Source organism: Erpetoichthys calabaricus, chromosome 14 (genome assembly GCF_900747795.2).
Source record: "Erpetoichthys calabaricus chromosome 14, fErpCal1.3, whole genome shotgun sequence".
Taxonomy (NCBI): Eukaryota; Metazoa; Chordata; class Cladistia; order Polypteriformes; family Polypteridae; genus Erpetoichthys; species Erpetoichthys calabaricus.
Genome location: NC_041407.2, coordinates 16473116 through 16605000, shown reverse-complemented (window position 1 = coordinate 16605000; position 131885 = coordinate 16473116). Strand labels below are relative to the sequence as shown.

At 43.9% G+C, this 131885-nt stretch overlaps 2 protein-coding genes and 1 long non-coding RNA gene across 4 annotated transcripts; 2 read left to right on the top strand and 1 right to left on the bottom strand.

Annotated features, from left to right (window-relative positions):
* Positions 1-15922: 15922 nt before the first annotated feature.
* On the top strand, positions 15923-75592 carry kcnj16a (potassium inwardly rectifying channel subfamily J member 16a). 2 transcript variants are annotated; one of them, XM_051918965.1, is made up of 3 exons: positions 15923-16313; positions 53532-53632; positions 73594-75592. In XM_051918965.1, the coding sequence occupies exon 3, from the start codon at positions 73660-73662 to the stop codon at positions 75388-75390; it is 1731 nt and encodes a 576-aa protein (XP_051774925.1). In that variant the 5' UTR covers positions 15923-16313; positions 53532-53632; positions 73594-73659; the 3' UTR covers positions 75391-75592. The 2 variants fall into 2 exon arrangements, with proteins under 2 accessions (XP_051774925.1, XP_028647584.1); XM_028791751.2 differs by lacking the exon at positions 53532-53632.
* A 20051-nt stretch (positions 75593-95643) lies between these two features.
* kcnj2a (potassium inwardly rectifying channel subfamily J member 2a) lies at positions 95644-109817 on the top strand. The gene is made up of 2 exons (XM_028791749.2): positions 95644-95882; positions 108079-109817. The coding sequence occupies exon 2, from the start codon at positions 108324-108326 to the stop codon at positions 109599-109601; it is 1278 nt and encodes a 425-aa protein (XP_028647582.1). The 5' UTR covers positions 95644-95882; positions 108079-108323; the 3' UTR covers positions 109602-109817.
* A 1122-nt stretch (positions 109818-110939) lies between these two features.
* LOC127525877 (uncharacterized) lies at positions 110940-111989 on the bottom strand. The gene is made up of 3 exons (XR_007933463.1): positions 111886-111989; positions 111122-111301; positions 110940-111037 (listed from the first exon to the last, which is right to left on the bottom strand). It is a non-coding gene; the product is annotated as an uncharacterized LOC127525877 (long non-coding RNA).
* Between the last annotated feature and the right edge of the window lie 19896 nt (positions 111990-131885).

Here is a 131885-nt window from a genome sequence, read left to right as displayed (position 1 = left end):
CTAAGAGAAGGTTTACGGATGTGGTGAGAGAGGACATGCAGGTGATGGATGTAACAGAGCAAGATGCAGAGGACAGAAAGATATGGAAGAAGATGATCCTCTGTGGCAACCCCTAATGGGAGCAGCCAAAAGAAGAAGAAGAAGCGGTAGACCCCCACTAGAATATTCCACTGAGCAAAAGTTACCAAAATCCAGCTGTTCATTTCTGATAGGTCTGGCTGGGCCACTAAAGAGCATTCACAGAGTTGTCCCAAACCCACCCATGTCTTGTCTTTCCTTTGAGCTTAGGGTCCATGTCCAGCTAGAAGGTGAACCTTCAGTCCACAACACACACGTTTATTTGTGCAACAACTGTTTACATATCCTTGTCAATGGTTCTTCTGGCCGCCTCCACTCCTGTCTCGCAAGCTCCGTCCTTCTTCCACCCCTGATTGGAGTGAGGTGGCCCCTTTTATCCCATCCCGGATGTGTCCCAGGTGCCTGGCGATGAACTTCCGGCAGCACTCCCCAGTGTGGCGGAAGTGCTGTCCTTGCACCCGGAAGCACTCCGGGCATAAACCCACCTCTGGTCTGTCAGCACTTCCTGGTGTACCGGAAGTACTGTCCCATAGGGATCAAGGAGCAGCCGGGTACCCAGGGAAAAGAAGTGCCGCTCTCCCGGTTCCTCCTTCCTCCAGGCATCCCGATGGGTGAGGGTTCCTGGCCGTCTATCACAGCTGCTAATTAACTTCTTTTGAATTAATTATAATTGATTGCTCTTGAAGATTCAGACCCCTTCATTGTTTCTTTTACCTTAATTAGCAGCCAAACAATAGTGAGATACAAAATGAGCCAAAACAACTGGTGTCCATCATACAATATCTGAAAATAAAGAAAGGAGAAGGTCTCAGGAATGCTGATCTGCTCAGGTCCACAAAATATGTTCACACTGCTCTTAGAAAAGAGAAAACCAACAATTTCAGAAATGTATGCCATGGCACAATGAGAGCAGCAACAAGCCATAGAATTAAAGATCGGGAGGTTTAGTTAACAACAAGAATGGGCGCCTAATGAAGCCGCTGGTTGGAATGAATTTGGTTGGAGTTTGAGGCCCTGACTTAGTTGGTCTTCTGTTGGCTCCCTCACTCACGTCACATTTGTGAATTTCCCCTTGGGATTAATAAAGTATCTATCTATCTATCTATCTATCTATCTATCTATCTATCTATCTATCTATCTATCTATCTATCTATCTATCTATCTATCTATCTATCTATCTATCTATTATATAGTGCCTTTTACATCTATCTATCTATCTATCTATCTATCTATCTATCTATCTATCTATCTATCTATCTATCTATCTATCTATCTATCTATCTACTACGCTAAAATTAAAATCTATCTATCTATCTATCTATCTATCTATCTATCTATCTATCTATCTATCTATCTATCTATCTATCTATCTATCTATCTATCTATCTATCTATCTATCTATCTTATCCTGCCTACTACGCTAAAATTAAAATCTATCTATCTATCTATCTATCTATCTATCTATCTATCTATCTATCTATCTATCTATCTATCTATCTATCTATCTATCTATCTATCTATCTATCTATCTATCTATCTTATCCTGCCTACTACGCTAAAATTAAAATCTATCTATCTATCTATCTATCTATCTATCTATCTATCTATCTATCTATCTATCTATCTATCTATCTATCTATCTTATCCTGCCTACTACGCTAAAATTAAAATCTATCTATCTATCTATCTATCTATCTATCTATCTATCTATCTATCTATCTATCTATCTATCTATCATTTCATTTCTGTTTAAGGAAAGAAATGAAGCAATTTAGAGGAACGATGAAGAAATTCAGGGGAACAGATCTTTAAAAACAAGTCCATTAAAATTAATTCAAAACAAGTGAATTAGCAGCAAAATCAGTCCACTAATTAAGAAAAGGGTTAGAATGAAAACTTGCAGCCACTGGGGCCCTCCAGGACCGGAGTTGGGGACCCCTGGATTAGACAATGTTGCCCATTGATGGGACGGTAGCCTCCAGTTTAGAGTTTGTGCCTTCTCTTGACATTCTACTGGTCTGACCACCCATATCTCCTAGAGGATAAAATTCAGTGTAGACAGACTCACTGGGTGGATGCCATCGAATATCGTGCTGTCGGTGAACCCTGCTCTAAGCTCTGTGAGCAATTCCTTCATTCTCATTTAAAATACAAGTACGGGCTTGACCGATGACATAATGAGGACATGATGACACAGTAGTTTGACATTCATTAACATAAATGGAGCCCAGCACTAGCCGTCCATTCATGAATCGTAGATCTCTGGCCATATGACATTGCAGGAGAGGACAACCGCAGAATCCCATGAGAAGATAAACCTCTGGTGGTGGTGGGTGCTCCACAATCACTTAGACACAGTCACACTCCACAGACCACCCCCATCCTGGACCATGGTACAATTGGGTCAATGCTGGGCCGTCTGCTCTGTTGCCATAATCTTTCCATCTGCTGATTCCAGGGGTCCCAGTGCAATAATAAAGACCACGTCCTCTTTGAGGGCTCCAGGGCAAGGAGCTGAACGGTGCAAAGAGACGGAGACAAAAACGATCAGACTAGCAGGTCACAGAAAGTGTACTGAGTGCAGGACACCCGATCCTCTCTTAGTAGAACATAAGGAAGTGTTTACAAGAACAATAATTGAGAGACATAAATACCATAGGACCCGAGTGCCAGAAAGGTACTTATTAGTGAGTTCTTTCAGAAGGAATTAGGCTCCAGTCCATTCTAATAGCAGGTTACTATCAAAGAACAAAAAAAGCTTATTTCATTCCTTTAACATGCAGGAGAATATGATGCCTTTGCTTGAACCAGGTGATGTCAGGTAGTCAATCCGTTTCCTGAAACTGTCACCAGATTTTAAACATTCAGCACAATGAGCGCCTCTCAGGTGTCACACAGAATGCGTAAACATTTCATACAATCTGAGGAATGAGACGAGAGCTTTCAGTCTCGTAATCACACCCTACTTTGTCCTACCATTAGACTCTCGTACCGTACATATGGCAACACGTTTGGACGTTGACATGGCTAGATGTCCTTGTTAAATTACGTGACTCGGGTGCCGGCTGATTATCAGCTTGATGGATTTTCTTTTCTTTCGTGCACCCCTTGACTCATCTTGACAATAGATGGGTGTCCTTTATACCAAAGATCACAGGAGTGGAACTCCGGTCCGGGACGGCCGCATTGGCTGCAGGTTTTCATTCTAACCATCTTCTTCTTTAGTGACCAGTTTTGTTCTGCTAATTAACTTCTTTTGCCTTCATTTTAATTAACTTGTCTCGGGCCCCTTTGTTGTTTCTTTTTCTTTAGTTAGCAGCCAAATAAGAATGAGACACCAAACATGAGCAGCTCGCCTGTGGCCTTCACACAAATATCTGAAAACCAGTAACGGCGCACAGAACGATAACATGCAGTGAACACACTTTCCTAGTTTTCCTCTTGTTTCTCTGTACGTTTAACATTCGTTTGCTGGGAGCAGTGGTCCTCAGCAATGTTCCCTCTAAGGAGTAGCATATAGTGAGCAAAAAACATTGTTTATGAGCGACATTTTGTTTAAGCCAAAAATTTATGAGCGCCAACTCCGACGGTCGGAGTGAGCGATCGTGCGATAAGTACGAGCGACGCCGTCGGAATGAGTGATCGTGCGGGAAGTATGAGTGACGCTTTGAATTCGTGTCCTCATTCATGGTCCTGGAGGGCCGCAGTGGCTACAGGTTTTCATTCCAGCCAGTGTCCTAATTAGAACTCAGTCCTTGCTCATAATGATGGTTGGTGTTTAACTTTATGCCTTGTTAGTGCTTTCATTCATCAAAGACAAATTTTAGTTACTTTGTAGATCAGAGGTCCTCAATTACAGTCCTGGAGGTCTGCTATGGCTGCAGGTTTTTCACTTTAACCAATTTCTTAATTAGAACCCATTTATCCTTATATATAATTTGATAGTATCTGTATGTATGGCATTCGCGTCAATACCTCGACTCAATACAAGTTAGAAGCATGAGTAATGACGGCTGGGTATTAACAACGGTCATTGTTTAAATTTTAGCCGATCTCAGATCAGAGCCGGCCTTAGGGCGAAGCGAACGAAGCGACCACTTCGGGCCCACAGCTGGAGGGGGCCTACTGCGCCCAAGGTTTTTTATTTTTCCTGTGATGCGACGCTGCTGCGGAGGGCCCAATGGAGCAACAGAGTCCTTCACTCCAACCTCTATTACTAATTTTTTTATGTATATAAGTCACGGGCAACATATTCCATCACCTGATTACTCCACGTGGACATCTCCAATCTTCATTACGCTTCACTCAGGCCCGCGCGCCTGTTGCCGCCTCCACGGCTCACCTGTGCCTCTGTCTTCAGTAGGCGGCCACTTACGCTTCAGTCAGGGCCGCTCCGCCGCACTGCATTCTCGACAGAGCATAAAAGGGGCCCTTCTCTTCGTAAAGCCATCACTTTCCTTCATATCAATATATTTCCATTTTGTTAGAAAGAACATCTTGTAGATAGTAATTTCCACAGTTTGAAATTATTGTAATTACAAATGTCTTCAGTTCCACCGCCAAAGAAATATAAATCAGGTGCTCAAAAACGTAAAGAAAAAGCAGCGAAAGATGAATTCTTCGCTACCCAAAAAGGCGCTTTGCAACTCTTCCTAACGAAAACAGTTAGCTCTAGCAGGAGCAGCAGCAGCACTAGCACCAGGACTGAACTTCCATTAGTCGAAGATAACAGAAGAGCATTGACTGTGCCTATAACGGTATCTTCGGCGGAGAGGAGTTTTTCAAAACTCAAGCTTATCAAAACTTACTTGCGAAGCTCCATGAGCCACGAACGTCTGAATAGTCTGGCATTGATTTCAATTGAGCAAGAGATAGTCGAATCTCTTATTCATGAGTTTGCCAGTGCCAAGGTTCGAAAAGTGTCTTTTGTGTGAAATAGATTTCAATATCTGCTGGTAAGTTATTTTATACGGAAATCTGAATATCTCGAAAGTATGAAAACAAGCTTTAAAACCGAATCCATCCATCAACCCGCTGAATCTGAACACAGGGTCACGGGAGCCAATCCCAGCCAACAAGGCAGGAACCAAACCACTGCAGGACACACACAAACGGGCCAACATTGAGGAAGTTGTTGACTGCACTACTGACTACATCAACTTCTGTATGGACATTGTAGTTCCAGTAAGAACTGTACGCTGCTATGCTAACAACAAGCCATGGATTACAAGTGACATCAAGGGCCTTTTGAACCAGAAGAAAAGGGCCTTTAAAGACAGTGATCAGCATGAGCTCAAGCGCGTGCAGAAGGAACTCCGAGTCCAGCTCAGGGCGGCGAAGGAGCAGTTCAGGAGAAAGCTGGAGCAGAAGTTGCAGAATAACAGCATAAAGGAAGTGTGGGATTAGATGAAGATCATCACTGGCTGCAGCTCGAAGCGGGGTACCACCATCGAGAGAGATGTGGAGAGAGCAAACCAAATGAACAACTTCTTTAACAGGTTTGACCACCCTAACCCACTCTCACTCTCACCTCGAAGTACTGCACCCTCCACCCATCCTTCTGCTGATACCAGCATAGATAGAGACATCCCCACCCATAATTACAACAGCGCAGGTGAGCAGAGAGGTGAGGAGACTTCGTGCCAGCAAAGCAGCGGGTCCAGATGGAGTATCGCCATGACTGCTGAAGGTCTGTGCATCGGAGCTGGGGGGTCCTCTACAGCGCATCTTCAACCTGAGCCTGGAACAGGGGAGAGTCCCGAGGCTTTGGAAAACATCTTGTATCACCCCAGTCCCAAAGGTATCACGTCCTGGTGAGCTGAATGACTTTCAGCCTGTTGCTCTGACATCACATGTGATGAAGACCATGGAGAGGCTGCTGCTTCACCACCTTAGGCCACAGGTTCAACACGCCCTCGACCCTCTGCAGTTTGCATATCAGGAGAAGGTGGGAGTGGAGGATGCCATCATCTATATGCTACACCGATCCCTCTCTCACTTGGACAGAGGCAGTGGTGCAGTAAGAATTATGTTTCTGGACTTCTCTAGCGCCTTCAACACAATCCAACCTCTGCTCCTTAGGGACAAGCTGACAGAGATGGGATTAGATTCATACCTGGTGGCATGGATTGTGGATTATCTTAAAGACAGACCTCAGTATGTGCGTCTCAGGAACTGCACGTCTGACATTGTGGTCAGCAGCACAGGACCGCCACAAGGGACTGTACTTTCTCTGGTCCTGTTCAGCCTATATACATCAGACTTCCAATACAACTCAGAATCCTGCCACGTGCAAAAGTTTGCTGACGACACTGCTATCATGGTCTGCATCAGGAGTGGGCTGGAGGAGGAGTATAGGGACCTAATCAAGGACTTTGTTAAATAGTGTGACTCAAACCACCTACACCTGAACACCAGCAAAACCAAGGAGCTGGTGGTGGATTTTAGAAAGACCAGACCCCTCATGGACCCTGTGATCATCAAAGGTGACTGTGTGCAGATGGTGCAGACCTATAAATACCTGGGAGTGCAGCTGGATGATAAAATAGACTGGACTGCCAATACTGATGCGCTGTGCAAGAAAGACTATACTTCCTTAGAAGGCTGGCGTCCTTCAACATCTGCAATAAGATGCTGCAGATGTTCTATCAGACAGTTGTGGCGAGCGCCCTCTTCTACGCAGTGGTGTGCTGGGGAGGCAGCATTAAGAGGAAAGACGCCTCACGCCTGGACAAACTGGTGAGGAAGGCAGGCTCTATTGTTGGCACGGAGCTGGACAGTTTAACATCTGTGGCAGAGTGACGGGCACTGAGCAGGCTCCTATCAATTATGGAGAATCCAGTGCATCCACTAAACAGCGTCATCTCCAGACAGAGGAGCAGCTTCAGCGACAGACTGCTGTCACTGTCCTGCTCCACTGACAGATTGAGGAGATCGTTCCTCCACCACACTATGTGACTCTTTAATTCCACCTGGGGGGGGTAAACGTTAACTTTTAACATTATACAAAGTTATTGTCTGTTATTCACCTGCATTATTATCATTCTTTAATTTAATATTATTTATTGTATCAGTATGCTGCTGCTGGAGTATGTGAATTTCCCATTGGGATTAAAAAAGTATCTATCTATCTAATTCAGAATCACCAATCCACCTAACCTGCATGTCTTTGGGAGGAAACCCACGCAGACACGAGGAGAACATGCAAACGCCACGCAGAGAGGACCTGGGAATCGAACCCAGGTCTCCGAACTGCAAGGCAGCAGCACTACCCACTGTGCCACCATGCCACCCTTAAAACTGAATAAAAATGTAAAAACAAAATAATGTGGATCTCATCTTCATAAAATAAAAAAAATATATAAAAAATATAAAAAGCAAAAAAAAAAAGTGCTTGGCCTAGCTATTTACCTCCACGTGCTGCCTGGTGGAAACAGCAAAAGCTGGCTAAAATGTAGCTTTATCTGTTAATGTATCGTCACTAAAGACATTCATGCGGGCCCGCTCCGACCTCCATCACTCATACCCTTCACTCAGGCCCTTGTACGACAGTCTGCGCTGACAGCCTGCAAATTTGGCTCCTGTCAGTATGTTACGGTTACGGTTGTCAGTGTCAAACGGAAACCGTCAAAAAGTGATGGTTGTAGATGCCGGGAAAACGCATTTCTGCCGCTCAGAATGCAGGAAATCGCTTGGCGGCCGGAGCTCTGCCCCGGACCCCCTAGCTGCAGGGGTCGGGCCCCTCGGTATCAGTTTGCTTCGGGCCCGAAATTGTCTAAGGCTGGCTCTGCTCAGATCTAAAATGAGTGACGATCGCAACGCAGCCACAACAGCAGCGGCCACCGCAGATAAGGATGCGTAGGAAACGAAGTCACGTGACTGACGAGAAACGTAGACTTGCTCATGTGACCAGACGTACACAACGTGCACAACAAACAGATGAGCGGCGTGCGGCTACAAATGCTACTAACGCTGAAAGAAATCGTGCAAATCGGACACAAAGGACAGATGAAGAACGTGCGTTACAGAATGCTACTATTAACGCTGAAAGAAATCATGCCAGCCGTGCACAAGCGACTGAAGCGGTCCTCTGACCTCGTATAACTGTTTTTCATGGTTTCTCTTTCAAATTCTGGGTTCACTTAAGAGCTTTGAAGGTTGCGGGATCTTATTTCGATGACGTTTCATTGAAGGACATTTAAATATTTCCGTGATGATATTTCAAGTTGAGTGTGTGTGTGTCTACTGTTGCTAGCCATGTTGTTTTGCAGGAAGTGATGTCATGAAGGTTACGGGGTGAAATATAAAGGGTTGGGGTATCTGAAATGTAATGAGAGAAAAAAAAAAAAAACGTTTGTCAGGTAATCAAGAGGTCATCAAGACAATTGTGAGAAGGTCGCTCCTGGTGCCCTGCACTGGCACTCAGATGTGGGTTCCACTGCTGAATGGTGGTGAGTACTGACGAGCAAACCCATGAGTCTGCTGCGCCATGGCTTCGGTGAAAACTTAGAAATGTTCACGAACTTCGTCGAACTCCGTGAAATGCACTGAAGTCACCAGGAATGGAGCAAATGAATTAGTATTGAGTGGATTATAAGGGTGCAATGCTCTTTTATTTGTGGCTCACTCTTTCAGGAAATATCGTCTGGTTGTGATATAGCGGGTCCGCGGCTCCGAACGAACGGCCAGCTTTTAATAAATAATTTGTTTGGCCGTGTCAGTACGGGGAGTTGATGAGGTCATTGGAGCGAGCGTCTTTTTCAATTGCTTTATCGGCTTCCCGCGGTGCTCGATTGAGCCGTATAAGAACAGGCTGGCACAGAACGAGAAAGAACTAAAGAAAGGCTTGCAGAACAAGAGAGTGTGGCATTGGGGCAGTGCCAGAGGATGAGCCAGCCGGCTGAAGAGAGAGAGAGGGAGTGAGAGAGATAGAGGTCAGCGTGGTCAGGGGTCCCGTGATCGGCACTCGAGGGGTGGACACAATCGAGGTGGTGTCCTCTCCTGGAATCCGACGTGTGTGAGAATTAGGGCGACAGGACAACCGATGCCAGAGTCTCCGCCAGATGAGTGAGCCATGGGTGAGCTGGGGAGACATGAAAGGAGTTGTCCCAATGACTGCTGCTGGTTTTTATTCTCGTTTTCAGCCTGGTTTTAACATTTGGGTTTTCAGCATTTTATGGATTATTTATTTATTAACTTTGAAGCACTACACTGCGTACACTGTGTTTTGTTTTGTTGGAGTATTTTTAATAAAAGCACTGAACACCTTTTCACCATTCCCTTGCTCAGTGTGATTCATCCTCGTTGCACAGCTTGTTGGTTTACATTATCGACGGTGTCAGGTTCGACAGGCTCCCAAATCTGGAAGAGGGAGCAGGGCCCGCACCGTCACACTGGTTCACAAATAATTGGATTTGCCTGCTTTTATTTTTGTTCCTTTGTTGCGGCCGCTTCTGTTTTTTGTGCAGTCCCTTTTATATCTTCTCGGTAATATCTAAATATTAAAGGGGTTTGCTTTGTTTGTCCTTTGCACCGGATTGTTTTTACCGTTTTCCCCTCTCCTCCATTCTGGATAGTTATAGACTGTGAACATTATTTTCGGTTCTGTAGCCTGCCTGCTAGGTTGGAGCTTGGCTGCCTGGGGTGAGGCCAGACTGGAATCAACAAAAGGGAGGCCTGGTCTTTTGTGTAGGCTCTTTCGGTGGCCTGTGACTATCTTTGTATTTTGTTGTGAATACCCACTGGCGGTGGCCTTCCGACTCCTGAAGAGGGATATTCCAACAAATGTAAACTTCTAACTGAAATACTCATTGAAGAGCATCATAAACGGTGGACCCCTGTCCGCAAATATTAGGAAAATCATGCAGTTCTTCGGGCAAAAAGTAACTCAGCGCAGTTCTGCCTTCCATCTCTTTGAGTTTAGATAGATAGATAGATAGATAGATAGATAGATAGATAGATAGATAGATAGATAGATAGATAGATAGATAGATAGATAGATAGATAGATAGATAGATAGATAGATAGATAGATGAAAGGCACTATATAGATAGATATATATTAATTTTAGTACAGTAGGCAGGATAGCATAGATAGATTTATTTTAATTTTAGTGTGGTAGGCAGGATAAGATAGATAGATAGATAGATAGATAGATAGATAGATAGATAGATAGATAGATAGATAGATAGATAGATTTTAATTTTAGCGTAGTAGGCGGGATTAGATAGATAGATAGATAGATAGATAGATAGATAGATAGATAGATAGATAGATAGATAGATAGATAGATAGATAGATAGATGAAAGGCACTATATAGATATATATATATATATTAATTTTAGTACAGTAGGCAGGATAGCATAGATAGATTTATTTTAATTTTAGTGTGGTAGGCAGGATAAGATAGATAGATAGATAGATAGATAGATAGATAGATAGATAGATAGATAGATAGATAGATAGATAGATAGATAGATAGATAGATAGATAGATAGATAGATAGATAGATAGATAGATAGATAGATAGATAGATAGATTATTAATCCCAAGGGGTAAAAGCTCAGCAAGTCACATAATAATTGTAGTGTGCCTCCATCTTGCACCTCAATTTGGATGAAGGTGTTCTTAGGAGATACAATGATAGTCATAATGCAGTGCTGATGAAATATGTTTTCTGGGAGGATGCCTACCATTTCACTTGCCTTAGGCAACCTGCACAAAAGCAAACATTGTGCAAACCTAAAAGGCCACTCAGTTCGAACAGCTGCTGTTTGTCTACTTGAGAATGGTAACCGTCTAGGATGAAATAGGCCGAGAGGTGAGATCACAGCAGCAGACATAAGACTCTCTTAGTAGAGAGAGCTCTTAGTTTGGCAGTAGGTGTTACTGGACATATACTGGACCTAAACATAGCACTTCCTAACTGGAGGTAAGAGTGAGCGCAACATCACTTACACCTCACTGTGGCATTCTAAATCAACAGACGAGGCCATGTATGAAGCAAGATCCAGCCAAGTTATGAAACGGAAATGTCACACATGGAATGTAAAGGGAGAAATACATGAAGGAAACCAACAAGCACCATTTTAAGTACTGTGGCATCCGGCTGGGGTTCATGCCCGGCTGGGATGCCCAGGAGGACCGGAGGAGGGCTTGTACCTCCTCCAGAACATGAGGGGGTGACAGCCCTGGTTGCTTTGGGGGCCACGGGTACAGAGCTGGGAAGCTCAACCCTGTAGGGGCCCGTGGCCACTGCCAGGGGGCGCCCCAATGCCTTGGGAGCCCTGGACCTCAGCACTTCCGCCACACCCGAAAGTGCTGGGGGTAAGAGGAGCAGGGACACACGAGTCCTTCCAGTTGCACAGCCGGCATTTCCGCCACACAAGGGAGTGTCAACGGAAGAGTGTCGGGAAGCACCTGGAGCCCATCCGGGGGGGTATAAAAGGGGCTGCCTCCCTCCAGTCAATGGCAAGAGTCGGGTGGAAGTGGACGAAGCTCGGTGGAGAGGAGTGGAGGCGGACCAGAGACTCTGAAGGCATTGTGTTGTGTGGCCAGGACTGAAGGGGTGATTGGTGCTGCGGCACTGGGTATTGTGCACCATATTAATGTAAATATTGTAAATAAACGTGTGTGTGGTGAAATCATCATGTCTACCTGTCTGTGTCCGGGCTGTTCCCCACAATACGGTGCTACCTGATTTCTGGCACTAATGCAATTTTTTATGGCCCTAACACAATTACATAAGAAGAATATACACATGCTAGAAGACTGAGGAATGAGAGGAGACCATTCGGTCCATCGGGGCTTGTTTGATTGGTTAAAAGCTCATCTCTAGGCCAACGACTCATCCAGACATTTCTTAAAGGTTGTCAGGGTTAGCTTGTTCCAGGTTTTTTTCTGTAAAAAAGTGTGTCCTGTCTTCAGTCCTAAACGCATTTCTTCTTGATTTCCACTGGCGCCATCCCATGCAAGATTCGACGATTAATTGAAAGAATTCGAATGAGTCCGTTTTACTGGTGTGTTTAAGAATTCTGAACATCTGGATTATTCTCCACGTAACCTTCTCTGCTCAAGACAAAATAAACTCAGTTTCCTTAGCGTTCCAGAGTAGGACATGTCCCATACTCCTGGGACACATTTGACTGCTGGCGCATCACAAAATGTTAATAACTATTAATTCATGACAATGTGTGTCAGTCCATCCATTTGCTATGTCTCTGTCATTCCAACAGATGATGCGTTACAAACATTTATCATAATGAAATGCATTGCTTTTGTCATTCCAACATATGGCACATCACAAATGTTTACATTTATTATTCCATTCAACATTAAATCTAGAACACAATGTGTGTGTCCATCTGGTTGCCATGTCCTTGTTATTCCAACATATGATGCATCACAAGCATTTATCGTAATAAAATGCATTGCTTTTGTCATTCCAACATATGGCACGTCAAAAATGTTTACATCTATTATTACATTCAACATTAAATCTACAACACAATCTGTGTGTCAATCTGGTTGCTATGTTTTTGTCTTTCCAACAGATGGTGCATCATAAACGTTAACATTTATTAATTCATTTAAAGCTAAATCTAAAAAACAATCTGTGTGTCCATCCAATTTCAATGCCCCTATTATTCCAACATGTGATGCATCACAAACATTTATCATAATAAAATGCATTGCTTTTGTCATTCCAACATATGGCACATCAAAAATGTTTATATCTATTTTTCCATTTAACATTAAATCTACAACACAATCTGTGTGTTGCCATGTTTTTTTCATTCCAACAGACAGTGCATCACAAGGGTGAGCATTTATTATTTCATTTAAAATTAAATCTACAATGCAATGTGTGTCCACCTGGTTGTTATATCTTTATCATTCCAACAGATGGTGCATCACAAACATTAACATTTATTATTTCATTTAAAATTAAACCTACAAAACAATCTTTGTGTCCATCCAATTTCTATGTCCCTGCTATTCCAACTTATGATGCACCACAAGCATTTATTATAATAAAATGCATTGTTTTTGTCATTCCAACATATGGCACATCAAAAATATTTACATTTATTATTTCATTTAACATTAAATCTACAGCACAATGTGTGTGTCCATCCAGTTTCCATATTTTGTCATTCCAATAGATGGTGAATCACAAACGTTGGCAGTAATAAAACGCATTGCACTTGTCATTACAACAGATGGCGCATCACAACCGTTAACATTTATTATTTCGTTTAATATTAAATTTGTAAAACAATGTGTGTGTTCATCCAATTACTATGTCTCTGCCATTCTGGCAATTGATGCATCACAAACATTTGTAGTAATGAAATGCACTTGTCATTCCAACAGATGGTGCATCACAAGCGTTAACTATTACGCTTGTATGTATTTTTTCCTTTAACATTAAATCTACAACCCAATATGTGTGTGTATCTGATTGCCACATCTCTGCCATTCCAACAGATGGTGCATTACAGACATTGGTAGTAACGAAAAGCATTGCACTTGTCATTCCAACAGAGGGTGTATCACAAACATTAGCCTGTATTATTCCATTAACAACTAATCCTACAACACAAAGAAGTGTGTAGAAAGTGAAGAGGTCTGAATACTTTCCAAATCCACTGTACAAGCCATTTCTTTAGTTTTTTTTTTTGTTTTACAAATACCCATGGGGCCTGCACTGGGATGTCACTGAATTGACACCATAAAGAAAATTAGCCTAATCTCCAACAACTTCTAAACTGAAAGCTGCATTCCTGCTCAGATCTCTCATCTGCAAGATGACACACATCACCATATAAAGAACTCCCAGCTCATACTGATAAGAATCACCTTAGTAAATGCTATTAAACAGAGCAACGTCTTTGTTGCAGATAAAAAGACACAGACTTCCCACTGGTAAGAAAATCTCATATTACAGACTAGGACGATGTCTTTGTGCCAACAGCAACAGAACAATCCCATAATGGAACAGACTTTCATATTTTCACAAACAGCAAAAAGAAAACAGCCAGGCTGCCGCGTGACATCTTTACAGGGGTGGGTCGAAGACAAGACTACCAAGTTGTGGTGGTGACGTCCTTTTTGAACTGCTCCAGCAAGAAGAGGCAAGTTCAGGGGTCCTGGAATCAGAAGTGATGTCAGCAGTCCTCATGCCATCCATCTTCTACTCTGGGGGTGAAAGGAAAGGAGAGGCAGGGAGTGGGAGCGCCAACCCCAGACTTGGCGTGGGATTACAAGATAATAAGTTCTGAGGCTGAAGTTTGAGAATATTTAACTTATGAGCCATGTTTTACTTTTGTTTTTATAGTAATGGGTGTGTGTATCTGTGTGTAGGCGTGTGTGTGTCTTCTCTTTACTATTTGGTAAAACAAACAGGATTGAAAATGCACTTGTTTTGTGGTTAGGGTCCTTGTCCTGTTACAAGGTGAACCTTCGGCCCACTCTGACGTCCTGAGCGCTCTACCAGCAGGCTTTCATTAAGGATATCTCTGGACTTTCCAGTCTCTCAGTCCCCATCTCCACATCACGATGCCTCACTGTAGGAATGGCAATGGCCTTCTGGAATCTTCTCCCATCTCCACAGAGGTTCTCTGGAGTTCATCCAGAGTGAACGTCATGCTGTTGGCCAATTCTCTTACTGTGGCTATTCTCCCTCTGTTGTAACACTGTATAGTGCCTTTCACATCTATCTATCTATCTATCTATCTATCTATCTATCTATCTATCTATCTATCTATCAATCTATCTATCTATCTATCTATCTATCTATCTATCTATCTATCTATCTATCTATCTATCTATCTATCTATCTATCTATCTATTATATAGTGCCTTTCATATCTATCTATCTATCTATCTATCTATCTATCTATCTATCTATCTATCTATCTATCTATCTATCTATCTATCTATCTATCTATCTATCTATCTATTATATAGTGCCTTTCACATCTATCTATCTATCTATCTATCTATCTATCTATCTATCTATCTATCTATCTATCTATCTATCTATCTATCTATCTATCTATCTATTATATAGTGCCTTTTACATCTATCTATCTATCTATCTATTATATAGTGCCTTTCACATCTATCTATCTATCTATCTATCTATCTATCTATCTATCTATCTATCTATCTATCTATCTATCTATCTATCTATTATATAGTGCCTTTTACATCTATCTATCTATCTATCTATCTATCTATCTATCTATCTATCTATCTATCTATCTATCTATCTATTATATAGTGCCTTTTACATCTATCTATCTATCTATCTATCTATCTATCTATCTATCTATCTATCTATCTATCTATCTATCTATCTATCTATCTATCACATATTGCCTTTTACAACTATCTATCTATCTATCTATCTATCTATCTATCTATCTATCTATCTATCTATCTATCTATCTATCTATCTATCTATCTATCTCTTTTATAGTGCCTTTCAGCACACAATCATCAAGGTCTGCTCCTCTCCAAACTTTCAAAAGACCCCAAAACAGGCAGGACGGCTATGATTTGCACCGCTGTGAAGACCTAATATTTCACACACCCCCCACACAAGCAGTGTTCCAGAGTATTGCCTAGGGTTGTGTGATGGGTCTGCCATAAAGACAATGGAGTTGTTGAGGAGCCGGAGCCGGGAGCTCAGCCCAGTCCCAGTATGGAAGTGTCCTCGGAGTGCTGAGCAGAGGCCTCTCACGGGTTAATCAGTTGAATGAGCAGCAGAAACGCAGGAATGCACGCTGAGGTATTTCTTGTTTACAAGCTGTGTTGCAAGTGAAAGCTTTTCAGAGCTCACTGAAGCAGAACTGCTAAGGCTGCAAACATCATGCGTGTGTAGCTGCGTTTCCCACCCACCAGAGGAGGTGTCAATGTTTAACCAGAGAGCTCCAACTTAGGGCAGCTCCTCCAGTCCGCTGTGTCTGTGCTCACCTGCACTCACCTCTCTACTGGCCAAATTAAAAATAAAGAACAGAAAACAGCTGGCCTGTCTGTTAGCATTCTGGTCTTGAGCGTCAGTTGCTCCTTCATTCAAGAGGACACATCACTTAGCCAGTCCACAGCTGGTCTGTGTGTCTCGTGTGCTGCATGAAGATGCCTGGAGAGTCCAGCTAAGAAGAGTGAAGTTTGTGGATGAGCTTCCATAGGCGGACACTGGAAGGTGATCTGCAGCAGCTGCACCCAGGTAGGTGATCGTTCATGAACCTGCAGGTTCAAGCGGGCAGGTCACTGGTATATCTGTGCCAGTTTGCATTGGTGACCAGGAGGGAATACACTAAAGACAGCTGGACAGTTGAAGTGTGGGCTATCATGGTATTGTCTGTTAATCAAAAGGGCTGGGAAGATATCTGCAGCTTTTGAGATCAGAGGTGTAACATCTCAAATACCTGATGTTCTGTTTCTCTATCCCATGCTGAACTTATCTGTGAGGTGGGCACAGCTTGTAGGGTACATGATAAACTATTTACTATCCATCCATCCCTCCATCCATCACCAAACCCACTTACATACCCACTTCTATGGCAGAAGGCAGGAGCGTATCCACACCAGCACCACCTAACCTGCATGCCTTTGAACTGTGGGAGGAAACCGAAGCACCAGACGGAAGCCCACATGCACATGGAGAGAACATGCAAACTCCACACAGCACTAACATTGTGCCTCAGTGCCACCCTAACCATTACCTAATAGCTCTAAATTTGTGATGAAAGTTCTTAGCGTTTCTGGAATGGCATAGCAATGGACAAACCTGCCTTACCAGTCCAGGGTTCCGGGTTCAAACCCCAGCTTCTCTTCATACCACCAACACTTCAGTTTCATCTCACCTCTAAAAAAACGGTTAACTGTAGAGTTGTGTTAGACTTGATGCCCTCACCATCCGCTGTTGGCACAAGAAGGTTTGTGAAATTAATAAATGTATAACTCAGAAGGCAGTACCAGGGGGGGACACGGGAGAAAGTGACGGGCAAACAGAGTTGAAAGCCACAAATCCCAGCTGCACCTACACTCTTTCACACGAGACTGAGACCCCCAGAGAGAACATGCAGACACGTCACAGTCAGGAAGTGCTGCCCGCTCAGTCGCCCTGTGTCATTTCATTCTTCTTCTGGTAATCGATTAGAGCAGGGGTCCCCCAATTCCCGTCCTGGAGGGCCCCAGTGGCTGCAGGTTTTCATTCCAACCCTTTTCTTAATTAGTGCATTGTTTTTGCTACTAATTAACTTTTTTTGAATTAATTTCAGTTGAACTTTTGTAGGATTTGTTCATCATTTCTCTGAATTGCGTCATGTTTTTCCTTAAATGGCACCCAAACAGAAATGAAATGTGGAGTGAGGGAGCCAACAGAAGACCAACTAAGTCAGGGCCTCAAACTCCAACCAGTTGTCGATTCTTGTTGCTAACTAAACCCCCTGTTCTTTAATTCCATGGCTTGTTGCTGCTCTCATTGTGCATTAGCAGACATTTCCGAAATTGTTGATTTTCTCTTTTCTATGAGCTCTGGTCAAATGTTTTGTGGACCCGAACAGATCAGCATTCCTGAGACCTTCACCTTTCTTTATTTTCGGACGTTATGTGATGGACACAGTTTGCTGGTCCTGTTTTGGTTCACTTTGTATCTCATTATTGTTTGGCTGCTAATATGGAGGGCGCAGTGGGTGGCGCTGCTGCCTGGCAGTAAGGAGACCTGTGGCTTGCTACCCTGGGTCCTCTCTGAGTGGAGTTTGCATGTTCTCCCCGTGTCTGCGTGGGTTTCACTCCCACAGTCCAAAGACATGCAGGTTCGGTGCATTGGTGATCCTAAATTGTCCCATGTGTGTGTGTTTGGTGTGTGTGTGTGTCCTGTGGTGGGCTGGCGCCCTGCCTGGGGTTTGTTCCTGCCTTGCACCCTGTGTTGACTGGGATTGGCTCCAGCAGACCCCCGTGACCCTGTAGTTGGGATATAGCGGGTTGGATAATGGATGGATGCTAATATGAAAAATTAAAAGATCCTGTATTAACACCCTGCGTGGAGTTTGCATGTTCTCCCCGTGTCTGTGTGGGTTTCCTCCGGGCACTCCGGTTTCCTCCCACAGTCCAAAGACATGCAGGTTAGGTGGATTGGCGATTCTAAATTTGCCCTAGTGTGTGTTTGTGTGTGTCCTGCGGTGGGTTGGCACCCTGCCCGGGATTGGTTCCTGCCTTGTGCCCTGTGTTGGCTGGGATTGGCTCCAGCAGACCCCCGTGACCCTGTGTTCGGATTCAGCGGGTTAGAAAATGGATGGATGGATGGATGTATTAACACAAGTAGATACAACTGATCAGGTATGCTAAGCAATTCAGGCATATGCCATATTTCTTTGTTAATGAGATCAGACAGGAGCTACCAATATTTCATAACCCAAAGGATGGAGAAGGGGGGGGGGGGGGGAAAGTTAAATGGGGACAGCCTGAAGTCAGAAAATGGGGAACACATACTGGTCGGGAGCCGGCCAGGAAAAAAGGGTGGCAAGGAATGGTACTGAATGACAAGATACAGGGAATATTGGTGGCTAAATGGAGGGCCCTGCAGGTGGCTGGCACCCTGCCCGGGGATTGTTTCCTGCCTTGTGTCCCTGTGCTGGCTGGGATTGGCTCCAGCAGACCCTTGTGACCCTGTAGTTTGGATATAGCAGGTTGGACAATGACTGACTGACTGACTGACTGACTAAAAGGAGGGCCTGAGAGGGGCGAGCTGGAGTTTGGGAGTCAGGGTAAGCAGTGAGGCCAGAGTGATAAGAAACGGTTATATATATAGACTGTAACTCTTCTTATTGTTTATTGCAGTAAAAACTGATTACTCTGTTTGCCTGTATCCTTCGACTCCTAGAGCCTTCTTTCAAGGTAAGAATCTTCGGTGCATTTTACGCTCCAACACTTAATTAAGGAAAAAGAAACAATGCAGGGGTTTCTGAGTCTTCAAGAGCAATGTTATATCTGTGCACTGTGTTATTATTGAATTTGGTTATGGTGGCAGGGTGGCGCAATGGGTAGCGCTGCTGCCTCGCAGTAAGGAGACCTGGGTTTGCTTCCCAGGTCCTCCTTGCGTGGAGTTTGCATGTTCTCCCCGTGTCTGCATGGGTTTCCTCCCACAGTCCAAAGACATGCAGGTTAGGTGCATTGGCAATCCTAAATTGTCCCTAGTGTGTGCTTGGTGTGTGGGTGTGTGTGCCCTGCGGTGGGCTGGTGCTCTACCTGGGGTTTGTTTCCTGCCTTGCACTCTGTGTTGGCTGGGATAGGCTCCAGCAGACCCCCGTGACCCTGTAGTTAGGATATAGCGGGTTGGATAATGGATGGATGGATGGATGGATGAGTTCGATTATGCAGCCTTGTGCTGTAGGTCTGCCTTTTGTGAGATGAGCTTGATTGCTTTGGCCTGAGAAGTGTAAAAGAAAAGAAGGAGACCATAAAAAAGGGTTTTAGGGTGTTGCACTTACCCTCTGTCGACGTCTCGCTCTTAGACATAAAAAGCAAGTCAAAAGAAGTTAACCCTTAAACTGCCACATACTTGGGGGAGCTTAATGCACCCCTGGATGCCAAATGCTTTTTTGCTACACTTAAGGAAACGTCACAATTCGCCAAGGAAAAGTGAAATTTTAATGGAACATATAGTTTTTTATGCAAAACTATAAAAAAAAAAACTACTGCAACATTCTATTATTAAATGTACAAGGTACAACTGACACCAGTGATGAAATTCGGTAAATCACCAACTGCGCCAACTGAGCTTGAACTGGCGGCACGCAAGCACGCTGATACTGGCAGGCTAGTCTAGTGCAGCGGCTCAATCCCAGGGACAGTGATACTGCATTGCTGTAGGGGGCACCAGTGGTCATGAGCTGGCTGCTCAACGAATATACGTCACTGATTGTTCAGCTCTGGCATGCTGAAAAATTGCACTGGGAATCGACTATAGTCGGTTCTGGTGGTTTAAGGGTTAATTGACAGCCAGAACAGGTCACTCATTAAGGAAAGGGTTGGAATGAAAACCTGCAGCCTCTGCGGCCCTCCAGGACTGGAGCTGGGGACCCCTGGATTAGACAATGTTACCCACCAATGGGACGGTAGCCATCTGGGTTTGAACCCGAAGTCAGTTTTAGAGTCTCTTCACATCCTCCTGCTCTGACTACCCATATTTCCTAGAGGACACAATTCAGTGTAGACAGACTCACTGGGTGGATGCCATTGAAAATCGTGCTGTCGGTGACCATGTCACGTTGCATTTCATGCCATTGAATGCTACCGTTGGTGATCGCCTTGCTCAGGCGTGAAGAGTCGGTGCCTTCTGGTGTTTCACTGTCATCTCACAGTTCTGTAGAAGGACGCACGATAAGAGGGTGATTACTGAATACTGCGTTACTGGAATGTAGACTGTGCATTTAATGGGAGAGTACAGCATTATGAATTGGGACATTGGCGCACGCAAATGGATTTGGGGTCCCGCACTGGTGTACATAGGAGACAATCCTGTCAGCACGTTCCTGTACCTCTTTTCATTTCTAAACATCCATATGATATGGGCAACTGTGGAGCAATTGAGGTTTGGTTGCACTTTCTGCTGAGCCTGTCTCAAAGTCAAGCCATTGTTCTTAGCTAAACAGGTCAGCTTGATGGACTGAATGTTCTCCTCTCATTTGTCACATTTCTTACATCCTCACGTTCATCTGAGGTCACTCTCCTTTGTCTTTGCGCTTGACCTCTTTGTCGCCTTCATCCTTGGCCTCAACCTCTGCCTCCTCTCATGTCCCTCTGTCTCAATGGAGCATTACCATCAAGTTCTTATGGGTTTGGCCGTAAGCTGGGATTGCTTCAACTGTGGGAGACAAGGTGTGGAGAATTAAGAATTTAGCCTGTCCCATTTTGAATAGCAGTCTGTACCGATTTGCTAAGAAGTGAGATTAGTGGTTTCAGTTGTTGTTGCTCTTTTCTTTTTCTTCAGTTATTTGCCTTAAGGCAGGACTTTGAATCACCAGTTCCTCGGTTGTACTCTGTCTTCTTTCAGATAATATAACATGTCCTGCCTGGGCCTTCTTCTTGAGCTCTTTGCCTCCAGTTTACCCTCCAGCACTGTTCTCAACCATCCGTCTCCTCTTAGTTCCCATCCCATCTGGTTATGGTGCCTTCTTCTCACTGTTTCAAGCCTGCACCTTCGTTCATTAAACCTTTATCTGTAGTTAATATATCCATCCAGCTAATCTTCTTCCATTCTTCTCCTGAGCCACAGTCCAATCTATTCATATCTCCTCTCCTCATTGTCCATACAATGCAACACTCCATTCCACGATGACTATTTGCATTTCTTCAATCCATCCTGTTTGTTAGCAGTTTTGAAGGCTGCTTTTCCCATTGCTATGGTTCTCCTTTGTCTCCTTCCATGTCCTTGTTCTCCTCTTATCTTCACACCTCGAAGCAGTATTAGCCTCCATTGTTGTCCAAACCAAGAGAACTCACCTGTAGACCAGTGTTTCTCAACCTGTGGGGCGCAAAGAAACAATGGAAATCGAAAGTAGAGGCGATTTATTGAAACAAACTCGGCAATTGCAATTGTTTATGGTAGAAAAATCACACTGAGTATGACGACTGTCGGCTCAGGGGGACGTAATGACGTAGAATACCGGAAGTGTGGAGAAACTGTGAGGAAATAAAACGCTGGTTCCTTCCTGCTGACTCCATTTTGGGTTTTCTTTAGTGTCTCACAGCTCCAGGGTTCAGTTCAGACATTTTACGTGTTTGGTGGAGTGACGTCCTAGCAGCCTCTCCAGGATGCATTCCTGTCTTCTGTCCGGCACTGCATGTTCTGCCTTCCTGTCTGGTGTAACGTGTCACTGTGAATCGGATAAAGCAGGTCTGAGATGCTAATCCATTATCTAAGCAGTCATTTGTAACATCACCCTCTGACTCCATATTTGACACTGGTTAATGACACGGCCTCTCATCTTCGTGCACTTGAGTTCAGTTCCAATCCTGACTCCATTTAGTCTCACAGCTCAGGGGGTTTAGGATTCAGTTTAATCTTCTTCATGGTCGGTGTGTGATGTACTGTCACTCTCTCTGGGGTTCATTCTTGCTGTGTGCTGCTTGTTGAGGATTCACGTCTGGCCTAGCATGTGAGTGTGAATTGGACAGAGCAGGGCCGAGATGCTAATCCATTATCTACAGAGTCATTTGTAACATCACCCTCTGACTTCATATCTGGCACTGGATAGCTACGCTGCTTCACATCTACAGGGACTTGAATTCAGTTCCAATCCCGGATCCTTTCTGTTGAGTCCATTTTAGCACCTCCAGGGTTCAGTTCAGACTTCTTCATGGTCGGTGGGTGATGCACTGGTGCTCTCTATGGGGTTCATTCCTGTCTTCTGCTCAGTGCTGCTTGTTTTGGATTCACGTCTGGACCAGCATGTGACTCTGAGTTGGATTTAGCAGGTCGGAGATGCTAATCCATTATCTATGTAGTCATTTGTAACACCACCAACTGGCACCATACTTGCCACTGGAAAACGGCACTGCCTCTCATCTTCATGGACTTGGGTTCAGTTCTAAGCCTGGTTACTTCTTGTTGACTCCAGTTGGGTCTTCTTTAGTGTCTCACAGCTCCAGGGTTTGGTTCAGACTTCTTCATGTCCATTACATGATGTCCTGGTGTTCTCACTAGGCTTCTGTCCAATGCTGCTTGTTTTGGCTTGGTAACATCAAAAATTTGACACTGGATAGCAACACTGACTCTCATCTTCATGCACTTGGATTCAGTTCCAGCCCTGGATCCATCCTTTTGACTCCATTTTGGGTTTTCTTTAGTGTCTCGCAGCTCAAGAGTTCAGTTTCAGACACCTTCGTGGTCGGTGGGTGATGTCCTAGCAGTCTGTCCAGGGTTCATTCCGGCCTTCTGCTTCAATGCTGCTTGTTGAGGATTCACGTCTGGCCCAGCATGTAAGCGAGACATGGACAGAGCAGGGCAGAGATGCTAATTCATTATCTACTGAGTCATTGGTAACATCACCCTCTGACTTCATATCTGACACTGGATAGCTACGCTGCTTCACATCTACAGGGACTTGAATTCAGTTCCAATTCTGGATCCTTTCTGTTGAATCCATTTTAACACCTCCAGGGTTCAGTTCAAACTTCTTCATGGTTGGTGGGCGATGTCCTGGTGGTCTTTCTGGGGTTCATTCCTTCCTTGTGCGCAGTGCTGCTTGTTTTGGCTTCACGTCTGGCCCAGCGTGTGACTGTGAATTGGATGGAGCGGGTCTGAGATGCTAATTTATTAACTACGTAGTCATCTGGAACATCACCCATTGACTTCTTATTTGACATTGGGTAGTGATGCTGCAATTGAGTTCCAATCCTGGATCCTTCCTGTTGACTCCATTTTGGGTTTTCTTTAGTGTCTCGCAGTTCAAGGGTTCAGTTCAGACTTCTTCATGGTTGGTGGGCGATGTCCTGTTGTTCTCTCCAGGGTTCATTCCTGCCTTCCGCTTCAAAGCTGCTTGTTTTGGCTTCATGTCTGGTACAGCGTGTGACTGTGATTGGATGGAGCAGGTCTGAGATGCTAATATATTACCTATGCAATTATTATTATTATTATTATTATTATTATTATTATTATTATTATTAGGCTGACAACTTTATCCAAGGTGACTTTAAGATACAATTGGTGCCATTTCTTTTGTTTTTCCAGTTGGCAGATGAAGTGACTATGACCCATTGACTTCATATTTTACAAAAAAGAAATAAAAATATTTTTATTCTGGAGATGTAATGATACCATCCCGGAAAAATGAAAAGTCCTTGTTCCAAATAAAAGAAGCCCCTTGCTGTCTTTGCGTTGTGTATGCTCATCCTCAGTAACTCCCCACTTTCCAGAATGACGGCAGTGAGCCTTTCTGTCATTGTTAGTGAACGTGAAAAGTGACAAAAACGCAAAGGGGGCGACACAAAGTAGGTCACCAGCTGTGGGCTTCTGAAACTTCAAAAAATGCAGCAGGGTGACGGTTTGTGGCTCCTTCTAAAGTTGACCTCAGCATGAAGTGGAATTTCTAGTGCAGGCCGTCAGGGCGACTTGTGGCCTACTAAAATAAAGAGAGAAAAACTGGAAAGGGGGCCTTGTTCAGAGAGTCTTCATTGATTTTTTATTCCAGTTTTATTATCTGCAGGCCAGACGTATTAGAAATGGGTGGCACAGTGGATAACATTGTTGAATCCTGGCTACAGAGACTTGGATTCAAATCAGTTTCATTATCTGCATTTTATTTTGTGGCTGGATCATCGGTTTGGGTTACTGCCTCATTGCTGCAAAGTTCTCTCCTCCAAAACATCAAACAAACGTCAGATTGGCGTAACATTCACGTGTGTTTAGAGGACTGGTTTGAAAGTTCAAATACCGTAGTCATTTAATCAAAGAGCTACTTATCACAGTTTTGTAACAGTGAGTCATATTCAAAAATAAAACGAAAAGAGAATGGAATGCCAAGTGTTAGTAAATGACATTACCTGCAGCCTTTATAATAGCACTTTACAGCGTCATGTAGTTGAAAACACAGTCCAGATCAGCTTGTGGTGGCTCCATGGCTTTCACAGACAACCGAGTACAATTCAGAGGATGTCAAAATGGCATCAAGTGATGTCCTGTTGTCAGTTGTGGAGGTTCTGTGAGTATCTGGGCATCGAATTTCCAAATGCAACATTTTTAAGGAATTGCCCAATAGAGAGGTAAATTATCTTTGGAAGTCTCAAGCAGTGCTTAAAGAGGGACAGTAATTCTGCGCTTTGCCGTTTGGAGTTTTTTCGACATACCAGCAGTTGTTTGATGTCAGTCGGGACTCATCAGTATGCCGAACTCACACTTCTGCTTTCTTATCCACGTTTTCTTTTGTTACCCCATGCTGGTGCTATCTATCTATCTATCTATCTATCTATCTATCTATCTATCTATCTATCTATCTATCTATCTATCTATCTATCTATCTATCTATCTATCTATCTATCTATCTATCTATCTATCTATCTATCTATCTATCTATCTATCTATCTATCTATTGTCAAGCACAAACATATAGAGAATATCTTTGTGGCTCTGATATTGTAATACCTGCCTCAGCAGAGAGGAGGCGCTGTCAATAACCATTTCTCTATCTTCATTCGCACTTTGGACACTCGTCAGACAGAAGACATGTGACCCAGCATTATGCCTCCTCCACTAAGCTCTTTTTGTTCCAGGTTGAACACAAAAAAAAACAATTCATCGGAAATGAGCAGTCAGATGAGAACTTACATTAGAGCTATAGGGACTGATCAACTTGCACTGGCTTATTGTGTTTGGCTAAGTGCTAAACCTTTCAGTGGCGTAGTCGGCAGGATCAACAATGGAGCCACAGTAAGTTCATTTGGACAGAATTCATAAAGTGGTGAAAGTCTGAATTGTGGATGAAGATTGAAAAATAATAGTGATATTATCTATCTATCTATCTATCTATCTATCTATCTATCTATCTATCTATCTATCTATCTATCTATCTATCTATCTATCTATCTATCTATCTATCTATCTATCTTATCCTGCTTACTACACTAAAAATTAATTTTTCTATCTATCTATCTATCTATCTATCTATCTATCTATCTATCTATCTATCTATCTATCTATCTATCTATCTATCTATCTTATCCTGCCTACTACGCTAAAAATTAATCAATCTATCTATCTATCTATCTATCTATCTATCTATCTATCTATCTATCTATCTATCTATCTATCTATCTATCTATCTATCTGTCTATCTAATCCTGCCAACTACACTAAAAATAAAATCTATCTATCTATCTATCTATCTATCTATCTATCTATCTATCTATCTATCTATCTATCTATCTATCTATCTATCTATCTAATCCTGCCAACTACACTAAAAATAAAATCTATCTATCTATCTATCTATCTATCTATCTATCTATCTATCTATCTATCTATCTATCTATCTATCTATCTATCTAATCCTGCCAACTACACTAAAAATAAAATCTATCTATCTATCTATCTATCTATCTATCTATCTATCTATCTATCTATCTATCTATCTATCTATCTATCTATCTTATCCTGCTTACTACACTAAAAATTAATTTTTCTATCTATCTATCTATCTATCTATCTATCTATCTATCTATCTATCTATCTATCTATCTATCTATCTATCTATCTATCTATCTATCTATCTATCTAATCCTGCCAACTACACTAAAAATAAAATCTATCTATCTATCTATCTATCTATCTATCTATCTATCTATCTATCTATCTATCTATCTATCTATCTATCTATCTATCTTATCTTGCCTACTACACTAAAACTAAAATCTATCTATCTATCTATCTATCTATCTATCTATCTATCTATCTATCTATCTATCTATCTATCTATCTATCTCCTATAAAAAGCGGATCTCAAACCCTGGTCTCCTACCTACATTCTCCTCATCTCCTGTCTTATTGTGGATTCAAAACATATGCAGATCCCTTCCTTTTTTCACAGTTGTGCTGCACTGCAGCCTTTAAATAAGTTAAATGTATTTAAATGATGTGTCTGCGCCTCTTACCTCAGATTGGGTTTAATAGACCAAAGGGGAAGTGCAAGGTCAAAAGGGAAAGTGTAAAATCAATAAGGCCCTCAAACATGTTAATGAAAGCTGACACCATCTACCATTGGCTTTTGCAGCATGAGAACAAAAACACTAAAATATCCAGTTGACGCGAGTATTCAGACCCTTTTCTATTGCACTTGAAATTTGTCTCAGGTGCCTCCCATTCTATTGGTCAACGTTGAGAAGTTTGGAGTCCAGTTGTCATCAGTTTAATCGATTGGATTGATTAGGAAAACCTGACATCCATCTATAGAAGGCCCAAAAAATTGGGCAAAACCAAGCCATGAGGTTGAAGGAATTGCCTGCAGTGCTAAGAGACAGGATTGCAGACACAGATCAGGAAAAGATACAAAATCAAACATTTGCAGCACCGAAGGTTCCTAAGAACACAGTGGGCTCTGTAATCCTTAATAAGAAGAAGCCCGGAACAACCCCAACAGTTTACTTATGTTCAGGCCCGGCCAGTACTTGGATGGGAGGCTTGGGTGGCTGCTGGCAAAGGTGTTGGTGAGGCCAGTAGGGGGTCCTTACACTGTGGTCTGAATGTGGATGCCAGTATCCTAGTGCAGTGGCGGGGACACAGTGCAATAAAAATGGCACCATCCTTCAGATGAGACTTAAAACCGAGGTCCTGACTCTCTGTGGTCATAAAAGATCCCTGGGCATCCTTCATAAAGAGTAGGGTGTATTCCAATGTCCTGGCTAAATTGCCCACCACGGCCTGGCCATTCCAGCCCCCTAATCATCCCCTGTCCCTAAACTGACTCTTGTGACGGGATCCCACAGCCATTACCCAGTCTGTTCGCCAGCTGGATGGAAGGACCGGGGGTGAGAGCATCCACAAGGCATCACCTTCCCTGGGACGCTAGAGGGTAGCCCTCCTGGGTGGCTGTGGAAACCACGGATTCCTGCAGGGCACGCTGGGAGTTGGAGTTTGGTACAGACCATCTTATTACATCTTACCTGAAGAAGAGGCCTGGGTTGCTTTGAAAGCTTGCATGTTGTAATCTTTCTAGTTAGCCAATAAAAAGGGTCATTTTGCTTGACTTCTCCCTACATCCATAGTGGCTAACATGGTCCAACACCCTAGGCCTAAAGTCGCGATCTAAAAGATTTCAGCACATGTCATTTCTCTAAAGTGTAAAACACTCCAAATGTACCATGCAGTGACTACAAAAATGAATTCACCCCACATGAGCTCAAGAAGGTAATGAGAACTGCACACCAGCAGTAAGGCCTAAACTACTAAACGAATGGCAGCCTGCAGTAAATTCACTTCACTGGATATTACAGTTTTTCTGAATTTCCTAAATCTCTTTGTCTCAAAACACTAAACACAAACTCTAAAATTCAAGCTACACTCACAAAACCTTTGACTTGTCTTGCAAAAGCAAACATTTGACTCAAAACTATTTTAAGTTTACTCAAAATCAAGCACTACTGTCAAAAACCACACAAAATTCAGCCAATGTGCAAACACAACTTAGCAGCGATTACACACTACATAAATAAATACAAAACACTGCGGGATAGCGAGAAAATAATATTTATTTATTTATTTATTCATTTATTCTTGTACTCACATTTTAACAAAAAGAGAACTGCAGCAAGAAAGTTATATATATATAAAAAAAATTATATATTTTTACAGCATATTCAGCCTCAGCATCACGCCTCTGTGCTGGGTCAGGCCACAGGACTTCATCCACATCACATGCTATGGTCTCCCTTGCAAGGCAACAAGGAAAGAATCCTTTAGCATGCCGAATCCAGCCCTGGCAAGATTCCACTCCTATCTCACCACCTGCTCCATTCATTGCTTGAAGTAGATTTTCCTGTGTGTAAAGGTTTCGGTCGTATACGTTCCATCTCCATGCCGAGAAAAACTCCTCAATAGGGTTCAAAAAGGGAGAGTATGGTGGAAGGAACACATTCATAAAGTGCTGCTCATTGTGAAACCAATCGCGTATTCTTGGACCGCGGTGAAAGCTCACATGGTAACATACATGGGATGCTCTGCCTGCTCGCGATCTCTCTGCTCAAGCAAAGCATCCCGTAGACCATCCAGGAATGTTACTAGAAGTTCGGTGTTCTATGGCCCAACAGTAACATGACTGTGGAGAACCCCATAGCTGCTGATGGCAGCACAGATAGTTATATTTCCACCACGCTAGCCAGACAGTTCAATAATGGCACGTTGACCTATGACGTTGTGACCTCTTCTTCTCCTTTTTGCTAGACTGAATCGAGCTTCATCCATGAAGATGTATTCATGAGGCCTAACCATTGAGTCAAGCTCAAAGACTCTCTGTATACAGTGACAACAAACTACATTTAGTTCTGTGACCCTGTGTTCGGATTCAGTGGGTTGGAAAATGGATGGATGGATGGATAGTTCTGTAAATGACTATGATGTATACATGTGCTGCATCCCAGACAATACAGTATACATTCCAGTACTGAGTTTACTGTAAAAGTTTACTTACTTGCACATATTGACATCGTTGCTCTTTCACTCTCTCACAGTTTCGCTCAAATGGTACCCGATAAACTTGTTTCATCCTTATCTTGTTGCGTTGCAGGACACGGTCAATTGTTGACAGACTCACACTATTTATTCCCTCAAAATGTGTGTTGTCTTTTATAACCCGCTGCTGTATTTCACGCAGTCGAATTGCATTATTTATCCATAATAAGTGTCTCCTGGTGTTGTGAGCACATGCGTGTTCTTCCACCCTCATGTGGCCATCTTTCAATTCTAAAAAAAATACCATTTAGTTATAAGTATACTTTATATATATGCACCGTGGCAGATGTTAGCAGATTGCTGGCCAACCACAAGCGTTACCTGGTAGGTAACCACCCATACAATCAGATTGTGACACAGACTTCGAATGCCGTGAATGTAATTACCCCGATCTACATGCTGTCAAATAAACGAACCACACGCCGTGGCGCAACGTTAGAGGCATCGCCTCTGGCGCTGACGTCCGAGGTTCGATTCCCGAGAGGGAGTGCAGTGGAGTGTGTACGCCTGATGAGCCCAGAACGAGTGTGAAACACGTGTCGCGTACTCTTTGCATTTATCTGACAGTAAACTATTTCAACCATATATATATATATTGTGAGAGATTAAGGTCTCCGTGACCCCTTGAACCCTCTGAGCAGACGTCAGACACCATATAAAAGTCCAAATAATCCTTTTATTTAGACAAATATGTGCACCAAGCACCCTATACTCTATAACACTCATATACAACTAATCAATAATCAATACAATAACCACCACTCCCAGACACGTCGCCACCCTTCCTCCCAGCTCAGCTCGGCGTACTGGGCTTTCCCATAGTCCTTTATACTCCCTGACCCGGAAGGGGTTCCTGGCACAACCCACAAGTCCGTATTCCTTCCGGGTCAGGATAAACAGTCCTTTTCTTTAACCCGGAAGTACACAGTTTCCTCCTGTCCTGGGATTTTGACGTACTTCCGGATCATAGGGCATATAAGAGTCCCCGGGTTTCCCTACAGCGACTCCTGGTGGTCCCCAAGGCATCCAGCAGGGCTTCGCATAAAAACTACATAGTCCATGAGTCCCTGCTGGAACTCGGGGCATGTCCATGCTGCAGGGAAAGCTCCACCTGGCGGCCTGGGGGTATTGGCCGGAATGCCAAGCCGGCCACATATCACAATATATATATATATATATATATATATATATATACGAGGGGGGACCCAAAAATAACCGGAATTTTGTTGTTGTTAGGTTGGTACTTGTAGTACGTGGTTGGGCCGCTAGGGCGATCTAGTTATACTCCTCACAAGTCAGTCTGCCAAGTGCCATCAGTCTGGAAGGTTGTGCTTGTGTTCAGTGAATTTTTTTGTAAAAGTAGTTTTGTGCAAGCGTCGTTTTTTTTACGATGGCCGATTTGAAGCTTCGCAAGATTTGAAAATGAGAAGAGTTTCTGCAAAATTCGTCCCGCGATTGCTGACAGCAGATCAAAAAGAGCGTCGCCTGGAAAACTTGTCGTGAAATGAAGGATCAGTTTGATAATGACCCAGATTTGTTTTTCCAAAATTATTACAGGAGATGAATCGTGGTGCTACAGTTACGATCCTGAGTCGAAACAGCAGTCCAGTCATTGGAAAACCGCGAATTCTCCTCGAGCAGAAAAAAAAGCTCGGCAGGTGAAATCAAAAGCGAAAACAATGTTGATTTCTTTTTTTGATGTGAAAGGTCTCGTGCATTATGAATTTGTTCCAGCAGGTCAGACTGTAAACCAAGCATTCTACCTAGCGTCTCGGGAATTGCAGATCTGACATTGTGGTCAGCAACACAGGAGCGCCGCAGGGGACTGTACTTTCTCTGGTCCTGTTCAGCCTATATACATCGGACTTCCAATATAACTCGGAGTCCTGCCACGTGCAAAAGTTCGCTGATGACACTGCTATCGTGGGCTGCATCAGGAGTGGGCAGGAGGAGGAGTATAGAAACCTCATCAAGGACTTTGTTAAATGGTGCGACTTAAACCACCTACAACTGAACACCAGCAAAACCAAGGAACTGGTGGTGGATTTTAGGAGACCCAGGCCCCTCATGGACCCCGTGATCATCAGAGGTGACTGTGTGCAGAGGGTGCAGACCTATAAATACCTGGGAGTGCAGCTGGACGATAAATTGGACTGGACTGCCAATACTGATTCTCTGTGCAAGAAAGGACAGAGCCGCCTGTACTTCCTTAGAAGACTGACATCCTTCAACATCTGCAGTAAGATGCTGCAGATGTTCTATCAGATGGTTGTGGCGAGTGCCCTCTTCTACGCAGTGGTGTGCTGGGGAGGCAGCATTAAGAAGAAGGATGCCTCACACCTGGACAAACTGGTGAGGAAGGCAGGCTCTATTGTTGGCATAGAGCTGGACGGTCTGACATCCGTGGCAGAGCGAAGGGCGCTCAGCAGGCTCCTATCAATTATGGAGAATCCACTACATCCACTTAATAGGATCATCTCTAGACAGAGGAGCTGTTTCAGCGACAGACTGCTGTCACTGTCCTGCTCCACTGACAGACTGAGAAGATCATTCCTCCCCCAAACTATGCGACTCTTCAATTCCACCAGAGGGGGTAAACGTTGAACATTATTCAAGTTATTGTCTGTTTTTTTGTCGTATACCTTCCACCGCCATGCCGAAAAGAACTCTTCTATGGGGTTCAGAAATGGTGAGAATGGTGGGAGATACTGCACGAGAAACAGTGGGTGGTCAGCAAACCAATTTTGGACTGGGGCTGCATGATGAAAGCTCACGTAGTCCCATACTACAACATACCGGGTTCTTGCATGGTCTGCATCATTCATACGCTCTGGTGGAATGAGAATGTTATGGAGTCTGTCCAGAAATGTTAGAATATGGCCTGTGTTGTATGGTCCAAGGTTGGCATGACAGTGGAGGGCACCATGCATATTGGAGATGGCAGCGCACATTGTGATGTTCCCACCACGTTGGCCAGGAACATCTATAATGGCTCTGTGGCCAGTGACGTTTCTTCCCCTTCTTCTGGTCTTTGCTAGGTTGAAACCAGCCTCATCTATGAAGATGAACTCATGTGGGATTGCATGAGCACCCATTTCCAGTACAGTAATCCCTCGCTACTTCGCGGTTCACTTTTCGCGGATTCACGACTTCGCGGATTTTATATGTAAGCATATCTAAATACATAACGCGGATTTTTCACTGCTTCGCGGGTTTCTGCGGACAATGGGTCTTTTTACTTCTGCTACTTGCTTCCTCAGTTGGTTTGCCCAGTTGATTTCATACAAGAAATGCTATTGGCGGATGGCTGAGAAGCTACCCAATCAGAGCACGCAGTTAAGTTCCTGTGTGCTGCTGATTGGCTCAGCGACGGAGTGTTGCATTAACCAGGAAGTCTCATCTCACTCATTCACCAAGCACCAACAGAAGATGCAAATGATTGCAGAAAAGGTAAAAGTTTTGGATATGTTGAAGGAAGGGAACAGCTACACCGCTGCAGGACATCGATTCTCTTTATTTAAAAAGGAGGAAAAGCATATAAGATCTACGGCCGCAGTGTCCTTTAACCAGGGTGCAAAACGAGTTGCAAGTGGACGTGATAAGGCAGTAGTATGGATGGAATCTGCTTTAGGAATCTTTGCAACAAGGTCGACGACGTCATGACCGCCTACAAGCTGCTACGTGTACTTCGCTATACAGTAAGTGTAAACTTATCTACCGATTTCATATTGCTTAGCAGTTGTCCCTGTTTTTAATAGAGTAAATGGTGGGTTGTAAACAATACAGGGAGGGTTTAAAAACGTCCAAATACACGTTAAATAATTAAATAAATGTGGTGTCCCTACTTCGCGGAAATTCAGTTATCGCGGTCGGCCTTGGAACCTATCTCCCGTGATAAGTGAGGGATTACTGTACTCCCTGAAAACAATGAACTAAAATCAGTCAATATGGTGTTATCCAGTACACTGGGAAATAATGTTGCGTGTAATGTGCTGCAGTCAATATTGTACTTACATCCACATATACTCGTCTGAGCTCTTTGTTTCTTTGAGAGTTTCTCTCAAAAGGCACCTTATACAATTGTTTCAGGCTGATTTGGTTTCGCTTGAGAATGCGAGCCAATGTGGACAGACTGACTCGTTGAATGTTGGTGAATATGGTGTTGTCTTGGATGATGTTGCTTTGAATTTCACTTAATCTGATTTCATTATTCTCCAAGACCAAGTTTACAATGGCAGCTTCCTGTACCCCTGTGAACATTTCGCCCCTTCCTCCACCATGGTTGCGTCTCTCAGTCCTTTACAAAAACAAAAAACAAAAATATAGGGCTTGGACAATGCAGCCTAAAGATTCCCCCACAGTAGAGTAAATTGGACAGGAAACTTGTACAGTTAGTGTATGACATTAGCCATTCAGGTGTCACCCAACTGATACACTATGACATGGGGTGTACTACACAGTGTGAAAGACATTTTGGTTGCATACCTGTGCTCCAGTCTAAATGTCCGGATGACAGAGGCGACAGTAAAACGGCTCAAGTTGGGCTGCACTCTACGTCCAGCCTCTTGCATTGTCAGCCCATGGTTGATGACATGATCAACTAAGGTTGCTCTGATTTCATTTGACAGTTGCTGTCTTCTTCGCCCATGACCTCCTATACCAGCTCTACCCCTACCTCTCACTCTTCCTCCCCCTCTCTTCCTCACCCTCCCTCTTCCTCTTCCTCTCTCTGCAATGTCTTCCATTGTTCTTGAAAACAAGGTGCTCACCTGTGGTCTTTTTATAGTGCTTACTTCCTGATTGAAGTGGTAACAATTAACCATTGAGGTGTTTGGCCAGGTGGCACATATATTTTACATTTACATTTACATCAGTCTATCTATCATTTAGCAGACGCTCTTATCCAGAGCGACTTACAACAGTGCTTAGTAGTCTACGACTGTTCTTCAGTCTTTAAGGCTAGGATTAAATCTACTGTCATTAAACAAGTTACCGCTGACCAAGTTGTACACAAAACCATGCTAGAAGAAAAGAGTAAGTTGAGTACAAAATTTTTTTTTTTTTTAAGAGAAAAAGGGTAGAAAAAAGTATGGGGACTTTAGTCCCCCAAGTGCTGTTTAAAGAAGTGTGTCTTCAGACGACGTTTGAAGACAGTGAGGGTCTCCGCTGTTCGTACAGCAAGAGGAAGTTCGTTCCACCATTGAGGAGCCAACACTGCAAAGAGTCTTGATGCATGTCGTCCTCTTCTTTTAAGTAAGGGTGGTTCGAGACAAGCAGTGCTTGATGTTCTGAGACAGCGAGAAGTGACACGCTGCTTGACCAGTGCTGATATGTAAGGTGGTGCAGTTCCAGTTTTGGCCTTAAAGGCAAGGGTTAGGGTTTTGAACCTGATGCGGGCAGCCACAGGGAGCCAGTGCAGGTTCCGTAGAAGAGGTGTAGTGTGTGAGAATTTGGGAATATTAAAAATGAGTCTTGCAGCTGCATTCTGGATCAATTGAAGTGGTCGTGTTGCCTTTAGTGAAAGTCCAGACATCAGAGAGTTGCAGTAGTCCAGCTTAGAGATGACCAAGGTCTGGACGAGAAGCTGAGTAGCCTCTGTAGTAAGAAAGGGGCGGATTCTCCTGATGTAGTAAAGAAGATATCTGCAGGACCTGGAGAGGTTGCTGATGTGTGGAGAAAAAGACAAGTCTTCCTCTAGAGTGACACCAAGACTTCTTGCCGTTTTTGAGGGGACGATAAGTGAGTTGTCAAAAGAGATTGCAAGGTCAAGATTCGAAGATGAGTTGCCTTTGATGTACAAGAGTTCAGTCTTGCTGGGATTCAACTTGAGGTGGTGGGCAGTCATCCAAGAGGAGATATCAGCAAGGCAGTTTGAGATGCGGGTTGAGACCTGCTGGTCATCTGGTGGAAAGGAGAGAATGAGTTGAGTGTCATCCGCATAGCAGTGGTAAGAGAATCCATGTCAGGCTGTTACCTTCCCAAGAGAACCTGTGTATAAGGAGAAGAGAAGGGGTCCTAGGACAGAGCCCTGAGGAACACCAGTGGTCAGTCTTCGTGGAGCTGACTGGGAGCCTTGCCAGGCAACTTGGAATGTCCGGTCAGCAAGGTAAGAAGCAAACCATTGCCAGACAGTGCCTGAGATCCCAAGACTAGAGAGAGTTTCCAGAAATATCTGATAGTTGACCGTGTCAAAGGCTGCAGATAGGTCCAAAAGTATGAGGACTGAGGACAGGTTGGTAGATCTGGCTGTGTGAAGTGTTTCAGAGACAGCAAGAAGTGCAGTCTCAGTAGAATGAGCTGCTTTGAATCCAGACTGGTGAGGGTCAAGAAGGGCGTTATTAGATAAAAACACATTAAGTTGGTTATAAACTGCTCGTTCCAGTACTTTAGAAAGAAAAGAGAGCAGGGATACTGGTCTGTAGTGGTTAACATCTGAGCAGTCCAGAGTAGGTTTCTTAAGAATTGGTGTGACAACAGCAGACTTAAAGGCAGTGGGAACATGACGAGTCATTAGGGAGCCATTAACTATGTGTGTGATGTGTGGAAGAAGATCTTGAGAGATGAGCTGAAACGTGCCTGAGGGGATCGGGTCGAGTGAGCATGTTGTGGGGTTGCTGGCCATCAGGATCTGAGACACTTCCTCGTGAGAAAGTGGAGTGAAGTGATGAAGCTGGGTAGCACAGGTCGGTTGAGAGTGGGTGGGCAACATGTCAGTCTGAGGGAAGGAACTATGGATAGTAGCAACCTTATCCTCAAAGAATGTAGCAAAGTCCTCTGGCGAGAGAGCTGGGGAGACAGAAGGAGATGGTGATTTAAGCAGTGAAGAAAAAGTGGCAAAAAGTTTGCGAGGGTTGGATATGGATTCATCAAACATATATTGGCCAATTAGCTCATGTTCTGTCCTTTTGAATGGCAGTGTGTTGCAAAGGCAAACATGTGACTTTATGTCAGATTGTTGTGTCTTATGCAGAGAACCGTGTTCAGTGCATTTAGAAAGTGCCATTTTGAATTGCAAAATGTGTGTAAAGCAGGAAATGTGTTTAAAGTTTTAGAGACTTGAGAAGAGGTTTTGCTCTCTGTGTGTCAGTTTGAATAATTGTGCTATGAATGTCATTTTTGTGTGTTAGCAATTGTGAAAAACTGTAAGAAGGTTGTGCAACAGTGTGAGAAGGAAACACCCTGATTTGTGGGAGTCGGGCGACTGGTTCTTTCATCATGACAACGCTCCATCTCACACTGCTCTCAGCATTAGCCAATTTTTGGCAAGAAATGGTACGACAACCCTAAACCACCCACCCTACTCACCGGATTTAGCTCCGTGTGATTTCTTTTTGACTTGAAAGGAAGGCGTTTTTCTGACATCGAAGAGGTAAAACAAGAAACGACCAGAGCATTAATGGGCATTACTTCAGACGAATTTAAAAAATGTTTCGAACAATGGAACAAACGGTTAGATAAGTGTATTTCTGCCAATGGAGAGTACTTTGAAGGAGACTAATTGTAGTTTGTATAGAAAATTCAATTAAACACATTTTAAAAATATTTCCGGTTATTTTTGGGTCTCCCCTCGTATATACACATTTATGTTTTCAGTAAATGTTTTCAAACACAGTACCATGGAGAAATCATTTTTCATTGTCCCCTTACTGAGACAAGTATACTTTTTACCTGTTATCTTCTCTGAAGGTCCGGATTATAGTAGCCACTGAGAACCTGCTTAGGTTTGGTTGCACACGTTGCCCTGCCTCCCTCATAGTCATGCCATGCACCAGAACATGATCTATGACAGTTGCTCGAATGTCATTTGAAATTACAGATCTTCTTCTTGGTCTTAGTCCTTGCCCACCACCTCTGACACGGACTCCTCTTCCTCTTCTATTGTGTTGCTCCATTGTTGGATCCACTCATGCCATTTGCATTTCGCTAGGCTTCTATACTGTTTACTAATTGGGTTCACTGATTGGACACACGTGTTTTCAATTTGGAGTGGTAGTGTGTAAATGATGAAAACAGGGTGTTAGTTGTGTTTAACTTCTATTGCCTGTGTGCACCATTCTGGGTTCAAGTGCACCACACTGATAAATGTGTTTTGTGTTTGAGAATGTATTTAGAGTTTTGTTAAATGGGAGATTCAGATTTGCAAATTGTGTCCTAACCAGATGAATAGTGTTTAAGATTTTGACAACTGCGGGATTGATTTGATGAAAGAGTTTTGGTAGTTGACAGTTTAGTTTTTACAATGGGATTTAGTGTTTTAGCAATTCAGAAAAACTGTAATAGCAATCACTCTGTTCTTCTACGACATTGAACCACAGTGGATTTGATTCAACGTTTTAGGCACTGATCAACGGAAAAAGATTCTTTAATGTCAAAGTGAAAACAGACTGCGTCAACAAAACCCCACATGAAATCCACTGGGATTCAACGTTGTAGTACAGCAAGATGTGAAAACTTCTCAAGCAGGTGAATCCTTTTTGTAGGGGATGCCTAAAGCAGACATGGTCAGCTAGCAGGAGGCATGCAAGGACTTTTGTGACCAGTAGGGGGTGCTGACAGTTGATTTTTGGAGACACCTGATTATTGTAGTCCTCCATATTGGGTTGGATGAGCAAAAGTTGGGGAAGCAAAATGTGATTTTTAAGACCAGGTGAACAAAGGACGTGATTTTGTTATTATTGACTTCTTTATTTCTTATCCCACACCACATATCAAGCGACCGTTCATACTGTCCTTTCAAAACATAATCAGATCTGCAACACAATAATAATAATAATACCGTACTTACTCGTGTACGACGCGCACCCTCATTTTTACAAAGGAAATCGCGAAAAAAATTTGCCCCATGTACAACGCGCGTTGTGATTGTATAGGAAGTGTTTAGGGCACGTTTTCCACAAAATGCACTTCTGTTTTTGTTGCATGACGAAAGAGCGAGCGAGTGAGAGAGAGAGAGAGAGAGCGAGCGAGCGAATGAACGAGCGAGAGAGAGAGAGAGATGTGCGAGAGAGAGAGAGAGAGCAAGCGAATGAGCGAGAGAGAGACACAGAGAGAGAGAGAGAGAGAGAGTCCGTGCGCGAGAGAGAGCGAGCAAACGAGCAAGAAAGAGAGAGAGAGAGCGAGCGAATGAATGAGTAGAGAGAGAGAGAGAGAGAGAGAGAGCGTGCGCGCGAGAGAGCCCAAGCAGAAAAAGTAAACGTGCACCTGACTTTCTAATGCTAATTTTCGGGAAAAAATGCGCGCATTGTACATGCGTACATACGGTAATTATTATTATTATTATTATTATTACATGGATATTGTTATTTGTCTTGTGGCACCCGGCTGGGGTTCATGCCCGGCCGGGATGCCCAGGAGGACTGGAGGAGGGCTTGGGCTTCCTCCACAACATGAGGGGGCGACCGCCCTGGTTGCTTTGGGGGCCACGGGTACAGAGCATGGAAGCTCAGCCTTGTAGGAGCCCATGGCCACTGCCAGGGGACGCCCCAATGCCTTGGGAGCCCTGGACCTCAGCATTTCTGCCACACCCGGAAGTGCTGGGGGGAAGAGGAGCAGGGACACCCAGAATCCTTCCGGTTGCACAGCCGGCACTTCCGCCACACAGGGGAGTGTCGACGGAAGAGTGTCGGAAAGCACCTGGAGCACATCCGGGGGGATATAAAAGGGGCCGCCTCCCTCCAGTCAAAGGCAAGAGTCGGGTGGAAGTAGGAGCTCAGAGGAGAGGAGTGGAGGCGGACCAGAGACTGAAGGCATTGTGTTGTGTGGCCAAGGACTTAAGGGGTGATTGGTGCTGCGGCACTGGGTTTGTGCACTTGAACTACTGTAAATAATGTATAATAAACGTTTGTGTGGTGAAACCATCTAGTCTACCTGTCTGTGTCCGGGCTGTTCCCCACAGTCTCTTTATAGACTTTCTTACTGATAGGAAACAGTATGTGCAGATAGCCACAAACATATCTGAGCCATTAACCCATAGCACTGGTTCACCTCAGGGCTGTGTCCTTTCTCCAGTACCCCTCACACTTTATACAAATGACTGTACCTCTGCCAATGCGTCTGCCAAACTTCTTAAATTTGCAGAAGACATCACACTAATAGGCCTCGTTTCAAACAATGATGAGTCCATATGCAGACAAGAGGAGGAGCATGTGGTATTGTGGTGCGCCCGTAATAATTTGGACTTTAACATTCAAAAAAACTTCAGGAAATGATCATAGATTTCAGGAAACAGTTACCTCCTCGCCTATCACCTGCTATAAAGGGCGCTATTGTCCTTGTCCTCGTGTTTCCAATTACAAAAGTAAGGCTCGGCTTTGAGCCGTGGATTACTGTCAGATTACTAGGGAGCTCCGTCCAGCGGGTCACTCTTGCCAAAGTTGACACCTCCTTCCTGTTCTTATGGTCAGGGAAGTGGAAGGCCTGGAGTTAGGTGCCCTCACTGAGTGGCTTCTTGGTGTTGTAGGGGAGAGTTAAGGAGAAGACGGTGTTAATGATAGCAACCCCCTCTCATCCCGATGGGTTATTATATACCGCGATGGAGCCTGTCGAACTCTTGAACTCGAGCCCCTCAAAGTCACATGCATGACACCTGCAAATATTTTACTGGAATAGTGGCCTGGAATAAATAATTCCTTTCTTTCTTTCTTTCTTTCTTTCTTTCTTTCTTTCTTTCTTTCTTTCTTTCTTTCTTTCTTTCTTTCTTTCTTTCTTTCTTTCTTTCTTTCTTTCTTTCTTTCTTTCTTTCTTTCTTTCTTCACACACTGCCCCTCCTTCACCCACAAGAGTTAAAGATTAAAAACACCGAAAGTTTTTGAAATCTTGTGTTTCCAAAGAAGTCCCAATCAGAGAATTCTAGGAAGTGAGCACATGCTGCTGACTTTGATAACCTTCCTCGTCGCTCCTCCGATGGGGTATCGCCCGGCTGTTATCAAAACATTTCATACGTGAGAGGCGATATGCCTTGAGGAGGGCAAAGACGATAGAAATCCATTAAGAAATGAGGGAGTGGGAGCGAATTTGTGTGCGCAAGGGACTGTAGCCCAACGACGCTCATTCTAAGCATTTTTGACCCACAGGTCTTTAGATAAGAACATTTGTCTTAGGCTGAGTGCAGATATGGAGTGAAGGTTGGTATCTGGTTTTAGTGGTACGCCTTAGTATTTGTGTACAGTTTCTTAAGAGCATCACACGTGGTCCGCACTCCTCCATCTCTTACAATTGTTCGCTAATAATAGCACTGCTCACGTTTAAGGTTCCTTATCTCTTCTTCCTCTACACTCACAGAGTGGGTTGTCGGCAGGAATCTCTTTGTCTCTTTTATTCATTGTTCTGAAGGAGCCAAAAGAAGAGCTGGATGTCTGTGTAATGGACACCACTCCTCACACAATCCCTCTCTCTCCCTCCTCTTCCGGAGCATGACAAAACGGTGGGCCTTTTCAAGAGAACAGTGAGCGTTTCATTTACTCAACATACCCACCCCCCTAAAACCCAGAGCTCGACGTGCTCATCATCACTTCTTTGCTCCAACTTCTTCAACCCGTCAAAGAGGAACTCTGGTGGCTGTGCTGCAAGCCAGTCGTCAGCAGCTCATATGGCCTCCTCGATGCTTGAACGTTTTTTTTCTCCTTCAGGAGTGGTGAACTGTTAGGATCCTCTGATGGAGGATTGCAGGAATCGTCAGGTAGAGGGGTCCTTTCATCGGATTGGCTGGTCCAGAGCTGACACAACTTGGAATGGCCAATTTGGGGGAGGCAGCTTGATGGCCGAGGTCTCCGGGACTCTCAACAAATCCAAATCCTATTACAGTGAACCCTCGTTTATCACGGTTAACAAGGGGGCTCCGCCCCCTGCTCGCTTCGCTCGCCTACCCCCGGCATTGGGTATCCCCAAATACATTAGTCGAGCTCGTTCATCTTGGAGCCGTGCCCGCTTTGCCCGCGGCATTTCAGACGCACGTTGTAGGCGCCTGTGTTCATTGATTTTATCCTAGGCAGGCTCGTGTTTGTATATCCGTCAGTCGAGCTCGTTCGTGTTGAACCTGTGCCTGCTTTGCTTCCGCAGTCTCAGATGCGCGTTGTAGGCACCTGCGTACATTGATCTTGTCCAGGTGGGCTCGTGTTTGTATCGTTGAGCTGTATTGTGTTTGAATTTGGTGTAAAGCGTTCAGCGGTCTGTACAATCCCAAGCAGCACATTATTCCTAACTTCACTCCGCAGTAGTGCCACTCACACTATGGCGGTGACGCCTGCGCCTTTACTCCGCAGTAGTGCCACTCACAAAATGGCGGTGACGCTTGCGCCTTCCGTACTATGTCGGGTTTCACTATGCTGTGTAGGCGCCTTTGCCTTTCGTACTTTCCCGCGCCTTCCGTACTATCTTTGTGGACCTGTGGGGCCTCCGTAGCCTCTTCCGTTTGAATCTGGGCTGCAGCGCAGAATCCTCTTTTTTGTGTGGCCGTGTCGGTAGTCGTTAGCTATGGGTGCATTGTTGCTTCATTTCTCATTCACGTCGGTTGAGCTCTTTCGTTTTTGAGCAGTGACTCCTTCGTGAGCGGTGGATACGACTTCGCTTGTGGTGTATGAGACGTGCGCTGTATGCGCCTGCGCAGTACGTCTCATGGTCCCATCGCTGTGTACCTGCGTCCATGGCATCTGGTTTACCATTCTCGGTTAGTAATATGGATCCGTTCCAGACTCTACCGCGATAAATGAATTTTCGCGAAGTAGGATTCTTTATTTATAAATCGAATATTTTCGCAGTTAGAGTATAGAAAACCTGTTTACGACCTTCTAAATACGTTTTTTTAACATTATTAGAGCCCTCTAGACATGAAATAACACCCTTTAGTCACCATTACACTCGTATTACCCAATATATTAGACAAAATAAGAGAAAATAAGACATATTAGACGTTACAAATATCATATTATTATTATTATTGTACTGTACATTTAATTACACACACACACACAACCACTAACCTATGGAAGCACGAGCTCAGTAGGAGAGTCTTCAGGTTGTAAGCTGGAGCGCTGATCGCACCCTCAGAGGACACAGACGCCCCTTTGAAAACCCCTGAAAAAGCTGACAGTCTACCTTCACATTGCTCCTTACCCTTCTTACTTGCGCTATGACGCGTGATAAACCTCTCACGCGGTGCTCCGCTTACTTAAAAGTATTGTGCAGCACCTCTCAGCTTTGGAATTGTTTGTTTTGTTTCTCTCTCGCGATAGAGTGAAGCCGCGAAAGTCGAAGCGTGATATAGCGAGGGATCACTGTATGTGATATCATCGACTGTTGAATTCTGCTCTGTACTTGTAATATTTCTATTACACTATTATATTGTATTGAGGATTACTTGTCTTCTGTTCTGTGTATTTTATTGTATTGACCCCCTTTTCTTGACACCCACTGCACGCCCAGCCTACCCGGAAAGGGGTCTCTCTCTTTGAACTGCCTTTCCAAAGGTTTCTTCCATTTTTCCTTTTCTTCTTAGAGAGTCAAGGCTGGGGGACCTGTTTGTTAAAGCCCATTGCAGCCCTCCTTGCGTGATATTTTGGGCTATACAACAAAAAATTGTTTTGTATCTCTTATATATATTTCTCTTCTGGTTCGTCCTGCTTGCACTTTAAAACCGGTCCCGCCCACACGCAGCTGACACAGCATTTCTCGATTCCTATTCGTCCTCTTCCATGTCATGCACTATAATGGCCTGCTAAGCGTAATATATCCAACAAGTACTCAAGGTGCTGCCACAACGGTAAAGTAGCTTTACCACCTTTGCGGGAGCCTCCTGTGTCTTTACAACAGCTTCTTACACAGCAAACATCAGAAGCTAAAAATTATCGTGAACACATTCGAGAATACAACTCTTCTTTAGCGTTTGCTTCCATGGGTGCACAGATAACTCAACCTCCTGCCCACGGACCATACTGTTTTAAAATACACGGGCAAATTTATCACCAAATCTCTCCACTATACGCTAACACTTCTACCTCTCCAGGATATGGACAGTTGCATGTTTTTGACACAGCGCAAGCTACTGAAGTAAGCTTACAAAATAAAGCAAACTCTGCATGCCGCGAAAATGTACTTCTCCAGCTAGGTTCCATGCTCCCTTCGCTAAATCATACAAACACATGTATGAAATCGCTCGGTCCAATCCAACAGCACCTGTACGAATGGTTTTCAAGGAAAGCCCTAGGCAGGATTTACGACAATACAATGCCCCGACATTGCAACGATTTTCTTCGGAGAAGATGGCGAAACGCCTGCTGAAAGGGACATTTGTGTCTATCCCATAGGCAACTCCTGTAAACAGATTTCCACACTCAATATGGTTTACCCACTTTTATTCCCTTATACCCTTACATTGGCTGGCACAAAGATTTACAACATGTCCCTAATAAAAGAACCGGCAAGCGAATAAGGCTTACTCAGTGCCAATTTTACGCGTACAGATTAGCAATGAGGAATACATTTAGTATTTTGCACTCCAGCGGCAAACTATTCCAACAGTACATCGTAAATGCGTATGTTAAAACAGAGGGCGCGCGTCTCAACTATCTCAGATTACATCAACAAGATCTGCGCATGGAACTATCAGACGCACTGCAAGCAAACGTTGAAAATAACAACGTACGTGTAGGCAAAATGATCATATTACCGTCCACATTTCCAAGAAGTCCAAGATACATGCAACAAAACTATCAGGATACCATGGCCATAGTACGTAAATCCGGAAAGCCTGATTTATTTATCACTTTCATATGTAATCCTGCTTGGTCGGAAATTCTACATGCACACTGCGTCTTTCAAGAAGTATTTATTTCTTCTTGATTTCTGAATTCCTTTCTCACCGTTTTCCGTTCCTATTCTTACACCACCGTATGTTACGGCGGGCGCCAGCTAGTTGTATTGTATTGTATTAGGCTGAGCGATGGCTATGAGGCTAAGGATCTGTACTGGGATCCGGAAGGTTGCCAGTTCAAATCTTGTTACCGCCAGATGGGATCCAACTCCATTGGCCCCTTGAACGAGACCCTGAAAGTTGTTCCAGGGTGCTGTATGATGGCTAACTCTTTGCTCTGACCCCCCACAAGCCTCATGTAAAAAGACAGTTTCCCTTTGGAGAATAATAAAGTGTATCAAACTCTTTTGAGGTTATGGAGCAGCTAATAGTCAGAAGGTGACCAGGTCGGATAAATGTCTCAGCAATCCAAAGTGTAAATGGGTGAATTTCTGCTCTTCTGCTGAGGAGAGAACCCCTTCGAAAGCTCGCCTCGACATTTGTAGACCAATTCCCGAATTCCACTTGTCCAAAAGTAATACATAGTACTATGCAGTGATAGTTGCACCCTTCTCCATGTAACCAACAAGAAGAATTCCACCTTTGTCCTTGAAAGACAAAAGTCCCCACTTCTGGGGACCCACTGTGTACTCCATTCTTTGGATTGTTCTTGGGTCTTCTACATTTGGATCCAAGTTTCAGCCACGGTACCAAGCTGATTCCAAAATCCCACAGGGTGTTGAGTCCAAAACAGGCTACGAAACAAACCACTTGATCACACTTCTGGTCAGCACTGAGGTATTTTGGGACCCATTTAGCTGAAAGCTTTCGCATGTCTAAGATCTCATGAATGATGGAGGTTTTCCGTTATCTTTTAAGTTGATACCTCGAACCTCCAAGATCATGAAATGGTTAGCATCTAGATTGTCGCTTCCATTGGTCTCCCAGGATGTTTGTCATCTTCTGAGAACAGAGCCTTGGCTGATCCGTACCATCTGTTCCATTAGGCTTGACGTGAATGACGAGGTCTGTGGTTTGTGTGACTCAAAGATTTCATGGCCTGAAGAGATGCTCTCATGTTGTGAACTTGCAACTGATTTGACTAAAGCCTCCTCTGAACTGGAAGAGAAATTGCTGGACTTGCCATTCATCTCTCATGCCCAAGACTAGCCTATGTGGCTATCTACTGAATGGCAAATCTTATGTGATTATTTCATTATTTGAGACCAAATGATGAGAACCTCAGCACATTGCTGCAGGTCAAAGGTTTCTCCACAAATAAAAAGATGTGAGAAGTACATGAATGGGTATATCAGTTAAAAAAGACCATGCCCACCGAGCACCACTGGATAGCGTCTACCGTGACACTTATTTTTATCGATTTGAAGTCTTCTTCACAACTGGTTCCTTATCACAGGTGGGTTCCACCAGCAGGATGACTTTTCAGGAGTCTGACTGGCTTTCTAGAAACTTGATACGCAGCTTCCTGGCTTATCAGCATTTTTATGGTCAAGTCTGTAGAATTTTCGAATAAAGACACCCAAAGCCCCCAGCTATGCACGCAAAGAATGACAATAAGAAGATTAGCCAAGAAAAAGATAAACCAAACTATGCATCAGAGGTGACATGTTGATGAAAGGACAAAAATGAGCAAAATCTGTAGAAAGTAAAAAACAAAAATGGTTTCAAGGCTTGTGCCTAAGTACAGAGAATTTAGACCCCTTCACCTTTTCCATATTTTGTTGCAGCCTCACGCTCAAATCATTTAAATTCTTTTTTTGCTCATCAAACAACCCTCAATACCCCCAAATGACAACAAGAAAACAGGATTTTCCGAATTTTTGCAAATTTATTAAAGGTATAAAACAGAAATATTACATTGACAAAAGTTTTCAAAAATACCTGCGTTATTGTTATCGTCCCACAGCCGAGCAGAGACGAGTGTGCTGTGTGCAAGGTGGTAACAGAAATATATTAATTAAAATGTCGCTTTCGTTTTAATCCAGCTGTTTGCTGTTGATATGTTGAAACAGTGTGACGGGGCAGCGCAGCGAGCAGAGTTCATACCGCAAATCATCGGTGACTCGGGTCGAGGATGTTAGGGGAAGGATGCGATTTACTTCACGGCACATGAAGAACTACACACGTTTATAAAACACAAAGAAATGATCCCATCCGGCTGTGGCTGCACTTCTGGTCAGTTCCATGAAGGTCCATATAAGGGCTTTGGATTTGGTAACAAATGCCGACGAGTGAAATGTGCAGTTTTTATTATTAAGTGATTTTATTTAATTTGAGTCCTCCGTCTGTTTGTTTGTCTGGGTCAAACCTTGCAAATGATTTTAAACCCACTTTTGGCAAAGCGAATATCTTCAAATTTTGCATACATTTGCTCAGTATCGATGATAATACAGTAATCGGTCAAAACCGAAGCAATTATGTAACAAATTTCGACGTAATCGATGGTTATGAAATTCCAATTAATGAACACACACAACAATGACGGAGAGAGAATAGAGTGAGATATAGGAGCTTACAAGTGAAAGACGCATCAAACTGCCTCTTCCCGTGAGCGGAGTTGAGAAATATGCGTGCAGACTTTACTTGTTTTGTCTTGCGAAGGATCAGCCTTGGTGATCACGGTGAGGAAGCTTGCCGTTCCGTCGTCGATTTTTTATTTCGCTGCAACCGAGCACTAATCCCATAAGAGCCTGAACAAAAAAATATAATTCTTTTCAGTATTCAAATAATTCTGCAAAAAAAGATTGTCTGTATATAAAGTCCAACTTCTGCTTTTCATGAGAGAACTACTTAACGGGATTAGATCGGGTTTTTTTCTAGAATTTTCTTGAACATTCCAGTTGATTTTGCGACTTCTCTCATCGCACTAAGTATTATAGTTCACTTGCGGTACTGATTTATTTGCACAAATCCGAGAGAGAGGCAGTGGGCCGAGGGGACCTCCCTACTCACACACTAATATTGGGGCATAAGCTTAACTCCGCTTAGCTAGTGAATGAGAGAACTACTGAATGGATTTAGATTGGGTTTTTTTCTGGAATTTTCTTGAACATTCCAGTTGATTTTGCGACTTCTCTCATCGCACTAAGTATTATAGTTCACTTGCGATACTGATTTATTCACACAAATCCGAGAGAGAGGCAGTGGGCCGCGGGGACCTCCCTACTCACACACTAATATTGGGGCATAAGCTTAACTCCGCTTAGCTAGTGAATGAGAGAACTACTGAATGGATTTAGATCAGGTTTTTTTCTGGAATTTGCTTGAACATTCCGGTAGATTTTGTGACTTCTCTCATCGCACTAATCCAAGACAGAGGCTGCGGGCCGAGGAGCAGGGGAAGTGTGACATCATGAGTGGGGAGTTGGTCTACCTCTGCGTTTTGGAGTACACCTCGCCTCCCCTTAGCTAGCAATACCTGTTTGTTTATCGATTTTTAAAGTTGGTCCTGTTTCACTGCTACGGGCAACGGCTAGTTATGTAATACTTTTAAAGAAGCTTCCCATTCATGAAAAATGATTAAAGAAAAATAATTTGCAAAATACTCAAAAACTAAAGAGTAAAAAATAAAATGCATAAAAAAATTTGTTTAAGTAAAATGATTTTATTTACTTTAGTTATAAATGCACTACATAGCAAAACAATACATTGTTTTTAACCACAATTTCCGTTGTTATATGTGACTAAGTAAAATCGTGGGTCACACATAAATTAATGTATTCAATCAATTAATAGAATAGGTTAAATTATTAAAAAGCCAACAATATTGCAATTCCCCCGCCATGTTAAACAAGTTAAAAAAATTGTTTGAATCGATTCATTTATTTTAGTTGGTCACATATAACCATGAAAATTGTTGTTAAAGAAAAATGTATTTTTTACTTTTTAGTGCATTTATAACTAAAGTAAATAAAATCATTTAAATTAAATTTTTTATATATTTTATTCATGCAAAAGAAGAATACCGAAGTAGCATACTTTTTGTAACGCATTCCCTTTTAAAATGAACTATATACAGTACCATATTTAGTTGCTTTTTTTCTAAGTAATGGATAATGAAACTACAGTAAGTTACTTTTAAAGGGGACGTTCCCCTCACTGCTTGGGACACACAGACTCCACGCTTGTTTTCAGATACATGGCAGTCATTGTCGATGATTAATCTTATTTTATCACATTTCTGTGAGTGTTTTGCCAGAGGAGTCCTCGAGAAGTGGACTGTCGCATGCGAATGGATGTGTTTAAGAAACTTGATTTCTCCCATAACTGGGTTACTCATCTTATCCCGGTTTTCATAACTGGGCTACTCAATTTATCCCAGTTTGAGTAACTTGGCTTATCCCGGTTTTTGTAATCTGGGTTACTCGGTTTATCCTGGTTTGAGTAACTTGGCTTATCCCGGTTTTTGTAATCTGGGTTACTCGTGTTATCGCAGTTTTCATAACTGGGCTACTCAATTTATCCCAGTTTGAGTAACTTGGCTTATCCCGGTTTTTGTAATCTGGGTTACTCGGTTTATCCTGGTTTGAGTAACTTGGCTTATCCCGGTTTTTGTAATCTGGGTTACTCGTGTTATCGCAGTTTTCATAACTGGGTTACTCAATTTATCCTGGTTTTCATAACTGAGTAACTTGGCTTATCCTGGTTTTTGTAACTCGGTTACTCAGTTTATCCCGGTTTGAGTAACTTGTCTTATCCCAATTTTCGTAATCTAGGTTACTCGATTTATCCTGGTTTGAGTAATTTGGCTTATCTCGGTTTTCATAATCTGGGTTACAAGGTTTATCCTGGTTTTCATAACTGAGTAATGTGGTTTATCCTGGTTTTCGTAATCTGGGTTACTCGTGTTATCACAGTTTTCATAACTGGGTTACTCAATTTATCCTGGTTTTCATAACTGAGTAACTTGGCTTATTCCAGTTTTTGTAACTCGGTTACTCGGTTTATCCCGGTTTGAGTAACTTGCCTTATCCCAATTTTTGTAATCTGGGTTACTCGATTCATCCTGGTTTGAGTAAATTGGCTTATCTCGGTTTTCATAATCTGGGTTACACGGTTTATCCTGGTTTTCATAACTGGGTTGCTCGACTTATCCTGGTTTGAGTAATTTGGCTTATCCTAATTTTCGTAACTGGGTTACTCAATTATCCTGGTTTTCGTAATCTGGGTTACTCGGTTTATCCCGGTTTGAGTAACTTGTTTTATCTCAATTTTCGTAATCTGGGTTACTCGATTCAATCTGGTTTGATTAACTTGGTTTATCTCGGTTTTCATAATCTGGGTTACACGGTTTATCCTGGTTTTCATAACTGAGTAACTTGGCTTATCCCGGTTTTCACAACTGGGTTATTCGGTTTATCCTGGTTTTCATAACTGTGTTGCTCGATTTATCCTGGTTCGAGTAATTTGCCTTATCCTGATTTTCATAACTGGGTTACTGAATTATCCCGGTTTGAGTAACTTGTCTTATCTAGGTTTTCATAACTGTGTTACTCGGCTTATCCCGGTTTTGTGTGTGTGCATGTAAACCCACTTGAGGATTGCCGTGTAGAGCTGAATCAGCAGCTGCTGTGGTAGACTGGACTCCATCCGCTGTCGCTGGAAGTACGTTCACCTCGTTGCCTTTTCTATGATGGAATCTATGTTGGCCTTCCCTGTCAAGATCCCTAAAACGTGGAGGATTCCACCACTGACACACCATTGTTAAATATGAGAGAGAGGAGGTCATCGTGAAGGTCTCCTTCAGAAGTCCATTTCCATCTGCACACTTTTGATGGTTCTGACCGCACCAAAGGGCCAGCTGCTCAGCCTTCCTTGCGTATGTAGACTCGCCATCACTTCTAATGAGTCCAGTGATGGTTGTGTTTTCCGCATATTTCAGGAGTTTGACAGAGTGGTCCTTAGAGGTGCAGTTGTTTGTATAGAACCGAGCCGGCATCCCTAGGGGGGCCCCAGTGCTGATTATAGGGGGGCTGGAGGAGAGTTTCTCCAGTTTCCTTGTTAATCCGCTGACAGGTTTAGGCACAGAGGGACACAAAGCTGGCTGAGTTTAGAGTGGAGGAGTTCAGAGATGATTGTGTGTCCACAAACTGAATCCTTGCACAGGTCCCTGACTTGTCAAGGTGTTGAAAGATGAAGTGCAGACCCCATATTGACTGCACCATCCACTGACCTGTTTGCTCGGGTACATAAACTAAAGGGGGTCCCAACAGGAGATCTGTGATGTCCTTCAGGTGAGCTAACACCAGCGTCTCAAAGCTCTTCATGACTACGGATGTCCTAGTAACAGGTCTGTAGTCATTCACTCCTATTATGGGAGATTCGTTTGGTGCTGGTATGACTGCATCTGGGTTGAAGCATATGGGAACTTCACACAGCACTTAAGATTTGTTGAAAATCCACGTAAAGTTCACCAGGCCTGGTCCCGTTTCCAGGACAGGATCCATCCTGCAACGGCCTTAGGACTTGGACTGAGCAGGTTAACAAATGGACAGATGACTAAGCTATTGAGTGTTATTCCTGCCCGACTCTCTTTTTCCATTTACTGAGCAGGTTCAGCGCCGGAGGCGAGTCAGTGGACTGAGAAGCCTAATGCCCTGCTTGTGACCACCATGTCACTGCTGTAGTACACAGCTGACCAGCAGGTCTCCATGTAGCCAGGGGGCTTTCGTGTAAATCATTGACAGAACAAGCAGCTTACAACTCCCAGCTAGGAGTGAATGCTTCATGAGCCACAGAGGCTGAAAGTCAGAGGAGGCCTGGCCTGGGGCTCCGCTAAATGAGTGGTGGGACATGGTCAGCTTCAGCACTTACTGTACGTTTAATGGGCTCGCGATGAGCGCTCAAACTCTTCATTTTGGGCTTGTAACATATTCGGCGTGCAGCGTTGTTTTGGGCCCCCCATTCACAATGTGTAATTGTGACAAGAGTTTAAGAAGTGGAACGAGAAACAGCTTGTTACCCCCATGAAGCACATGGCTCACCACTCAGCACCGATCAATGTCACCATCCACATGGGAATAACAAGCCATGCCAAGGAGAAATGACATTGTGCCCAAGGTGACCGGCTACGGGCAGCCTAAAAGAGCCAACGAGTCGATACGCTACAGAATACTACGCACGGCGAGGGCCCTGAGATGGCCATCACTAGCCACGGGAATCTGAAGAAAACACCTCGGCGTGAGATGGTCAGAAGGCCCGCTGCTCCAGCACTCATTTTGATCTTCTTACTTTTCTTTTCCTTTGACTTCATTATCATGTTTGCTCTATCACTCTCTTTTTTCATCCTCCAACCCTTTTCTTTTTAATCTTTCCATGAACTTTCCCATTTTACATTTTCTAATACCAGCCTTTCATTTCATGCTTTACTTTTTCTGTGGACCTTTAGTTCTTTTAATTTTATTTTTCTAGAGCATCATCTTACCTGCGATCTTTCATTTCTCTCTCTTTATTTTCTTTTCATTTTCCTTTTATCAGCCTTTCCTACACATTTGAATCTTTGTCATTTCTGTTTTCTCTCTTTCTCTACCCTTCCTCATACCAGGGTGACATTCTGTTACTTTGTGTCCATCTGAAAATGTCAGCAGAAGAACAACGGAGGCAACGTGATGGAATGTAAATGTATGGAGGAGTAAATACACGTTAAATAATCACAACATCCCAGTAAGAGAACAGGAAACACTGGGATAAGAAAAGACTGAGGGAACAGCAGGAGGGGTAGAGGGACAGACAGACAGACAGACAAACGGATAGATAGATAGATAGATAGATAGATAGATAGATAGATAGATAGATAGATAGATAGATAGATAGATAGATAGATAGATAGATAGATAATTTAGCGTAGTTGGCAGGATTACTAATGCTTTATTAACTAGACTAGCTGAGCTACCCATCTTAGATAAGGTTGAAATCTAAGTAATTGACATTGACCTCAGCGCTAACATTTGTGGGTATACCATCTATTGGAAAATATTTTGTAATCCATATAGCAATAAAATGCATTGCATTTGTCATTCCAACAGATGGCGCATCACAAACATTTGTAATAAAAAAGGCATCACTACAAATGTTTGTGATGTTCCATCTGTTGGAATAGCACATGCAATGTATGTATCTCTTTTATATGCCATTTGGTATGGGATTCATAAAAGCATTGTTAATGTTTGTGATGTGCCATCTGTTGGCATTCAAAATGGAATGCATTATATTACATTAGTTAGATAGATAGATAGATAGATAGATAGATAGATAGATAGATAGATAGATAGATAGATAGATAGATAGATAGATAGATAGATAGATAGATAGATAGATAGATAGATAGATAGATAGATAGGTTTGTAAGGGCCACCTGGGGGAGCTGAACAAGGACCAGGGTGGTCCTGCCTTGTCTGGGTCGAGTCGAGGGTCGAGTGTTTAAGGAGATCCCTCCACTTGGCCCAGGGAGTTGGATGCAGGAGAGGAGATGGACTATACTGAATGGGAGAAGTGCAGGGACACAGAAGGAGTATAGGGAGCGACTGACGGTGTTTTTGGGCTGTGTTGTCTCGTTTGGGGTCTGCTACGTGTCTGAGGAAGGGAAGCCTGCTTAAGGTACACTTTATTTCAAATGAAAGCACTGGATTTGAACCCAGGACTCTGTGTGTATGTGTGTATGTGTGTGTGTATGTGTGGTTGTAACTGGTGTTTGCACCCCCTACTGGCCACAACAGATAATTCATGAATAAGTACTTCTTATGCTGCAAAAAATGAAATCTAACAAAGTGAAAAGATTTTTATGTCAAGCCATTCAGTCTTGTTCACCTTATTGTAAGAGTTGTTGGTTTATTAAGATATTTGCATTTAAGATTATTTTAAGAAAATTTGTCAGGTAAATAATTTATTGAACAAAAAAATCTGCCAATCATGTAAGCTAAATTTACTTGCCACATTTCTTAAAATAAGTTTAAATAATCTTAAATTCAATCTTACGATAAGGAAACCAAGATTGAAGGCCTTGATATGAAAGGCGATTGATTTACTAAGATTGTGCTTTTGTTGTGATGTGCTTTGGTGTTTTTCTGTCTGTTCTACAATTCTTGCCCCCAAACCCACCCCACTACATATCTTGGATTTTTTTTCCCACCCGTATAGATGGCATCACATTTCTCTTACCTGCAGTGTCTGCACCTGTAAAGCACAGGTTTGGAAGTTTTTTTGTTACACCTGAGATGGTTTTACCTGTCCAGCCGGTCTGGGAAATAACAGCACATCTGGATCAGACTGGCTTCGTCTGGCTCGTTCAGCAACTTCAGCAGATTCAATCCCAGCTGGTCATTCAGACTAAACGAAAACAATGAGGTTTTAAACGATAAGCATAACACGGTGATAAGGATAGCCTGAAGCTACTGACAAAACTATTCATTAGACAGGCCTGCAGAAGCAAATCTGAGCCCTCACATCAAGAAAAGAAGAATTCAGTGCAAACCTGAAGTTGGCGACAGAACATTTCATCCAAAGGTTGCTGCAGGAGGTAAATTCACAAAATACGATTTCAACATTATATTACAATCCCCCAAACTCTGAGCATCTTCCAGGCTGCAACTCTGATTAATCATCTGCCAAAAGCTCCGTCGGCCTGCTGTTTTTTGGGGGCCACATGCACAGCCCTCACAAGACATCTGAGCTGCTGTGGCAAAGCCAAAGCCTTCTAGTTGAATGAAAATGTTTAGGATGTTTGCTTTTGCTCCATCTCTAGTGTCCTCAACTCAGAGCCTCAAGTGAAGTTTTTGTCTCAAGCAGTTTCCCCTGCAGTGTGGGCACTTAAAGGAGACAGAGAAGCACATTTTCTCCAGAAAAATAAGACGTGGTATCTTTTGGATGTTAAAGGGCATACAATGCACACAATGTGTTCTGGCATTGCTTATTCAATTTAAAAATACAACTTTTTCACTAAATCTGACTGATATTTTATTAACTAGACTACCTGAGCTACCCATGTAAGATGAGGTTGAAATCTAAATAATCAACATTGACCTCAGCGCTAACATTTGTGGGTATACCATCTATTGGAAAATATTTTGTAATCCATATAGCAATAAAATGCATTGCATTTGTCATTCCAACAGATGGTGCATCACAAACATTTGTAATAAAAAAGGCATCACTACAAATGTTGGTGATGTGCCATCTGTTGGAATTCAAAATGGAATGCATTATATTACATTATATTCACAGTCCAATATTCTGGCCACACTGATTAGATAGAGAGATAGATAGAGAGTGATCAATGATAGATAGATAGATTTTACTTTTAGCGTAGTAGGCAGGACAAGATAGATAGATAGATAGATAGATAGATAGATAGATAGATAGATAGATAGATAGATAGATAGATAGATAGATAGAGAGTGATCAGTGATAGATAGATAGATAGATAGATAGATAGATAGATAGATAGATAGATAGATAGATAGATAGATAGATAGATAGATGTGAAAGGCACTATATAACAGATAGACAGATAGATAGATAATATCACTAATTATTTTTCAATCTTCATCCACAATTCAGACTTTCACCACTTTATGAATTCTGTCCAAATGAACTTACTGTGGCCCCATTGTTGATCCTGCCGACTACGCCACTGCAGGAACAGACAAAGATTTTTAAAGGACTAGGGTACCAGCTGGTAACCCCGTTTAATTGGCGTTGAGAAAAAGGTTCTCGTGTTCTCGCCTTTCTTCTCTGGTTATTCATCCAGGTGGTTGCACACTTCTCCCACTTCCCATTTCTTGAGGCCACTGTGCTCCTGGGGATGCTCAGTGCTTTCAGAAATGGTTTGATCCCCTTGTCCTTATGTGTGCCTCACCACAGTTGAAGTCTTCAGAGAGTCCCTTTGGACTTCATGGCTTGGTTGTTGTCAGATCTTACATACACCGACCGGTTCACGTGTGTGTCTTCCTAAATGATGTCTAGTCAGTTCAGTTTACCACAGGTGGACTCCAGTCGAGTTCTAGAAACTTCTTAAGGTGGATGAAAGCAAACAGGAGGCACCTGACTTCACTTTGAAGTGCCACAGCAAAAGGTCTGAATACATCAGGAAAGGAGAGGTTTCATATTTCGATTTTGGATACATTTGTTCACCTTTCTGAAACATTTCTTCACTTTACTGAGCGTAGACTGTTGGGCATTTCAAATGAACAATTAAACACAATCAAGGATGCGAAAAGTGAAGGGCTCTGAGGTCTTTCCAAATCCATTCCATTTGTCTACTCCATTATACTAAATGATTTAGTGGTCCACAGGTCTCTGTAGTGAAAGAAGACGACTGGTAAGATGGCTCTAGTGGTATCACATGACAACTCTCGTGCCAATTAGAACGGTTCGGACACTTGATACACTGACCTGCTTGGTTGGCGCCAATTCAAAGGTCACGTTTGATTTATGACTTGAAGGCCATAAAGATGAAGGCAGTGGCCGCAAGCCAGAGGAGCCCAGACTGTAGGCCAAGGAGGGCAAGAATGGCACTAACTGGGTGGGCTGTGGTCTATGGGGGTAACACACGTTCACTCCTGTAAGAGAGATACTTCCTATGGCTGGAAGGTGTCTGAGTGCGTCATAGACTCCTTAGAGACAGAGAGAAGTTTCCTCCATCAGGAAACGCAATCATTTAGCAGTGATTACATTTAAGGTAATTCCAAAGTTATTGCAGCCATCCATCTTGCTTTATATAGTGTGTGGGCTTCTGAGTGTGCTTGCTCTGCAATGGATGGGCTTCTTCTTCATGCTTGTAGCGGCGCTACATCAAATGTCAATCGTGTTTGTTTAATGTTCAGAAGTGTTGTGCTCGTCTGAACTTTTTCACGTATAAAATATGTACAGCATACCTGAAGAAGAGTGCATCTGCAAGGACGTCACCAGTCACAGCACTTGACCCTTTAGGAGGCGGGAGAGGGTCCTCCTCAGACAATCGCTAGCAACAGTCATAGTGGGTGGTGAGGTCCTTCTTATACAATCACAACCAACAGTCATAGTGGGGAGGGGGGACTTCTCCATGGACAATCCGCAACCGGCATAATGTGGGTTGTCCTCCTTGGACAATCACTGCTGATAGTCATAGTGGGGTGGGGGGGGGGGGGGGGGTTCCTCCTTGCACAATCATCATCAGCAGTCATAGTGAAGGATGGGGGGGTTCTCCTTGGACAGTCACCACCGAAAGTCATAGTGGGTGGTGGGGTCCTTCTTAGACAATCGCAGCCGACAGTCATAGTGAAGTTTAAATATCCTTCTTACACAATCTCCACCTACAGTCATGGTGGGGGTTTAGGGACTCTCCATGGACAATCACCGCCACCAGCAGTCATAGTGGTGTGTAGGGGGGGTCCTCCTTGCACAATCGTCACCGGCACTCATAGTGAAGGATGAGGGTTTCTCCTTGGACAATCACCACCGACAGTCATAGTGGGTAGTGGGGTCCTTCTTAGACAATCACAACCAACAGTTGTAGTGGGGGGGGGGGGACTTCTCCATGGACAATCCCCAACTGACAGTCATAATGTTAGGGGTCCTCCTTGAACAATCAGTGCTGACAGTCATAGTGAAGGGTGGGGGGTTCTCCTTGGACAATCACCACTGAAAGTCATAGAGGGTTGTGGGGTCCTTCTTAGACAATCACTACCAACAGTCATAGTGGGGTGGGGGGGACTTCTCCATGGACAATCCCCAACTGACAGTCATAATGTTAGGGGTCCTCCTTGAACAATCAGTGCTGACAGTCATAGTGAAGGGTGGGGGGTTCTCCTTGGACAATCACCACTGAAAGTCATAGAGGGTTGTGGGGTCCTTCTTAGACAATCACTACCAACAGTCATAGTGGGGTGGGGGGGACTTCTCCATGGACAATCCCCAACTGACAGTCATAATGTGAGGGGTTCTCCTTGGACAATCACCACTGAAAGTCATAGTGGGTGGTGGGGTCCTTCTTAGACAATTGCAGCCGATAGTCATAGTGAAGTTTGAATATCCTTCTTACACAATCTCCACCTACAGTCATGGTGGGGGTTAGGGACTCTCCATGGACAATCACCGCCACCAGTAGTCATAGTGGTGTGTAGGGGGGGGTCCTCCTTGCACAATCGTCACCGGCACTCATAGTGAAGAGTGAGGGGGTCCTTCTTAGACAATCACTACCAACAGTCGTAGTGGGGTGGGAGGGACTTCTCCATGAACAATCCCCAACCGGCAGTCATAATGTGAGGGGTCCTCCTTGAACAATCACTGCTGACAGTCATAATGGGTGGGGGGTCCTTCTTGCACAATTGTCACCGGCAGTCATAGTGAAGGGTGTGTGGGGGGGTCCTCCTTAGACAATCTCCACCTATAGTCATAGTGGGAGGGGTAGGGGGGGTTCTCCATGGACAATCACCACTGACAGTCATAGTGAAGGGTGTGTGGGGGGGTCCTCCTTAGACAATCTCCACCGACAGTTATAGTGGGAGGGGTAGGGGGGGTTCTCCATGGACAATCACCACCGACAGTCATAGTGTTGGGTGAGGGTCATCCTCAGACAATCACTGCTGACAGTCCTAGTAAAGGGTGGGGGAGTCCTCCTTGGATAAATTGCCACCAACAGTCAAAGTAATTCCACTGCAAGACAAAACCCCATGTGACCCAAAAGGTGACAACCTGTGACCCGATCCACAGTTTAAGAACCCGTGGAGTTGATGGCAGTAACGTACGCACGCCTAAACCGAAGATTAAACCCAGCTTTCCATTTGTGATCCAACTCCGCGTCATCGGTGTGGTTGTGTGGTTTAGTAATGCAACGTAATTATAATCAGAAAGCAGCCATGAACACTACAAGCCTTCACCGAGTGAAGAGAACTACACACTGTCACAGGTGGCTGGGTGTGGTCAGCAATCAGCTGCCTATTTAAAGGTCCGCTTCCTGACAATCAAGGCTGGAGTCGGTTGAGGAGCTGGGCGAGGTTGGTGAGAGAAGGGGGCGAAGAGAGGCCCTGTGTGTGAGAAGAGTTTGGGAAGAAGAGAGATGGCGAATGAGGGCCGGGACTGTGGGGAGTAGTGTTGGTGCACTTATTGACTTTGTAAATAATAGTATGTATAATAAACGTGTGGTGATGGACTTGACATGTCTGCCTGCCTGTGTCCGGGTCGCCCTATTCCACAACACAAATGTACTGAACTGCGTCGTCACCTTCTTGTGTTTGGGATATGTGACCACGCGGAGACAGAGAAGAACACAGAAATGTGGAAAATATCAAATCTGAGTGCTCACCACCGTGTCGTTGTGCAGCCCACCCATCTTTTTGTTTTATCCTCTTTTTATTTTAAGGTCAGCCTCTGCTGTCCAGAGCTCCATTGTCAATCCACACCAGCACGAGGTACGTGACGTGGTCACAGCATCAGACTGACACACCGAATGTTCTGCACCACGAAAAATGTAAACCCGTGCGGCGTCATCAGGGTGGTGTTCTGATTTTTTTGCTTCTTTGTCATCTTTTCCAAACATTTGGGAGATCTGGACAAACAAATGTTTCTTTCAGGGTGCTGCCGCTTGCACTCTCTAATTCAGTGTTTGTGTGCCAACTCTGTTAACCTCTCATTGTCCTGCTGCACAAAGGTGGCACAGGTATATCCTAGGAAACCTCGATATTATTTTTCCAATGAGGCCTAATATGAAAAGTCAACACGGCCGGCTAATCTTTACACTCCTGCCAGGGTCGAACGACAAGAGTAATTGAATAGGAAGTAAACAGCAGTGGTACAAAGATTGAGAAGTACATCGTGCAGCGCTCCGGGGGGCTCAACAGCCCATTTTTTGGTTGTGATTCCAGTTTCGGCAGGACTTGTCCAACTGCTCGCCCATGCATGCAATGCGACGTTGTTGTTAATTTTAACCTCCTTGTGTTTCTGTTCTTAGACTGGCCAGCCTGAACGACACTTTTTCTTTTCTGTGTGGAGTGAACGGTGCCACGTCTTAAAAAAAACCCGGCAATGCATCTTCTCCGATTGTCACACTTGTAGGCATAACTGTTTTTTATTTTATTGATTTTATTAAAATCAAATAACATTCCAAACAAATAACTCAAGTTTTACAAAAATAGGTCAGAAACAAATCAACCCAAGGCATAACAGTTTTAGTCGCTCCCTCCAAACATAAAGCAGGCTTGGATTTGATGGCACCAACACTTTGGCCTTAATGTGAGACAAATCTGATGTGTTCAGGGCTGTGTGGACACTTAAATCCAATCTTTTCAAATCCGCTTTGAGTCTCCTTCATATGGGATCCTAGCTCGGATACGTGTCTGCGTCGTGGCCATGCGACATGAGTGACAACGCTCAGATCGGGATGTGTGTGTGTTTTTTTGTCTGTACGTGTAAGGGATGGCCTGCATCCTTACCCGGCCGGGACGCCCTCGGGATGGAAGCCTGCAAAGGACATGAGGACGGAGTGGTGGCTCTGAGGCTAGGGATCTGCACTGGCAATCGGAAGGTTGCCGGTTCGAATCCCGTAAAATGCCAAAAGGGACTGCTCTGTTGGGCCCTTCAGCAAGGCCTTTAACCTGCAATTGCTGAGCGCTTTGAGTAGTGTGAAAAGCGCTATATAAATGCAAAGAATTATTATTATTATTATTATTATCTCCTCCGAAGCACTAGATGGCAGCCCTACTGGGTGCCTACCGGGATCACCTCCCTTTACCACCAATAATCAATGGGGACGAATGGTGCCAATCCATTGCTCAACCGTGGGGCAAATGACCAGGCTGCCTTTCCAACAATGGCTGGCTAGCTTGCCTCTTCCACCCGATGTTGCTCTCACAGCTCACAGCTCCATTCTTTCTCTGTCTCCCCTTCTGGCTCCTTTTATCCCACCGGTTTAACTGGGTGCAGGTGTGACCTGCCATTCCAATTATGGCACTGATCCGCCCGCCTCGGTACCCCAATTACCCGCAGAGCAAAGCTTGCCTGCACACACCCGCCCCCTGTTTGAAGCCCTCCACACGATTATTTATTTAAAAATTTGCCCTGCGCCACGGACCACTCATCACACGAGGCACCCTGCCACCTTGTAAGTGGAAAACAAAAAGCAAATTCGGTAAGTGGATGATGGGCTAGATGTTTAGAAGGGGGTCCACAGAGAACACACCAAGAACTGTCAGTCAGTACGTCATTTTACAACCCGCTATATTCTAACACAGGGTCACGGGGGTCTGCTGGAGCCAATCCCAGCCAGCACAGGGCACAAGGCAGGAAACAAACCCCGGGCAGGGTGCCAGCCCACCGCAGACCAAGAACTGTGATAACACCAAACAGTGAAGGGGGACAAGAAGGTCATGTGATTGAAAAGCAAAGAAAGAAAGAAAGAAAGAAAGAAAGAAAGAAAGAAAGAAAGAAAGAAGAAAGAAAGAAAGAAAGAAAGAAAGAAATGAGAATAGCAAGGAGAGAGCAGAGGTTGGAAAGAAAGAAAGAAAGAAAGAAAGAAAGAAAGAAAGAAAGAAAGAAAGAAAGAAAGAAAGAAAGAAATGAGAATAGCAAGGAGAGAACAGAGGATGGAAAGAAAGAAAGAAAGAAAGAAAGAAAGAAAGAAAGAAAGAAAGAAAGAAAGAAAGAAAGAAAGAAAGAAAGAAATGAGAATAGCAAGGAGAGAACAGAGGTTGGAAAGAAAGAAAGAAAGAAAGAAAGAAAGAAAGAAAGAAAGAAAGAAAGAAAGAAAGAAAGAGGAATAGCAAGGAGAGAACAGAGGTTGGAAAGAAAGAAAGAAAGAAAGAGAAAGAAAGAAATAAATGAGAATAGCAAGGAGAGAAAGAAAGAAAGAAAGAAAGAAAGAAAGAAAGAAAGAAAGAAAGAAAGAAAGAAAGAAAGAAATGAGAATAGCAAGGAGAGAACAGAGGTTGGAAAGAAAGAAAGAAAGAAAGAAAGAAAGAAAGAAAGAAAGAAAGAAAGAAAGAAAGAAAGAAAGAAAGAAAGAAAGAAAGAGAAAGAAAGAAAGAAAGAAAGAAAGAAATGAGAATAGCAAGGAGAGAACAGAGGTTGGAAAGAAAGAAAGAAAGAAAGAAAGAAAGAGGAATAGCAAGGAGAGAACAGAGGTTGGAAAGAAAGAAAGAAAGAAAAAGAAAGAAAGAAATGAGAATAGCAAGGAAAGAAAGAAAGAAAGAAAGAAAGAAAGAAAGAAAGAAAGAAAGAAAGAAAGAAAGAAAGAAATGAGAATAGCAAGGAGAGAACAGAGGTTGAAAAGAAAGAAAGAAAGAAAGAAAGAAAGAAAGAAAGAAAGAAAGAAAGAAAGAAAGAAAGAAAGAAATGAGAATAGCAAGGAGAGAACAGAGGTTGGAAAGAAAGAAAGAAAGAAAGAAAGAAAGAAAGAAAGAAAGAAAGAAAGAAAGAAAGGAAAGAAAGAAAGAAAGAAAGAAATGAGAATAGCAAGGAGAGAACAGAGGTTGGAAAGAAAGAAAGAAAGAAAGAAAGAAAGAAAGAAAGAAAGAAAGAAAGAAAGAAAGAAAGAAAGAAAGAAAGAAAGAAAGAAAGAAAGAAAGAAAGAAATGAGAATAGCAAGGAGAGAACAGAGGTTGGAAAGAAAGAAAGAAAGAAAGAAAGAAAGAAAGAAAGAAATGAGAATAGCAAGGAGAGAACAGAGGTTGGAAAGAAAGAAAGAAAGAAAGAAAGAAAGAAAGAAAGAAAGAAAGAAAGAAAGAAAGAGGAATAGCAAGGAGAGAACAGAGGTTGGAAAGAAAGAAAGAAAGAGAAAGAAAGAAATAAATGAGAATAGCAAGGAGAGAAAGAAAGAAAGAAAGAAAGAAAGAAAGAAAGAAAGAAAGAAAGAAAGAAAGAAAGAAAGAAAGAAAGAAAGAAATGAGAATAGCAAGGAGAGAACAGAGGTTGGAAAGAAAGAAAGAAAGAAAAAGAAAGAAAGAAATGAGAATAGCAAGGAGAGAACAGAGGTTGGAAAGAAAGAAAGAAAGAAAGAAAGAAAGAAAGAAAGAAAGAAAGAAAGAAAGAAAGAAAGAAAGAAAGAAATGAGAATAGCAAGGAGAGAAAGAAAGAAAGAAAGAAAGAAAGAAAGAAAGAAAGAAAGAAAGAAAGAAAGAAAGAAAGAAAGAAAGAAAGAAATGAGAATAGCAAGGAGAGAACAGAGGTTGGAAAGAAAGAAAGAAAGAAAGAAAGAAAGAAAGAAAGAAAGAAAGAAAGAAAGAAAGAAAGAAATGAGAATAGCAAGGAGAGAAAGAAAGAAAGAAAGAAAGAAAGAAAGAAAGAAAGAAAGAAATGAGAATAGCAAGGAGAGAACAGAGGTTGGAAAGAAAGAAAGAAAGAAAGAAAGAAAGAAAGAAAGAAAGAAAGAAAGAAAGAAATGAGAATAGCAAGGAGAGAACAGATGTTGAAAAGGAAGAAAGGAAGAAAGAAGAACAGCAAGGAGAGAATGGAGGTTAGGAAGAAAGAAAGAAAGAAAGAAAGAAAGAAAGAAAGAAAGAAAGAAAGAAAGAAAGAAAGAAAGAAAGAAAGAAAGAACAGGTGAGCGTGCCCCGGCGGTACAGATGGGCTTGTACAATGGCGTCTCCTGCCTCACCTACAGGGCCTGCACTGCCCAGTGTCACACAAACTGCTGATCTGATCCTTAACATCCCGCACATTGCAGCTCGATACGATGGAAAAAAGTGCGTCGCTGTTGACAACCCAAGCTGCACACTAAGCTGGCCAATTAGCCGGTGGTTTGTGCCATGACAGTCCCTCGGACTAAATCACCAGAGAGACAAAACCTGGCAACACGCGGTTATCTGTGAAAGTACCTGCTGGCCCAGCCACGAATGACTTGTTTGGATTCAATTCAGCGACATTAAAAATTCAAACCAAGGAGAGGCAGAATGCTCTTTTATTGAATCTCCAATTATCAATTGCGGGAAATCACAACAGGAAGTGCTGCTTATTGTTATAATAACAATTATCAGTTCATTTACTGAGCCTGCTTGTGTAATTCAAGGTCACAGGGAAATCATTCCAGGCTGAGATGCCAGTCAGTCCCAGGGTACACTCACACGCTCATTCATTTAGGGTCGACTTAGAGTCTCCCAACAACCTAATGACAAATTCTATGGATTTTAAAAAACAGAATTTAATCAAACTTTATCTTACTACCGGGCAACATGGTTACCTCCACACACATCATAAGATAAATATAATGGAACCACCATGGGCAGACCTACCATCAGGACATTTTGGGTCAAAGAAACTTTTAAACTTTTTAGTGGAAGGAGAAAGAAAAATCGTCTGCTGGGCTTTCTTAACCCACTCAGGACAACAACTGCGATGCTAAGACATCTGTAAACGAAATCAGTTGTTTGCTTTGCTGATTTGAATGCAGTCAATTGAGTGCATTCATTAAACGTTCAAATCCTCGAAATAAAGTAACGGCTGGTGAGGGGAGCCACTGACAGGAGGAAGCAATTCTTGAACGTAAGAAGCAAAGATACGGAGACGCCATAACACGGCTCTCATTACCCATCAGATGGCATAAACGCGTGGACCTGAAACGGAAGCACCGGCGTTGAGCCGCCATGTCACCCGAGCAGTCGCTCTTTTTCCGATTGGCTGACGGCTTCTGTCAGAGCTGGGCAGCGTGACGAGTCCCAGCTGGCGAGGAGAGGCGTCCCTTCCACTACATCTTAGAAACCCAAGAGCGGGCCGCAGTGTGAGTGCGTGCGAGGGTGACAGGCCATTTCCTCCAGGCTCGCTCTTATCTCGAGTGCTGAAATTTACAGTAAATAATCTCCAAAGTTTCTACAACGGGCACTTGACACACAAAGGATGTCCGACACTGCTTTACAAAATTTGAAAAACAAAAATAGTTCAAAACAAGGAGCCGGTGGCCAAGAAATACAGCTGCAGGTTGTTGTTATTTTTTTTAGTTTTGTTTTGTTTTGGGTTTGGCAAAAACTCAAATGTTACTTAGAATCGGACGCTTGATTTTGGTAAAACGCTGGGAGCTTCATGGATGTCTTGGTGGTTTAGTAACTGCTGCCAGTCAGGCAGACACCAGAGCTGATCCTGATGCCCTGGTTATCGGTGAGCACCAGGCTGCACAAGGCAAAAGAATACCAGAGATCCACAGAGTTAACAATAAAACTAATAAAGGGGCACACTGGTTTAGATAGTGCCAACATACATCTACCCCTCATGGACTGTTCTGTAACAGGACCTTAACAAAGGCTTCTCCTGGTCTTCATAACACTTCAGTCAATTGGGTATTCATCTCCACTCACTGGCCACTTTACTAGGTACACCTTCCTAGTGCCGGGTTGGACCCCCTATTGCTTTCAGAACGGCTGTAATTCTTCATGCCAAATCTTCAACAAGGCACTGGAAACATTTCTCAAGGATTTTGGTCCGTTTTGGTCACGGAGTTGCTTCAGATTGGGTGGCTGCATATCCATGATGTGAATCTCCTGTTCCGCCACATCCCAAAGGTGCCCTACTGGACCCTACTGAACACCTTTGAGATGAATGGTGATGCTAACTGTGTGTCAGGTCTTCACATCCAGCATCAGTAGCTGTCCCCCACAAATGCTCATTTGGCTTAATGGGTACAAATTCCCAATGACACACTTCAAAATCTGCTGGAAAGAAGACTGAAGGTTGTTATGGGGGGAGGAACAACTCCATATTAATGCCCACAGTTTTTAAATGGGATGTACAGCAAGCTCATATAGGTGTGATGCTCAGGTCTTGATATATGTACAGGTGCTGGTCATAAAATTAGAATATCATGACAAAGTTGATTTATTTCAGTAATTCCATTCAAAAAGTGAAACTTGTATATTAGATTCATTCATGGGCGGCACGGTGGCGCAGTGGGTAGCACTGCTGCCTCGCAGTTGGGAGACCTGGGGACCTGGGTTCCCTTCCCAGGTCCTCCCTGCGTGGAATTTGCATGTTCTCCCCGTGTCTGCGTGAGTTTCCTCCCACAGTCCAAAGGCATGCAGGTTAGGTGGATTGGCGATCCTAAATTGGCCCTAGTGTGTGCTTGGTGTGTGGGTGTGTGTCCTGCGGTGGGTTGGCACCCTGCCCGGGATTGGTTCGTGCCCTGGGATTGGCTCCAACAGACCCCTGTGACCCTGTGTTCAGATTCAGCGGGTTGGAAAATGGATGGATTCATTCATTCCACACAGACTGATGTATTTCAAATGTTTATTTCTTTTAATGTTGATGATTATAACTGACATATAATGAAAGTCCCAAATTCAGTATCTCGGAACATTATAATATCAATTAAGACCAATGCAAAAAAAGGATTTTTAGAAATGTTGGCCAACTGAAAGGTATGAACATGAAAAGTATGAGCATGTCCAGCACTCAATATTTAGGTGGGGCTCCTTTGGCCTGGATTACTGCAGCAATGCGGCGTGGCATGGAGTCGATCAGTCTGTGGCACTGCTCAGGTGTTATGAGAGCCCATGTTGCTCTGATAGTGGCCTTCAGCTCTTCTGAATTGTTGGGTCTGGCGTATTGCATCTTCCTCTTCACAATACCCCATAGATTTTCTATGGGGTTAAGGTCAGGCGAGTTTGCTGGCCAATCAAGAACAGGGATACCATGGTCCTTAAACCAGGTACTGGTAGCTTTGGCACTGTGTGCAGGTGCCAGGTCCTGTTGGAAAATGAAATCTGCATCTTCATAAAGTTCGTCAGCAGCAGGAAGCATGAAGTGCTCTAAAGCTTCCTGGTAGACGGCTGCATTGACATTGGACCTCAGAAAACACAATGGACCAACACCAGCAGATGACATGACACCCCAAACCATCACTGACTGTGGAAACTGTACACTGGACCTCAAGCAACGTGGATTCTGTGCCTCTCCTCTCTTCCTCCAGACTCTGGGACCTTGATTTTCAAAGGAAATGCAAAATTTACTTTCATCAGAGAACCTCACTTTGGACCACTCAGCAGCAGTCCAAAGGCGAGACGCTTCTGACGCTGTCTCTTGTTCGAGAGTGGCTGGACACAAGGAATGCGACAGCTGAAACCCATGTCTTGCATACGTCTGTGTGTGGTGGTTCTTGAAGCACTGACTCCGGCTGCAGTCCACTCTTTGTGAATCTCCCCCACATTTTTCTTTCCCAGTCCTCTCCAGGGTGCGGTTATCCCTCTTGCTTGTACACTTTTTTCTACCACATCTTGTCCTTCCCTTCGCCTCTCTATTAATGTGCTTGGACACAGAGCTCTGTGAACAGCCAGCCTCTTTAGCAATGACCTTTTGTGTCTTGCCCTCCTTGTGCGAGGTGTCAATGGTCGTCTTTTGGACAACTGTCAAGTCAGCAGTCTTCCCCCTGATTGTGTGGCCTACAGAACTAGACTGAGAGACCATTTAAAAGCTTTTGAGTTAATTAGCTGATTAGAGTGTGGCACCAGGTGTCTTCAATATTCAACCTTTACACAATATTCTAGATACTGAATTTGGGACTTTCATCATTTCATTTGTGAATTTCCCATTGGGATTAATAAAGTATCTATCTATCTATCTATCTATCTATCTATCTATCTATCTATCTATCTATCTATCTATCTATCTATCTATCTATCTATCTATCTATCTATCTATCTATCTATCTATCTATCTATCTGCCTTATCCTGCCTACTACACTAAAATTAAAATCTATCTATCTATCTATCTATCTATCTATCTATCTATCTATCTATCTATCTATCTATCTACTATGCTAAAATTAAAATCTATCTATCTATCTATCTATCTATCTATCTATCTATCTATCTATCTATCTATCTATCTATCTATCTATCTATCTATCTATCTCATTAGTTGTCAGTTATAATCATCAACATTAAAAGAAATAAACATTTGAAATACATCAGTCTGTGTGTAATGAATGAGTCTAATATACAAGTTTCACTTTTTGAATGGAATTACTGAAATAAATCAACTTTGTCATGATATTCTAATTTTATGACCAGCACCTGTATAGCCATATTATGTAGATAGATAGATAGATAGATAGATAGATAGATAGATAGATAGATAGATAGATAGATAGATAGATAGATAGATAGATAGATAGATAATGTCACTTACCAATTCTGAATGTTCATCTGCAGTTCAGACACTCATTTGACACGTGACCCAGCTTCCATTTCCTCCACTTTATCAATTATGTCCGACTGAGCCTGCTTTGGTTCCATAGCTGATCCTGCCGACTACGCCAGTGTAAGAATAGACAGAATTTTAAAAAGGATTGAGGTTCAAGCTGGTAACCACATTTAATTTCATTTAATATAACCCCCCCCCCCCCCCCCCCCCCCCCCCACACTTAAAATTGCATGGATGAGCCTTGCAAACTCCACACTGATGTTAATCAGGTTAAGATTTTGACTCGACTCCCAGGAGCTGCGAAAAGAAAGGTCTGCCCAATCCACAACACATGACGGGGGTGTTCCCCAGACACACACCTTCCTGGAGCTTTTCCATAATTTAAAACTCGCAGGGTTTGTTTAATCTGCTGAAGTGTTCAACCTCCCTCTAAGCTGGATCACTCTTCTTTTGGAGGATTTGTGACACAACAGAAATAGAAAACCTCTCCACAGATCTCATTACCGATCTTCAGTTTTTGAAGTGGATTTCCTTTCCAGAACAAAACACTTTAACAGAAGATAATCCAATCGAATACAATAATTTATTGCAAAGATAACCCATGAAAACTGAAATCTGATACTTTTTATTTTATTTTTTTTTTGCTTGTAAAAGCAGACATTAGTAAAAACAGCTTTCATCCATCATAAAAAGGGAATCATTATGCCGTAATACCACCCAAAGAATAACAAGGAAGTGGCATCATGTTTAGTCTGCAAATTGGATCTTACCTGCGCCAAAGGAGCCATTCAGATGTTCAGCCTGACTTGAGTGTACCAGGACAGGCACTCCACGCAGGCTCCACTTTAAGAGGCTCCCATGGACATTGACAGTGTGCTGCCTGCACAATCCACAGATCTTCACTTTCCCAACATCCCAGCACTGCCACAGGGCAGAAATATATCTGAACGGAGAGTGAGGACACAGAAAGTCCTAGTGGGAAATTCCACCCATACGGGTCGAACTATTGCTCAGCACAACCAAAGCATGACAACAGAGGTATAAGAAATAGATAAGGAGACACCTGAACACAATGAAGCCCAAGAAAAGTGGAGTCACCCTTGTACCTGCAATTCCTACAAAGCCCTTGTATCCAGGCTTATCTCACTCATGTAGAGACCACCATACTTATTTCTTAGTGTCTCCTCCGTTTAATCTGTGCCCACATATGCTGTGTGCCCCCAGAACAGACACATCAGTACATTTCCTCCATCCTTCACACTCATGTTCACATACCAAACAGTCGTGGCAGCCCCAGAGACCTGTACAGTCTAACACAGTTTTTCTTGTGTACATCATAATACTCATCTTCTAGTACAAAACCTGTGCCAGGGTATACAGCCCCCCTTCTTCCCTATGCAGAGACCCTCCTCCCTGCTGAGGAATAATGGATGGACAGACAAAAAAAATTGTTTATTGTAATATTTATGCAGCTTTGTGCATGTTTTTAGTGTTACTTTCGATTTTTGTAATTATTTTCTGGTGCTTACTTTGTATTTCAAATCCACCTTAAAAAGGATAAGTGTCTCTGTGTCTTTGCATCTGTGGGTCTATCCAATTGCTATGTGTCTGTTATTCCGACAGGTTGCATATTACAAACAATAAAATGCATTGAATTGGTCTTTCTAACAGATGGCGCAACACAAATATTAACACTGATTTAACAAATCCACTATCAAATGGCATATAATAGAGATATATGCGTTGTTTTTGTCATTCCAATACATGACACATCACAAACATTTACAGTAATAAAATGCATTGCATTGATCTTTCCAACAGGTGTTGCCTCACAAATATTAACACTACTTTAACAAATCCCATACCAAATGGTATATAACAGGGACATATGTATTGCTTTATGCCCCTGGTAGGGCCACCCAAGGCAAACTGGTCCTAGGTGAGGGATGAGACAAAGAGCGGTTAAACAAACCTCCTATGAAGAAAAACAATTTTGGACGGCGTTTTCCCTTGCCCGGACGCGGGTCACCGGGGCCCCATTCTGGAGCCAGGCCTGGAGGTGGGGCTCGATGGCGAGCGCCTGGTGGCCGGGCCTGCACCCATGGGGCTCGGCCGGGCACAGCCCGAAGAGGCAATGTGGGTCCCCCTTCCCATGGGCTCACCACCTATGGGAGGGGCCAAGGAGGTCGGGTGCAGTGTGAGTTGGGTGGTGGCCGAAGGCGGGGACCTTGGCGGTCCGATCCTTGGCTACAGAAACTGGCTCTTGGGACGTGGAATGTCACCTCTCTGAAGGGGAAGGAGCCTGAGCTAGTGCGCGAAGTTGAGAGGTTCCGGCTAGATATAGTCGGGCTCACCTCGACGCACAGCTTGGACTCTGGAACCAATCTCCTTGAGAGGGGCTGGACTCTCTACCACTCTGGAGTTGCCCCCGGTGAGAGGCGCCGAGCAGGTGTGGGTATACTTATTGCCCCCCAACTTGGAGCCTGTACATTGGGGTTTACCCCGGTGGACGAGAGGGTAGCCTCCCTTCGCCTTCGGGTGGGGGGACGGGTCCTAACTGTTGTTTGTGCGTATGCACCGAACAGCAGTTCGGAGTACCCACCCTTTTTGGAGTCCCTGGAGGGGGTGCTAGAGGGCATACCTTCTGGGGACTCCCTCGTTCTGCTGGGAGACTTCAATGCTCACGTGGGCAATGACAGTGAGACCTGGAAGGGCGTGATTGGGAGGAATGGCCCCCCTGATCTGAACCCGAGCGGTGTTTTGTTATTGGACTTCTGTGCTCGTCACGGATTGTCCATAACGAACACCATGTTCAAGCATAGGGGTGTTCATATGTGCACTTGGCACCAGGACACCCTAGGCCTCAGTTCGATGATCGACTTTGTGGTCGTGTCGTTGGACTTGCGGCCACATGTCTTGGACACTCGGGTGAAGAGAGGGGCGGAGCTGTCAACTGATCACCACCTGGTGGTGAGTTGGCTTCGATGGTGGGGGAGGATACCGGTCAGGCGTGGTAGGCCCAAACGTGTTGTGAGGGTCTGCTGGGAACGTCTGGCAGAGCCCCCTGTCAGAAGTAGCTTCAACTCCCACCTCTGGCAGAACTTCGACCACATCCCGAGGGAGGTGGGGGACATTGAGTCCGAATGGGCCATGTTCCGTGCCTCTATTGTTGAGGCAGCTGACCGGAGCTGTGGCCGTAAGGTGGTCGGTGCCTGTCGTGGCGGCAATCCCCGAACCCGCTGGTGGACACCGGCGGTGAAGGATGCCGTCAAGCTGAAGAAGGAGTCCTACAGGACCCTTTTGTCCTGTGGGACCCTGGAGGCAGCTGATAGGTACCGGCAGGCCAAGCGGAATGCGGCTTTGGTGGTTGCTGAGGCAAAAACTCGGGCGGGGGAGGAGTTTGGGGAGGCCATGGAGAATGACTTTCGGACGGCTTCGAGGAGATTCTGGTCCACCATCCGGCGTCTCAGGAAGGGGAAGCAGTGCAGTGTCAACACTGTGTATGGTGGGGATGGTGCGCTGCTGACCTCGACTCGGGACGTTGTGGGTCGGTGGGGGGAATACTTCGAAGACCTCCTCAATCCCATTAACATGCCTTCCAATGAGGAAGCAGAGCCTGGGGACTCAGAGGTGGGCTCCCCCATCTCTGGGACTGAGGTCACCGAGGTGGTCAAAAAACTCCTTGGTGGCAGGGCCCCGGGGGTGGATGAGATACGCCCGGAGTTCCTCAAGACTCTGGATGTTGTAGGACTGTCTTGGCTGACACGCCTCTGCAACATCGCATGGACATCAGGGACAGTGCCTCTGGATTGGCAGACCGGGGTGGTGGTCCCCCTCTTTAAGAAGGGGGATCGGAGGGTGTGTTCCAACTACAGAGGGATCACACTCCTCAGCCTCCCTGGAAAAGTCTATTCAGGGGTCCTGGAGAGGAGGGTCCGTCGGATAGTCGAGCCTCGGATTCAGGAGGAACAGTGTGGTTTTCGTCCTGGTCGCGGAACAGTGGACCAGCTCTATACCCTTAGCAGGGTCCTGGAGGGTGCATGGGAGTTTGCCCAACCAGTCTACATGTGTTTTGTGGACTTAGAAAAGGCATTCGACCGTGTCCCTCGGGGAATCCTGTGGGGGGTACTCCGAGAGTATGGGGTACCGGCCCCCCTTGATAAGGGCTGTTCGGTCCCTGTACGATCGGTGCCAGAGCTTGGTCCGCATTGCCGGCAGTAAGTCGAAACCCGTTTCCAGTGAGAGTTGGACTCCGCCAGGGCTGCCCTTTGTCACCGATTCTGTTCATAACTTTTATGGACAGAATTTCTAGGCGCAGCCAGGGTGTTGAGGGGGTCCGGTTTGGTGGGCTCAGGATTGGGTCACTGCTTTTTGCAGATGATGTTGTCCTGTTTGCTTCATCAGGCCGTGATCTTCAGCTCTCTCTGGATCGGTTCGCAGCCGAGTGTGAAGCGGCTGGGATGAGAATCAGCACCTCCAAATCCAAGACCATGGTCCTCAGCCGGAAAAGGGTGGAGTGCCCTCTCAGGGTTGGTAGCGAGATCCTGCCCCAAGTGGAGGAGTTCAAGTATCTCGGGGTCTTGTTCACGAGTGAGGGAAGAATGGAGCGTGAGATCGACAGGCGGATCGGTGCGGCATCCGCAGTAATGCGGGCATTGCATCGGTCTGTCGTGGTGAAAAAGGAGCTGAGCCGCAAGGCGAAGCTCTCAATTTACCAGTCGATCTATGTTCCTACCCTCACCTATGGTCATGAGCTATGGGTAGTGACCGAAAGAACGAGATCGCGAATACAAGCGGCTGAAATGAGTTTCCTCCGCAGGGTGTCTGGGCTTTCCCTTAAAGATAGGGTGAGAAGCTCAGTCATCCGGGAGGGGCTCAGAGTAGAGACGCTGCTCCTCCGCATCGAGAGGAGTCAGATGAGGTGGCTCGGGCATCTGATCAGGATGCCTCCTGGACGCCTCCCTGGTGAGGTGTTCCGGGCACGTCTAACTGGGAGGAGGCCCCGGAGAAGACCCAGGACACGCTGGAGGGACTATGTCTCTCGACTGGCCTGGGAACGCCTTGGGATTCTCCCGGAAGAGCTAGAAGAAGTGGCCGGGGAGAGGGAAGTCTGGGCATCTCTGCTCAAGCTGCTGCCCCCGCGACCCGACCTCGGATAAGCGGGAGACAATGGATGGATGGATGGCATATGTATTGCACTTGCCTTTCCAACAGATAACACATCACACACATTTGTAGTAATAAAATGCATTGCATTGATCATTCCAACAAATGACGCATCACAAACATTAACACTGCTTTATCGAATCCCACACCAAATGGCAAAATACAGGGACATATACATTGTATTTGTCATTCCAATACATGACACATCACAAAACATTTGTAGTAATGCATTACAGATGTTTGTGATGCACCATCTGCTGGAATGACACAAGCATTTTAGTGCTGTAAAATTTGTGATGCTCCATCTGTTGGAATGGAAAATGCAATGCATTTTAGTACGGTAAATGCTTATGATGCACCATTTGTTGGAATGGCTAATGCAATGCATTTTAGTACTGTAAATGTTTGTGATGCACCATCTGTTGGAATGGAAAATGCAATGCATTTTAGTACTGTAAATGTTTGTGATGCTCCATCTGTTGGAATGGCAAATGCAATGCATTTTAGTACTGTAAATGTTTGTGATGCACCATCTGTTGGAATGGAAAATGCAATGCATTTTAGTACTGTAAATGTTTGTGATGCTCCATCTGTTGGAATGGCAAATGCAATGCATTTTAGTACTGTAAATGTTTGTGATGCTCCATCTGTTGGAGTGATGAATGTGATGCATTTTATCATTACAAATATGGAGTGTGGTATCTCTGCAGTCCGAAACCTCCACCCTGGAGCTCCAAGAGAATGGAGCTAACTTATTTGACAGTATTTGGCATTATTTGATTCAGATAACAGACAATGCCCTCAAAAGCAATGCCCTCATATCCACCTGAGTTTAAAGAGGCTGCCAGTTTTGGCTGAGAGTTCACTGATTCTGAAAATTGTGACTGTAACTTTTCCTGGTGATGTCATCTGAGCTGTCAACCCAGCCTCTTGTCCTACTGTGTGTCTCCACCACCACAATTCATGGATTTTTCTTCTGGACTTGTCACTCAAGACAGAGGCTGTGACAGTTCTTCTCAAGCTTTTGTGGTGTTATGATGACATTTAAAGGTGTATTTTAAAAGACACAGTCCCATTATAGGTCTGTGCAGGCCAAAGCCTGCCTGCAGATTTTAGGGGCTGGCTGCCTTGCATGGGGCTTGGTTTAGTGCTGAAATGATAATCATGGGTTTGTACCAATTGGCTAAAAATATTTCCTCTCTTTGCTGTTTTTGCAGGAGTGAATCCTTGAGGTGTACAAGTTCATGCTGTACTGCTGCTGAACTCCAAGAGCCCAGCTAGAAATGAGCTACACCAGCACCCAGTACGTTACTCTCCAACTTTCAGATGGGTCTCGGAAGTTGAGCTTTAGCAAAGCTGTGGGCCAGAAGTCGGTTGGGCAGAACAGGCGACAGAAGAGGAGTCGTTACGTCCAGGAGGACGGTAGCTGTAATGTTCTTTTTCATCATCTGCCTGGGGAATGGGGCAGCTACATATCCGATATCTTCACCACTTTAGTAGAGATCAGATGGCGCATCATGCTTCTTATCTACTCCCTTTCATATGTCTTGTCCTGGCTTTTTTTTGGGGTCCTCTTCTGGCTGATCGCTATAATCCATGGAGACATGGATGACCCCAATAATGATCCCTGCATGGCCAATGTGCGCAGTTTTGCGGGGGCTTTCCTCTTCTCCCTGGAATCCCAAGCCACCATTGGCTATGGATACCGCTGTGTGACCGAGGAGTGCGCCCTGGCCATCATCCTCTTGACCGCCCAGTCCGTCCTGAGCTGCATCATTGACACCTTCATCATCGGAGGTGCCGTGGCCAAGATGGCTTCTGGCAGGAGGAGGGCTCAGACAATTGGCTTTAGTGACTGCGCTGTCATCTGCCTCCGGGATGGCAAGCTGTGCCTAGTCTGGCGCATTGGTGATTTCCGTCAGAATCACATGGTAGAAGGTACTGCAAGAGCACAGCTCCTCCGTTTTCAAGACCACCCACGTGGCAAGGTGTCCATGACCTACCATGACCTGAAACTGTCAGACAATGAGGTCATCCTGGTCACGCCAGTCCTGATAGTCCACGAGATAGGACCTGGCAGCCCCTTCTATGGCATGAGCAGGCGAGATCTCCTGCAAGAAGACTTTGAGCTAGTGGTCACTTTTACCTACACTGGTGATTCCACAGGGATTCTGCACCAGACTCGCACAGCTTTTGCTCCTGAAGATATCCTCTGGGGCCACCAGTTCCTGAATATGCTGAAGGTTAAAGAAAGATACTACAAGGTAGACTATGCAGAGTTCAACAATACCAAGGAGGTCTATGCGCCAGACTACAGTGCTGAGGAGCATAACCAAAAAGAGCAGGCCTGGTTTATCCAGCCTTGTATTATCAGCCACGACACGGAAACCAAAACAAGCTATCCCGAGCTCAAACCATCCATAACCAGCAAAAACCATGAAAACCAACTCCACAAATCCAATGAAGTCCTTCTAGACCTTCAGGAGCCTGAAATTACAAAAAGCTATCCAGAGCAATGTGGGGAAACCAAACTGTGCGTCTCAGACCTTCCGGGGCCTGAATCCTCAACAGGCCTTTCCAGTTGCAATGGACCAGAGTCAGAAAGCAGCACATCAGACCAACCTGGTCCCAAAAACAGAAGGAACCTTCTAGACCTCGAGGAGCCCATTCTCGTTACACCCCACTCAGGACCTGAGATCCCAGGAACTGGCATAAATCATGGAGTCGGCCCCAATGTCATACCTTCAGACAACGTGACACCCAAGGGCGGCACCAATCATCCAGATATTCAAGACCTACACCCTGGCGTGAAGTGTTCGGCCCTTCGACAGTCCGAGAGCGGCACAAAGCATTCACCTGATATCAATAATCTTTTCGTCCATCAACCGTGGGACAAGCCACCAGAGGCCATCAGCAGAGAGGGAATGATGAAGGAGAACCCAACAGAGGAGGAACCGCTGTACGCGAAAGCTTCTCTTCCGACGGGTAACATCTCAAGAGAGACTCAGCTGTGACTCGGGAGCTGATCGGTCTTTGAAATCAGAAAGTGAGGACAGGAAAGGAGGGACAGATCTCCAGTTCTTCATAAACGTTCTTCAGAGGAACTGGTGCATCCTCTCAGTCTTTACCTTCATCCATGTGTCAATTTTGATTTTCACTGTAGCACCGTCCAATGATTTTTTTATGGGTACAAATAAAATTTCATAAGAAGCCTAAGCCTAACCCTAAGCCTAACTAACTAACTAACTAACCCTAACCCTAACACTCTACATGTTTATGGTGGTCCTAAACTTAAAGTTAGTAAAGGTAGGTCCCTAATCTTAATATTTCCTCTTCTGGCCTAACCCTAAAGAGGCCCTAATCTTAAATATTATTTATTTAAACCCTTATCTTAACATTTTAAAACCCTAATGAACTCTGTTAAAAAAAATAGGTTTCTCTCATAACCCTACCTTTCATTTTAAGTTATGGAAGTTTTTAATACTCTGTTTTTAGCTGCCTTTAATTGTTTTTCAAACCTAATAATTATTTACTTAGAAAATGTGTTTTTAACTGTTGCAACAGATAGGGGGCACTGTCGTCCCCTTGAACCCTCAGACGACACGTCAGATACCAGGTAAAAGTCCAAATAATTGAATTTATTATAATAATAGTGTGCACCAAGCACCTCCACTCCACAATACTCCAATAAATCAATAATAATAATAACAAACACAATCCTCCAACTCCCAGCAGCTCCGTCACACTCCCACCCAACTCTGGCTCCATCTGCTGGGGTTTCCCACAGTCCTTTTAAAGTCAATGACCCGGAAGTATTTCGTCTCCGGGTCAAACACCTTCTTCAGGTGTCCCGGAAGTACTGCGGGTCTAGTCTCTGGGATCTTGGTGAGCTCCCCCTGGCGGCACCCACGGCACCCAACAGGGCTGAAGAGACGGACTCCATGTCCCATGCTGCCCTGCAGGAATTCAAGGAACCATTTCTATCCAGGGGAACTGCCATCTAGCGTCCCGGGGGATGCAGTGCCCTGAAAAGGCTCCTTTCAGTTGAGGGACGTCCTGGCCGGACTGAAACGCCGGCCGTCCATCACATTGTCTTAATTGTGCAATTGTTAAATTTATTTATTAAGGCTAATTTCTTTACAGTTTTTTTTAAAAGAAGATAATAAGAATGAATGTAATTTATTGGGTTCTTGAACAATATAGTGCAGCACTTTAGAGATATTTCTCTTTCTTATCTTAGTTATAAATGTTGAGTCTGGGATAGCAGACAGGAGGCTGTCTATGTAGTCAGAGTGCCAGTGCATCATTTGCCCTTCTAGGGGGTATACATCTCTACAAACCCTAACCCTAACCCTAACTACATGTTTATGGTGGCTTTAAGAGAATGCTTTCATCTTAACTCAACACAATATTGGACCTAATAACATTTTTCAATCCCCCCAAAACTAAATCCAGAGTCGCAGGGAGGATGCAGCCTGTCCCAGCAGCACTGGGTGCCGGCCTTTCATAGCAGAGATTAGCAAAGCAGATCAAGTTTCATCGCAGAATAAAGTTTTGCTTAACTGACGCTGAAATCTGCAAAACTGTCCGAGAAACGCAAAATTAATTTAAGCAAGATTTTGGGGGGTATTTTTAAAGTTGTTTGGGGGTGGAAAACAAAGAATGTTGATCCCTACAGCCTTGCACATCCTTCCATCTTCACCTGTGTCCTCGTCTGCACTTGTGTAATTCAGGTAATCTGTAGCACCTCGGTCAAATCCAATCGGTTTATGCCTCTCATTCACAGCACCACTTTGTGACTTGCTTGTATATTTTTTCCCGTGAAGTCGCACCAAAATGCACCATTATGTCCTCCGCAGAAGATAAACTCAGTACGGTCATGCAACTGATGTATGGCCGGCTGAGTTGAGGTGCTTCATTCTTGCTTCCGAGGGCCATAGGACAATAACAGGGTAATATCCACCCATACATTATCCAACCTGCTATATCCTAACTACAGGGTCACGGGGGTCTGCTGGAGCCAATCCCAGCCAACACAAGGCGCAAGGCAGGAAATAAACCCCGGGCAGGGCGCCAGTCCACCGCAGGATGCACACACACACACCCAGCACACACTAGGGACAATTTAGGATCGCCAATGCACCTGACCTGCATGTATTTGGACTGTGGGAGGAAACCAATGCAGACACTGGGAGAACATGCAAACTCCACGAAGGGAGGACCCGGGAAGTAAACCCAGGTCTCCTTACTGTGAGGCAACAGTGCTACCCACTGCGCCACCGTGCCTCCCCAATAGAATAATAAAGTTGTAGAAATTGCCAAAACCAGCCACAGTAATAAATCTTTTGTTGTTATTATTATTATTATTATTATTATTATTATTATTCCTGCGGTGGGTTGGCACCCTGCCCAGGATTGGTTTCTGCCTTGTGCCCCGTGTTGGCTGGGATTGGGTCCAGCAGACCCCCGTGACCCTGTGTTCGGATTCAGCGGGTTGGAAAATGGATGGATATTATTATTATTATTATTATTATTATTATTATTATTATTATTATATCACAGAGTCTTAAATGTTGTCTGACACACTGAGGGCTCTTTAAGGTTTGTTTAGATCAGCGCTGCTCCACTAACTCTTACGTATTCAGTCTGCACCGCCATCCCTACACCTGTGTTTCTCAACCTTGATTGCCCCACGTCCCAATTTTGCCTTTGAAAATCGACTGACAACCCACTAGCAGCAATCCTAAACTGCCCCCTTGATTAAATGAGTGTGATTTGGGGGGTCCCCTTGGTGACGTGAGCTCATTTAGAAATGGGGAAACATCACATAGCACTGGTGGTTTAAGGGACCCACCACAACCCCATTGAGACCCACTTGTGAACCAACACATGACCAACTGGCAGTAACCCGGGTCAAGACTCACTCACAAACCAACAGCCCACCGACTGCATGACCCAGTGGTTGAGAAACACAGTGTGAGGGATGATCCAGCAAACCAGCCGGTGTGGACCCCACTCCTATATCTGGTCAGGAGGTCTTGATAATAGAAGGTCAGGGAGGGGATAACAGTGTCTCATTTCCATGGAAGGACGTTACAGTGGCTACAGCAGAATGGGGTTGGACTTGCTTGGTCATCACAGTGGGTGACTGTGTGCTATGGGCAGAGCACCCAATTATACACTGGGTAGCAGCATCTCGTCTGGAGACCCATTATGGATGCCTGCAGGGCAACATGGGAGATGTGGTCCCATGGGTCTGTCCTGTCAGGTTCTGTGGGGAGCCACCAGGGAGAGCTTTCAAAAAGGACCATTGTACCTGGAAGTCCTTCCTGGATCCAATTACTTAAGCACCAGAAGTATTCTCAGGTCCACAGTTAAAAGTGAGCCCCCCACTCAACTCAGTGAGTCTGAGTCAGGACAGGAGTTGGACAAAATGGAGGAAAAAAGAAGGAGCGAAGAGAGGGGTTGTTGGTATTATCAGGCTGTAGTGTGATGAGTGAGAGCTGCAGAGGCACTGAAGGAAGGAAGCCTGTCAACGGTACATGTCGTTGTAACTAAAAATACTGGGTTTGAACCCGGGACTCTGTGTGTGTACTTGTGTCGGGTGTTTGGGGGCTCTGCAAGGCCCCCTAGTGGCCACAACTGTCTTACACAGACCTGGTGTGCAGACGCAGAGACTCAAAGATCGGTTTCTGCTACTCCAGACCCACACCAGACCCCCATTTGTGAACAACATCATGTCTGATCTCAAATGGAGTTGCACATGAGAAGTCTTCTCTTCCCATCCCAACCCAACAGACAGACACACTGAACACCGGGTAAAATCACCAGGAAGGTATTTAATTATTTTTCTTCTTGTAGTAGTGCCCAAAAGCACCTCCGCCACCATAAACAGGCAATACAATAAATTAACACAAATGTCTCCTCCACTCCTCCCAGCAAGCGAGCTGGAGCCGGAGAAGCTCTTTAAATAAATAAATACATAAATAGGTAGACAAATAAATAAATAAATAAACCTTAGTCTGAGCACATACTGGAGTTACAATAAAGCAAGAAAAATTCAAAAGAAATAAAAGTTCTGACTTGGCTGTTACAGTCACAGTGAGGCATTATGCAGACGTATTGCTCTTGGTATAAAGGAATTCGACAGTTAAAAATATAATATTATTAAGGACGACTTTTCAGTCTACAGGATTCTCGGCGTCTTGACCTCTGGCCCGTCAGGAATTCCCTTCTGGTTAAACTGCGCGTTGGAATGAACTCGACACACAGTGACACACACGGATGAACAATCGCTTCCTTGTCGCCATCTCGCGGCTATGAGGGGAAGTGAGCGCCATCGCGCGTCATGTCCGTTTGCAGGGTTACAAATAAACACTTGTTATTTACAGCAAGTAAAGCAAGAGTTTGACAGGACGGTGGGCGATAAAAATAGCCGCTTCGGAATGAATGCAGAACACAGAGAGAGAGAGAGAGAGGGGGGGGGGGGGGGGGGGGAGAGAGAGAGAGAGAGAGAGAGAGAGAGAGAGAGAGAGAGAGAGAGACCACAGACGTGCAAATCCTGACCGCAGCAACCTGACTCAATAAATATATAGAATTGTACTATGGAGCTGGGAAGATGCGCAAAACATACTTAATCTTTATTTAACTGCTGGATTTGTGATGAACTTGAAGACGTATCGATGACAGCTGATGTTTATAAATAAATAAATAAATAAAATGAAATGCACGACATTCTTCTGCTCTATCATGCCCCGTTACGCCGCGTGCTTCGTTCTTTTCATTTTACATGACATAACTCCATTAGTACACATTATACATGTCACGATGTATTATAATAAGCGAGTCACTACCGTGACTGTTAAAGTAATTTTAATGAAAAAGCACGAAAATGTCAGCTATTTAAAGAATAAACTCATTTAGTATGCTGTGATCAGAGCTGCATCCCGCTTTGTGCCCATGGGACATGCAACACTAAGCAGGTCGGAAAAGTGAGGCATCATTTACTTTTCATTAATCATGGTATGATTATGTGACAAGAAAACGTACCGTTATTATTATTATTATTATTATTATTATTATTATTATTATTATTATTATTATTATTATTATTATTATTATTATTATTATTATTATTATTATTATTATTATAGGCGGCACGGTGGCGCAGCGGGTAGCGCTGCTACCTCGCAGTTGGGGGACCTGGGTTCGCATCCCGGGTCCTCCCTGGGTGGAGTTTGTATGTTCTCCCTTTGTCTGCGTGGGTTTCCGGGCGCTCCGGTTTCCTTCCAAAGACATGGTGGATTGGCGACTCTAAATTGTGCTTGGTGTTTGTGAGTGTCCTGCGGTGGGTTGGCACCCTGCCTTGTGCCCTGGGATTGGCTCCAGCAGACCCCCGTGACCCTGTGTTCGGATTCAGCGGGTTGGAAGATGGATGGATTATTATTATTATTATTATTATATTATAGAATGTCTAAGTAAAGCTCTCAAATGACTTTCATTGTCATAAGAATCAGAGCTCTCTGAGAGTAAACGGGTCTCCAGTGTGAACCCTGCAGCACTGTACCATATGCAGCTGTTAGTTCTTCACTCCACCATACCTTAAAATGCATCCACCTTAGAAAAAATAAGTGTCTGTGGTGTGTGGGTTTGTTTGTGTGTGTCCTGCGGTGGGTTGGCACCCTGCCCGGGATTGGTTCCTGCCTTGTGCCCTGTGTTGGCTGGGATTGGCTCCAGCAGACCCCCGTGATCCTGTGTTCGGATTCAGCGGGTTGGAAAATGTACAGATGAAGTGTCTGTATATCTGTATCTCCTTCTGGTTGCTAGATCTCTGTCAGATGACGTGTCACAAATATTTGTAGTGATAAAATGAGTTGCATTTGTCATTCTGATAGATAGTGCATCATAAACACTAACAATGCTTTTACCAATCCCCTTCCAAATTGCATATAACAGACATATGCATTGCATTTGCTATTCCAACTGATAACACATCACAAAAATTTCTAGTGATCAAATGCATTGTATTTTTCATTCGGACAGATAGTGCATCACAAACAATACTGCCTTTGTGAATCCCCATACAGAGGCATAGGCATTGCATTTGCTATTCCAACAGATGGCACATCACAAATATGTGTAGCCATGCTTTTTATTACTACAAATAGTTGTGATGCACCATCTGTTGAAATGACAGATGCAATGCATTTTGTTACGAAATACATTTCAACAGAGGGTGCTCTACAGACGTTAATGCTAAGTCGATTATTTAGATTTCAACCCATCTTAGACGAGCCGCACAGCTAGTACATTCTGTTTCTTGACGGAGAGTTCCTTTCCTAGCAGTTCCACAAAATATATTTTTCACACAGGATGCTACAAAATGTACAAAACATGATATTCATCATAGTACAAAGTGAGATGTAACTCCCCATTCTCACCTGGAAACAAAAAGTACAAATAAAAATACAGTTTTTGATGGCACTAGACTGGGTTGTGTGGTTCCTCATCGACCCTCTGCTTGACAAAGAATCATTTCATTGTCTGAAAGGTCCTTTGCATGTCATGTGGGGCTTTGAAAAGGTGTGGGCAGAACAGAAATCTTTCATGTATTATAGACGACCTACGGGTTCAAGAAGATCTGAACTTGTAGCCCGTGTCATTCCTTCTTGTGGAACTTGTTAGAGATCTAAACAAATACGAGTTCTGTCATGGAACCTTCATATGAATGTTTTTTGGGGTGCTAAAGACAGATCCCCTATGGCATTGCCCTGAAGAACAACTCGGGCACCTTTAGTTTTAAAAGTGCAGGGTACTTGGCGTTGGTTTTTCTGTTAGAGTGATGTGAAGATTCTCTTTTTTCTTTTTTGTTCATCTTTCTCAGGCAAGCTTGGTGTTGTGATTGAAGACGAATGTTCAGAGGAGCATCCATTCATAATATAACAGTAATATAACGTGACCCAAAGCCTCTGCGGTGGGTTGGCACCCTGCCCAGGATTGGTTCCCTGCCTTGTGCCCTGTGTTGGCTGGGATTGGCTCCAGCAGACCCCCGTGACCCTGTGTTCGGATTCAGCGGGTTGGAAAATGGATGGATTTGGTTCTAGTTATCAGCTCTGCTTCCTTAAAGTGGAACACCAAGGAGGCGGGGCCACCTTATGATGTGGCTGGTGGGCGTGGCTCCAGCTGTATGAAAGAAGACGCTTCAGTTGGTCAGTTGGAATGCCTCCGCGCTGTTTCATCATCGGGCGGCACGGTGGCGCAGTGGGTAGCGCTGCTGCCTCGCAGTTGGGAGACCTGGGGACCTGGGTTTGTATGTTCTCCCCGTGTCTATGTGGGTTTCCTCCGGGCGCTCCGGTTTCCTCCCACAGTCATGCAGGTTAGATGGATTGGCGATTCTAAATTGGCCCTAGTGTGTGCTTGGTGTGTTGGTGTGTTTGTGTGTGTCCAACGGTGGGTTGGCACCCTGCCCGGGATTGGTTCCTGCCTTGTGCCCTGTGTTGGCTGGGATTGGCTCCAGCAGACCCCCGTGACCCTGTGTTCGGATTCAGCGGGTTGGAAAATGGATGGATGGATGGACCCAAAGCCTACCACCTTGCTCCCAGTCTCGCACTGAATGGGGACACAAACTTTTGAAAGAGTGCTGACCAAGAAATAAAATGCTAACTTAAAAACTGAACTGACATCTTGTGGGAAACGTGAAACAGAAACCAAAGGGATGACAGATGAAACGTCAGGGTGCCAACCAGGCAATGCCATTTAATCACACACACCACAAAAAAAAAAACTAATTAAAAAGGGCACTCAGGGCACACTGACTTTCCAAAGCCCACCATTTCACCTCCTTCTGGGGGACTGCAGGTGTTTATGACATGCTGGGCGGAAAGGGGCGGGGCTATCGCTGGGCGAAAGGGGCGGGGCTATCGCTGGGTGGTGTGGGCGGGGCTAAGCTTTGTCCTGGGCCGTCTCCTCAGAACTGCCATGAAGTGAATAGAAACACTCAGTGCCAGTCCCCCGCTGTCGGCCTCAGGTGGTATCACTTACCTCCTCAGAGCCTAGATGGCGGTCTCGGGGGCACGCCTGCGGGACAATCTCTACTAAAGATTTCACATTACAATCTGAGGATTTTGCACCCTTTCTTTTTCCCAGAATATGTGTTATTTCACATTGATAGAAGTATTTTATTCTGAAATCTGGGCCATCTTTTTGAAACGGAGAGAGAGAAGATGTTGTGAAAGAATTTGGCTGCCAGTGCCCTTGAATTAAAATAACAGATGAACGGCCGAATGTCTGTTCTTACCAACCATGGATTAACTTTGTGACCCTAAGAAAACCCTCTGTTCATCTGTATTTTATTTACAGTATGTGTGTATTGTGTATGTTGTGTGTGTGTGTTTAGTACGGCAATGTCGATAACTCATGTCATTTGACTTTGTTTGTCTACCAGTGTCATGTCTGCTCAGTTCCGGTGGTCTGTTCTGTCTGTCCCAGTCTAATTTATGTGTGTGCCGTGGTGGGCTGGCTGTACTTCAAATATGTCTCCTGGTGTGTGCGACTAGGGGTCATTGGCTGGACTGAGGTAAGCAATACCACCCCAGAACATGTGGGGGCGCCCTCACTATCACTAATGGCTCTCATCCAGTGAGGGCACCCAACCAACAGTATGCTCCACCCCATCTGGCTGGGACACCCTGACTCTTGAAGGTGGCGTGTCATTCATGACCAGGAGTCTATAATGAAGGAGCTCACTTATGAGATCCGAGCATGAAAGATGACAGCAGAGAAGTCAATGTGAGCTGATTTGGTGGTCGGCGTCTTTTTGGTTTTTCGTTTTGAATAATTAAACGGTGCTACAAGTTGGAACCCCAAAGACTCTTGCTGCTTCACTCTAGACCCCTGTCGTCTTGATGTCTAATGCTTGCCATCTGATTGTGCCCTCCTGATGGGACCCCTTGGGTTGCCTCTAACGTCGGAATCCTTAAGAATTTTTTTTGTGGTTTCTCATCTTGCATGGTTGGCATAAACCCTTCTGTCTCACCAAAGAGACCACCCCGGCTTAGGCAGCTATTTGACGCAACGGATCAACTTCATGAGGTGGTCTGCCATGCCGTGTTATCAGGGTCCACGTTTGAGTTTTAAGTCGTGTGGTTGTTTTGTTCTTTGGGATGTTGTCCTTCTTAAAAATAAAGATACCAGAGTGATTCCTCCGAGCAAAGCCACAGGGAAACCATTTTTGGGTCTGCAAAAGACTCATCCATGTGAAGGTTCCAGAAAGGACCCTTGATTTATTTAGATCTGTAACAGGCTCCATACGCTAAATAACAATGAATAGATGAGGAGGGCTGGCGTCACGAACAGCACCCGACCATAAAACCCGCACTGACCCATCAAAAGTGGGAAAAGATGAAGAGGAAGAAGAAAAAGAAGAAGATGGTAGCAGATTTGAGAAATACCAGGGGATCCTGACTTTAAAAGGACTCTCGCTGCGATCTGTTAGTGTCCTTCTAGGTAGCCTTTCATACATTAAAGATTTCAGGGTCCTTCTACACACGAGGATGTTTCTCAAAGCACAAAGAACAAACTTCATAGGCAAAGAACCCTTCCCAGAATGCAATGGTGCTTGGTCAAGCCATGGAGCTATGAAAAACCACACAACCCAGTAAAGAAATAGAAAGTGTCATTAAAGGACCAGTATGTTTGGTTCTGTATGCTAAATTGAATAAAGCAGTGCGGGTCGAATCCCATTTGGAGCCCTAATTGGGTAGGAGGGGTATCCATAGCAAGTAGTCAGTATTAGACCTTGGCGGTTATTGAGGGGTCCCACCCGTTACCTTTCATATACTGTACAGTGGCCCCCGGGTGATGTTGTGCAAACACAATAACTATCCATCCATCCATCCATTCATTATCCAACCCGCTGAATCCGAACACAAGGTCACGGGGGTCTGCTGGAGCCAATCCCAGCCAACACAGGGCACAAGGCAGGAGCCAATCCCGGGCAGGGTGCCAACCCACCGCAGGACACACACAAACACACCAAGCACACACTAGGGCCAATTTAGAATCGCCAATCCACCTAACCTGCATGTCTTTGGACTGTGGGAGGAAACCAGAGCGCCCGGAGGAAACCCACGCAGACACGGGGAGAACATGCAAACTCCACGCAGGGCGGACCCGGGAAGCAAACCCAGGTCCCCAGGTCTCCCAACTGCAAGGCAGCAGCGCTACCCACTGCGCCACCGTGCCGCCCAACACAATAACTAGACTTTGACAAACGGGGTTTGGCTGGTCCCCCCGTTGGCACTCCTCTGTGTACATAATGAGCATGCACCACTGGAGCCAGTACTCAGTATTATTTTCTGATGACCGTGGTGGGGGGATACCCCTTGAGAACATATCCAGAACATATACAGCACCCCACTACTGATGACATGCAAACACCACTTCGACACATGGGGTTTGTCTGGTTCCCCTCCATGCCATAATTAGTACTCCTATGTGCACATAATAAGGACTTTATAGACCACGCATCTCTTGGTTTTCCGGTGCAGGAGACCTTTATTTTTCATATATGGTACCCAACTATGTGAATTTCCCATTGGGATTAATAAAGTATCTATCTATCTATCTATCTATCTATCTATCTATCTATCTATCTATCTATCTATCTATCTATCTATCTATCTTATCTTGCCTACTACACTAAAATTAAAGTCTATCTATCTATCTATCTATCTATCTATCTATCTATCTATCTATCTTATCTTGCCTACTACACTAAAATTAAAGTCTATCTATCTATCTATCTATCTATCTATCTATCTATCTATCTATCTATCTATCTATCTATCTATCTATCTATCTATCTATCTCCTGGGATTAATAAAGTATCTATCTATCTATCTATCTATCTATCTATCTATCTATCTATCTATCTATCTAGACTTCAAGTACAGGGGCTGGATGGCCCCCCTTGATGAACGCGCTTCATTTACATAATTGGCGCCGCTCTGTGCACATGACTTTACGGAGCGCGCGTCACTTGGTGTCCAGAGCTAGCGACGGTATAACCTTTCATTTACAGCGCCCATCGGGTGACGGCGTCAAACCAGACTTCAATGAACGGGATTTGGCCGGCCACCCTCGATATCCAGAGCGAAAGACCCTCCGTTTTCATATAGTTGACACCCCTCTATGACTTTACGGAGCGCCAGTTCTGTCCAGAGCTGAACTTCGGCAGACATGCAGTCGGGTTGGTTGGTGTGGTCCCCCTCGGTGTCCGGAGCTCGCGACTGTAACTTTTCATATACAGCGCCCCACGGGCGAAGACGCGCAGACACCATGACTAGACTTCAATGAACCGGGTTTAGGTGGTCCGCTCGCGCCCCTGCGTTTGCATAATCGCCATTCCTCTGTGAACATTACTAGAACTGGAAGCAGCGCGCGCCACTTGCTATCCAGCGCGCGTGCCCGTTAATTTTTGGATTGGCCATTCCAGGCTGTAATCAACCATTTCGTGCCGCCCCCGGGCAAGATAATACACTGTTCGGCTACTAATTAAAAAAAAAAACAATGAACAATCCAGTGTGGACTGCAAAGGTAAAATCCTTTCTGATGCTCGCACTCCTAACCTTCCCGGATAGCTGCGGGTCAATCCGCTTTTCGCCAGCATTGTGTAATTAACAAGTGAGGCTGTGTTGGAGCGCTAAAATAGCGCCAGTTGCCGAGGGGAATCTCATTAGAGCGGAAGCATTTTAAACGTCACATTGTCTGCCGGCTTTGGTTTTCTGCATTATTGCGTTTTCTTTATAACGCGGCAGAGAAATCAACACATGGGTGACACGTTGATGGCCGTATCCTTGCCAAATTATCGATAATAAAAAGTCCTTATAGCAAAAAGAACGTGACATCCGTAATAACAAACGGGAGACGCGGCGTTACTCATCTCACAATCTGGATAAGATGGAACGGCAAGCAGTGTTTGTCGTGACTAATCCGAAAGCAAAATCATAAATAATAAATAAACTGTGTGTATATGTGTGTGTAGTCGGCAGGACATTCAGGGAGAGTGGCGCAGTAGTAGCGCCGCTGCCTCACAGTTAGGCGACCCGGGTTCGCTTCCCAGCCCCTCCCTGCGTGGAGTTTGCATGTTCTCCCCGTGTGCTCCGGTTTCCTCCCACAGTCCAAAGATATGCCGGTTAGGTGAATTGGCGATTCCAAATTGGCCCGTTTGTGTGTGTCCTGCCCGGGATTGGTTCCTGCCCTGTGGTGGCTGGGATTGGATCCAGCAGACCCCCGTGACCCTGTGTTCGGATTCAGCGGGTTGGGAAATGGATGGATGGATGGGTTGGAAAATGGATGGATTTGAAATGTTTCAGCATCGATTCCGTGCGAACGTCATCCAACGTCTAAATAAAAGCGAATTTTTACGTATTACTTCAAGAAAAGTAACAAATTTTGTATAATGATGTTAGTGGTCGCCCTAATAGTGCAAACGTGTATGTGTTGTATATCAATTGCTTGCATGTGCGCACACTTTAAAAAATAACGGTTCTGTAATGGCACTTTACTGGTTCGTGTGGTTCCATTGCTTGACAAAGAATAATTTAATTCTAGGAAGGGTTCTCTTTGCATCCGAATTCTATGCATATGAACATATGGACAAAACGATATTTTAATTTATAGTAAGGCTACCTGTAAACTAACCGATGGAGAAACCCCGATTTAGTGTGGTTGCGCTTTTTAAAAGCAGCTTACGACTGTGTCCTGTCTCCATTCCGAGGGCGCCGGGACAGTCACCGGTGTGACGTGAAATGTTTTATTCAGGACTAAGCATTTCACGTAGTGGCATTGTATTATGAAATGATATAAATTACATTAATGGACAGCACTTTTAACATTGGAGTAGTTGCCGTAGTATAACTTAACTTAATGCTCGTCTTCTCCAGGTTCACGCGGGCATAGAAACATGACAAGGACAGGCCGGACCCTATAAACTTGAGAAGAAGTGATCATAAATTCATTTTAAAAAGCAGTCTTTTCAGGTCCTCCAACTTACATGGAAAACTTGGGGTTGGTGGCACGATTGCACTCTAGCCACTGTAAAAACGCTGCATTCGGGTCCCAATCCACGTGGTTCGCCGTGTGGTGGGTGCGACGACGCGCTATCTGCGCATGCTCCCAACCTCTCTCTCCCTCTCTCTCTCTCTCTCTACCGAAGGTACAAATAAAGTGAGCAGACGCTTAAAGACCTTGGCGCTTTACTGGCCCGTGTGGTTCCTCATATAGCGCTCTTGCTTTAAAAACAACCGTTTTATTCTGGGCGCGAGTCTTTGCATTTGAATTTGGCTCTTTGGGGTTTGAAAAAGTGGGCAAAGCAGAAATGATCATAAAAAGTGAGGTATAACTCGATAATTAAAATTAGTCGTGACATCCCCGTCCAGGATTTGGTCGTGCCTGCGATTCAATGTCTCGCTTCCCTAATCCTAGATTCAGTTAATGGATGATGATGAATTCTCAGTTCAGGGTCAAGTGTTGCAGGTGCCTATTTGGAACTCAAATGGCCTCAAATGGACGGATGAAAAATCAGAGCCGCGCTTTAATATGTCCGCCTATTGGCAATGAAGGAGGAAATGAAGGATGAAGCCCCCCTTCACTTTCTTTTGCACTCCTCACATAATTTGACACCAATGAGATGGATTATAACATCACATAACAGAACATTCTGGAACTTGATGACATTGTGAAACTCCAGACAGCAGACTGTCCAAGGCACACTTTTATAAATAACGGCTCTAAATGAGAGCTTTACCGGGTTGAGTTGTTTGTCACTGAACCCTTGCTTCACTTGCCATTTTATTCTGAGAAGATTTCTGGTTCGTTGGGCTTTGGAGAAGGCCCCTAATATGTGGACACAACATAAATCTTTAATGAAAAGTATGCAGAGATCAAGAAGACCTGAAACTTAATCAGAGGCACTGTTAAAAGAGTCCTTTAATATTCAGGGACCCACAAATGTGCCACCATCATGATTAAATATAGAACTTGTTACAGATCATAATACATAAGGTTCTTTCTGGAACCTTAATATGAATGGTTTTAACCACAGATCCCCTATTGCATCGCCCTGAAGAACCACTTTGGCACCTTTACTTTAAAAGTGCAGGGCGCTGGATTTTATTCTCCAGCTTTTCTTGTTCATCTTTCTCGATGCTAGCAGATCAAGAAGACCTGAACTTAAAGCCCTTGCAAATGAATGCAGTAAGAAACCATTTTACAATTAAGAACCCATTTTAAAAAACGCAAATCTCTTCTTTTATGGCTATTTTTTGGAAACCTGTTAAGGATCTAAACAAATAAAGCTCCGGTCTGAAACCTTCTTGTAGAAAAGGACCAAAAATGGTTCCCCTGTGGCGTCTATCTGAGGAATCATTTGGGATTTTTATTTTTAATTATGGGGGGGACCGAATGTTACGAGGCAGCTCGGCTACCAGATTCTCCATTTTAGAGTATAATAATAATAATAATAATAATAATAATAATAATAATAATAATAATAATAAACTGACCTCCCATCCTGTGTTGGTTTTCCACTAGCTAGCACGACCTTGGACACTAGAAGTGAATTGATGAAATAACATTATTAATAACTGGATTTAAAAATTTGACAGCAATGTTCGTTAACTTAATTGCCGACTTTAAACTCAGGCAGTACGAGCGGCTGTAGATGTACATGTATTTGTGCTCACATAGTTCCTGCTTTGCTCCCGATTCTGCTCGGATAGGCGCCGCTTCATTTTTTTTTGGGTTAAGCAGGCTGAATAATGATGAATAACAACATACCGCGTTTACTTAGAAAGAAAGAAAGAAAGAAAGAAAGAAAGAAAGAAAGAAAGAAAGAAAGAAAGAAAGAAAGAAAGAAAAGCACCTGATCATACAATTTTCTTTGAGCTCCCGAAGCAACAGGGTCCGCTGTTACAGGTACTTTTAGAATGTGCAGATTGAACTCCATCTGTTTACCGCCGAAACTTTATTTACACATTTTAACCCTGGAAGTGATGTTGACAGGCCTGTTGTTTAGTCCACGTGTGTCTGTTTGTTAACCGAACGCACTCCGCTTTGAATGTGAGCCCTGGGGTGGAAAATAACAGCAAGCTGACGTGAGCAGCTTGGGAGAATCAATGCCAGAATCGTACGCCCTACCTCGGTGCGAAACGAGACCCTCATCATACTCAGCTCTTAAAGATAAAGGTGCACACCAAAGAAGTCCTTCAGCGCGGATTCCACAGAATAAACATCATCCACATGAAGGATCCGAAACCTTTATATATTTAGGTCGGTAGCAGACTCCCTATCAGATTTTTGAACCACCAGTGGGTTCCTAATTTTAAACTTGCTATACATAAAGTAACAGGGCTCCGTTTCCTGATCTGTTTGTGTCCTGCAATGTAGCCAACAGACATTTGTCCATATATCAGGGAACTTTTAAAAGCCATAAGAGACAAATTCCATATGCAAAGAACCCTTCACGGAATGAAACGCCTCTTTGTCAGACAATTCAGTAAAATACCATTGAAGACTCGTTAATGTAAAGAGTACTGCAAGTGCGGTAGACCTTTACTGGGCGGAGTGGTGGCTCTGAGGGCTAAGGATCTGCGCTGGTATCCCGAAGGTTGCCGGTTCGAATCCCCGTCACTGCCAAAAGAGATCCTACTCTGCTGGGCCCTTGAGCAAGGCCCTTAACCTGTAATTGCTCCAGGGGGCGCTGTACAATGGCTGACCCTGCGCTCTGACCCCAAGGGGTATGTGAAAAACTAACAAATACTGTTGTAAGTCGCTCTGGATAAGAGCGTCTGCTAAATGATGTAAATGTACTGACAGACGGCAAAGCAGGAACTTTGACTGTGTCCAGTGGAGTGTTTCAAGTTTTCATCTGTCAATATGGTAAAATAAGAGGCATGTCCTTATTTATCTTCAAATAGACTCACTGTGGACTCCTTTATACTAACAGCAATACGTCTGCATAACTCCTCACAGGGACTGGGACTGGGACTGGGACGGCCAAGGCAAACGTTTTCTTTCTTTTCACATTTGAATCGGTTATCCAGTGTGTGTCGGTGCAACTGTGAAAAAGTTTAGGTATCTATCTATCTATCTATCTATCTATCTATCTATCTATCTATCTATCTATCTATCTATCTATCATATAGTGCCTTTCACATCTATCTATCTATCTATTATATAGTGCCTTTCACATCTATCTATCTATCTATCTATCTATCTATCTATCTATCTATCTATCTATCTATCTATCTATTATATAGTGCCTTTCACGTCTATCTATCTATCTATCTATCTATCTAGTATATAGTGCCTTTCACATCTATCTATCTATCTATCTATCTATCTATCTATCTATCTATCTATCTATTATATAGTGCCTTTCACATCTATCTATCTATCTATCTACTTCTATCTATCTATCTACTCTACTCTATCTATCTATCTATCTATCTAATATATAGTTGCCTTTCACATCTATCTATCTATCTATCTATCTATCTATCTATCTATCTATCTATCTATCTATCTATCTATCTATCTATCTATCTATCTATCGTGCCTTTCACATCTATTTATCTATCTTATAGTGCCTTTCACATCTATCTATCTATCTATCTATCTATCTATCTATTCTATCTATCTATCTATCTATCTATCTATCTAGTATATAGTGCCTTTCACATCTATCTATCTATCTATCTATCTATCTATTATCTATCTATCTATCTATCTATCTATCTATCTATCTATCTATCTATCTATCGTGCCTTTCACATCTATTTTCTATCTTATTAGTGCCTTTCACATCTATCTATCTATCTATCTATCTATCTATCTATCTATCTATCTATCTATCTATCTATCTATCTATCTATCTATCATTTACATTTCAAACTAATTTCTACCGTTGAGTACGTTAGGTTGACTCAGTTCTGCAAAAGCCAGAGTCCTTCAGCTGAATAAATTTACGTCCAAATAAACGGATAAAATGAATGCCTTTCCGTTTGATATAGCGCCTTTCCTTTTAATGTGCTCTAACACCCTGCTTTACAAAAGAAAAACGGCAGTGAGGTTAGCAGCTCGCTCATTATGCAACAATGACTGAACAGAAGATTTTAACATTTTAAACAAATGTCGCTAAAGCAGTAAGGGCGTTTTACTCTCAAACCTCGCAGTTAACAGGAAGACGTTTACATTGAGCCCTATAACACCAGACATTGGGTTTGTTCAAATGAACTAATCACAGAGCTGCTTTCATACAGTACAATTTACTGTACTGTACAATATTCATAGGTCTGAATTCCAACTTGATTATTTGGATGGTTACCCATCAGGTAACGCTTGTAGTTGGTTGGCGGCACAGCCAACACACACACAGTCATCTGTTTTCCAGACCTCCGGAGCCATTTTCGAGGGGAGGTTGGAGCCTATCCCAACAAGCATAGGTCGCAAGGCATATATATCAAAACAAAGAGCATTTTAATGCTGACACTTCCTAGTTGAACACGCTCTAGCAGGATCCCCGACCGCTCGATTTTCTGCTGGAGTTCCGATGAAGTGTCACGTGCACGAGTTCTTACTTGCGAGTCCCTCATGCAGCCTGCCGCCTTTCTCCCGTGTCATCGAGTCGCTTTACAAACTCGGACCTTAATCTGAAGTCTTTGAATTCCCTTTCTACAAAAGTGAATTGTTAAATTGTGACGAAGAAGGTAATACCATTTGATTTTTGTTTTATTATATTCATGCTGATTCTAATTTTAGTTATCGAAAGAATACTAGTTACCTTGTAACTCAATGATATAAACTGAAAGAGCGACAAGCTGTATTTTTCCAAAAGTATGTACATAGCGTTGGCACAGTGTTATTTAAACAATATGTGAATAAGAGATAAAAACAGAACAAACGTCAAAGTAAATTGTTTTGGCGCTTTCGAGATGAACGGAACAGTAAACTTCGCAGCTCAAATCTTTCAACTTTGTGCTATCATCTTTTATGCAAACTGACGACAGTCACGCGTAAAACTGATTAGATGACCATTGAGAAAGTTTTCAAGTGAATTGCACAGGGCTGAGCGGAGTATTGCAAGTGTTTCATAAACCCTGCTCGAGAGCTCAATTGATTTAGTATCTAACAAAGACGAATTGTCAGAAAGCCATCACAATGGAATATAATTCCAATACAATCTGCATGGAGATAAATAAAACACAAGAGATATATTAACAGACTATATGGAGAGCACAATATGTCAGGCAAGTGAAATTTAAATTATAAAGGGAGGAAAGCTGTGGTGTGCCATTGTCGGTTTCGCTAATTTATATTAAATCCATCGGGATCTTAATACTGGAACTTCACTGGAGGAAATGAGAAGTGAGTCTTCTATAAATAAACAAACGAATCAATCATTCAATATGCAGATGTTTGTAGACCAGAATTATGATAATTTAAATCATATATTTTAGGAAGACAAATCAAGCATGTATTAATTCCAAAGTAATTTGAATTGAATTGATTAAAACGTGTTGTTCTGTTTTTCATTAAAAAATCCATCCGTCCCTTTCTAAACCCGCCTATCCTGAGCAGAGTCGCGGGGAAGCTCGAGCCTATCTCAGCAAGCATGTGGCTCAAAGCAGGAGCAATCCCAAAAAAATATATATAATTCATAATTAAAACTAAACCATTTTAAGAAAGAAAAATACGATATAGGTGTATTGTTGCGTTTGGGGGGTTCGAAATGTTTCTGGAGTACCAGTCGTTCACGCGGGTGTAGTTAATCGCAGGACACCCTTCAGCTCATATCCACACTCACACATATGGGACCAGTAAAGAGCTGACAGTCAGCGTAACATGCGCTTTTTTTGGGATGTAGCAGGAAAAAGGGAGAACATGTAGAATAAAAGCCACACGGGCACGGAGTGAATAAAAATACAGATATGGATTTTGCAGTAAATCGATAAAAGTCATCAAAGAAGATGGCACAACACCAAAATTGTCCCTAAAATCGATCTAGCTGCACTTATATATTATTGGCATTTGTGTTAATCACCTGACTTCAAGTGTCATCTTTCGAAAAAATGTAAAGAAAATGGAATCAATATGTTAGCCCCGGGAATTAGGCGTGAGATGGGCGTGGTGTTCTGACGAAAACGAAGGGGCGTGGCTTTTGGGGATACTGGACTCAAGGAATGTTGGACTGTAAAGACACATCGTTTTTTTTACCTTCTCTGACTAGTTTTCGACACCTAGATGCAGGCAACCATTGCATGGTGATTTGTGTCTCTCATCGTGGTGTGAAATTAACGATCGGTTTCTGAATTAAAAAAAGATGCTTTGAATCTATCAGTATGGTAGTACGCAATATTAAAATAATTAAGCTCTGTTGGGATATTATAGTTGGTAATTAAATGTGATTTCAAGCACATTATAAGGAAGGTTGTATGTTTCCTTGACTTTTTCATTAACTAATTATTATTTTAGCAATCCATTTTATTTTGTTATAGTCCAGTCAGGCTCGATTGCCTCCTTTGTTGGTTTCTTCCTCAACCAAGTGCATGCCAATGGCGTAACAATGACACGCTATGATTTGGAGGCGAAGCAATTGATGTCCATTGACCACTGTGCAGAAGTATATCGAAAGTAGCTGCGCTCTCCGTCCGAATGTTTCATTCGGCAATAAGGAGAGGTGATTCGTGAGCTTTCATCACGAGATCGTAGGTCGATGCTGTAATGTGGTCGCTAGGACGCGATATGCACGTGCATTATAGATATAGAAGCACAGCAAAAAGCACGGCACCTCGCTGACTTGTCTTCATATTCCGCATTTAACATTTACAGAATTCACTGATATTAAAAAGCCTGTATTCACAAGTCGTGCATGTATAATCAGTAAGAATGATTGATCAGGCTCCACAGAATCATATTAGTGCACGAGCTTGACAGGAAAACAGCGGGTCATTGTTTAAACCTTACGGCAGACGGTGTGTGGCGGGGTTTTGTTTCGCGCTCTTTCTTGTGCTCCACTGAGACTGTACAAGCCATGCAACGATTTAAAAAAGGCTCAGCAAATAAGAGCTGTGTCCTCGAAAACTTGGGCGCTGAACACAATCTTTCACAGACCGCTACTTCTTCTATCGTTTCCACAAGCGCTTCGGAACAGGAAGTAGGATGGTGTCAATCAAGGGACATGAAGTGCAGTGATTGGCGGGGCGGCACAAGGGGCGGGGTTAGTGTCGGTGACTGCTGTTTAAAACGCTCGTGGATTTTCCCGAAACCTCAGAACGCAATTGACAGTTATGAGAGAGGCGCGTGTCAGGTGACAGCTTTCGAAGCACGTTTGTTGAAGCGGAGTGAGACTGAGTTTGGATACCCACCACGTTAAAGCCCCTGGGATCTTAGCTTTTTTTTTATTCCTCTCCTGCGTATTTTATACAAGTTCTGCTGTCTTCAACAGGTAAGCCCGTGGAGTTTCGACAGTTTTTATTAGCTTTTTTTGGACAGCTTCTGTAGCAAGCGGGTGTCAGGGATGCAAACTTGGTGTGTTCGTTAGTGTCAGACTGCTTTAGTAAAACTCAGAAAAGCAATCACTCATCTTTTCAGTCATTCATTTCTTTGGATTAAATGCAGAAAAGGATAAAGGTGAGGCAAAAAGCAAGCGACCGTCACGGCGCATATAGAAAAATCGCTTAATGACTTCTGTAGCACAACGAAGACTCGTCTCTGGACCAAAATGTCAGTTTCATCTAGTTGTTCCACTAGCGACCTGCCTCTCTTCCCTTCAAGCAGTTTTACACGCACATTTAGGACAGGTGCAGAATTTAAAAAAAAAATGCGCTCCTAACCTTCTGCCCGCCTTAAAACGCAAGGCATCGAGCTGAAATGTGCCGCGCATTTACACGGAAACCGACGGAAAAGTGCGACCCTTAAGCCGCCGCTGCGCGAGCGGAGCTGAGCACGCGAACTGGGAGTGGAAAGTTCAAAAGTGCCCTGCAGACAAATGGAAAAGCAAATGGGAGCCGCTGCCTGCATGCGACAGCCTTTTATACAAATGTTTAACATTTTCCAATCTCTTTGGACGTGGTCCTGTATGAATGGTTAAACTCAATGTGACATCCGTGACATCAATCACATGAGAAGTTGCATCACTTTGCTTACATTGAGAGTGCATGTACGGTCCCTCGGCGCTGCATACATTACAATGTCTCCATAAGTCGAATGGGGTGTTAAATTGAAATAATTAAACAAGATCGCCACACAATGAAAAAGTGGTGCACGTATCTAAATCCAAAGTTAGCAAAGGCATTAGTAAGTGCCGCAAGCATTGGTAAGACGTTAAAAAGCTTTGTTATAAATTAGCCGGTATTAAACGAACACTATTCATTTCCGCACAGTTGTAAGAAGTTCTCACCAACTTTAGCTTTATAGTGCTACACTAGAGAATGTTAATGTATTTAACTCAATTGTCATCCATTTACTAAAATGAAAGCCTATGGTGGCAAAATCGACGAGAACAGCTATTTTGCTACAGAAAAAAAGACACGGCAGTACTTAAATTTGAGAACATGCGTGGTTTCAACTCAGGAAGACAATGTAAAGTAAACACAGCCTTTCTGTATGTGTGGATTGGCTAAATGAAACCTGGGCTTTAACCTCACCACTGTGTACCGATCCTTCTTCACTAATTCTAAAAAAAAAAAAAAAAACAAAAAGTGAGAGAGATTAAACAGCTGATTCCCAATTATTTACACCCTTCGACCCAATACTTGATGGAACAAATGTCAGCCATGAGTGAAATACATTTTATAGCCACTGTATGTAATAGTACATATATCTAAGCTGGCGCCTTCTTTATTCATTAATATACATCTGAAGGTGTCATTATACTATACATCTTGAATTGATTATTTATACACTGTGTAATCGATAGATATCTGGGAAAGGCACTATATAGATAGAGAGATAGATAGATGTGAAAGGCACGATAGATAGATAGATAGAGTAGATGATAGATAGATAGATAGATAGATAGATAGATAGTATAGATAGATAGATAGATGATAAATAAAATGTATTATTATTATTATTGTTATTATTAGATAGATAGATAGATAGATGTGAAAGGCACTATATATTAAATAGATAGATAGATAGATGTGAAAGGCACGATAGATAGATAGATAGATAGATAGATAGATAGATAGATAGATAGATAGATAGATAGATAGATAGATAGATAGATAGATAGTGCCTTTCACATCTATCTATCTTTTATTCTGCAAGTGCCTTGAGCATGGGAAAGGCACTATATAAGTAAAATGTATTTTTATTATTATTATTGTTATTATTAGATAGATAGATAGATAGATAGATAGATAGATAGATAGATAGATAGATAGATAGATAGATAGATAGATAGATAGGATAGATAGATAGATAGATAGATAGATAGATACCTAAACATTTATGCAGTTGCACCGACACACACTGGATAACCAATTCAAAGGTGTGAATCCACAAATGCCAAGTTTTGCCGACATACTCGTGCCCCTTTAAACTTATAAAAAGGTTGCTCGTTTTCTTGATCCTCACTCATCATAATAATCACAAAAGTGGATGCGGCCGTCTTCTGTTCTCCCTTCTTTGCACCTGTCTCTGTTTATCTTGTACTGCAGCGGCACACTTAGTCTCCGAGAAGCAGAATGTTGTTACGTGCACATCCTCACTCCCATATATCCCATTTAGCTGTGCTAATTATACATCTTGCAGAAGGCTTAATTTTTTTTTTATTATTGACATGCGCCACATTCTTTTTTTCTCCTGCAGAAGGTTGCATGGCAAACTCCATAGTCATTGCTTACTGTATGTGCTTTGACGTGAAATGTGGATGTCCCATCACACATTTAATCTCTTCACATTAACCACATGTTGCCGTTGCAATGTTTTACCAACAGAAGTATCTTTTTTGTTCCTTTATTATAGGGAATATAATATCATTAATGTAAATATTCCATTTCCTCTGTGGTAATGAACATTAACAATGTCAGATGATGTGCCTCCCCATTCATTACATTTTCAGACGTGGGTTTCCTCCGGGTGCTCCAGTTTCCTCCCACAGTCCACAGACATGCACGTTAGGTACATTGATGATCCTAAGTTGGCCATGGTGTGTGGTTCATGTGTGTGTGTGTTTTGTGTGTGTGTGTGTGTGCTTGTTCTGCAATTCACTGCCGCCCTGTCCAGGGTTCGTTCTTGCCTTGTGCCCTATGCTAGTTCAGGTGGGCTCCAGCAGACCCCCGTGACGCTGTTCACGAGTAAGTGGCTTAGAAAATGACTGACTGACTGACTGACTGACTGACTGACTGACTGACTGACTGATGCAGTGGTACGGAGAATGTGGGGTCGGGTCCTGAGTCTGCACTGTACTTTAAGGAGTGCGAGTGGTGCTGCGTAAATGTAAAGAATTATTATTACACGTGTTTATTTGAATTGTGCTCTAGTAATTATATACTTGACATTTTTTTTGTTTTATTTTATAGTCAGGTGTCCCTTTCGTTTTTCCCATTTTGCTGGTGATTTACATGGCAGTGAAGTTCTAAAGTATATCTAACCCTAACGGTGTAAAGACTAAATATGATTTGATTGGATTTTTGTAGCCTCAGTTTCTGTAAATGCATGGAAGGACTAGTCGGTACCCCTTGGTGGCTCAGCGTGTAGCCCACCCCCCAAAGTCCCCGAGGCCCCATGAGTGACATCTGCACTCATCCCCCCACTTTGCCTTCACATTGTCTGGTCTTTCCCGCGCATCCGCAGATTAGGAGGACTAGCGAGGGGAGATCGTCCCAGTATGAGTGACTGGAGCCCCTTGAACCCCTGGACAGGCGTCAACTCCCATGAGCCCACATTAGAATAAGTGGGTTCTGATGTGGGATCCGTGTGTACAATTCTCCGGATATTGAACACCTGGTACCACCTGGCGGACATTTTTGTTGTTTCTGTGCCAGTAGTAGTTTATTGGTTTTTTTTTGGGGATTGGATGTTGGGTGGGGGGGGTTAATTCCAATGTAAGTGTTCCGGCCAGAATAACACAGGAGGCAAGATCAGAATTTTTGATGGGGGGGGGGGGAGTAGAAGTCAAAGCACGGAATTGCTGCTTCCATTCCCGCGTCTGACTCAGCAGCGGTGTGACGATAAGGAAGTCGCCTCACCCACCCAAAGCTCGACAATCGCACCGCGTCCTTATCTTACAGGTCACCTTATGGACTGTCGGCCAACATACACAATAATACATGAAGCGTTTCATAATTCCTGCTTTACAGTTGGGAATATTTCCACAGAGGACAGTAGAGTCTGAAAACTCTCCCCATCAGTTTTATTTATTTAGGTACAATTTAAAAATAAATAGTAAAAGCACACCTGGTAAAATGCAATTCGGCCCACCAGTCCCTCCAGTTGCACTCTAACATTCGGTGCTCTGTGTGGTCCTTTTCCTATATTTAATATTTCAATTCCCTTTTTCCTCTTTAGTAGTGCAACATCTGTTCTTCTAAGGCAGCTGTGCTGCAGTGTTTCCACCTCACCCTGACAGAATTTATTAAGAAAAATAAAATGACCACCACGCATATCACCAGATAGCATTACCCCTGCAACATCTGCGTTTCACACGCGCTTAGCATCTCTGATCGGGGCTTTGGACGTGCGAGTTGTTAAAACTGTCACAAGGAACGGGGGGTTGGGGGGTCACAGGAGTTCGACCAAAAGGAAATGAGATTCATTTTGAACGCAGGAAGAAGGGACCAATTGTGACAGGCCGGCTGGCCTATTCGGGTCCTTCTGTGGTCAAGGGGTTATTTAGTTGGCACCATTAAATGACTGCGGTGGGCTGGCGCCCTGCCTGGGGTTTGTTTCCTGCCTTGTGCCCCTGTGTTGGCTGGATTGGCTCCAGCAGACCCCCGTGACCTGTGTTTGGATATAGCAGGTTGGATAATGACTGACTGATGACTGACCATTAAATGAGGCATCACGGTGGATTCATTACTTACATTTGGGGACCTTTTGTTAATATAAGACCATGCAGCCCATATTTATTGTTTTTAGTTTCATTAGCGTTTGCCTCTTCTTCCCATTTTCTGTTGGGTATTTTTTTTTCTTCTCTGAGTACCCCAATGACATTTGTGTGAAGTGAATTGGCACCTTGGAACTGGCCTGTGTGTGCATGCGTGTGTGTGTGTGTGTGTGTGTGTGCACACGTCCTGCAACTTACTAGCCCACCACCTCAGGGTGCCTCCATTCCTTGTGCCAAGCATTGGGCAACAGCTCTCCTGAAATGGGTACGTGTTAGAAAATGGATGGACAGATGTCCATCAGCATCTTTTTTTACAGTTTGTCTCCATGCATATCCCTCTTTTATTATTACCACCAATGGAAAATGATGAATGTTTTGCAGAATTAAAGTAACATTTCATACTACAGGCGGCTGCTGCTGCTGCAAAAAAAAATACTATGTACTAATAGCAGGTCATAAGAGAATTTGCACATACATCAGTTGATCTACTGGTCAGATGAACTCTGAAATCCCAGCTCTTGTCTTCTGGGTAGGCATATGTGAAGGTCATTAACGGCACTGAGGTCTGTACTGTTGTGTTGGGTTATTTGGCTTGGGAAAAGAGACTGCCTGTGTGACACTTTTAACAAACGCACCTCACGCCAGGCCCGCCTTACAAAAAGGTAATGGACGATGTGCTGATGTTTCCGTCACATAGTTCCCACATCTTGGAAGTGCAGGTTACATAACCGCGGCTTGTTTGTTTGAGTTTCTGCAGCCCGGCCCTAATCGTACAAAACACACAGCTGAGTGAGGCTGCACCTTACCTGAACCGCTATCTAAACTCATCCTAAAGGGTCACAGGGAACTGGAGCCTGTCCATGCAGCTTTGGAAATGGGACAGGGCAGGAACGGCACTTGGACACAGATTCTGAGTCTCCAACGCACACGTCAACGTTTCTCTGGTGCTGTGTAAATTTAGAATTGTCAACTAACATACTACTATCTATGTAATCCTGCCAACTACGTTTTAAATTATCTATCTATCTATCTATCTATCTATCTATCTATCTATCTATCTATCTATCTATCTATCTATCTATCTATCTATCTATCTATCTATCTATCTATTCTATCTATCTATCTATCTATCTTATCCTGCCTACTACGCTAAAATTAAATACTATCTATCTATCTATCTATCTATCTATCTATCTATCTATCTATCTATCTATCTATCTATCTATCTATCTATCTATTCTTATCCCTGCCTACTACGCTAAAATTAAAATCTATCTATATATCTATCTATCTATTCTATCTATCTATCTATCTATCTATCTATCTATCTATCTATCGTATCTATCTTATCCTGCTACTATGCTAAATTAAAATCTATCTATCTATCTATCTATCTATCTATCTATCTATCTAATCTATCTATCTATCTAATATATAGTGCCTTTCACATCTATCTATCTATCTATCTAATCTATCTATCAATCTATCTATCTATCTATCTATCTATCTATCTATCTATCTATCTATGTGATCCTGCCAACTACGCCTAAATTCTTATCAATCTATCTATCTATCTATTATCTATCTATCTATCTATCTATCTATCTATCTATCTAATATATAGTGCCTTTCACATCTATCTATCTATCTATCTATCTATCTATCTATCTATCTATCAATCTATCTTTCTATCTATCTATATATATATAGTGCCTTTCACATCTATCTATCTATCTATCTACGTCTATCTATCTATCTATCTATCTATCTATCTATCTCTGTGATCTGCCAACTACGCTAAATTCTTATCTATCTATCTATCTATCTATCTATCTATCTATCTATCTATCTATCTATCTATCTATCTATCTATCTATCTATCTATAGTGCCTTTCACAATCTATCTATCTATCTATCTATCTATCTATCTATCTACTATATCTATCTATCTATCTATCTATCTATCTATCTAATATATAGTGCCTTTCACATCTATCTATCTATCTATCTATCTATCTATCTATCTATCTATCTATCTATCATCTATCTATCTATCTATCTATCTATCTCTGTGATCCTGCCAACTATGCTAAATTCTATATCTATCTATCTATCTATCTATCTATCTATCTATCTATTCTTTCTATCTATCTATCTATCTATCATATCTATCTATACTATCTATATCTATAATATATAGTGCCTTTCACATCTATCTATCTATCTATCTATCTATCTATCTATCTATCTATCTATCTATCTATCTATCTTCTGCCTGTCTGTCTGTCTGTCTGTCTGTCTGTCTGTCTGTCTGTCCATTTCCCACCAAATACCTTACGTTTAACGACATCCATAGGAACCTTAAAACTGAGAAATTTAAAATAAATAAATAAGGAATTAAATACATAAAAAGATACATATGTACATATATATTTGGAAAGTGAATATTATGTGTGTTTTAGTTTTTTTTTTAATGTGTATATGTAAATATATCCAGAGTTGTGAAGCCTTTGCTTTAAAAGTACAGTCCAGTACTAAAGAGGACGGTGCCCTGGAGCCGAGTGGATGAGCCCCTCGCGTTTTGCTGCTCTTCCCTCTCACGCCTCTCACCCTCTTGTGACTGCAATGTCGTGTGGACAAAGCAGAAGTGCTGGCCTTCAGCACAAGAACGTTAAGAATTTTAGACGATTTACCAGAGAACAGGTTGCGTCCGCTGCTACAGCAAGAAGGCTTCTTTTATTTTTCATGACTCCTGTGTTTACGCCGAGGATCGTATGGCTGCCCTGCCTTAAATTGAATTTTGCTAGACTCGGCTCCCAAATGTATTTCTGTCAAGTCTGTGTGTTTTCATCGAGATGACGCCTGTCTGGAGTATTGTACCTGACCAGGCTGTAATCTTCCAGAAGTTCCTGTTGTTTCATTGATTGCGGATGCTCAACCAGCAGACTTGTCCATTTTTCCTCAGTCGTGTGGATTCTATGGGATTGAACCCAAAGGGCCTGTTTGCCTCTTCCTGTATTTTCGTGAAGCACCCGGCCTTAGACGTCACTTTAGCTTGTGTGTTGCTAGTTCATCTCCATGTTACCAACTGAGCTGTGGCAAGTTAAGCCATAATAGCGTGTGTTGTAAGAAAAGCACAGACAGGCACAGGTGCTCTTCCACAGATTCCTGCAGTGCCTTCAAAAACTGCCTTTCAGTCCCAAAAGGGAGCCACACACACCATGAAGGAGTTCCCCAAATACTAAACTGAGTGAAGGAGTCCTACTATCGGTGCACAAGCCACTCTTTATGAATCCGAAGTGCAGTTTGTGAAGTTTTTCATGGCTGCCGCACAGTTTTGGGTGTGTGCTTTTGATCTCCCCTCTATGTGGAGGTTGCGTGTTCTCCTTTTGTTCCTCTTCCATTCAGGAAAAACAAAATAATTGTGCACATTAGTTAGTTTAGTGTGCCACTCAGTTCACGCTTAGGGTAAGCTAATGTGTCGTGCGGTGGGCTGACGTCCCAGTCGGGGTTTCTGTCCACTTTACTGTCCCTCTCAGATCGGCCTTGGAAAAGAAATGAAATGTCAGGCTTTGTTCCCCTCGGTCATTGTTTTGGGTGCAGACCTCACCTCATATCCTTTTCGTGAGTTCTCTCTCTTAAAGATTATTCCCTATGCTCAGAATTAGTTCAGTTTATGCAATAATTCAGACACTATTTGGGCCTGCTGATTGTTAATTTTCCATTTAAATTTAAGTCTGTGCCATATTGTATTCCTATTTCGCAAACGTAAACTCTGGCCAGTTTGTACCACTCAAGTATCCGCGCTTTTCAAACTTTTGTTTTTGCTTGCGGCGCACCATAAAGTGTGTGAACTCTTAAGGCATCGGGGGGTCCACCTTGTAAGAGTAGGGTGCAATCCCGATGTCCATGGCCTGGTCATTCTGCCCCCCCCCCCCCTAATTAGTGACACTGTCATTGTCACTGTCACTAATCTCTCTCTCTCTCACCCCTTCACCACCTAATAGCTAATGTGTGCGCAAAAATGGCCTGCCCGTCGCATCATCCCCGGTGGATGCTACACTTAGTGGTGGTTGAGTGCTGGCTCCCCGCTCTCTGTGTGAAGTGCTTTGAGTTTAAATATGTAAAGAGTTATTATTAAGAGCTGGCAGAAGGGGCTCATTACTTCCATAATGTTTGCCACGCACAGAACTTTACTTTTAACCTGCTGCGTTCTCAACAGCGTAAAAAGATGAAGAGTTGAATTCACCAAGCTGGAAGGCCATCCCGTTTTCAGATTTGAGGTGCTGTGACCTATGGGAGGTAGGGGGTTTGGGGTATTGACTGTTGCAGCTCCCCAGACTCCCAACACAAAAAGCTAGGACACAAAGTTTCAGTAGTAGCAAAGAGTTTTAAACGGTGTGACACTCTTACAGGTAAGCGTTTCCCAAACCAAAAATCTTTAGCAGCTCTCTGTCGTCTCTCCTCCTCCGTTCCTCCTGCAAACTGTGTCTTCCTTAGTAATGCCAGTCACCCGACTTATATGTCTTTGGACTGTTGGAGGAAACCGGAGCACAAACCAGAGGACAAACAGCCCCTTTTATGTAAAGTCTGTAGCTCGGGGACTACATCGGGGAAAGTCTGGAGCCTGACAAAGTAGGGCTTTCTGAGGCCCCCCCCTAGCAGCATCCATGGAACCCCAACAGGACTCAGCCAACCAACGACACTTCCCCTGTTCGGAATCTGTAGGGGGTACCATAACCCAAGGGGCATGTTGGGGAGGACAATACCCTGAATAAATTGTGTTCCCCCTGTCCTTCCATGCCACTGATGTCCTGGGTTGGGTAAGGATCCCGATACAACCTCCAGCCAGGATGCCCGGTCCCCCGTGTGGCATCACTCACAGGAAGTGGGTCCTCCATTGCAGACCCATCACTTTAAGTGATGCATTCCCAGCAGCACAAAAATACGAATTGTTGAATCCCCGAGCTGGAAGGCCGCGTCACGTTTTCTGATTTGAGATGCCAGTTCACGCCAACGAGGTACGCACCATAAAAAGACAGCATAGACTTTTTTGTCGGTAGGAGAACACAAAATACTCGACCAAAGCTACAAGATGCAAATGATTCCATTGAGAAAAGTCAAACAAATGTCTTCATATCCCACGTGGCCAGGCCTTGCCATCCTGTGCGCTCGTCTTCATTAGGCTGTTTACCAGCTCTGCCTGATTTTGTGTTACATAACCAAGGAGGGGGGATTTGATTTATTTTTAGGAGTCGTGAACCATTGAACCTGCTCAAATTACGCACATTGATCACGTTAGGAGGGGGAGCTTTTATGTTGTATTGTTTTTCACCCATCATCATTATTAATTTTGCTAAAACTTGTACATTAGGGCTGATCACATCAGCATTAAAACTGAAAGCGAGTTGCATTTTTAAGAAGCGTGGCCTTTTGGGTGTAATTTGAAGTGAATTTAACTGGTAGAAAGCTCCGCGCACCGTGAACAACTGGTGTATAATGTATTCGGTTGAAGCCCCCCCCCGCCCACCCCAACTGGTAGGGAGGCGAGCTGCTCGCTGTACCATTTCTCACGCGCTGCTCGGCTGGAATTTGTTAAATGCAGGGACTTGTAATGCGAGCCCTGGAGAGCTCTGATGTTGGCTCGGGTCACGTAGCACCTTGACAATAGATTAACCGAGTCTCGGCTAGCGTTTCAGCTCCCATCGAGGACTACAGTCATAAAAAAAAAAAAAATACACGTTTTGCAGGAGTACCTCCGAGGGCTTCGGTTGACCTACTTGCTAGAGGTGTGGACAGAACGGGGGGCCGTTTTGGATAAACCTTGGCATGCCTGCCCGACGTTACTCTTTTTAACATGTAGCTGTGTGAAGGGTCTTGGGAGGTTTTGCGCCGCTGCCAACTGTTGAAATGAATTGAGGAATCCGAAATTTGGGCCCCCGATGGCTCGGCCGAAGCTGGAATCAGTTTTGCACCCTTAATGTGTTCCCTCTAGGCAGGCAGGGGGGCGTAGGGCAGAGGGCTATTTCCGTCTAGCGCTGTCGCACTGTGTGGTTGAGCCTTCTGGTTGTTAACACGATTTGATTTTTCCCAACGATCTGGGCACGGCATGGAGTAAAGGAAGAAAGAGAATGAATGGGCCGTACAGGTCGTTTCTCCCTAAGTACAGCATGTCATCCACGAGAGTAGGGTTAAACTGCCTATAGCTAGGAGCAAGGGAGATAGGTGGCTGCTGATGAGAGCTGGAGATGGCAGAGGGAGGTCCGAGTTGAGAGGCTGTCGGGCGACAGCAGAGGAGATGGGAGGTTTGGTGGATTGGAACTACAGACTACGGTGACGACTACGGCGCTTAGCTGGAAGGCAGAGGGCAGGCTCTTATGTTGTATTGGTAAGGCCTGTCCTGTTAGAATTAGCGTATGATTTTGATAGCTTGTGTTCTCAAATAATTAGACGGTTAGTTCACAATATTCAGTACATTTCTTCTTATTGCTGGCAGGTATTCTTTTATTTGTTTTTGTCCCGATTGTCACAGGTCACCGTTCTGGGGTGGCGCCGATGTTCGGTTGTTAAGTGGACTCCCTAGTAGTTTGTTGGACTAGTGAGTGGCGAGTGAGAGACACGACAGTAGGATCTGAGGGGTGTCAAAAGTGCACGTTTATTTGTCCCTGTGCAAATTAGGCTGCCTTGAAGCGGCTATTCGTAAACGTGGAGTCATCAGAAGCGTAATAAATATTTCTAAATTAATAAAACAAATTGGAAAAGGGGGCAGAGTAAGGATAAGGATCAGCACTGGTCTCTGGAAGGTTGACAGTACAAATCCCACTACTGCCAGAAGGGATCCTACTCCATTGGGCCCCCAAACTTCAGGGGTGCAACAGAATGGCTGACCCCGTGCATAGACCACCGAAAAGGTCATGTGAAAAGACCATTTCCCCTCGGGGATTAATAAAAGTATATCAAATCAAAAAACAGACGCTTGCAGTCCATCTCCAGAGCAGCAGTAAATTGGACCCCATCACAACCGTCACCACTTACTCTTTGTTTTGATCCCTCGACTCCATCATCACGCCGTATTGTGTCGTAGTCTGTAGATCCAATCCGCCAAACCTCCCATCTCCTCTGCTGTCGCCCGACAGCCTCTCAACTCTGCCATCTCCAGCTCTCATCAGTAGCCACCTATCTCCCTTGCTCCTAGCTATAGCAGTTTAACCCTACTCTCGTGGATGACATGCTGTACTTAGGGAGAAACGACCTGTACGGCCCATTCATTCTCTTTATTCCTTTACTCCATTTCTCATTCTGCTCTCTTGGAGTTCAACCTGTCCACCCATTGATTGTTCAACGAGAGTCCACATGCACTCTGGTTGTCAAACGTAAGGTAAGCGCGAAAATGTCTCATCAGTGACACGATGTGTTGCACCTACAACTCCATTCAGTTTAAAGTGAGTCAATAGTTGATAATATTGTAGTTTAATGTCCTCTCTTTTAGGACGTTGGTAATGACCCTCATAGTCACAGTCCTCCATGAACTGTCACGTTGACGTTCCTAACACTAACTCGCACTTTTTCTGTTTTTGAACCCTTTCAGGCTGATGTGGCCAATGCAGGTCCTGACCTCAAATGACCGAAGAGTGAGCTCCCTCTGAAATCCGAAGGTCCTCCTTGGTGACGCCAAGGAAGGAGCGCAGAAAAGGGCGGTTGGCGCCTCCACCTTCTACTCCATTTTCCTGCGTGTGTGGTCCTGAGAGCGTTCAAAACTGTTTCTCCAACGGTTTTTTCCAGAAACTCAGACTGTTTTGCAAAGCAGAGGCACAGCCGTCCCAGGCGGAAGCGATGGGAAGCGTGCGCACAAATCGCTACAACATTGTGTCCTCCGAGGAAGACGGAATGAAACTGGCAACCGTGGCGGTGCCCAACGGGTACGGCAAGGGCAAAGTGCACACACGGCATCAAACCCACAGCCGTTTTGTCAAGAAGGACGGCCACTGCAATGTACAGTTTGTGAACGTCGGGGAGAAAGGCCAGCGCTACCTGGCAGACATTTTCACCACTTGCGTGGACATTCGTTGGCGCTGGATGCTGGTCATCTTTTGCTTAGCCTTTGTGCTCTCCTGGTTGTTTTTTGGTTGTATTTTCTGGCTCGTGGCTCTGCTTCATGGGGACCTGAAGTCTACTGAGCGCCCTTGTGTCTCCAACGTTGGCAGCTTCACGGCAGCTTTCCTCTTCTCCATTGAGACGCAGACCACCATTGGCTACGGTTTCCGGTATGTGACTGATGAATGCCCCGTTGCTGTTTTTATGGTGGTTTTCCAAAGCATTGTGGGCTGCATCATCGATGCCTTTATTATCGGAGCGGTCATGGCGAAGATGGCAAAACCCAAGAAGAGGAACGAGACGCTTGTGTTTAGTCATAACGCCACCGTTGCGATGAGGGACAACAAACTCTGTTTAATGTGGCGGGTGGGGAATCTACGAAAAAGCCACCTGGTGGAAGCCCATGTGCGGGCTCAGCTGCTCAAGTCCAGGACAACAGCCGAGGGAGAATATATCCCCTTGGACCAGATAGACATAGACGTCGGATTTGACAGCGGCATCGATCGTATCTTCCTCGTCTCCCCTATCACGATCGTACATGAAATCGATGAGGACAGCCCGTTCTACGACATGAGCAAGCAAGAACTGGAATGCTCCGAATTTGAGATTGTGGTCATCTTGGAAGGGATGGTGGAGGCCACAGCGATGACCACCCAGTGCCGGAGTTCCTACCTGGCCAGTGAAATATTGTGGGGTCACAGGTTTGAGCCTGTGCTCTTTGAGGAAAAGAATTATTACAAAGTAGACTATTCTCGCTTTCATAAGACTTACGAGGTGCCCAGCACTCCGCTGTGCAGTGCCAGAGACCTCGCCGAGAAGAAGTTCATCCTCTCCAACACTAACTCCTTCTGCTACGAAAACGAAGTGGCATTGCTCAGCAAGGAAGAGATGGAAGACATCGGAGGCAGCTTTGGGCCGGAGGTCACCACCAGCACAGACAGGACCTCCGAATCGGAACACTTGCAGGCTACGGTGCCGCTAGAGCCGAGGTCGCTGAGGCGGGAGTCCGAAATCTGATGGCGCGACCTTCTGAGACAGATCCAAAAAAAAAAAAAATTAAAGCTTATTGTCGAAGTGGCGCAATGAGCCGAAGAGATGTTTGGGCTGACGGTACTGCTGATGTGTGATCGGGACTGCAGACTGGAGTGGCGTTTTGGTAACACAAAACACAAACATAAAAAAAAAACACACACACACACGCAAATATACAGAATGGATCCCGACAACTTTTTTTTTTTTGGGGGGGGGGGGGGTGTTACGAAGGGGCATGGGGCGGAAAGAAGCTTACAAAACTTGAAAATGGTGGACCCGCCGCCGCTTGCCGACACGGGAAGATGGGGTGTGGAAAAAAAAAAAAAATCTGCCTTATTATTTTTGATTTTTTTTTTTTTAATGCTGCTATTACTAACAAAACCAAACTGAACAAACAATTCAGGAACTAAAACAAAAAAAAGAAAAAGAAATCAAAATAATCGTAAGGCAGATTATTGGATGACAAAAAAGCGGAAAAAAAAAACAAAAGAAAAATAGGGGAAGGGGTGGTGGGCGGGGCCTAATAATGAAGAGATTTCATTTGTTATCTATTTGTAGCAGTTTTAGCCAATGAAATTGCATGGTTTTGCACAATACACTGAGCTAATATAGCAACCTCTTCAACTCCCCCTTCCACTTGAACCCAAACACCGGACTTTATTTCGATAAAGGATGTCCTTTTTATTTTTTATTGCCATCCGCCATTTTTTTTTTTATTGGGTTTCGTTCAAGAAGAAAGAGTCAAACTGATGAAAGATTATATATTTTAATTTATGTGAGAGTAGAAAATTAGATTATTTTGCGAGAAAGGAAAGGAATTTTTTTTTTTATTATTATTGCAGCTATTTTCATGCAGTATTCATGCAGCTCATGGCACAAACCAGGGTAGAAAAGTACGATTTTTCAAAAAATTGGAAGCAGAAGCACCTAATAGTATTAAACCAATGAGCTTTCGGTAATGGAGCAGGTCTCTTACCAAAGATTTCAAACACTTACATTCTGTCTGACGGCACACCTTTTTGTCGTTTTTCTTTGCTTTTTCTCCACAAAAGCAGATTTGTTAGCAAGTTACGTGTCGAGGATGACCGAATCGGCAGAGGCCAGCCTGCATGCCGTCATTTTGACGTCACAGGGTCGGTCTTATTCTTCTTCCTCCCTAAGTAGAGAATCGTTTTCCTGCAATATGAGCCTTCAGTCCAAACCTCTGCCTGCCTAAGAAATCCTGGAACGCAAGCAAAAATCAAAAAAAGCTTCTCAAGTTCAAAGACTAAATTGGCTTTCCAGTTGTCCCGAGAGCCGTGCACCCCTGGGTGAATGTTTTAAAAAGAGTAACAGACTAAAAAAATAAATAAATAAATAAAAATGTCCTGCCGCTTGTTAGAAGGGATGGCAGCCAGAATTATGACACGGTGACGTCTGCCCTGCCAGTGTAGAATGGGGTACCAGATGGCGGCTGGAATTGTAACACTGTGACGTCTGCCCTGTTAGTGTAGAATGGCATCTACCCTGCCATATAGAATGACGTGCCTGATGGCAGCTGCAATTCTAACACATTGGCGTCTGCCCTGCCAGTATAGAATGGCGTACCAGACGGCAGCCAGAATTCAAACACATTTGACGTCTCCCCTGCCAGTATAGAATAGCATATCAGATGGCAGCTGGAATTCTAACTCTTTGACGTCTGCCTTGCCAGTGTAGAATGGCACTTGGCCTGTCATATATAATGACGTACTGGACAGCAGCCGGAAATTGTAACACAGTGACGTCTGTCCTGCCAATATAGAATGGCACACCAGATGGCAGCTGAAATTCTAGCATTGTGATGTCTGCCCTGCCAGTGTAGAATGGCATCTGCCTTTCCATACAGAATGATTTACCAGATGGCAACCACAATTCTAACACTGATGTCTGCCTTGCCAGTGTAGAATGGCATCTGCCCTGCCATATAGAGTGACGTACCGTATAGCAGCCAGAAATCTAACAGCGTGATGTTTGCACTGCCCGTACAGAATGGCATCCCAGATGCCATCTGGAATTCTTAACACTGTAACGTCTGCCCTGCCAGTGTAGAACGGTGAACCGGATAGCAGCCGTAAATCTAACAGTGTGATGTTTGCACTGCCAATATACAGTAGAATGGCATACCAGACCAGATAGCAACTAACGTTCTAACACCGTGTCGTCTGCCCTGCCAGTGTAGAATGCCATCTGCCTTTCCATACAGAATGATTTACCAGATGGCAACCACAATTTTAACACTGATGTATACCCTGCCAGTGTAGAATGGCATCTGCCCTGCTGTATAGAATGATGTAGCAGATGACAACTGCAATTCTAACACTATGATATCTGCCCTGCCAGTGTAGAATGGCATCTGCCCCTGCTGTATAGAATGATGTAGCAGATGGCAGCTGCAATTTTAACACTATGATGTCTGCCCTGCCAGTGTAGAATGGCATCTGCCCTGCTGTATAGAATGATGTAGCAGATGGCAGATGCAATTTTAACACTATGATGTCTGCCCTGCCAGTGTAGAATGGCATCTGCTGTGCCATACAGAATGATGTAGCGGATGGCAGCTGGAATTCTAACACTGTAAAGTCTGCCCTTCCAGTGTAGAATGGCATCTGCTCTGCCATATAGAATACCGTATAGCAGCCAGAAATCTAAGAGTGTGATGTTTGCACTGCCAGTGTAGAATGGCATCTGGAATTCTTATACTGTGATGTCTGCCCTGCCAGTGTAAATGGTGAACTGGATGACAGCCGCAAATCTAACAATGTAATGTCTGCACTGCCAATATAGAATGGCGTACCAGACCAGACAGCAACCGGCGTTCCAACACAGTGACGTCTGCCCTGCCAGTAGAGTTTTGCTTCCCTGTGCCAGGCCTGCTTAGTGTTAACCATTGAATCCATTGTCTGTTTTGGTTTAGATACCAGTTGCCATAATGATTCCCGTGCCTCTAGTTGGGTCCTGGCCATGGCCTCATCCCTTCAGGATCAGAGTGGGTCGACAAAGAGAAGGACAAATGGAGTGCAGGTAGCGATAGATCTGAGAAAGGACTTTGCTCCGGTGTTAATAATAAAAATGTCAGCAGTGGATACAGAAAAGTATTTTGATTTCGAGGATAAGGAGTGGGTGCTTCTGCTACACGAGAGCGCGGACCTAAAAGCCAGAACTTGAATCCCAAGTCTCATCCTCACATATGAATGTTAAACGTGCTGCTACACTGAACATTTTAGGAATATACAAAAAAAAAAAAAGGAAAGAGTGGTGAAGCCAAAGAGTGTTGACTGTCTGAAACTCAAATGAAGCCAAAGGGTGTGCGTGAACGGAGATTTATTTTATTTTTTGTATGTTACGCCACATTGAAAGGTAATCAAAAAAAAAATTAAAGAAAAGGAACGAAAAGCACAGCAATGGTTTAATTTAACAAACCCAACTGGTGCAATCCGCAGATGTAGTTTGCCTAAACAATATATATATATATATTTTTTTTATTGCCATATATAAAAGTTTTAACAATTATTTTCATATTTAAAACGAAATATATACAATTGTGTAAGAAGCGCAATGCCCTAATGTAGGCAGGTGACTTGGATGCTACAGGCTAGCACGCGTTTGAACCCCCTTTCCTGAGCGGACTGTATTTATTCTATTTTTGTGTCGATCCTAACTCGTTTTCTTTTTTAATACTTTGTCTTCTAAATAATACTAATGCAAATTCCCGGCTGCCAGTCCTGTTTTCAATATGTGTGTCGAAGCCTTGTTTTGGTCCCTTTTGAATTGATCGCGTCATTACTATCCATTGGCGTTAATCAATAATAATAGATAGATAGATAGATAGATAGATAGATAGATAGATAGATAGATAGATAGATAGATAGATAGATAGATAGATAGATAGATAGATAGAATTTAATTTTAGTGTAGTAGGCAGGATAGATAGATAGAATTTAATTTTAGTGTAGTAGGCAGGATAGATAGATAGATAGAATTAAATTTTAGTGTAGTAGGCTAGATAGATAGATAGATAGATAGATAGATAGATAGATAGATAGATAGATAGATAGATAGATAGATAGAATTTAATTTTAGCGTAGTAGGCAGGATAAGATAGATAGATACTTTATTAATCCCAAGGGGAAATTCACAAATATAATAATATTTGTGAATTTTTTTAATATTTTAAAATAATATAGCGCCTTTTCAACTACTCGAAGCACTTTTTACAGAATGAGTGGGTTAGGCAGCCATCGTTGTGCCAGTGCGCTCACCACACCATAGCTATGAGGTGCTGAAGTGGTGACAGATAGCCAATTAGGGATTGGGGGAGCAGGGGGAGCAGGGGGACCAGGCCTTGGTGGGCAATTTAGCCAGCACATCGGGATAGGAACACCCTACTTGTTACAAAGGGTACCATTTATGACCGCAGTGAGTCAGGACGGCGCCATTTTTACAGTACGATGTCCTCCGTCCACACACAGACCACAGGGGTAAGCCCCCCACCAACTTACCTGTTTTTAACGTTTCCCTGTCAGGTGATACGTCCTGCAGAAGGAATACGCAGTTTGCCAGGACAGGGTACAAGGATTCTCAAATTTAAAAAAAGCAAGAAAACAGATGGCCACGAGTTTTGTCCTGGTAATCTGTCACATTGATAGGTGACAACAGTGACAACAATTCTAATTCTGGCTAGAGGGGTTTGGGTAGAAATGCTTCTCGCCACATTGTGGTTAATTCATCTTTACGTGCCTTAACAGACTTGAGAATTCGCACACGAGCGTGAATATCTGGGGTAGAGCCATCAGTACTTATTCGTTAGAGTAGGTGCCTGCAAACTGCTGAGGCGCTCGTTGTGTTCTGACGTCCGCCTCCAAAGAGGAATCGTTTTAAAAAACAAAAAAAAAAGACCCTTTTTTTTTTTTTATTAAAAAAAGACATTTTTTGCACACTGTAAAAACACTGAGCCTCTCTGTTTTTCTTGGACTTTGATTTCATCCAAAACAAACAACGGTATTCCTGGGAAAGCGGTACCTCGACCAAGCTGCGAATCGTTTTGAACCTCCGCGGCTTTGTAACACTTTTTAACGCTTTTATTTTTTTGTTTTTTTCCTGGCAGGCGGAAATAAGATTTATTTATTTTTATCGGAACTCTCTTTTGTACATCAGAACCCTTAATCTTATTGTTTTGCATTAGTTGAGTTTGCTTGAAGACAAAGTTGGAGGTTATAAATAATATCCTCTCTTTTTACGGAGAGCCCGCTGAATCAAGCCAAGTGGTTCACGTGAAGGACGCTTTGTTGGCTCGGCCGCCAATGTGTTTCGTTTGATTTCCATTAATGGACTGCCGACTCTGAGGCATCATCTCACTCTCCTTTATGTTTGTCCTCGCGGTCCCAGCTGTTTTATACCTTAGAGTCTTCCTTTTTGAACTGAAAAATCCACAGAATGTACAGATTTTTTTACATAAATATTATAATTGTTATAAATATTGTTATATGTCTTATTTTAATGTTTTTAAATAAATCCATAATGAAATGAAGCAGAAGTCCTCCTGGTCCTCTGTTTGATGCACACTAATGATGGTTGGCAGTGGTGTGATATACATGAGGGTTGAAAAAGAGTTGCATTGTTATTTCTGGACGTTATTACGTCAGCAGTTACAAACCCCATGACATCTCCCCTATTGCTGGGTTGTCTCCAGGAGTACTTGTTCCTAAACCAGACTTTACCATTGTAATGGTCACCAAGCATGAGCTGGCCGTCTGGTCGGGATGATTCAAAGTCCCTCGCCCAGTTGTGAGGCCAGTTTAATGGCAGGACAGTTGGAAAAAAATTGCACAGGCCATTTGCTCCCCCAAACACAACAATTAGCAGTCCTCCTGGACTATGGTGCCTACATGGATATCAGCAGTTCTCTAGATTATACAGAATGGAATCAACTGATCCTCAACTAATACCTATAAGAAGATAAGAAATTTGACAAACAAGAGGAGGCCATTCAGTCCCTCAAGCCCGCTAATAGCTAATCTGTCCCCATATCTCCTCCGGATTCTTCTTGAAGGTTCTCAAGGTTTCAGCTTCATCTTCATGTCCCGGTAGTTTGTTCCAGGGTCCCACAACTGTTTATGTAAAGAAGTGCTTTGCGGCTTCTGTCCTGAAAGGCACTTCCCCTTAATTTCCACCAAAGTCCTTGAGTACGCGATTCACCCTTTAGCTGAAACATGACACTGGACCTACTTCCTTGATGCTTTAGAGGGTTTTTAAATATATGGAGTAGGTCCTCCTTTGCTCGAGATGTTTGATTCTCCATCATAACTTGCTCCACACAGGCTTCATGTCAAAAGGTTGGTCAGATTTTGGGTGATCTTTGAGAGACATCTTGCCACAGCCTTTCTCTTGACAAGGTGAGAATGAATCTCCAAAGGCGTATTCTTCTCTAGTCTTAAAAGTTCCATGATACCTGATTTGGCACGGGGTGGCAGGTGGTTGTGGGGATCTGTAATGTAGAATACATGCCTTGCATTCCCATTTGACTAGAGAGGAGCTGATCTTCAGCCTCTTATAAAGTCAGCATTGTTGAGTATCCCCTTGAGGTTTGGGCTCATCAATTTTTGGTCAACCCTGAAATGTTCTTCAAAATTTGCCTGCCCATTCCTGGTGTTAGAGAAGCTCTATGCCCGAGCGACTTTTTGATCAGTTCCTCTTGGTTTGCATATCGTTGACCTGCCATCGGGATCCTGATCATCCTTACCTCCCCAATTTGTGTCTCATCTTCTCATATGTTACTACCCCTTCTTACTGTGTGCAGAGTTCTCCTTCCTGGTGTCTGTGCCCATACTTCTACTTTGGCATGATGTTCCATACTGCATATGAATTTCGACAAAAATGGTTAAACCCGTCTGTAAGTGTTGGTGTAAATGACAGAACCATGAAGCACAGCATACCACAAAAAGCAAGACCTGAAACCATACACTAACCAGAAGTTGACCTGTCGCCAAATTCTGACATCAAAACTGCTCCTGAAGCCAAAAACGACAATTTCTATGAATCCAAATTCAAAAGGTGTTTGCTCCTAAGGGCTCCTGCTGAAGGTTATTAACTGTGAGATCTCGAAGTCTGCACTGAATGCTGAGCATCTGTACCTTCTAGGATGAAGGCCCTAGCAAGCAACACATGAGCAAAATGCTGACAGTCAAAAATGGAGACATGACACAGCGTGGAGGAAACAGACGATCCCCTTCTGTCAAAACCTTATAAATATTTGGTCCGTTACTTATGTCAGGCAGCCGCTTCTAATGCCACTAATCTCCATGTGGGAACAATTAGCATTGTGTTAAAATGTAGTGACACTGATACCACACAGACAACAACTAGAAGACTTTCAATGGGATTGATGATTTTAAAATAGACCCTGTGTGTGTGGGTGGGCAAGTGGGTGGCCTTGCCAGGGTTACTACCTACCTGTGGCATCTGAAGCTATTGAGAGAAGCACTGGCTGCCTACCACCCTAACTTGTGTAAGTGGGTCACATAATGGATGAATGCCATATTTTACCATCTCAAGACATTTTATAATCAAGAACTGTCCTAAAAGTCAGCCCTTATTGTCCGGACTCCAGTGAACAGAGGAGTGGCAGCAACAAACGTCTCACCACCTCTAAAATGTCACTCTCTTATATCAAATCTGAAGGGCCACCACAATACACTCGACCCACCCTTCTGGCATGGCCAGCCCTAATGGACTTGATAGGCTGGCTCACCCGCATTCTTGAGTATGGCACAGCTGTAAAATGAAATCCACTTCAATGTTGTAGAACAATAAAATGTGCAAACGTCAAAGGAGGGAGTGAATATTTTAATAGGCACTGTGCGTAACACAAGGGAGAGAAAGACATTAAAGACTTGTAGAAAAAAACAGGCGCTGTGTTAGACAGACGAGGAGATTCATACGAGAATGAAGGAGAGAGCTACCATGATAGATAGATAGATAGATAGATAGATAGATAGATAGATAGATAGATAGATAGATAGATAGATAGATAGATAGATAGATAGATATGAAAGGTACTATATAATAGATAGATAGATAGATAGATAGATAGATAGATAGATAGATAGATAGATAGATAGATAGATAGATAGATAGATAGATAGATAGATAGATAGATAGATAGATAGATAGATAGATAGATAGATAGATAGATAGATAGATAGATAGATAGATAGATAGATAGTGTAAGAAGGATGCTATATAGCGCTCGACCCGACACAGATTGGACACGGGAGGCACGTGTAAAATAAATAAACTTTTATTTTTTCCTCGTCTGTGGGCTACGCCTTCCTCGTACCCGCAGACACAACACAATCCCAAGCACAGTAACAACACACAAAAGCACTTTTCTCTTCTTCCACCACCATCACCACTCCGCCACAAGCTTAGTCCTCCTCCTCCTGACTCTGACCGCTGAGTGGTGGTCGCTGGCACCCTTTTATTGGGCACCCGGAAGTGCTCCAGGTGGTTGATTATCGACATCCAGCTGCACTTCCAGGTAAGGTGAAACCAGTGCCCAAAAGGGGCTAGCTGCTCCTGTTGCAACACCCCCTGGTGGCACCTGCTGAACCCCACAGGGCTGCAAAGAACTCCAACTCCCATGAAGCCCTGGGGGAGTCTGAGGCACCACTGCAACCCAGGGAGACTGCCATCTAGCATCCAGGGGGAGATACTGGGCTTCCCACCCTTGTCCCCCTGGCAGATGAGGTGAAGGGGCGTCCCAGCCAGGCATGGGCCCCAGCCATCCGTCACAATAGATAGATAGATAGATAGATAGATAGATAGATAGATAGATAGATAGATAGATAGATAGATAGATAGATAGATGTGAAAGGCACTATATAATAGATAGATAGATAGATAGATAGATAGATAGATAGATAGATAGATAGATAGATAGATAGATAGATAGATAGATAGATAGATAGATAGATAGATAGATAGATGTGAAAGGCACTATATAATTGATGATATAATAGATTCCTCTACCATCGGTTTTACTCAGCCCATGCCAGGATGCCAGTCCACAGCAGGCTCAATTCACACCCAGCCTGTTCTTTAGATAGATAGATAGATAGATAGATAGATAGATAGATAGATAGATAGATAGATAGATAGATAGATAGATAGATAGATAGATAGATAGATAGATAGATAGATAGATAGATAGATAGATAGATAGATAGATAGATAGATAGATACTTTAGAACTGTAATGGTGGCTTGTGAAGGACCGTCAATGTGGCCGTGAGCTGAGTGACTGAACCTGAGTCCCAGGTAGTGTCACGCACGTCTGCTCCCACTTTCATGCCACTAAGTCTCCTTTCAAGTCAATCGATGTGATGGGCTGGAACAGAAAACAGATACGGGGGAATGAAAGAGAAGGTGAGAACAGCAGCACTTGGGCCACCAGGGCATCCTCGGCTGGGCTCTCGTGGGCACAGAGTGGCCGATAAGTAGATTGGAGCAGACAGATTTGTCAGTTTGGGCGCCACTCTTTCTTTGATGTGCCTCTTTCTTTTCGGGGCTGTCGCGGTTTTCTTCTATGGGACTGAGCGCAGAAACTAGAAAACGGATACGGTCATGACAGCAAGCAGAAGACGAAAAGCTGCGGCCCAGAAAATTCACAATGATTATAAATCCGTTCGAATCTCTCGTTTTTATTGCATAAATGATTGTTTCTTGGACAAAGTCAGTGTTGCCTTTGGCAGAGGACACCAAACGGCCACTGTGGCCAATTACCTAGCATGACTGCATACTACAGAGAGTATTAAAGTTTCACTAAAGAGCTTGGAAGGGCTTTTTAACAAGCCTGTTCCCCAGCCAGACCGCTGCAGCATTCGATCTCGTTTTCGATTTACTTCTTTTGAGCTTGTGATCTATTTTTATTCTTTGCAGCTGTATAAATACACAGAAGGGGTAATTTTTTTAGGAAACTGTACCTATTGTCAAAATAATAAATGCATGTTAAGGATCTTCTGTCCATCCGTGTCCTAACCTGTTTTTCCAGTTGAGGGTAAGGAGAAGCCTGTGCCAGTCCAGGCAGCATGGAGTGCCAGGATGGAGGCGGCCCACCCTAGAGGACGCTCACTCGTGGGGACCATGTACAGTCACCAGCGAGCACATCTTTGCCCAGGAGAACACGCCAAGCCCACAGAGCCCGGCCGTCCATTGATTTTAATTGTCAAGAGGCACCGCACACCATAACCACAGAGTTGGCCTTTAGTTTGTGCCAAGCTGTCACTTCACCCTGCCCTCCTTACCAACAGTGGAATTTGCTTTAAAATTTCCAAATAAATATTTTAAGTGCTTTTAATTTTTTTTTATTTTTTCACTTTTCTTAAACCTCATGCAGCAGAAATGCTATTACGTGGGCTTGGACAAATGAAGCTTTTGTTTGGCAGAAAGTTTGCAAATGCTTTTTTTTTTTTTTTACATATTTTTGGCTAAATGGAATAAATGATAAACAAAGTAGTCCAAGTCCAGCAGACGGTGATTTCAGCTTGTAACCTGTTTGGTGGCAGTGGGCAGCTCAGCGAAGCCCCTCACATCCGCCGCCTTCACTTGTCTGGAAAAGGTTTGCGAGTAATACTTGGCATTCTTGAAGCCATGCCATTCAGGTCATGGGCACTGCCCACCAGAGTCTATCCCAGCAACAGTGGGGGCAAGACAGGAACCAATCCTAGGTGGGACACCAGATCATGCCAGAGCCTGCTTTCAATGGTCATCAACAGCCCACAGCGGCTCTCACACAACTCAGGACCCCTCGATACAAATCAGCATGACTCAAAATAGCCTTCATTTACAATAATGACATTTTTGTTTAATTGCTTGGTACAAAATAAGATTACCCCAAACTTAATTTATCCCACAACTTCCTCGACGTGACCCCTGCTGATTCTCATCACATCTCAAAGACTGTGATGGTCTACTTCAGGTTTTCTTAAAGGCGGGTAATTGTTTAGATGGCATGACGGGCTTTTCTTTGTGCCAGCTTTATCTGTTTGGACCGAATAAAGGTTCTTCACAAATGATGTGGTAGTCACTACTGGGCCACTTTCAGGATGTCCTGCACTTTGAGTCTAAGCCTTTGGGGCATGGAGGGTGTGTGCCCAGCCCCAGTTGACTACTGTCAGCTTTACACGCCGCACTCTCCTTCTCCGAAGGCCCATCTCAGATCAGGAGGTAACAAGAAAGCCACACAAGCTCTGCACTGGCTAGGCAGCTGGGCCTGATGGCCCTCAAGACATGGGCCAGCCAGGCAGCACTTAGGGGGGGTGGTCCTTCAGCACCTGTTTATTCTTTCTCTGATACCATAACTATGGAAGACATCCTGCATAGCTTCGGCGTCTAAAACATGGGACTTCCAGAACTGTTAAGTTCTACAGAACAATGGCCTTCATATTGCACAACTTTGGGAGGCTGGCTGTGATTCCTGGCTGCAGACCACCTTGACACATGCAGTTTGCCTATCAGGCAGAGACAGTAGAAGAAGGTGATGTTCCAACTGGGACAAAGCTGGAATTATGGTCAGGATCATCCACAGGAGACAAAGCACAGCAGCACTGCTGACCTTCATGTCAAACATCTTGCAGTTACCATACAAGAACTGTATGTCTGAATTCCTGCTGTCAGAGTGGACGATGCGTACTTGAGATGCCATTAAAGGTTATTAGCGCAGACAGTTGTACTAAATAACACACGACGAGGGGATATTGAATTTCTGTTGAACTGCACCTTCTCCAGCTCACCCGGAAGCTGTAACACAGTCAGTCACCATATGCTAAATGAGTTAACTGGTAGGTGGCACAGTGGTGAGTGCTGCTGCCTTTAAGTCCAAAAGCCTGGTTTCAGCTCCCACTCTGGTCACTCTGCATCGAGTTTAGGTGTTCCTGCCCAGCTTTGCCCAGGTTTTCTCCTCTTGATCTTCTTTTCCTCACACTTGTTCAGTCCATTTCTGACCCTGAAGTGAATTGTTGAGTGTGTCCTGAGTGGTGTCCCATTCCAGATTACTTTCTTGTGCCTAATGCTGCTTGGATGGGTGTGATGGTTCCTCACAACATTGCAGAGGGAATAGAAGTTTCAAGAAGTGGATGGACAGATTTGATATCCTGGAGGTGAAGTTTATTTATTTTTATGGATTAGCTTTGATGATCTCACTCGAGAACATCTGGCACCTGCTGGGTCACCTATCCTATAGCGTCTTGCTGCATCCTCAGGCTCCTATCATGCCATTGCTGATGGGGGTCCTGGAGAGTGGTAGTGTGGCGTGTGATTGTGACCAGTGAGGGACTGACACCTCATCCATCTTGTGTCTAGCCCTACCTAAACAGGGCTTCAGTTCTCCAGGACCCTATAATGAAAAAGAAGGTTCAGAAAATGGATGGGTTGGAGAGGGACCCTCTTTCAAGTTATGCTAAAGTTCAGTTAAATGAGTTAGAGAGTTGATGAAAACAGCCGGCCTATCACTTCATAAATAAATGAGAGTTCATCGTAGGAGATAAATTGTGAAATACACTGGGAGAAGGCAAGCAATCTCCAAGAAAATGAACTGGAGGAGAGCATCCACATACAGTACATGGTATGAATTCCTATTTCAGGAAAGTCCCAATTGCTTAGCTTCCTTCCGGCTTCAGCGTTCCAGCATTTGGCATCGACATGACAGCTTCGATCCATCCGTTCCATTTTTAACTCAAATGAAAAGCCTGCAGGCGCATTTTCCACATTAACCAATCAGCTCACGAGTGCCCGTCCCTGGCCACACCTCCTTCTCTAAATAGCATTTTCTCTAGAGTCACCTGAGGCCTGTCCCAGTGTAATCTCCACTGAGTTCATAAGCCACACCACCAGCCGCTCACATTTTCATCCACTCAACGACAAAGTTTTGATTTCACCCTCTGTTAGATAATTCTGCCCCTCTCATATCGTGTCTTGCTTTTTAGCGTTTTGGCAGAAATCCAAGATGACCACCTCCCAATAACAAATCCTTCTTTAAATTTATGCTGCTAGGTACTGGCATAAGTCCTGCACATTTACTTAAGTCCACACTCAGATCGAATGTCATCAAAACCCGCCCAGGAGATGAAGACCTGGCAAGAAATGACATCTGCTTCCATGTGACTTGGCAGTAGAGTAGAAGGAGTTAATATAGAGGAGCAGCAATGTCCATGGAGATTCTGGTCGGGGCTCTCAAGAGACTGAGCGAGGAGTCTGAGTGTCCTGATAAAAACCAAGATGGGTGTCGACCTCATCGAGAGGTTTACTTACCTCAGAACTGACATTCATGTCTCTGGTGACTCTTACTAGGGAGTCAAGAGACCAGATTGGGAGAGCATGGGAGGTCATGAGGTCACTGGAAAGGGGTGTGTGGCTCTCCCGATAACTTTGCAAAGGGATGAAGGTCCAAGTCTTCAGAGTCTTGGTGCTTCCTGTCTTGCTATATGGTTTTCGAGACATGGACGTTATCCAGTGAACTGAAATGAAGACTGGACTCCTGTGTCTCTTCAGGGAATCCTTAGGTACTGCTGGTGTGTCTTTGTGTTGCTCATGGAGCCCCGAATGAGGCACATGACCTGCATTGTGAGGGAGCGTCAGTTACGGCACTACGGCCATGTGGTGCGATTCCCCGAGGGTGATCCAGCTCGGAGGACCCTCATTGTTGAGGACCAGGCCAAGGGGACACACACGTAACACCTGGCTGCGGCAGATAGATGGTCATTTCCAGAAGGTGTCTGCCTGCCTTTGCCAACCAGGATACCAAACTGTTTCGTCATATGGTGAGTGCTGCCCCAGTGCATGTTCCCCAACCTGATCTGACCTGCTACATGGCCTCACAGCAGTTAGCGTTGGCTCCATCACAATCGCAGCACTGTGGACTCAGTTTTCCCACTGGTCACTAACTTTATGTGCATTAGTGACTGACCATTCATGCGCAGGGTTGGATCCATCAATTTGTGGCATCACTTAGACATGGAATGGCTATTGTGGCACAGTGGGTTCAGTTCCTGGCCCAGTAGTCACTTTCTGTTTGAAGGGTCCTGCAAGGCATGGTGGCCATTTCTAATTACGCTCCAACACATTTGCAACTGGGATGGCATAGTGGCTAATGAAACTGCCTCAGGGCTCCAGACGCCTGGTTCAGGTCCCAGTGGTGTTTGCACATTCTTTTGGCATCTTCTTTGCATATCATCATTAGGGCCATCGTGAGTAAGGACATGTATTGCAGGACATGCTGACTATTTGCTGTTCTCAGGACTGACTCCAGCTCCCCATGAAAAAGCAAATTCAGGAAATGGATGGATGGCTGGGTGGATTACAAGGTTATTATCATTAGTGGATCGATACAATAGACGCCAAGAGCAAGACCCTCCATTACAATTACAACCTGTGATACAGCAACTACATGGAAGAACCTCAGCAAATTAGCGGCAGAGCTGCACGCCTTTCTCTTCACCCGGGTCTCCTCTTTTATTCTCCCACTCTGACAACCAAACTCGGAGTTCAGGCATCCATCACTGTCAGCCTAATTGGCCTGGCACAGTCGTTAAGGCAGCTCGGGAGATTCAGGCCTTTCAGAAGTCATCGCTCGTTTTCACAAACTGAAGCTTTGTTTAATGGGATTTGCCGAACAAATTCTCTTTCAAGATACAAGGATATGCACGTCTTCAGAATTCGATTAAACATACAAATTGTAGATTTGACTCCATTGATGATTGATTCAGTTTTCTTCAGAGATCACACTGAAGAATGTTAAAAAATTGAAACGTTTGCCCTGTGTTTTTGCCGGCGTGACTACACAATAAATCTTTCTGAGGACTTCCAACTAAACCAGGCACATCAGGCCAGCTTGGAGTTGAAGTTGTTAGCTACAGAAGGCCCTGAGAAGATGGACAAAGCCTTGAACCTTCTCAGAAGCACCGTGAGAGCCTTTTGTAATTTTGTTTCATGAAATATTTAGAACCAGCAAACCCGCGATTCTCGAAAGAATCGCAAATCTAAGAATGGCAATCACTTTCTGTTCCCTCCGATATTTGGAGGGAAGAAAAATCATGGAAGGTTGGGTGCGTCCTGGGAAAGTTTTCATTCAATTAAGTAAATATATTTGTACTAAAGCGGTTTCGTATAGGAGCCGTGACTCATCTGGTTCTGGTGTTTCAGAAGCGCGTTGTAGGTGCCTTCGTTTATTGTTTTTATCCATGCGTTCTCGTTTTTGTTTTTCTATGGCTGTATCGTTAGCTAGAAGTCATTTGCTGACGGCGGCTGAAGTGACGATGGCGGCGGACCCGGGCTTGGAGGGCTACATTACTAAATGAAGGAGGTATATGTGGTGGTGTGCGCGGTCGCGTTCGGGCGGAGGTTGTACTGTGTATGGCTTGCTTGTGGCCTCTGGCATCTGTGCATATATACAACCTGGCGTGCAAACTTTACCTCAAGTTTAGTTTACAGGTCGTGTTGTGTTGTTTGGGCGCCACCTACTGACTCTGGGAAGCCGCTGGGTTTGACTCTGGGGGGCTGAGGCGCAGTGCGCGTGCTTTCGGTGCATCTGGCATTCATGCATATATATACAACCTTCGTTTAGTAATATAGATGTTGCCATTTTCTAAGGTCTCGATGTTATCCAACTGGGACTTACACATCATTGCCCAGTCTTTGTTCTTTGGAAGCAGTCGTTCAAAGCCATTACAGTCTCTGGCCTCCATTGTCTCACTGTCCTGGTGGTAACAAGTTGCTGTGAGTGCGAGGGGTCAGATTATGGTCAGATCTGCCCAAAGGTGCTACAGATTTACACTTAAAGGCATCTTTACTATTTGAATTGGGTCGGTCCAGTTTATTGTTACCTCAAGAGGAAGATGATACCTGCTGTTGGAACTTCCTTTCAAGTTCACATGACTGAAGAAACCAGAAATTATAACCGCAGGGTCAGAATGATTCATCATTAGAGTGTTGGTAACCGAGTAAGTGAATCATTTCTGTTACCGAGTCCCCATTTGCAGAGGGAGAAATGTAGACATTAGTAAGTATGATGAAACATCCATCCATCCATTATCTAACCCGCTGAATCCAAACACAGGGTCACGGGGTTCTGCTGGAGCCAATCCCAGCCAACACAGGGCACAAGGCAGGAACCAATCCCGGGCAGGGTGCCAACCCACCTTCTGGACACACACAAACACACCCACACACCAAGCACACACTAGGGCCAATTTAGAATCGCCAATCCACCTAACCTGCATGACTGTGGGAAGAAACCGGAGCACCCGGAGGAAACCCACGCAGCCTCGGGGAGAACATGCAAACCCAGGTCCCCAGGTCTCCCGACTGCGAGGCAGCAGCGCTACCCACTGCGCCACCGTACCGCCCATGATGAAACAGCGCGGAGGCATTCCAACTGACCAACTGAAGCATCTTCTTTTATACAGCTGGAGCCACGCCCACCAGCCACATCATAAGGTGGCCCCGCCTCCTTGGTGTTCGACTTTAAGGAAGCAGAGCTGATAACTAGAACTAAAACAACCATGGAAAAGTGATTAAAACAAAATGTGACATGAATACATAGAAGAGACTAAATCAATAACAAAAAAAATATAAAATATTAAATTGAAGAACACTTTACTTGAGCCAGGGACTAAACCATAACAATAACAGCATGTGAGTCATTGATGTGTTCTTGCTGTTGCCAAACTGAGTACTGAGAAAAAAGGCTATATAAATTTAAACAGTTACTATTTTTACTATTATTATTATTATTTCAAAACATTAAAAAATTGAATGTGGTGAATACTTTCTGACAGAACTGGCAGAGCAATACAGTGTGCCCGCTTTGCTCTTCTAACTAGCATTGATCTGGCAGCTTGCCTTCTCTACCAGGGCCACAAGCTCTCTCGTGACGCAAGTCATTCAATGGCTTCTGGGCAAAGCATCTCCTGCATGACTGAAAATCAACTGTTAGCAAATATGCCTGTGTCACATCCACCACGTGGCATAACTGCTCTTAAACAACCCTTGCAAGGGTTGAGAGAGGCAAGCAAGACCTGCTTCTACCCGACCCTACACTGCCCACTGCAAGGCTTTACAATGAGGGGGCAAATCCGCTTTCCACATCACATATTGATGTATCCAGTTAGGACATGCAGGGTGTGAGAAATGGCCAGCAGGTTATCCCGGCCCAGCACCCCCAGGCCACTAGATGGAGTCCTCCCTGCAGCATGGAGGTGCCCCGGATTGCCGCAAGGCATCGTGGGAGATGGAGTTCTACTTCACAGCCCTGCTGGATGCTGTGGGTACCATTGGGTGACGCTGCAGGGAGACGCAGGGATTTCTATTTTCCCTATAGCCCGAATAAAAATAAGAGTTTTCATCTGACCCGGAAGTGCTATGGAATTACACGGACTGAAGGACAGAAGCACTTCCGGGTCATGGACTATAAAAAGGACTATGGGAAACACAGCAAGCTGAGCCGGAGTTGGGAGGAAGTGTGACAGAGCTGCTGGGTTGAGAGGAGGATTGATTATTTGTATTATTATTGATTATTGTGTATTGTGGAGGTGGAGGTGCTTTGTGCACATTTTTGAAGTTATTAAAGATATTACTTGTACTCAACTCACACTGCACCCGACCTCCTTGGCCCCTCCCATAGGTGGTGATCACACTCCTCAGCCTCCCTGGAAAAGTCTGTTCGGGGGTTCTGGACAGGAGGGTCCGTCGGAGAGTCGAACCTCGGATTCAGGAGGAACAGTGTGGGTTTCGTCCTGGTCGCGGAACAGTGGACCAGCTCTACACCCTTAGCAGAGTCCTGGAGGGTGCATGGGAGTTCAACAACCAGTCTACATGTGTTTTGTGGACATTTGACCGTGTCCCTTGGGGAATCCTGTTGGGGGTGCTCCGGGAGTATGGGGTACCGGACCCCCTGATAAGGGCTGTTCGGTCCCTGTACAACCGGTGTCAGAGCTTGGTCCGCATTGCTGGCAGTAATTCGAACCCGTTTCCAGTGAGAGTTGGACTCCACCAGGGCTGCCCTTTGTCACTGATTCTGTTCATAACTTTTATGGACAGAATTTCTAGGTGCAGCCAGGGCGTTGAGGGGGTCCGGTTTGGTGGACTCAGGGTTGGGTCACTGCTTTTTGCAGATGATGTTGTCCTGTTTGCTTCATCAGGCTGTAATCTTCAGCTGTCTCTGGATTGGTTCGCAGCTGAGTGTGAAGCTACTGGGATGGAAATCAGCACCTCCAAATCCGAGACCATGGTCCTCAGCCGGAAAAGGGTGGAGTGCCCTCTCTGGGTTGGGAGCGAAATCCTGCCTCAAGTGGAGGAGTTCAAGTATCTCAGGGTTTTGTTCACGAGTGAGGGAAGAATGGAGCGTGAGATCGACAGGCGGATCGGTGCGGCGTCCACAGTGATGCGGGCTCTGCATCGGTCAGTCGTGGTGAAAAAGGAGCTGAGCCATAAGGCAAAGCTCTCAATTTACCAGTCGATCTATGTTCCTACCCTCACCTATGGTTATGAGCTATGGGTAGTGACCGAAAGAACGAGATCGCGAATACAAGCGGCTGAAATGAGTTTCCTCCGCAGGGTGTCTGGGCTCTCCCTTAAAGATAGGGTGAGAAGCTCAGTCATCCAGGAGGGGCTCAGAGTAGAGCCGCTGCTCCTCCACATCGAGAGGAGTCAGATGAGGTGGCTCAGGCATCTGATCAGGATGCCTCCTGGATGCCTCCCTGGTGAGGTGTTCCGGGCACGTCCAACCGGGAGGAGGCCCCGGGGAAGACCCAGGACACGCTGGAGGGACTATGTCTCTCGGCTGGCCTGGGAATGCCTCGGGATTCTCCTGGAAGAGCTAGAAGAAGTGGCCGGGGAGAGGGAAGTCTGGGCATCTCTGCTCAAGCTCGGATAAGCGGGAGTGGATGGATGGATGGATGGATGGATGGATGGATGGATGGATGGATGGATGGATGGATGGATGGATGGATGGATGGATTACTGGTACTTTTACCTGGTGTCTGGATGTGTTGTCTGTGGGTTAGACGGGGCAACAGCGACCCCTAGTGTCACAAGGAGTAAAATGATCTGAGGGTTCGAGAGCTTCGTGCCAATCCTGAGATAAAAGAGGACATTGCTACGTCTTCTGCAGCACTTTCCAGTGTAAACAGTCCATGTCAGGTCTTCAGTGCTCACCAAGGCTGTTAAAACTGCTCACCCTCTCCACAGTAGCTCCATTGATTGAGGAGTGTATGTCTCCTTGCTACCTGAAATCCGGTATTATCTCTTTGGTCTTTTGAACCATTTTCCTGACACCTGTGTTTCAGGGCTCTTATTTCCTCTAAATATTCAGCTTCTCCACTTTTGGGAAGAAGACCCACCGCCATTGCATCATCAACAATTTTCACAAAACTGTTAGACCTGTTTCTGGCTGAACATTCGTGAGTGTAAGTAGCAGTATAGGAGAGGACTTAGTACACATCCTTGGGTGGGGTCCTGTGTATAGATGCCTAACAGTCTAACCTCCTGGCACCAAATGGGAAAAATGAGGATAGGATCAGAAAAAAGATAAGAAACAACAACACAAATGACTGCTTTACTCCGGCTTGACTACACCATAGGTACCCCAATGTTCATGTGGGAAGCAAAACAGCGAGATGATTTCCATGCAAAAATTCTTCATTGACACCAACCTCTTGACCTCCTCTGATATACAAACTTCAATCCTAGTGGGTTAAGTCAGAGGGAGGTGACATTTATTTAAACATCACCACCGGGTCCTGCCAGGGAGCACACCTAGCAGAGTAAACTTGGATGACCTCAGGTCCTACTCTACCCTTTAGGTGTGTGTCTAGGTGTCATGTTTCAGCCAGGGTTTGGCTTATGTGTATATACCATACTTAAATAAATAAATAAGTAAAATAAAAAAACTCTGGTGCTGGGGCATAGCCCATTGGAAGCACCTCTGGGTCGAACAGAAGTCTATGAAAATAGGAATTGTAAATTCTGGCAGCTCCCCCTGGTGGACCCCACAGAACCAGACAGGGCTGCCCCATGGAACTACAGGTCCCAGCATGCACTGTGGGTGTCAGTGTGGGAATCCTAACTCAGGGAGGCTGCCATGTGGCCTCCTGGCTGGGTAAGGGTCCCTGTTCAATCCTGGCTGGGATGCCAGCCCATGTGTGTCATCTATTACAATATATATTTTGGTATTTATGTTTATGAATTTTTATTTTTCATGTGTTTTTGCTATTAGGTTGTTTTTGTCAATATCCATCCATCCATTATCCAACCCGCTATATCCTAACTACAGGCAACACAGGGCGCAAGGTAGGAAACAAACCCCGGGCAGGGCGCCAGCTCCACCATAGGGCACACACACACCAAGCACACACTAGGGACAATTTAGAATCGCCAATACACCTAACCTGCACGTCTTTGGACTGTGGGAGAAAACTGGAGTACCCGGAGGAAACCCAGCCAGACATGGGGAGAACATGCAAACTCCACACAAGGAAATGAACCCAGGTTTCCTAACTGCAAGGCAGCAGCGCTACCCACTGCGCCACCGTGCCACCCTTTTGTCAATATTGTTATGTTTATTGATTTAATATTGATGTACTGTACTGTGTATTTTTGCTTACCTGTGTTTCTTGTTATCTGTGGTTGGAACCCCCAAGAGGCGGGACCACCGTCATGCCACTGCTGAGGGGCCGCCCTCCACTTTTTGTCAACTCAGATTGAAGAGCTGATGTCTCAGAGGTTAATTGGAGAGTTAGCTTTATCGTTTGTAAGTACTTCTGGTTATTGTGATGTTTTGCTTTTTGTTGGAATTCTGATTTTCAGGTTATTGGCTTGGACTTGTTTGCCTTGGGTTCCCATTTTACACAGAAACCTTTTTGCCTATCTTTGTACATTTTCTTTTTTTCGGGGCAATCTTTGTGCTTCTTTTATTAATATAAATCATTTTTATTTCTTTTATAAAAACTTGTTTTCTCAAGCCAGAGGTTTTACAGCTTATCCTCTCCCTTGAAGATCGTTTTTGTGCATTCGGAACGTTTCAAAGTTATTTTAGTATAGTATCGTATATACTCGTGTTTAAGTTCTCCCACAGATAAGTCGGGAGCTGATTTTACCACATAATTTCCGGTATTTTATAATGTCGGTCGTATAATTCGAATGCGGAAAACTCACGCTATTGGTCCAAGAGATTATGATATGCTAACACCCACCTGAGAGAGTCACCACGGAGCACACGGCCTTTTTTTCTATGTAATGTGCCTACGTGCCCACACAGTAATATGCGAACTATAGCGACGTTTGCACTGATTTGTGTTTTTTGTATCTCACACCCTCATACACTTTTATCGTAAGAGCATCCCTTATCTAGTATAAAATATGAAGCTGGTTTTAAATTAAAAGTCATTGAAGTGGCAAAAGAAATCAGTAACTGTGCTGCTGCAGAAAAATTCAATGGGTCTGAGAAACTGATGCGAGACTGGAGGAGGCAAGAAGTGTCGTATTTTTGAACGTTCGTATAAGTCGGAGTCTGATTTTATGATCGATTTTTTTAGTTTTCAAGACCCAACTTATACGCGAGTATATACGGTATTTATTGAATTATATACTTTTATTCTATTGCTTTATGTTTTTACTTTGAGATAATATCTATGTACTCTGTGTTTCTCCTTGGAGATTAATAAAGTATATCTAATCTAATCCTCACAGGTGGCACAGTGGTAGTGCTGCTGCTTTGCAGTAAGGAGACTGTGGAAGATTGTGGGTTCACATCCCGGTTCCTCCCTGTGTGGATAGCGCTTTGAGTACTGAGAAAAGCGCTATATAAATGTAATGAATTATTATTAATCTAAAGCTGGTGTCCTGTTTTGGGCCTGTGCAGGCCTTGAAGCCTTCCTTTTGATTTTGGGGCCAGGATGCCTGGGATGAGGCCTATTTGTGCAGTTGACCACTGAGGTGCTGGTTGGGTTTTTTTATACAAATGGAACTCAATATGATTTTCTGCTGTCGTAGCCCACCTACCTTAAGATTTGAGATGTTGTGCATTCTGAGAAGCTTTTCTGCTCACCCCAGTTGTATCTGAGTTAGCATAGCCTTTCAGGAACCTCAAACAAGTGTGGCCGTTCTCCTCTGAAATCTCTTATCAACAAGGTGTTCCTGTCCACAGAACTGATGATCACTGGATATTTTTGGTTTTCACGCACCATTCTGAGAAAACTCT

Coding starts and splice junctions, on each gene's coding strand:
- kcnj16a (XM_028791751.2), top strand. CDS start 73,660: ATGAGCTACACCAGCACCCAGTACGTTACTCTCCAACTTTCAGATGGG.
- kcnj2a (XM_028791749.2), top strand. CDS start 108,324: ATGGGAAGCGTGCGCACAAATCGCTACAACATTGTGTCCTCCGAGGAA.